The following is a 144,179-nucleotide window of genomic DNA, read 5'->3' as shown; positions in this document are numbered from 1 at the left end:
ATGATATTTGTAATATAAATCAGCAACAAACCTGTGTCTCTCAAGCTTTTACATCAAACTCCAAACCTGATCTGCAATTTTACTGTAGAATCAGTGAACCATTTACTAGTGTTCACTCTGTTTCAGAGTCTTAAGGCCAGTCTAGGCCCAGGTAATCTGCAGTTGAAGGGTGGAGAAGTAAAATCAATGAGTGCTGTTGTTTTCAAACAAGGCAGAAGAGTAACCAGATGGACTTTGGACTGTCTCAATCTCCCTGTGCTGCTCCTAGAGATCTGGGCAGAAAACAAAGTCATAGAACAACTGATGTTTGCCAAGTGTTGGGATTTCGGCCTCTTGATGCGAATCAACAAAATAATCAATCCAGTGTTGGTTATACTTAATTAACTCGTAGATCCTCTGCAAATTCACTTATTAATCCATTATTTTGGCAATAATTTTTTCAAATACCTGTCTATACCCAGCCCTGTGCTGTGGGTATACACACAATGATCAGAAAGGGTCTCTATCTCAAAGGGTTCCCACTACCATCGGGTGACCTTGATATTCATTTCAGTTACAGGAATAATCAACATGTTTATAGAAAGTGATTAACAGAAAATATTTACAAATGATCATAACAACTAGATGGAATTACAAGTAATTTGTTAAATTGTCCAAACTTCCTATAATGTTGTCTTATTCCTATAATGGTATTATACTCCTCTAGTGCTTTTAATAAAAAATATGCGGAAATTTCAAACCCTGGTGTTAAAAATTGAGTGATGAATTTTGATCAAACAAAGTTACTTTAAGTAATAGAGCTGCCACTGTAGATCAGTTGCTTTTTTAAAACAAAAATTAATTATGTAATCATAATAACATTCTAGCTATCATATGCATAACAATTATTACAGCAAATCCACTTAAGGGTTCGCTGGAGTGGGGAAAAGCGCATGGGTGAAAACTAGAGAACAAAGTAGCTTTTACTGGTTTAGTCCTTCTGATGAAAAGGACAGTGAGATGGATGACCTTTTTTAACCTCTTTGCCAAGCACGTGTCACTTAGTAAGCGCCCATGATGTCATTGGTTAAGCTTACCAGAAAACACTCTTGAGCAGCCTCAGAAATTTTGTCATTAGCACATGTAGTCCACCTTATATTACCAAGAAAAGTTCTTCTCGAAATGTCTCAGAGAGGGAAGTATTCATATAAACACGTAACAGCTCTTGTGGTCATCAGACCTAGACCGATGGTGTCATTGGTTTTACCCACAAACCAACTTGCTGTCAGAATCCTACCCACTTTCAGCTGAGGATGCAGGTCACATGAATTCAAGGCCCCTCACAGCACTATGAATACCAGGAGGATGATCCAGACAGGGCTATGAATATTATCCATTAAAGATGGTGTAGCATAGATACTGAGTTTTGACCAGGAAACCTGATGAATTCAACCCTTCAACTAAATGCCTTTCTGATGCCTTCAGAGCAAAAATACCCAGGTTATCTGAGTATTTAAAAGGAGGCTTTACCACAAAAGAAGGGATGGCAGGACAAGATGCTTATCAAGTTCTTCAAAAGCAACAGTTGAAGTGAACAAACTGTTGTGGGTGCTTTTACTACGTGAATTTACAAAGCTGTATGCTCATTGCTGGCATCAGGAAGTAAGAGATTAAAATCCCTTTTAAAATCACTGAATCAACACAGATATGATCTTTACAGACTTCTTTTTTTCATTTCTGTCATTCCTGTCTCTGAAGAGTTGAACTTGTATTCATTCAAAAATATTTACTGATTTCCTACGGCATGGGAGGCAATGATCTGGTGCTTAGAATGCACTGGTGAAGAAAACAAACAGGGTTCCCTGTCCTTATGGAGATTACATTCTAAGTAGGAGGCAGAAAATAAACCATAAACACAGTGAGTAACTTCAATAGACATTAGAAAGGATACATGTTATTGAAAAGGTAATATTAGACCAGAGTAAGAGGCTCAGGAGTGCTGGGTATGGAGAAGGAAGGCAAATCTTGTTTAACTAGGTGGCAAGGTAGGCCCACTGAGAAGGCAACAACCGAGCAAATGTGTGAGGGTGAGGGAGAGGGCCCTGTGTCTGTTCAGGGAAAGCATTCCAGGCTGAGGGAATAAACATGTCCGGGTGTTTGAGGAACAGCAAGGAGACCAGTATGACTGCAGTGGAATTAGTGAAGGTGAAATTAGCAGGAGTTGAGGCCAGAGAAGTGATGGGGGAGCAGGTCTCCGAGGTTGCATAGACCTTTGTAAAGATTTACATCTACTCTGAGTGAAATCGGACATCACTGTGAGGTTTTGAGCAGGGGAGTCACATGATCGGAAGTGCATTTTTGAGTGTCTCTCTGACTTAATTCTTGCAGCTAGACTGTCGTAGAAGTGAGGGGCAAGGGTCGAAGCGGGAGGCTGGTTAGGAAGTGATTGCAATAATCCAAGAGAGAGGTGACAGTGGCTCAGACGAGGGAATTAGCAGAAGAGGTGGTGAAAAATGGTTGGATTACAGATATATTGAAGTAGGAACCAACAAGATTTGGATGTGAGGAAAGAAAGAGAGTAGTCAAGGATGACTCTCAAGGGTTTGCTCTCAAGTAATTAGGGATAGAGTTGCCATCATCTGAGGGGGTGGAGCAGGCTTCAAAAGAAGAATGACAGTTCCAGTTTAGACTTGTTAAGTTTCATACATTGAGTAGGCAATTGGATAAAGGTCTGGAGTTTAGGAGAGAAGTCTGAGCTGGAGATACACATTTGGCAGCTTATAGATAGATAATATTTAAGGCCATGAAACTGGGTAAAATCACCAAGGGAGTGAGCAAGGAAGAGAAGAATCCCAAGGAAAAAGCCCGGGGCCCTTCAGGATTTTAAAGTCAGAGCGAAGAAGAGGCACCAGCCGAGGAGACTGAAAAGGAATACCTGGTGAGGAGGAGGAAAACCAAGAAAGGGTGTGTCCTGGAAGCCAAGTGAAGACACTGTTTCAAAGAAGAGGGAGGAGTCAGCTCTGTCAAATGCTCCTGTCACACACCTAAATTGTGGACCAAGAACTGACCTATGGGAAGTGTAGATCACTGGTATTTTTGGAGAGAGCAGTTTCAATGGAGTGTTCATGGGAGAAACACCTGTTTAGAGCAAGTTTAAGAGGTGATAAGAAGAGAGAAATTAGAGGCAGCAAATATAAATAACCCAGTAGAAAAATGTTGCCTAGAAGAGAACAAAGGAATGCGGCTATAGCCCCCATTTTTCTTAAATGTCTTCTTCACCTGTTAATATGAAAAACTACACAAGAAACAACATGTCTTTGTGAGGATGTGGAACCAAAGGAATGCTCTTGCGCTGTTGGTGGGAATGCAAACTGGTGCGGCCACCATGGAAAACAGTATGGAGGTTCCTTAAAAAATAAAAATAGAGTCATCATATGAGCCAGTGATTCCACTGCTGAGTATTTACTCAAAGAATATGAAAACGCTAATTTGAAATATGTACCCCTATATTTATTACAGCATTATTTACAATATTATTTACTATAGCCAAATTATGGAATTCCAAATTATGGAAGGAGCCCAAGTGTCTATTGATAGAAGAATGGCTAAAGAAGATATATATATATAATGGAATATTACCGAGCCATAAAAAGGAATGAAATCTTGCCATTTGCAACAACATGGATAGATTTAGGGTGTAATCCCAAGTGAAATAAGTCAGTCCGAAAAAGACAAAAACCATATGATTTCACTCCTATGTGGAATTTAGGAAACAAAAAAACCAAACAAAATAAAAAAGAGACAAACAAACAAAAAAAACCCCTCTTAACTACAGAAAGCAAACTGATGGTTACCAGAGGGGAGGTGGGGGGGCATGGGAGAAATAGATGATGGGGATTAAGAGTGCACTAATTGTGATGAGCGCTGAGTAATGCATAGAATTGTTGAATCATTATACTGTACACCTGAAACTAACATAACACCATATGTTAACCATACTGGAATTAAAAACTTTTTAATAAATAAATAAAAATACAAAAACATGAAAAATTAATAATTACCAAATCAATGCCCTGTTGTTTTGTTTTGTTTTTCAGGCAGACAAATGTGTCCTAAATACAGTTATTTACTATGGAGTTATTTAACAAACTATTAATACTGTGTTCTGTACAAGGTCATTTCAGAGATTACAATATTACCCCCACTATAAAAGATTCTTTATGCCAAAGAGACCTTCTCCAACTGATATATGTTTTGGTGTTTCTTACTCCCATCCCTTCTCAAAATGCTACCATTCATCTCAAATGGAATACTGCAGTGAAGCAGGAGGACAGCTCCCTTTGCTACTTACACCTAGGACCTTGGGAAAGTCTCCTTGCAGCCAATGCCTTACTTCTAATAGTGCCAGGGAAAAAGGAGTGAATTAATGTGCAGGCACTATGGGTGTTGGGAAGACAGGGGAGAAATAGTATCTCTGATGTCAGATTTAACTCTGATAACCAATTTTGCCTGCAATATTGGTGTTTTGTTTTAATAACTAAGACTAACTTTAAACCCAAAGGGTTCTGTATGCATGCACATGTGCGTGCATGAGTGTGTGTGTGTGTGTGTGTGTGCTTTAAAGGTTTCCTTTCTTTTGGAGGGATGGGAACAGCAAGAACCCTTTACCATTCTGCTCTTTTCCACATTCAAACTATTGTCACTGTCTAAGCCATATTATGATTACCTAAGTCACACCCAATATTCTGAAACTCACTTTTAAAAACTTGGTTTAATTTAGGGAGCTTTGAAAGCATCCTCAAAAAGAGAAGATAATATTGAATAGTGCATCCCCAATCATAGGTAAAAATCATCTCTAGTGAAGGGAATATTTTTATCTTATACCTTCTCACTAACATGAATCATTTCAACTCACCTAGCTATATAAGCAATTTCATTTTATAAAAATAAATATTGAAATAATACTTACTATCTTAAGAGAAGAATTTATAGCAAATGGCAATTTTTAAAACTACTAATAACTACTCAAGTCTCAGAATCACAGGTGTCCTAAAATACTATGAGGAGAGTATTGCTATCATTGCTGTCCTAATAGCTTTCCAGCTGGGTGACGGAAAGTAATAGCACTGGGGCCCACAGTGATCTGATGACCTGCCAACAGGCAATGAAGGAGTGGGCGCCCCCCACCTGAGTCCACCCGGCACAGCCCAGGGTTTTTATCTAGGCGGCAGCGGCTCCCACGTTGGAGGGTCTGGAAAGACAGAACATCAGGAGGATAAATGGCCTTGGACTCCCATGCAGCACAGACGCAGTGGGGGCCACTAGGACTCCAGGCAGTGGAAGCTCCAGTGCATGGCATGTTGCCGTGCTCAGGTCATGGTGACCTGTAAGGTGGAGAAGTTCCAGGACCAGCCAGCCTGGTGCACCTGCATCACAACAACAAATCCAGCGACTTGATGGATGTCGGGAGCAAGTATTTGGATGAGCACATAAACCATATTACTTCCAAGATCAAAAATATAAAGGTTTTCTCCCTCACTTGTTGCGGAATGAGAAATTTTGCCTACAGGGCCACCAGGGATGGGAGCAGGAATCCCTTGAAAAGAACGGAACGTTTTATCTTTTAAGCAAAACTAAGAAATGACAAAATCAAGAATTGCAGCAAGTTTAAATAATATGTTAGTTGCCACTGGATGCTTGGCTCCATTATGCATTTTAATCCCTAGAACTGGAAACAGAAGAAAGTGATGCTAAATCTTACATGAGGGCTAACACAAGATTTTTCTAGAGCCCAGATTTCATGTAATGAGAGTTTATTTTGACACTATGGATCTCCCTTATAACATCAAGCCAGAGCCCTCTGAGCTACCAGATTGCTGTTGGTAGATGGGTAGCAATGGGCTGGCAGCTTCCCTTAACGTTCCTGTGGTCTGGTGCAGTTTGAAGAAGGGTAAATGTGTTTGTTGCCAACCTCCCGTATTCCAGCAGTACCACCACACCATTTTTCATTGGCCAGGAAGCAACAACCATGAGGTTATATCTAATGTGAAGAGAAAGAATATTTGGGTGGTATTTTTGTTTTTCTTGGTTTTATATTAACATTTAAGGGACTGAAATTAAGATGTGGAGCTAATGGAGGAGTGGTCAAGATTAAAGCTTTGAGAGGCTCCTGATGGATGTGCCTTTCTTTCTTTCTTTCTTTTTTTTATTATTATGTTCAGTTAGCCACTGTATAGTACATCATTAGTTTTTGATATAGTGTTCAATGACTCATTAGTTACGTATAACACCAGTGCACATCACAACATGTGTCCTCCTTAACACCTATCACCCTGTTACCCCCTACCCTTATCCCCTCCCTCTGAGACCCTCAGTTCATTTCCCAGAGTCCATAGTCTCTCATGGTTCATCTCCCTCTCTGATTTCTCCACTTTCAGATTTTCTCCCTTCCCATGTAGACCTCTGTGCTATTGCTTATGTCCCACTTATGAGTGAAACCATATGATAATTATCTTTCTCTGCTTGACTTGCTTTACTTAGCATATCCCCCCCCCATTTCTGTCCATATTGATGCAAATGGTGGGTATTCATCCTTTCTGATGGTTGAAAAATACTCCATCGTATATACGGACCACATCTTCTTTATCCATTCTGGATGTGCTTTTCTTGCCACTAAGGCATGGATCTGCTTTTCTTGAGGTTCCTGCTCATCACATCTTTCAGCCTGGCCCCCACATGATACATGAGGGGCACAAGTCACATGATTTGGGAAGCAGAGCTTCCCTCTCACCAGCTGCCATGATGGCCCCTGAGCCTGTCTTCTTCTGGGGTTCTGCAGGAGAATGGTGGGAAGGGCAGTGACACTTTGCCCTTAAAAAGAAAGGGGATTTGAATTATAATACGTATCAGTGTCTGGGAACATACAGTATAAGTTGGATTCTTGGCTGCTTAATTAGGAAGAGTTGTAAAGTACTGAATTTGGGAAGACCTGGTTGTTTTGTTTTGTTTTGTTTTTCCCAAGCAAATGGAACGAGAATCTAAATGTGGCAAGCATTGCTTATTTAGCTCCCTGAAATTGCAGAGCCCCTGCAAAGATGTCCTGGCAACAATGACCATAAGGAAGCTATGGATCCCTCAGCTCAAAGGAGGGGCAGCATTCCCTTTACCAAACACCACTTCCTATCAGGCCAGAGGCCTCTGGGCTTTGCCATCATCCTTCCTCAGCACTTACATCATGCTGATTAGGATCTTGTTCCCTTTCTACTACCTATTACTTACAATAATAACATAGGCTGTATGTTTGATGTTTCAAGCCTATGCTATATTTTCCTAGTGATTAAAAAATAAATAAGGTTTACTACCTCCTCCTCCAATAAACCCAACTAGGAATCAGTCCAGTATTTGAATCCCAGCTCCTCAGTTTACTAGCTAGGTAGCTTTGGGCCAATTATTAAACAGCCAGGGTCATGGTTTCCTCACTGGTAAAAATGAATAGGAATCATTTTGTCAAACTTCATGGGTAAGGAGCGAGTCATTTAATGCAGATAAATCACTTGGTAACCAGTAAACTCCCAACCATTGGTGGCTCTCAGAGTTCACTATTTGGATGAAGAGGATATGGTTAGGAACCCTCTTGGATAGATCTAGGACAGGAGGATCTGCAGCAAAGTATGCAGTGGTAAAGAGAGTCGATGGGGCAGGTGCGTCTCCTGTTCCTTGGGAACTCCCAGGAACTGTCACATCAGTTCTGGTGTTACCCCCAGTACCCTCACCTGTGCTAATAACTTCTCTGGTAGAACTGAAAATACGTAGAGAACTTTGCAAGGAAGTCAACTGTGGCTAACTGTGACTAATTATCTATTCCCCTGAGAATCCCATACTGCAAAAACACACAGACACTGATCTGGCTTCAGCGCAATCAAGAGTCAAAAGGTAGGGCAACTCTAGAACACTATTTTCCTTGGGCTAATGCAGAGTCAGAGATATTCTGGAACCTATCTTCAGGGTAATTATTTCTAAGAACCTTGATAAAGTGTACAAAGCTAGATTAGGAAGTAGCAACATGAAAGCAGTGGTTGGAGAGAAGAGTTCTCTAAGAGAAAGAACTAATTAATCAGTTTGACTGGAGCTTCTTTTATATATTGATTCCTACTACTTTCTTGCTCAGGAGCTCCTTCCAGGTGAAGAGAAAATGGTGAACATACAGCAAAAAGGCATGGCAGGCCCACAGTGCTAAGCTAACAAACATCAGTATTGCCCCCTAAAATATTTTCGCCCCTTGTTCTTGGGGACTGCTACTTCTCAGGGTCCTTCCCACTACTTTCCTGGTAATAGCACCTAAGAGAATATGAAACAAATCCCAAATCTGGGTGAAATTTATAGCTGAAAGAATATAATCATAGGCTTTGGGGTGTCACAGAATTGGACCTCTCCTAATACCAGCCCAGAAAATTGGCTAAGTTGCCTAACCTCTCAGAACCTTGGTTTGCTCATCTGTTAAATGAGTCTTTTTTAAAAATATTTAATTAATTTATTTATTTGACAGAGAGAGAGATCACAAGTGGGCAGAGAGGCAGGCAGAGAGAGAGAGGAGGAAGCAGGCTCCCTGCTGAGCAGAGAGCTTGATGCGGGACTTGATCCTAGGACCCTGAGCTCATGATCTGAGCCAAAGGCAGAAGCTAACCCACTGAGCCACCCAGGCATCCCTGTTAAATGAGTCTTAATAAGGTCTACTTCTCTAGATTGTCACCAGAATCAAATGAGAAATGTATACAAAACCCCCAATACTGTACATGATACACAGAAAGCACTCAGGAAGTGGTAGGACATTATCATTAAGTAAAAAGAGTAATATTCTTTAATGGCTTCTTTTAACATGAGTGTTTCTATCCATCCCAAATACAGGCGAGCTATTCTAATAAACCAATCATTAATGGAATTTGTGATTACGCTGTCCAACCCCAGTTCCTGTGGAATGCTGAGTGTAATCAGTCTGAAGCCCTCAGCCAGGTCCCTGGGCCTGATCTTTAAATCTAGTATGACTTATGGCAAAGAGCTGGAGGAGGGGAGAACAGCACCACTGTGTCAGATAGACCCCCCTTCCCTTTTTTCCTAAAGCCTGTCTGCCCCCTTCTCTTGATAACTCTTCAGTTCCCAGGGAGCAAAGACTCTTGGGAAACAGGAAGTAGCAAAAGACCTGTGAGAAAATCCCCAGATGAAGATCAGCAATAATCTCTCCAGACAACAGTTTGGTCAGAGGAGGGAAATTCCCCACCAGCCCTCAAAAACAGTCCCTCAAGAAAGCTGAGGGAAGGTTAATTTGGGAAATCCCCTCAGAGGCAACAGAACAGAAACGGAAATCTGCCTCTTCAGAGAAATCTAAATGGAGTAAGACAATTAGTGGCTGCCTGGGGCACACTCTGTTTAAAGTCACACTGCTGCTCCTGCCCACCTTCCTCCTTCTCATCCTGATCCTAGGGTAACCCCGAAGGTTTCCAGTTGCCAGAGCCACTTGATACCCACTCTTCTCCAGGCTCCCAATGCAGGGGAATTAATGGCACAATTCTTAGTCTCTTGACACGAGATGCTGCTAAGCCAGATTCACTTCCAGTTAGGACCTTCTGTAAACCCTCCCTCCTTCTCTCCTCCCCCTGCTCCGTGGTAGACTATCGAGCCACAGTTGTCATACTGCAAGTTTCCCATCAGGTTTTACAGAGTTCTAATCTGAATGTGACCTCCGGGTCACATTTCTGAGCTGCTGCTAAGCTCCAGGAGGCAGGGAGAAATCCTTCCCACAGAGAAGGGGAAAAAAAAAATCACATAAACCTTGTTCAATGAAGGTCTGAGAATGGAATATCCACTGCTGAGCTGTAGCAGAGAAAGTCTATAAACACTGTAAGAAGGGGACCTGGGGAGGGGGTGGGGGACTGCTGGCTCCCTGACTCCCCCATCTCCATGTGCAGCTGAGGCCCAGGTCAACCAGGTCTTCACAAACCATTCCTTTCCCATAGGACTTCTATGTGGTGGTGTTGTGTTTTTGTTTTTTGTTTTTTTTTTTTTTTTTTGATCTGTGACTTAAAATGACAACTTTAGGAAGATGACAAAAATGAGATTTTAGTAAACAAGGGAGAAAAGTAGTCTTCATGACAGCTGAAATTTCCTTTACTGTACTTACCCAAAATAGGTATCAAATTTTGGTAAAAAGGAGTTTTTAAGGGAGGAAAGTACTCTGGGTTTCAAGTCCTTTAAAATATTGTGCTCAGCTAGAGTGGGTGCCCTTTTCCATAGTCAGAACCAATCACCATGTGATTCACAATTACAGATTGTACTTTCATATATTTTTTGACTCCTAGAGAACAACCTTGCCAAAAATCATTTTCCTGGTACCTTCAAACAAACATGGTTCTTACTCCAATTCATGTGGCTTTGTTAAGATTCCCTTTCTGAAAGTTGTAAACATTCTCAGCTACCTACTTTCCCCATGCTTAGAGTAAGCCAGAAAACTCCAGCCTCGGGTTTGCATGTTTCTAAGCAATTAGAATAGTCTTTAAATTCATTCTGTATACACAAATAATAATTACAATAGTTACATTCAAATGACTATCAAAGTCTCCTACGCTTGCAAATTCTAGACAGATCATCAACATACCCTCAATAGGTATTATTCCATTTTTCATTTGAGAGCCTAGGAGGTATTCAGTTCACAGTTCTAAAAAGACCAGGGAATATTTCTGATTTCAGGGGAAAATTTTCATGTGCTCTCAGCTCTACTGTAGTTATGAATGTGAAATCAATTAAATGATGATGCACACTGAAGGAAAAAAGAAAGAGAAAAAGATAGAAAGAAGGAGAAAGAAAGAAAAGAGCCCTTTAGTGCAGGCACAAATGTAACAGATTCCAACATGGGTCTGAGAGTAATAAATAAACTAATAAAAAAGGAAAGCATGGAGCAACTTTGATGGAAGTAAGCTGTTTGCCTTTGCCCTGGAAAGTTTATAGTGTTTTAAACAATTGTAAACATGTCAGTATACATGGATACCGTTTCCATAGCAGCATAGCAACAGTTAAGAGTTTCTCCAAACATACCCAAAAGAAAACTAAAAATAGCTTGTCTTCAATATCAAAATACATACATATACATATTCAGACAACAACACAGAATGATGTGTAATTAGAAGTTCTGCAGACACCAACCTTTCACAAAAGCCCAAGGCAGGTAGCTTTAAAAGCCAATGAGTTTGGTATCTTTGGAAATGGGGTAGAGACCGAGGAGTCCAAGGGAGGGAAAGGCAGATGCCAACTTGAATTCTAAGATCAGAGGCTCTTGACCCTAAATGCCTCCAACCATCGTTTTGTTGCTCCACCATACCCCTTGCAGCCAAGGGCCCTCGTACTCACATCCTGTTCACTTCAGGCTCGTACCAAAATTGGAGTTGAGGATAAGATACATGTCCTTACCTCCATGCATCGCACTGTTCTCTCATCTTCTTAAGTGTTCTAGCCAATGTTCTCCATCCTCCTGATAGAGGGAGAATAGTAGTTGCAATTTAAAAAAAAACATAAACCCATATGCCACACTTTCCCAATGAACTTACTTCACCTGACACACAGTGACAGAAATAGTGATTCTGAAATCAAGACAGCATGTCAGTAGATTTTTGGGGCCTTCACTATTTGTGCTTTTTACTTATAGCCAAGTATTACAAGTAGTTCAAAAACATCATCTAGAGGAAAATATTATTATATTTATATAATATATAAATATATAATAATATAATATATAAAATATATATAATATATATAACTTATCACCCAAACTTGGAAACTTTTTAGAGTGAAAGGGGGGGCTATTTATAATAACACTGGGGAAACAGATGTACCTAAGGTAGACCAGGCAGGTCCAGATGAACAATCACACAATGTCACATACAAGTATAAATGTCTTGAGGGCAGGGATGATGTTTTAGTTACTTTTGTATCTTCAGCACCTACTACCATCCTTTAGGCCTAGACAGAATTCATTAAATGATCGTTAGATTAAGAAATTCTATAATTAGGGTATGGTTTTATAAAACATACATACTTGTAGAAATACTTACATGTAATACTACTGTAAACCATGAGCATATTTTTTTTTCAGTCCACAGAACGTGTGTTGAGGTTAAATAAAATCCCGCGGAGCTCTACGGGGTGAATCTTACTTCATCATCTAATCTCCTTGAAAGTAAAGAGGCTAAAAATGGAGACGCAAAATACATCTCTGAGTCACAAAGAAAATAATTCTATCAGTCTGGGGTGGTGTATGAAAGCACTAGAAATGGGCTGGAGTATGAATGCAGATAAGAAGCAATTTCATAATCTCTACAATGGTTATTATCCTGGTTTCATTTTCTCTGCCAGGAATGTTGGTCCCTGGGGAGAAATGCAGATCAAGTATTGGATGAGTACACTCCAGCTGGGAAGAATGCTATTTGTCTTTCATGAGGAGGAGTTGAGAAGAGTATTAGCCAATGGTGAACTCCCAGGAGTGAAGGTAAGAGCCTCTTTACTTTCTGCCCAGATCTCCCAGCAGCACAAGGGAATGTCTTACGCAAGTCACTTTCCCATTTGATGGACTGCCAGTTCTTGGTTTATAAGCTGCATCAAAGGATTGCCATGGGAAGTAATCATTACATTCAAGAGAAGCACTTAGCAGTCCTCCTATGAGAAGCACTATAAATCTCCCTACCGCTCCGTGGAGAGGCCACAGAGTTTGGGAGGTGGTGTGGCCTGTCGTTATCTGACTCTGGAGTCCTGCTGTTTGTTTGGGTTTGCAAGACATATCACCCTACAGGATGCTGCATCAACTTTCTGGGCCCCCATTTCTTCATCTTTTAAAGACAGAAAATAATAATTGTACCTGCATGAAGGGTTGTTTGTGAAGCTTAATGATATTCATGTGAAACACCTAGAACATGAATGTGAGCTATTATTCTTAGCCAGCTCTGTATTTCTTTAGGTGTTAGGCAAGGGAAATATTGGAGACAAATTTTTAATTAAAGGCAGAAATTATGCTTTTATTTTTCCAATCCAAATCAACCCGAATGTGTATATCTAATGCCAAGAGGAAATATCTAGCTGAGGCATCTCTTATACCCCTCCCCAGAATTTAATTGCTTGTCACTCTAACATCAAGGGGGCTTTGCATTTATGATTATGATTATTATTAATTAAATTTCATTAGATTCGAGCCAGTTTGTGGGCTGTGCTGTAACTAGCCACTCCATTTCAGGGAAAGCTGAAAACCTGCACTAAAGAAATAATATCTCTTTTGAAATATCTAATTTAGAGGTTAGGAAAGCTCCAGAGAATTGAGGGTTTTTTTCACAGAATTATGTAAGGCTTTATATTTAATGCATTTCTGGTGTCTGAGCTGGGGGGAGGGGGTGGGAAATAGGCCCTTTATAAATATCAAATCATGTTGTTATCTGTGAAGAGTGTGCCAGTTGGTTACATAGAGCCAAATTCTGTTCAGTTTGATAATTACTGAATTTGACATTCGTAGAGGTTCTTTTTTAATTCTGGAAATAAGAAATTTAAAAACTCACTAAATTATGAAATGTTTCAACCCTAATCACCCCACGGGCAACACTGCCACAGGAAGCCTTTGGGATAGCTCCTGGTGTTTGGAAATTCTCAACAACAGGGATTCAATTCATATAAAAGCCACCACAGTGTGGTTTTAAAAAATGAAACACCTTATCCAAGGTTATAGTTAGTTACTCCAAGGAAAGGTATAGTTACTCATGCCCTACACAGAGTCTTCTGTCTCACAAATTCACACTGGCGTTCAAATAGAAGAAGGACAAGAAAGCTCCCCCCCCCCAAAAAACCCAAAAAACAAAAAACAAAAAAAACACAAAACCTGTTTAAGAATACCAAGGGAGAGGAGAATTGGCCACAACATCCGTCTGTTTCTTTTGAGTAGTAGTAGTAATAATTCATTTACGTAGCTATATTGCCATTTCTTCCTTAGCCACATCAAGGGAAATCTAATTATTTCTCACAAAATAGGAGTTTCTAATGAAACTTTTATTATCTAACACATTTAACAAACAATAAAGGTCTACATAACACCTAGATTTTGTCTTTAGAAACCCTGTCTTCATGTCCAGCTTGAAATATTCCTGCTCTAATAAATGGAACAAGCATGGTAGAAAGAAAGTACTTGGGACAGGGAGTCAGAATTCTGTGACTTATAGCACGGACATGGGTGAGTCATTCAATAGTGAAATGTTGGATATTCACATGGTCTCAAAATATCACCCCATGAAGTACTTCTTCATTACAAAGGGGAAAGATGCCTATATAATGGATATCACCTAGCCTAATGGTCAAACTTCATCATCAGTAATGGGCCAACTAACATTATATGAGCTCATCCCATGCCCATAGCAGGTATCATGAATGGTTCTCAGCATGGTTTCCCATGAAGTCAGGGCACAGCCTCACAATCTTTCTCGAGACTGATGGCATCCTCCTAGAGAAGGAATCTGAGACCTTAACATGGTGCTGATGTCATCCCACTTTGGCCTGAAATACTAAACACAGCATAAAGTAGTGCCACTTCTAACAGTCATGCGGGCCTCCGAGACACCTCCCAGGTGGCTCTGAGATCCTTGGTAGAGGAAGGATTGTAGATCCCAGAGCCTTACAGATAGTACAGGGAAGATGGCTTTACTTACTGAAGAGAAAAGAAACTGTGTGTGTGTTTATTTTTAAGCCGAAAGCAAAAAACAAACAAACAAAAAACCCCAAAACCCAAAAACAACAACAACAACAACAAAAAACACAAAAACAAGCCAAAAAAGTGAGCTGCCAAGTGAGACACAGTCTATTCAGTATCACAGATTATTTGTGATAACTTATTTTTTAGGTCACTTTGCTGATAAGGATCGCACTCCCATATCCTACAGAAAGATTTGCTGTGGGAAAAATGGGTTCTGCACAGTCCATTCAGGTTTTAAAATTGTCCTCCAAAATTAAAGCTTAAAGCTTACTCATTTGGATACTCCCAATGGTGGCAAGCGGACACCCTTTAAAGCTGAATTCCTGCGTAGATGTCCCTTTTCCCATCTAATAAGCTGATTTCTTCTTGTTACTTCTCAGTTCAGCTCCTTATCTGTTTCCGTTACACCATTTATCCCAACTGGCAAGTATTTTTTACATTTGTTTGTCAGCATGTTGTTATGGGGGTGGTTTTGGTCTGTCTTTCCAATTACATCAGCTCCAACTGAGCATGGACCGTTTCTGCCTTATGCATCACCGACTCCTCAGCTTCTAACACACAGCCTGGCACACGGGGCAGTCAGTGGATATTTACTGAATAAATAAATCAATAGATGGATGAATAACTGAATAGATCTGATTTTTTTAATATCTCGAGTTACTTGGCATTAAGTCTATGGAGGAGAAAAAGAAGTAATGAACCTTCTGTGACATGGCTAAAAATTGAGGTGAAACACTAAATAGTTCTAAGTGATTCACAAACCCTACCCCTGCTTATACAGGCAACTCTAAAATAAAAAGTTTCAAAATGCTTTGAGCAGTGGTGTCTTTGTGAGAATAAGTATATGTCTCCCAATGTGACTCCGGGAAGGATAATACTAATTTGAATGTATAAATTGTGTCATTTTTTTTTAGTTGTGTCTGTTTTTAAAGCAAGTTTTATTCATTGCCTCAGAGTCCTGCATGCCCCAAATATCTTACATAACACATGGAGAGGAATGTTCTCACTATAACCCTTACTTTAGAAAACTCTCTGGTTGTCAGCTGAAGCCCATGAACAAAGTGTTCTTTCAGTGCTGAGCAAGACCACAGCTGAATAGCAGATCAGATTAACCAACGCCACCATAGCTGTAATGACATCCTTAGAAACACGAGAGTCCACACTAAAAGAACAAAGATCAATATTTAGTTTCTTATATTCCTTCTGGGCGTTCCATCACATTTATGGCCTCCTGTTCTGCCACTTCCCTCATTTCAAACACTATATTGCTCTTCTGGGAAAATGAAAAGGCCAGACTAGAAAGAATAGTCAGACAAATATAAAAACACTTTCAACAAAATGTGAAGTTAGATCACAATATTTGTGTTTTGTTAACACCAAGGTTTGTCTTTTTTTTCTAAATACATTTTTTGCTGATATATTTTCAAACCTTTCTGCGTATTTTTAGTACAAGCCAGATGGACTTTACTCTTGACTAACTCTCAGGTGAAAGGAAGAAGTAAAAGTAATTACCTAATTATTTTATATCCATTTTATTCACTGAACCCCACAATCCTAAGCATTGCAATTAAACTCTTGGCCTCAGCCATTCCCAGATATAGACTTTACACACTGCTGCCAAAGTTCCAACTCACGCAATATACCAACCTCCTAACTTTCACACATTTAATTTAATTTTTTACATGGGCTGAAAACATTCTTTTATTGAAAAACTATATCCAGACATATAAAAACTATATATTTATTATAAACACCTTTCACTTATGTGACTTTACATAGTGTAATCCATGAACAGTGCTGCAAACACATTTTTAAAAGAAATAACACTGTACTTATTCATATCCAATACTACCTACCATCCTTATCAACATCTGGCATGGGCATTTAGATAATCTTAATTTAATTTTTTAATGGAACAAAAAAGTTAAGACTAGTTTTGGAATAATAGACTTAAACCATCCATCAAAGCATTTGGGTTTGGAGCTGATGGTGCAGTGGCAGGGGCAGGGGGTTTGCTGGTGGCCCATGTAATGTGACATAATATCATGTGCCATGAGGACCTAAGCCTGGTCCTGGTCACCATCCACCTTTCCTGTTTAGAACACATGAAATAGTTCTGAGACTCAATTTCCAATGGAGGAGGGGGTTTCCCCCTACATCAACAAACAATTCTCAGACAACCTGCTGGTGTCTGAGAATCCAGTTCAATCCTGACACTACCTACCCAGAGACAGCATCAGATTCCACAGGTGAAGGGTTTAGTCCCACAAGACCACCCTTTCCCCCACCTCACTCATGGTCGCAAGCCCAAGTTGTTACCTGTGTTTCTGACCGACTAACTATAAATCAGAGGTTCCGTGAACCCCTCCTTAAGTTCCATTAATTTGGAGAAATATTTATTTTTAATGTTTATTTTAAAAGGACATCATTCAGGAACAACCAAATGGAAGAGATGCATAGGGCAAAGTATGGGAGAAGGGGGCGGAGATTCCACACCCTCTCCAGGAGCACCACTGCTCCTGTACCTCTGTGTGTTCACCAACCCAGAAACACTGAACCCAGTTCCTCTGGATTTTTATGGAGGCTTCGTTATATAGACATTGATTAAATCACTGGCCATTGGCGGTTGATTCAACCTCTCACCCCTCTTCTCTCCCAGGAGGTGGGAGGGGACTGAAAGTTCTAACTCTCTAATAATGTGGTTGGCTACACTGGCAACCAGTCTCCATCTTTAGGTAGGGTCCAGAAGTCACATCATTAACATAACAAAAGACACTTTTGTTGTTCTCATTGCTTAGGAAATTCTAGGGGTTTTAGGAACTGTGAGTTAGAAACCATGGGCAAAGACCAAATACATATGACAAATATATTTTGGTCATCCAAATGACCAAATATGTATTTCTCATAAATCACAATATTACACAACATTTCCATTAACATCACCAAGAGTTTCCCAGGGTAAAAATAGAAGTTGTCTACCAAACAGAATATGTTGAATGAATGACCAATACCTCCTGAGCGAGTCTACAGCCAGAGGGTGATGAGACAGGGCCAACTAGATTTTCAAAAGACCTGAGTAGCACATAGCCCTGAGTGTGACAAGACTTCTCATCCCACATTCTTGTGGCAGATGTGGTGGAGAGCATGGAAAATGGCAGAGCTAATGGTTGCAACGTACTGCCTTCTGCAACTCAGTCAGACATTGCTGTGGACGTTTTTGTTCTCTAGGTTGTGAATAATCGTTTTTATGCCTTCATTATTTTTCACACATTCATCATTTGTGGAAATAAATTCGCTGGTCATGATAATGAGATAAATAAAAATGACAGAATTTTTTTCAACCTACTGGAGCACATTTCATTTTTTTTCTTAAGACACAATCCATTTTTATGTTTTTAAATTACTCACTTCTCAAGAGCCTAACCATCCTGTTGAGCAAGAGAGAGATAGGGTTCCTTGTCTGAGGTGCCCAGGCATTAACTGATTGGGCCTCTGGGCAATGGTACCACTTTAGATCTGTCACAAACTTTCCTCTCCACCTCTTCCCACAATGCCCTGTCCCCACATACCAACCCAGCATGCCTATCTTGGAGGGCCTTGGATCTCCAAAATGATCCTATCTTTTTTTTTTTTTTTAAGGCTCATACAAAGAGGCCAGCCATGTGAAGGGTCCAGCCTCATGCAAAAATGAGAAGTTGAAATGTTCCTTTGTTTCTATCCTATCTGCCCTTCTGCCTCATATCCCTCTCCTCTGACATTCCAACAAGGAGGAGGAACAGGCAGAGGGAGGTGGTCCTGGGGTTGCAAGGAACATAGAATTTTTGTAGGATCATCTCTTTTTTTGGGTCCCTATCTACCTCTTCAGAGTCTACCAAAACTTTCCTTTGGCTGGAGGAGTCAGATAGCTCAGTGGAGCCAGAAGGTGGTCCCACCGGCTTAATGATTTGTTATCCAGTTTGTGTTTGAAAATTAATTTATTGATTTGCAGTTTCACTAGTTGTGAGTTGCCAATTAATATTTAATAAGACTTTTAATTCTATTAGAGTATTTCATGTTTAACCATACTTTAAAAGAATATTTTATATTTTGTTCACTGTTCCCTATTCTCCAGTTTTCCACACACTCAATTCTCTCAATTTCAGAGTATATTAGTTAGGGTAACACTAATGCTATGCTAGATAACTATCAAAATGTCAGTGGGTTAGCACAATATATTGGACAGCCTTTGCTGGGTTATTCTTCTGTGACAATCCCCAAATCAACAGCCAAATCTTATTTTTTGCTCATGGTATATGTTGACTGTGTGTTAGTTGCAGCCCTGCCCCATACATCTTCTTCATCTGGAACCCAGACTGAAAGCCTCTAGCCTGAACGAGCAGCTTCTACATGACGCTTGCTGTTCTCAGGGCAGAACAAAGAATAATAGTGGAGCCATGCCACAACTCTTGACGTTCTGCTCATGTGTGGTCTATATCAATTCTGCTGCATTTCACTAACCAAAGCGAGTCATATGGCTGAGTCCAATATCAGTGAACAGGAAGTACAGCCTTTCTCAGGGAGACTCACCTACATAGACCCCTGCTGTACAGCAGCAGATAGTTGGGAACAATAGTACAATCAAACAATAGAATTTTGTTTCTCACTCACATAACAGTCCAGTACAAGTGTTCCTGGTTTGTAGGCAGCTTTCCTCCTCGTGATCATTCAGACTCAGGCTATTTTCCATCATGTGGTTCCACCATCTGTATCCAGCCAGCAGATGGGGAAAAAAGAATGTGAAGAAACTCCACTCACTTTTTAAAAGCCTGGCCCTAGAAGAGACACATATCCCTTCTGTCACATTTATTGATGACCACCTAGATGCAAGGAGTCAGAGAGATGGGGCAATCTGAAAAATGTAGCCTCTGCCTAAACGACCACCTCCCACAACTCCACAGGGGACGGAAGAGGATGAATTTTTTGTGATCTCTTCATCATTTCTGCCACACAAAATTTCAAGCTTCCTATCCTGGACATGCTTAGGCTTTATTTCTAGATCTATTTATGCTGAAACTTGAATGGCCAAAAAATATTCAGGATCTTGTGGTTTGGTTTTATTTTTCTTGTTGTTGTTGTTAATATAGATCTTCCTCAAATAACAAAGCTTTGGCTACTTAGAAAACTGCTGTGTTCCTTGTCTAAGAGAGACATTAGTCCTATCTATCATATTCCGAAGACCAGTATAGAAGGAAAACATTAGTAATAATTTTAACAGATTGCCTGCTAATTTTCCATCATCACTCTGGGATAACACAACTACTAAATAGTTGTGTTTGTCTCCAAACCCCTGAATTTGCACATGCAATTACTCAGTTGCTTACCTACCCAAGTGGAAAGAACACTGGTTGGTTATTTACAAGACTGGTGAGTAGGAAGAGGGGACTCACAGAATCAGGGATGCAAATATGTAGACTAAAATTGAAAATTGGCCTCAATGACCACAAATACCTTGTTAAAGTAGATACTTCTGCAGTCAACCGATAATCTCTTTATCACTAAATCCTCCAACTAACTGCAACTCACTCCCTAACGGGCCCTCTACTTTGGCCTTCTCCAAACCTTATGGTAACCCAGATGTATAAGATATTATTTCCAGAGTTCTTTGCAGACATAGCTCGGGACTCCCAAAGAACTTTGTTTTTATTTCTTTAACAGCATAGTCACATTCTGTCTTGTACCTTAGTAGTTTGTATACAGCCCTTCCATCTCCTTCTAGATAATAAGCTTCTTGAAAGCAGGATCCACACCATGTTTAATCTCCCTATTTCCCACAACACTTACTGGCACATAATCAGTCCTTAATGTTTATTTGTTGATGTGAATTAGGTCAAGTTACAGATTAATCCAGGCCCAAACCTGCAACAGAGGCCACGTCCAGATGGTGCTTCCACTAATTTAGCTGCTGGACACCCACATTGCATTTGCTAGGTTGGGTGCCTTCAGGCTGCTAATTCTCTTCTTACATACCCTCCACTTCTGTCTTCCTTTTCAACAAAGATGCTGATGTCACTGAATCTTGCCTCTACAGCTTCACGTGTAAAGAAGAGGAACTTGAGAAGGAAAGAGAAATCTTTGTCCAGACCTCACCCTTAGCTTCCTTTTTTCCTTTCTTGGTTTCCATTTTGATCATGTGACAAACATAGGAAAATGTTTTAGAGTTCTCACTATAAGGTTTCTGAAAATATAGAGAAGCCTCCTAAAACTCTGGGCCTCCTTTGTGGTCTCTCTATACCCTTACATTCAGAAGCCAGGTCATCCTGTCATCTTGTTTCCTTCAATTCTTTAGAAAATTGGAATCTAAACCCAGCCAGACTTTTCAAACTTCTCTACTGTGAGACTTTACACGTCTCACTAATATCTGTGAAGAGACCAGAATCCAATGTTACAACAAAGGAAAGGGAAGGAGCCATGGGAAGTAGCAATGACATGATGGAAAGAACCATCTAGGCAGGAAGGAGAGGACTTTAGGTCTGATCTCTGGCTCTTCTTTTTTATCTGGCTAATTCTGGACAAACCAGGTCACCCTTCTGGATCATACTCCTCCATATAAAATAAACAAGTTCATTAGGCTACCACTACAGTCCTTCCCAGGCTAGGTAGTAGGAGTCACTAATTAGGCAGATGATGGCCATTACACTGGACCCACCATCTCCAGCCTACCAGACCGAGTAGTTCTCAATCCAAGTATCCACCATCTGTCTTTTTGCATGTTGGCTGCCAACCCATCACCTGAGCTAGATGTGAAAACTTATCCAGTGAATTAAGTGACTTTTCTCCCATTTCCCATTTAGAAGAAGCACAAAAATATACATCTCATCCCAATAAAACAGATTTTCATTTTTTAAAAAGTGTGACTAGTGGAACAAGACCTTCCCACCTGATCATATCTCTTCAAGCTGTTTACTCTGGTGGGACCGATAACAAGGCCTAAACTCCCTCTCTTCTGTATTGAGCTCAAAAGTAAATAATGGTCCCAAGCAAGGAAAAAGTTTTAATTTCTGAACTCTAGTTGGAGCAGGGGGTTCTGTTGTTTGGCAAATTGTTCAAGTGAGGTTCTCACAGTGGGAGTTAGGGCATTATCTTGGCAACAGGAGAAAGGAAGTGAAAGTGTGCTACATAAAAAATGTAAAATTCTATCTCCCTTGTGGGCACAGGGATTTGGGCATATATGTTGTATTTAGAAGGGAAACAAGGTGGGGGTGGTTCTTGCTCTTAATTTGAATTTGGGTTACTCAGTCTCTGACAATTGTTGCACTTGCACTGATGTATGTGCTTGTGGTGTGTGTGTGTTGTGGGGAGGAGGAACAGAAAGGAGAGAGATTCTCCTGTTCAGCCATTCAGAGCCTGCGCAGAGAATAGGAAACATCTGCACATCCCAACACTGAAAGAAACCGTGGAGAGAACCTTTCCTGGAGGGCCCTGGCCTCCTACTGACCTTCCTACAGAAGTTCCCACAGGGCTGTTCTTAACTGAATAACTCACACCTTGGGAAATGCTGTTGTGGCATTGTTAGACTACCTGGTCAGACAAAAGGAAGCATCTGGTAGTTCGTTTAAATTGAGTTTCCGCCTTTGGTGCAGAGTTTCAGCCCTGAGGCCAACTCGTAGAGAACTAAGAAGGAGAACATAAGGTTATTGATTTCTTGGGTGGCATTACTGTCTCTCTTTCCATCTCATACCTTTTAGACCTTAAGGGGAGAAATGGGAATGGGTTTTCCTAAAAAGAGGAGGGTCAGGGAAAAGCTGGACATAAGCTCTGGTAAAACCAAAGAATGGATCCCTCTCAGAGAGAGGAGAGAAGAAGAGTCTTTGAAACACTAGAGAAAGGTGAAGAACTAAAGTGTGCCCACAAAGAAAACATGGACAGTTTTAATTGCTTTAGTAATTTTACCTTACTCTGCTAGAATATGCATCCTTTAGCAGGGGTGGTATCACCCCAAGAAGACAAAATTGGTCCTTAGTAGAGATAAAATCTTGGTGTAAAATCTTAGGTATTACAGTGGTTTGTGGCCCTCTAAAAAGGCTATGGTAAATAAACAGATGTACAGTGTATCATAGTGTTTAAATTTCATGGGCAGGGATGAGGAATGGGATGGGGTGTAAGTAGGAGGAAAAAAAGGACTAAAAAGTCTCCTTAGGGGGTGATAATGAAAAAATGTTAAGGAACGGAGTACTAGAACAATCATACTTACCATCAGTTTCACATTATCCACTTCTGTTTGTAATTCCCCTCCTATCCTTCCATTAAAAAACATACAAGTCTTGTATTAGGGGGGTGTGGGGATATGGGCTCCATTCACATGGGCTCCCAGCAGGGCCACATAGAGGGAGCAGCTTGAGGCCAGGGATCCCAATGCAGATATGCAGTGATAGAAGCAATGGCCCAAGGCAGAGATAAATGATGGCGGGGGGGGGGGGGGGGGGGGGTGGGGTATTGGTGGAGAGAATATTATGGGACAATTCAGGAGTTGACAGGAGGCCAATTTCCTCTATGGTTCTCAGAGTATGGTTCCAAGATGGTCAACATCAGCAATCACTGGCAAATTGTTAGAAATGCAAATTCAAATTCTCAGTCGCATTCTAGACCTGTGAAACAGAAACTCTGGAGGTGGGGCCCAGCCATCTGTTTTAACAAGTCCTCCAAGTGAGTCTACAGTGAGTCAAATTTGAGAGCCCCTGAGCTAGAGCCAAGTGACCCAAGAGAGTGGAGCCATCCTTTGGGTGATAGAAGGAAGTACGAAGTGGGGACTCGTAAATGAAAATGTTCTACTCTCTAGATTTTAGTCATCTTTTAAAATTTTCTTTCAGGTTTGATTAATATAAACATTGCTCATTTTCATAGGCAAGGAAGACAACTCTGCAGTCATATTTGCTGAGTACAAAATGGAGGGAAGTCTACACGAAGCTGGCTAATTAAGGCCACTTGATTAGTTACGTAATCAAGGCAAGCAAGTCAAAGACAATAAATCTCATCTGTGACTTGTTCTGCTGTCTTCACTGATCACCCAAACTGAATAATCAGCAATCGCTTCTTTATTTTTTGCTATGTAGACATTGACAAAAAACATTCATAAAGTATTTCTAATTTATAGCAGAAAGATCAAGGTATTTGCTCAAATCTCTCTGTAGGGAAACTAAGTTGCCTATTCAGGATCACACCATCCCTGATGGGCAAAATCCAAGATTCTGATTCCAAACTTACAAAGTTATCAAGTTGAATTTTTTTCTTTCCCCTTTAACTCTTTCCTTCTTTATGAACTATAAGAATTTAATGTATAGCTCTAATTTGCTCTGTTTATGAGACATTCATAATATTTGTCCTGAAAACATACTGCCTTTTTAATAAGAGGTAAACTAAGGTTGAATGCAAACAATCTGGTAACAACAGACTTGAATTTGGCTCATCCTGCTCCTTAGGCCCCTGAATATTGTATGAGCTTGCAAAACCCTATATTAAAACCCAGGTTCCTGATGATGTTTTTTCTTAGTATTAACATCCATCAGGGACCTACTAATCACAGACTGATAATAGAAGAAACCTTAAAGAATAAGGCCTTTCCACCATTCACTCCAGTATCAGTCCCTCCCCCAAGTTACATTATGAAGGTAGACTCCAGTGAACATACACCAAGGATATTTTTTTCTTGACCCAAACTAGCTGGGTCAATAAAAAGTTGTTTGCTGTGATTAATGTTTAGGATGTAATAATTATGCCTCCATGTTATTCCTGGTTTACATTTAAAATGACCTTGTATCAAGGTAAAGAGGTATTCCCATGGTAAATAGGTAGTGGGGATTAACCTAGAAGGTTATTGACTTCCCCTGCACCCCAGGATTTAAATTTACATTTACACCCCAGGATTTTTTTTTTTTTAAGATTTAATTAGTTTATTTATTTGACAGAGAGAGAGATCACAAGCAGGCAGAGAGGCAGGCAGAGAGAGAGGGGAAACAGGTTCCCCGCTGAGCAGAGAGCCCGATGCGAGGCTCAATCTCAGGCCACTGAGACTACAACCTGAGCAGAAGGCAGAGGTCCAACCCACTGAGCCACCCAGGCACCCCTCCAGGATTTCTTTTCTACATTATTATTCCCCTTTCTCCTACTGGGCCAGGTGACATACCACTTTTACAATAACTTCTCCCCTGTGTTTCTCCAAGGCTCATCCTGGCCCACATCACACAATGAGTTTCAGATCTGTGCAGTTATTTGAAAGCTCACAGCATCTTTCTTCTTCTCATGGGCTTTTAATCAGATCCTGTTGTACCTGGGTACAGAGGTCTGCCTCAAGCCAGCACTCACTCCCAAACCCCAGATGCAGACTGACCAACGACCTAATGAGAATATATTCCTACAGAAGAAAAGAACCCCTCTTGAGATGTGCACTCACTCTTTTGTGAAGTTCTTTAATTGCCTTTTTTTTTGAACAAGTGAGACAGTGAGTCACTAAGTGTTCTATTATATTATCAAATGAGTACAGATGTAAGGAAAGCCTTTTTTTTTGCATTCTTTTTATTTGTAACACTGAATTAACCAAATAATTCATAGTTAATAGCGGTTGTAATCCTCCTTAAGGACATTTCTTAAGGATCGCCAGCCTTTAGGTGTACCTGAGTTTATTCACTATGAAGTGATATCCAGTGGGACCTCTATACACCCAAATAAGCCGCCTTAGTACAAACCGTCAATAAACAAGTTAAAACACATCATAAAAGCAAGCCTGACCTATGGATAATAAAAGCTAATGTTTATTGACCTTTTTAGCTTTTGGGTTTTTTTGGCCAGATACAGACCTATATGTTTTCCATTTATGAATTTGCCCTTCTTAACAACCCGATGACATAGGTGCTCTCCTGATCCCCACTTTAAAAATGAGGACAGTGAAGTCCAGGAAGGTTAACTTAGACAAGGTCATACTGCTGGTGGGTGACCAAACCAGCTCACATGAGCTCTAATATGCTGCTTCCAAAGACCTTTCCCTCCCTCACTCTTCCTTCACTGCCTCCCACGAGCCCTCCTTCCCATACAACCCCCACCCCCCGCCATGCATTTTATACTGTGGGGTTAGCCTGGTGCCTTGGTTGCCTCCAAGCTCATTTATCTCCCCAAATCCTGTGTTCCTGGTAGTACATCCCTGTCCCTGGCTGGAATCACGCAGAAAGCCTGAACATCTGACACACATTGGTCATGCCTCCTCCCTTTGGGGACTAATTTCATGCTGTGCTTAGTGATGCATACAAGGGCATTATCTCCTGCTGCAAGCAGCAGCCTCTAGGTTATTGTATACTCTGCCCATGGCTAAACTTGGGGAAACTGAGGCACACTAACTGCAGGAGCAACTTAATTCCTCTAATGCTTGGCCGATGAGGTAAGGATGAGATGGATATATTTGAACCTACGTTTCAATCTGGTGGATCATCTACCTCACTGTCCCTCTCTCCCCTGAGGACTTTTTAGTGGCGAGTTGCCCAGTCCACACCCAAGCCAAAGCCGACTGGCAGAGCACTGCCAGGGCACCACACCATTTCTAATAAAGGCAAGTGGCTACTGCTCCTTGCTCTTTCCCCTTACCTGAGTGCCCAGTAGATACAGGGTATCTGACCTGTGTGTCTTACCTTAAGCTAGTTATCATTAGCTGACAAAGCCGACAGGATAAAAACGAAAAGAGTCTGTCCATGAATAGTGAACATGCCGTCCTCCTCGGCTCCCCCCTCCACCAAATAGTTGTGTCAAAAGCAGCTGGAGGTGGCAATTGTTCCATTCAACATTTGTCCTCTTGAGACCATCTTGGGGTCTGCCTTATCTCGGCCGGCAACTGAACCCATGGGGAGTTTTTGGATGGGTCCATACTAGACCAGGTTTATCTTTGCCACATAGGACTTGGACCATATTGAGGTCATCCTCCAAAACTTACTCGAGGAACATGTGCTGTAACATCCACATGTTTTAGAGCTTACTTAGGGAGAGCTTTAACAGGAGGACGAAGCACAAAGCCAGGCTCCTGGTATGGCTGAACTGTAGCATAAATAATTTCTCCTCATTCCACAGTCAACGCAGATTTATGGCATCTGCCAAGTGCCAGGCCCTGGGCATGCAGAGGTGAGTGCCACAGACAAAGTTCCCTGTCCTGATGAGACTTTACAATGGTTTATTCTGAGAGGATTCTTGGACATCAACTATTTGCTTTCAAAAGATTCAGTGGGAATTATTTTAATTTAAGAAATACTCATGACAGCCGGTTTGGGGGCAACTTTTCCAAACATGCTGTAACAAAATTGGCAATTTTAGCTAAATCACACCCTGTTCTTCAGACACTTGACTTGGATTTTTCTTTACTACAGTAAATCTATGTTCGGAACCTGGAAACTTGTAGGGACCAGCCACTCCAGCTCAACCTTAAAGACAGCTTTTCAGGCTAGGCTGCATTTTCTTGAAGAACAAATCCTTTAAATATTTTCATTGAAAAAGGACAGTAACTGACAGGACTGACCAGACAGGTAGGCCATTAGTGACCACTGGTGAAATGAAGGGAATTCTGTTCCCCTAACCACTACTCTTCCCTGTCTCCCCCTCCACACACAGAAGTCTGTGCAACAGGAACTCCTTCATATAAAAAAGGTAGGTCAGAAAGAGTCAGTGTAGGGTAATAACAACTTAGGGAATCCCCTAGAACCAATGCCTAACTCTGGGAAGAGAATGAGCACATATCCTGATGAAAGCAGTCAGTGTGGATTTTATAGAAAATTGAAAACAATCAACAAAGCACAGGGCCTTCAGGGTATCTGCAGACTTGAAATTTGAGGCAGAATCCCCTCCCTCTGACCACTCATGAAGATCTTACATGGAGGCACAGGGAAGGGTATGTGTCAATATTTGTAGGTGACGTAAAACCGTCAGTACTGCATCAACCTGAGAGTTCTCCATGACTCTATATAACACACATCTCCAGAATGTTTCGTAGGTGTGTTATGTAGTGATTTCTGTTAATTAAATGCAATATAATTCTGATGAAGGCCTGCCCTAGGCTAATTCAGATGCTTTCGGACACATTGGGTAAAGGGTGGGGGGAAGGATAGAGCTCAGCCATCTGGCAGCCTTCCATAAAACTGGACAGATTTATTACAAAATATGGCACTGGCAGAAGCGGTAGAAACAACTTTATACCCTTTTGAGGTTGATAGAGTATATTTCCCTTAGATCCTGCCTGGATATTTTACCAGGGTCAGGATGTTTTGAAGAGGCATTGCCACCCTGACTCCAAACCCCAAATTAAAATTACAGCAAGTAAAATTACAGAGTGTCACATGCTATGTTAATTCTGAGCCGCCGTACTTTAGTGGCTTCTTACTTAAGAGTACATAATTATTTTCAAATTATCATTTATCATTTTCACGGTTAAATTAGATTATCAGCTAGAACTTTCAGGGAGATTGAAATTCTACATGCAAACTAGATTCTTCTGTTCACTATTTACGATCCTTTTGGTTAGCTTTATTTCCTGAACCCTCAGATCATCTGTTTCACAGATAACCATCCTAGGGCACTGGGAAATATTCAAATGGGAAAGATCAGTCCTATTTCATATGGCATATTTGCAAGAGACATAGTTTGTCTATCATAGAAACTTAGCATTCAGTAGTGGTCTAGGTTTCCAAGAATATTAAAATATTTCTTCAAGGAAATGTAATTTATGTGACCTCTGACTTCTTAGTTATACCCTGGTACGTACATGAGTGTTTTTTTTTGTGTTTTTTTCTACACGTTATTTTAATAAAAGAGAAAAAAGCTCTTCAGAGGGTCTCTGCCTTTATACACTGAGACAAAATGACTTGGAAACTCCCTGGATATCCTCTAATCAACTGTTCTTCTTGCAATTTTGACAACTATAATGTTCCTTAAAACACTAGGCTCCTGATGTTCTTCTTCTTCTTTCTAAAGAGAAACAGTGATTTTATTTACACATACAATCAGTATGATAATTTTCTAAATGTGTTTCTACCAATCCTGCTTGATGTCTGTAGTGTCAACTGATAAAATCTATCCATTTCATAGGGTCAAACAGCTTTTAGATCCCAGGTCAGAGGTCACTTCCTTGGGGGAAATCAGAAGACTAAAAAAGTTGAAAAGCCTGGATTTCCTCAAAGAAATTGGCCACATGGGATAATCTTACAACCTTCACATTTTCCTAATTCCCACCAGCTATGTGATTATTTGATCGGTGTTCATCTATTCCATGAGGCATTATAAATTCCGTGAGGGTAGCGTCTGGGTTAGTTTTGCACCCCATTGTATTCCTAGTGCCTGAAACAAAGAAAGAGCCCAAAAAGTACTTGTAGAATTAATGAATGTAAAATATATATATGTGTATGCATTGATAAATGAATGAAGTAAAGAAATTGCTCAAAGAGGCTTTATCCATAACATTTGAGAACTGCACTCTCCATACAGTAACCACTAGCCACATGTGGCTATTTAAATTTAACCTTAAATGAATTAAAATTAATAAAATGGAGAATCCAGTTCCTCACTAGCACTAACCACATTTCCAATACTCAATAGTCACACAACTAGTGGCTATTGGAATAGCACAAATTAAACTTGACAGTGAAGATTATAGGGCATTTCCATCATTGTAGAAAGTTCTAGTGGACAGCACAGCTCAAGTAATGCTAACATTCTGGTGAAAGGGGAGTCTTATTCTTCCAGACTCAATCAACTCATTATTATTGCTGCTATTGTTAATATTAACTGGGTGACTTAGACCCCCTTTCCTATAAAACTGTTCCCCACTCGATGATTGAACGTAATCTTCACCTTCTTCTTCTAAATCATCAACAAATCATTTGACTACTTTGATTTCTAAGGTCCAAGCACCTATTCGGTTCTATATACTTTCCCGAGTACTCAAAAGAATCTTTGAAATTGAGAAAAATCCACTGTTCTAAAAGTGCATTTATTATACAGGCCAGGTCTCTATGTGCTATACTGAGAATAAAAATGGGAAAGATGTAATGTGCTCTGGAAGTCATCATTAGTGTACAAGGAATTTGGATTTGTATTAACTTAATTATGTTAAGTGCATGACTGCACACATTCCAAAATTGTAATTATGTGTTAAACTGGTATAGACTTCCAAATGAATAATATTCAATATGTTTTTTTTTAAAGAGTTTATTTATTTATTTGACAGACAGAGATCACAAGTAGGCAGAGAGGCAGGGAGAGAAAGGAGGAAGCAGGCTCCCTGCCGAGCAGAGAGCCCGATGCGGGGCTCGATCCCAGGACCCTGAAATCATGACCTGAGCTGAAGGTAGAGGCCTTAACCCACTGAGCCACCCAGGCGCCCCAATATTCAATATGTTTATTGAGTTTTTTTGTTTCCACAACTAAACATTTTTAAAAAACATAAGACTGTACTTACAGCCATCTTATTCCATACACTATAAGCAAATATTTTGTCTCTGTCAGCAGAGACTAAAAAGTTGCCAGGGGGTAGGATAACAAAACTATAACATTTATACTTAATTAAAAGTAATAATTTGATTTAGGGTTCCTGGGTGGCTCAGTTGGTTGAATGACTGCCTTCGGCTCGGGTCATGATCCTGGAATACTGGGATCGAGTTCTGCCATTGGGCTCCCAGCTCCATAGGGAGGCTGCTTCTGCGTTTGATCGTCTCCTCTCTCATGCTCTTTCTCACTGTCTCTCTCTCTCAAATAAAGAAATAAAATCTTTTAAAAAAAAATAATAATTTGATTTAAATACCCATACAAGCAAAAGCATCTTTAGTGATGATACAAGTGCTAGAACAAAGGTAAGGGACTGGTGAAGATATGATGCTCAGATTGAGGAACACAAACCAGGAAACTGAGCACACTGGGAGAAATATGAAAATTTCTAGGAAGCTTTGTCTTTTATAATAAAAAAACAGGTTCTATGCCTCCTTTTAGCAAGCTAGATTCTATATAGTCCCATTTTTCTCCGTATTGCTATTGAAAAGGTGTTCTCCAATAAATACTTTGGTTACCTTAACTACACCCACATGTTTTAAATTATATATCACAAACTTTTGTCAATCTGTATTGTAAAATACCAAAACAAGCTTTTGAACCAAACACATTTACCACACCATCATTATCATGTCCCAGGTTTCAGTGACAGTTAATAAAGTCAATGAATACTAGCACTATTTTTGACAGACAACAATCTCAATGCCAAACATGCTTGTCAACATAGCTAAAACACTATCATTTATCGTATTCTGATAACTTCAAATTTTCATACCACAGGTGTTCCAAATCATAGGAAATCAAATATTTCCCTAATACCACACTTCAAAACTTCAAGCCCTACAAACTGAAAAGTACACAATTAACTTTTTTCCAGGCGCATTTGCAGGGATTGAACCTGTGTCTAACTATGAACAGCCTCAGATTTTCTGCTTCACTCTCAGCCTTTATGTCTCAGGACTTTTTGTTTACAAAATGCCCGTCATGTTTGGCAAAGGTGAAATTGTGTGGTTCCACTACTGGGCTTTTAAGCAACTCAGATATTCTTTCTTAGAAGGCAAACCAAGCGGTTGTCAGAATGCCTCACAGCAAGTTTATCGATAAAGAACTTTAAAGAATGGGTTCAGAGGTGAGAGGCCAGAGGAGTAGGAAAAAAGAATTGAGAGGATTCATGCCCCTCCTCTCTGCTAATTTCCATGTGGAAATCCAAGACCAGCCAACCCCTTTGAAATCTGTCTTTTTAGAGATGGTTATTTTGCAGGAATTAGACACTCAATGTCTTCTAGGTTAAGGGATATAATATTCGATGAGTGAAGTAAGGCTACTTGACAGATAAGGACAGATGAATGGAAACTGTGATAAGCCCCACCCGAAAACATTAATTTTTTTTTTAAGTATGTAAAAGATAGCACAAGCCCACCGAGTACAATCTATGGAGGTGCAGATTTGAAGTTTCTGCCTGAGCTTAAGCCAGAAGCCAGAGTTCCTTGCTGGACTTTGCATTCCAATAAAAGTCACAAGGCCATGCTTTAAACAGGGCCATAGAGTCCATTTAGAACAAGTTTTTCAAGTTTTAGGTTGTAAAATTATATCTAATTACAAACTAACTTCAACCTTTCTTCAACTTTTCGCCATCTCTCAAGTCCCTCAACCTTCTATTGGCTTGATCAAAGCTGCTGCACCCAACACTGCCCCCTCCCAATCCTTTTTGACCACTGGTGGTGTAGTCTGTATCATGGAGAGCAGATTTAAAATTTGCCCCAATTTTGTGTGAAACAATAACAACAGAAAGGGAATTCTGGGATCTTTGTAAGTTCTGAAGGTGCTATATTCCTGACAATAATCCTCTGACAGATGGTATTCCCACTTCTAATGGGAACAGAGCATTTAAAAGGGCTGGGATTACATTATTCCACTGTAAACAAACAGGTACTGCATTCAAATCTTTTGAGATTTGGGGCAAGAAAATAATCTTTCTACTTTAATTTCCTCAACTTTTAACATGAATGGTGATGGTAGCTAGCTCATAGGGTAGTTGTCAGCATCTTATGTGTTGATGCATATAAAGGTGCAGTCATATCACCTAGTAAGTACTCAATAAAATAATATCTATTTTATGGTAACACTTCCCACATCATTTGTTAATAATCTGGAGCATTGATGATACCATGCCAATGACAGTGAGAAATCTGGTTATAGGGCCTAGGTAGAAGATACAACGTAAGAGTAAACATTGAAAACAAAGGAGAATTTATTTACCGGGTGCTCACAATGTGTCAGACACTGTGGTAAGTACTTTCTTTATATGTATTAAGTCTCATCTACTTTTCACAACATCTCCATGGGTTATGAATTCTTAAAAACTACATTTTGAAAATGACTCATGTGGTGGTTTGTACTGCAAAAACCTGGTTAGGTTAGACCTAGTTTCCCAGAACCACTTCCCTGTATGGTTCTGGGTTTGATTTGGCCAAAAGTGGAATTCACATGAGCTTTGGAATGCAGAAGTAAGCAGCAGCCATCACTCTCTGGAGGTCATCATGGTTAGAAGCATCAGTGGCAGACATAGAGATGCCAGTTCGTTCTCCTCCACTCCACATTCTGTTCTTTGGAGGACCTCTGGCCCTGCTGATGAAACGTAGCATCACTGGATACTTGCATGCAAACCTTCCAAGGCTGCAGCTCCCCCATGGACTTCTTTACAACTCCCTACTCACAGTCCCATTTCGGCAATTGGTCATGCCTGTCTGATCTTCACTTCCGTAAGGCCTCCCACACTAGCAGTTCTGTTTCCCTAATCAAACCTTGGCTGATCCAAGGTAGTGGCATCAGGACAAGATTAAGTAGCTCACTCACCCAAGATCACTCAGTGCATGACAGAGCCAGAATTGGAAGCCTTAATCTGCTTCCAGAGCCCACACTCTTAATCACCAGTATTCAGGATTGTCCAGGAGGAAGAAGGAGAAGGGAGGGAAGAAAGAAAAGAGGATTTTAAATTAGGAGGGAAGGAAGCAAAGGTAACATGGCTAGACAGAATGAGAAGGAAACAGGGAGGAAAGGATAAGAACTACATTGTAAGCAATGGGGAGAGGGAGAGGAAAATGCAGAGGAAACACATACTAAGCAGGGACAGGATAATCGCCTTCCCAGCTCTACTTGCTTTGCCTATGTATGTCCTCCTCAGCACAAAGAGGGAATTTTAAGCATGGCTAATTGATGCCAGAGAACTGCAGAGTTCTAGTGCTCAGTTGTTAAGGAATCAAATGCCCGTTAGGTTTTATTCTTCTATTAGAAACTGAATCTAAATTTTCATAAAGGTTTCTTTTTTTATTTTTTTAACAGAGGACCTCACAATATCTCAAATTATTCTTTTCTTTAGCCTCTGCTAATTAATTTTTTATAACCTTGCATAAGTCTCAGCAAATATCAACTCATAAGCCAGCAACCTTTGTTATAGACTTTGTCCATAAGTTGAGAAATCAAATATTTTTATGCAACAGAATAATGACTAATAATTTAATTACAGATCATCATTTTCAACTGGGGTGAAAATCAATTTAACTATGTGATATTCAACATGAGGTATGTGGCAAACTTCGCACATAATTCCAAAATAGAGGTGTGAAATATCATTTTTCCCCTGTGACTACTTGGTTTACCCTAGATATTTACTATGTTTAATATTATAGCTGCCAAGGAGACATAGAAATTAATTTAAAACCTTGCTGGACTTTATTTTCTACTTTGAAACAGCTAAGACTTTTAAAATATCCTGTTCAGGGTATAGAACACACCCTCCAAGTGTCCTGATGTGCATAGAGGTGAGAGGACATTATGCCTGACTTTGAGGACAAATCATCTCATCCCTACCATCCTCCTGCATGATTGCCCATGCATTGATCCTGACTTGCATTTTAAGCATTTGTCAGCATACTTTTGGCAAGATTGTGCTAGGAGAACAGGTTTTATGAGAGGACAGTGATGGAAGATGTGATAATCTGTCCCTAATACCATTCTTTCTCTCCTCTGGACCTTGTCCTCCTCTAAACTCCATGATGTCATAGTCTTTAGTCAAGGGGCCAGGCTATAAAGGGACAAGGGGATGCCAAACTTTTTTTTTTTTTTTAAGATTTTATTTATTTACTTGACAGACAGAGATCACAAGTAGGCAGAGAGGCAGGCACAGAGAGAGAGAGAGAGGAGGAAGCAGGCTCCCCGCAGAGCAGAGAGCTCGATGTGGGGCTCGATCCCAGGACCCTGAGATCATGACCTGAGCCGAAGGCAGAGGCTTTAACACACTGAGCCACACAGGTGCCCCCAAACTTTTTTTTTTTTTACAACTGGTTGCCCTCTTCCTGCCCCAAGATGAGGTTAAGAAGGACAGGCCTGAATCAACATATTTTTTGAAAATTTTTTAAAATACTGGATTCATTTCACTGGATTTTGGTGAATTTTATCTCTTAAAATGTTACCACAACCTCAAAATGACATCAGAAGGCAAATTTCCATTCATTATTTATATAGAATTTATTATTATAAATCATTAACACAGGAAGTAATTTTCTTATCATTATAATAGATAATTGTTCATTGTTTGCTATCACTATAAAAGAAGGGGCAGTGTTAATCCCCTGGAGCTTCTGGGGCCAGGCCTGGAAAACCACCTGAACCTATCCAGCTCACCAATTAAGCAGCCATCACCATGTGTAACTGGGCACATGGAGCCCTAACACCTTCAGCCTTTGTCCTACACCTTTTCAGGTGTCCTACACCTATATCTTTTTTCTTTACTAGTTCTCAGACTTTCTAGATTCTAGCCTCCAGGGTTATTTCCTTGTCTGTAGCCTCAGGCATGATTCTGCTGACAACTTCCCTGGTGCTAACCTCTGCCTCTCCCTCTGTTCACAATCTGGATACCCAGTGAGACCATGGGTTCCCACTCTTCACCATGGACCTTCCCACGTAGCAACTTCCCAGTTCACCCAGCACCAAGGGGGACTTGGACACAAAGGTAGAAAGCAGAGAGACATGGTGTTCTCTTAAGTGAGCCTCAATTCTGGGGGTAGCTATTAACAGCTTGCTCTCATACCTGCATTGTGGCTCTGGGGGCATGGGCCATGGTGGTGTCAACATTATACCTGCACTAAGCTTTCCTCTACCTGAACCCTGGAATACATGACAGGGTAGCAGGGAGCAGTGCACAAAAAATATAGGGGGAATTGCAAAGCAGGGAGATGGACATTCAGAAATCAAGCATGTTTGCTTTGCCTGAGCTTATGAGCAACCAAGTTTTCCTGCACCAAAGAGGCAGGACCCAATAAAGACCCAGCTCTGTTACCTCATTCAGACTTCAGTCAGGACCTTTCTTACCCAATTCAACTTATACTCAGCTTCCACAGTTGGTTTTGGTCAATTGATATTTCAGAGTTTCGGCCTCATCTCCTGGCAATAGTTTGAGCTCTTGGGTTAGGTTTAGATGTGATGGTGATCTTCTGTTACAGACATTGATTTGCCTTCTCAGGGATACTTCAAACATGCTTTGTAGAACACATGTGTTATGTAGCTAGGAGACAACAATAACTCCTATGCTCACCTCTGCATGGGGCTCTAGCCCTCCGCCCAGCCCAGTTAGCTCTAATCCCTAAGAAAGGGATTTGAACAACTTCGGAGCAGGTATAGTAAGAGGGAGAGGGAAGAAGTCGCTAACATTTATTAAGCCCTTGTTATAAGCCAAGTATTCTTCTAGACATTTTGTTCATAGTATCATGAACATAGTATCATTTTGTTCATAGTATTTCATGATTCATTAGAACATAATTTCCATGAGGTCAGAGAACTTTTCTGTTCCATCTCCAGTACCCAGAACAGTTCCAGGCTGATAGAAAATGCTCAGAAAATATTTGTTGAGCACACACAGGACCCAGATTTTGGGTTCTAAATGCCATTCCCTAATAAAAGGAACCAGGGCTCTTTGGAGAGATGGCTGACTTTAGAAGAGAAAATACAAGATGAGCCTAGAGCATCTTATAGTCCCAGAAAACAAAGAAATGCTCAAAACCACAAAAGGGTCAGAATATTTCGAAGGGGCACAGGAAAGAGCCTGAAAGGGCTCTCCATTGACAAAGCTGGAACAATTTGAATAGCAAAATAAACAACATAGCATTAGATTACTACCTAAAATATAAAATATTTGTAAGTCCATAGTAATATAAATGAATGAATAAAAGTTAATTAATTAATTAAGAAAAAAACCCTCTTCCTTGCGAAAGAACTCCAAATATTATTTAAGGACATTGCCCCTCCAGGAGGCAGAGCTTAATCCCCCATTCCACACTCCCATCTTGACTGTCTGCAACCTATGCCCAGCCTCGTTCCCAGAGCTCCCCATTCTAGCTAGGCATTTACAGCTTGTAATGACCTTGTCACTATAGGTGTCTCAAATTAAGACAATCTTAATAACTATTTGCTGCTTAATATAATCAAGTCAAATTCTGCCCCTAATATACATGATCTATATTTAAAGCATTTGAGTATTTTATACAGTTATCCAAGGGCTCAGAAAATATATATATATTTAAGGATATTATTTATTTATTTGAGAGAGAGAGAGAGAGCAGGAACAGAAGCAGGGGTGTCGTAGAGGGAGAAGCAGACTTCCTGCCAAGCAGGGAGCCTGATGCAGGACCTGATCCCAGGACCCTGGGATAATGACCTGAGCCAAAGGCAGATAGATGCTTAATGATTGAGCCACCCAGTCGCCCTCAGAAAATATTTTCTTTTGTGTCTTAAGGTTTGAGTAATATCTTATATTTGTTGAAGTCATATGTGGGGGCATAGTGTTCACTATAAACCTGTATTATTATCGCTCATTTTCACAAATAAGGAAACTGAGAGTCAGTGAAGTTAAAGAACTTCCCTACACAACTAGTAGTAAGTGGTAAAGCCAAAATTTAAACTTATTCTGATTCTTATACCTCTATTTTCCCACTTTGCCATCCTGCCTCACCAAAAAACAAACAAAACAAAACAAAACAAAACAAAAAACCCTAAAAGTTCTATAGATTCAGTATTCCATATGCAAAGCGCTGTGAAAACAGGTAGAGCTAAACTTATGTCTTCCAACTTTGTTTCAGATTCTACATGTGTGCTGAGCTTATTGTTTCTCGCCTGATGATTTACTTTCTATACTTGCCTGACAGAGAAGGTAACAGATGCAGTGTGAGAGCAAAAGAGTAGGAAAATGTGTCCTGATGCCAAAGTCAAAATTAACAAGAGGGAGAAGTTGAAAGAGGAAATTTTCTTTTTGATGAGTTTGGTTTGGATCACTCATGCTTCTATAACAATTTAGAAATCACAGAATATTTTGGTACTCTACCTTGTTTTTTAAAATTGTTTCTTTAATTGAAAGGTTTGCAAATTTTAAAAGAATAGATAGTTTAATTGTTCCCAGTTATTTGGTTAGATGCATTTCTTTTTCTACCAGGTTCTGTGATCTGCAGAGACCACCATGTCTTACTCATTTTTTAAATCCCTACTGCCTGACAAAAAGTAGGGACCTCCAAAATAATGACTGAGTGAAGGAATAAAGGAATAAAGGAACAACAAGCAAATTATTATCAAGTCAAAAGTAGTCCAAAGGAGTCAGGCATTCACAGATGAAGTCTTCTCTACCAACCAGAGAGTTCTTTCCAGTCTTTTATTAATCCTTTTGATAGGACAGATTTTCTTTCCTCAAGACTACAGGGTGCTTAAAAAGCAGATTCAAATTCAGTTAACACCCACTGAGTACCTGCCATGTGTCAAGATAGTTCATGTACAATAGCTTATGTAAAACATCTAATAACCTTGCAGCTATTATTATCCCCATCTTTCAGATGCGGATGCTCAGGCTCAAAGAAGTTAAATGCTTTGCCATTGGTCTCACAGCTAATAAGGGGCACGACTGGAAGATGAACCTGGTCTCAATTAAATTTCAGCACTCACTCCACTCCCCCTCCGTTTCCTTACAGTGTACCAACCCACTGCCACATTTTGGTAGAATTTATGGAACACCTTTTTTACCACTTAATATCCCTGAAATAAGAATGCATTTTATAAATGATAACCTTTAAAATTCCTTGAAATGTGGTAATGGTTTCTCAAAAAATATTGAATTCACCACCTTCATCCTGTATCATTACCTCTGGCCAAAAGCTAGTATTGGAGACCTCTATTCTGATGTAATGTCAAAAGAAAGCTGAAACAACCTAACTGCGATAATTTAAAGAACTGTAGGAAAACAGCTCTGATCAAAAACCTTTTCTGCATTATTTTTATTTTGTCACTTAACTATCAGAAATTCTTAGCTTAGTTAATAGCAATTTAATTCGCTCTTTTCCTCTTAACCTCAACTGGGATCACCCCAGAGGCAATGAGGGTTTTGATTGGGAATGGAGTGGAGGGCCAGTGAGGGAGATGATACCACTGCAGAGGAAAGATAATAAGGTTCCTCAGGAGAATGTTAAACAATAGGGACAGGTTAAGGAGTGGAGCTTAAAATGAAATAAACATTCTAAGACGGTAAATAAATACACTCTAAGTAGAGACTACCATACATTAATAAAAGTATTTGTAAGAAACTATGGCAGGTAAGCAAAGGGAAGCTGTTATCTCACATTTATGAATAAGTCAACCAAATGCTCAGGCTGAAGTGAAATAGTCCTTTATTTATTTATTTATTTATTTATTTAAAATTATTTTTATTAACACATAATGCATTATTTTGCCCAGAGGTGCAGGTCTGTGAATCATCAGGCTTACACATTTCACAGCACTCACCATAGCACATACCCTCCCCAATGTCCGTAACCCAAAGTCCCTAATTTATATTCAGACATCAAAACCACTTTTAAATCACTGATTATTACCCTGCTCTAAAACAACTGTTGCCTTTTGTACCAATTACCAACCAAAACACTCTCAAAATTGATTATCTAGGTCTTGATCAAAAGTATCTAAGAAGCCAGCGAGTTCCTGCATTTGACCCAGGGTCATTGGATCCACTTTTTCTGTCTCATCTAGTAAGATTCATGGTCAACTCAACAAAAATTTTGTCCTGACCCAGAAGTCCCAGGTCAATTTTCAGGTCAAGACCGAGGTATTTGTACATCAGTTCAATGCCCCGTAGGTACAGCAATGGAGTACTATCCTCTCACTGGCCCACGGGGTCTGTGTTCCAGTTTACTGGACAAACCAAAATGGACTCCAACCCATAGTTCCTCCTTTTAAGCATGAGGGGCCATGTTTTGTATCTCATAACCCAACCCCATGGTTGTTGCTAATTGGATCAGGGGATGGCATCTAATTCAAGGAAAGCCCCTTTGTAGACTGCCCAGAAACGTACATAGTCTGGTTGAAGAACACTTTCTGATAGTTGCCTAACTTGGACAAACTGAGTTCTCTCTCTTTGATAGATGAATGTTTCAGGGATGCAGAGATGCAATGATGCAGAGAAAGTAAACTGGCCATTGGAAGTGGGGGAAGAAGACAGACACAAAAGAGAGCATAATAAAAGGGAATAGCTAAGTTACTCTACTGTAGAACAGCAGAGTAGATGTGGGCAACAAGGATCATGAACAACCTTCCAGTTCTATTTTCTGAGACAGCTGGCCACGGTTCTTTTTCCTGAGATGTTTTGTTTATTCAAATTTATCCTGAGTCCTCATGAGCCCCAGAGCTTTGGTCAGAAATGGTTACGTTTTAACCAAATGGTTAGGGTAATGTGTAACATGAGTACCTCAGCGGTTTAACACAATGAAAGTTTATTTCACTTTTTGCAGAATTTGCTCCAGATTTAAAAGACTGTTCAGGGCATATAAAATTCCAGATTTCTAGCTGAGAATTGGTCACTGACTCAAAAGTCCTCCCTATATATGATGCAACACTTCTGCTCCCAGTAATTGTCCAGAGCTTATCACAGGGTCCTGTTAATGACAAGGAAACTGAGAAATGTGATTTTCCAAGTACTGGGAAGAAGAAAACTGGAAATAGGAGTGAATCAGTTACCTAAATATGGGATACCTTGCTACCATACTTTTAACCTTTTCTTGGTGCTTTATGTTAATCATTTTAGCCCTTCCTATGCTTCACTGAAACCCACCAGTTAGTGTTACATTCATGTCATTTAACTCACCTTTGATTCACTGTCAGACATACCTGGTCATGCCTCTCTAGTCACTAGCAAATTTGATGCTTCACAATAAATTTAACAAAACTTGTAGCAAGCAGGGACTTGCACTGTTGAGTAGATGCTTTCAGTAGATGCTTTTTTTCCCTACTAAAATAAGAACAGTAGCAGAGAATGATGGATTTTTGCCATGTGTCAGGGAAGGCAGGGGAGTGGGGTGAGAAGATAATGAGAGCTACTGGAATCATCTCAGTAAGATCAAACTACTGTAATTTATTTTTTTGTAATTCTGTAATTTACTTCTTCTCTAGGAAGAGTAAGTTCAATCTAAAAAGAAAAAGGGGGGGGGGTAGATGGAGCTAAAATTTACAGAGTATCTACTATGTGCCATCATTTCATACAGATATTACCTAATTTACTTACAACCAAGGAATATCTATGGGTTAGATATTACTATTGTCCAGCTGGTAAAATTGAGACATGAAGAAGTTATATGATTTGCCCAAAGTCACACAGTTATGATGACTGAGAATTCAGGCTCCTAAATCCAGATCTTCAAATCCATGCTTCAAATCCAAATCCACAATTTCATGAAACACAAGCAGGAGCAAACCTAAAATACATCTTGGAAGACACAATCCAGATTATCTGGGGCTATTCCTAAAGGAAATAAAGTTCAGGAAGGATTGAGTTGATTTTAGAAAAATCCCTGAGGATTTTGAAGATGATGATCTTATTCATAAATGTGAAATAACAGCTTCCCTTTGCTTACCTGCCATAGTTTCTTACAAATACTTTTATTAATGTATGGTAGTCTCTACTTAGAGTGTATTTATTTACTGTCTTATTTATTTATTACCGTATTTATTTATTTATTTATTACCGTATTTGTTTACCATCTTAGAATGTTTATTTCATTTTAAGCTCCACTCCTTAACCTTTAAACCCTATTGTTAAACCCTATTGTTTAACATTCTCCTGAGGAACCTTATTATAATATATAGATATATTATTAAATTATTATCTATCTATCTATCTAAAGTGATCACTTTCAAGCAAGTGATGAGAGTCCTAAGTCAGTGTTGCTACGTAGTTCCCTGTGAAATAGACTGTAAGGTGGAGATTTGTACATAGGAGTCTTGCTTTCAGGATTGATCACCTGTAGGGGAAGTGAAAGAAACTGAGCAGAAGAATAAGTTGGGCTATGATGCAGTCACAACAAAGTTCTCAGCCTTTTCACAGGAAGATTATAGGGATAGGATGCCCTGCAGAATTGTCCCAACTGGGACAATGTGACCAAGCCTCTGTACTTCTGTATCAACTAGTTATTGTGTATGGGCTGCCCATAGGAAGGAAGGCATAACCTTAACCAAGTGGCTCTCTTCAACCAAGGTCAATCTCCAAAATGAAACTTGGCTGAGATCTATCTGTTACCAACACTCTCAGAAGTTAGGGAATGAATGTTTCATCCTGAGGCAGTAGAGAAATCCAAGCAGTCCCATTGGAATCCACTGGACCCACCATACCCACCTTTGTGGAAGGTTTTCTGGAGAGAATGGCTCTGGAGTTAAGTCCTAAAGGACAAGCAAGGGTTATCTAGAATGGCACATATGAAGATATGGCAGCCTGGGGAAAGTTTAGGACAGTTTATCAAGCCCGTGGGAACAAATAATGCATAAGAGAAAGCAGCAAGTGCTGAGGTTTAGATGTAGAGGTCAGATCCTGCAGGACATGGCACACTATGATAAGGAGTTTGACATTCTTCCTGAAGGCAATGGGAGGGCATTCAATACTTTTATTCAGGGAGTGATATAATCAGAAAGATCATTCTGACAATAGGTGGAGAGTATATCAGATGGGATGAAACTGAAGGAAGAGAAGCAGACTCATTAGGAAGCTATGACAGTGATCCCAAAGGGAAGAATAATTCACAAGTAGCAGTAGCAGTGAGGACAGATAAAAGTGAATATTAAGGATATTGCAGAGATATTAAGTGGGCAAAACTGAGAAAACTCAAGAAATCAATTAAATGTTGTGGGTAGGGAAAATTTTAAAGTCAAGAGTAACTCAGAGGATGGTTCCATGTTTGTTGATATAAATTCAGAGGGAAACATTTGTGGAGCATTCATGTGGAGATCTCCTCCAATAGATATTTGCCCTCCTCTGGAGCTCAGGAGAGAAATCTAGGTTGACGACAGAGCCAGAATTCACATATGGATGACAATAGAAGTTACGGGAATGGAAAATTGTGTTCTGATGTACATAGACACAGAAGAAAAACTATTTAAGGTGAAGAGGAGCAAACAAAGAAGAGCTAGGAATGTAGGAGGAAAATCAGGAGAGAGGGATACCTTGGAATTGAAAAGAGAGGAGAGTGTTAATAAGTTCCAAGTGCAGTTGAATGCCACTGAAAGATTTTTTTTTAAAGACAATTTTCCATAGTATTGAGTAAGTTGGAGGTCACTGGTGACCTTGGCAAGGAACAGTTCATTGACATGAAAAAGACAAAACAAAGACAATAAAAGAAACATGACTGACCTTAAGGACGTTATGCTAAATGAAATGTCAGTCACCAAAGCACAAATACTGTATGATTCCCCTAATATGAAGTACACAGAGTTGTCAAACTCACAGAGATAGAAAGTAGAATGGTAGTTACCAGGGGCTGCAAGTGGGGAGGAGGAATAGAGAATTATTGTTTAACAGATATAGAGGTTCAGTTTGGGAAGTGAAAAAGTTCTGGAGATGGATGGTCGAGACAGTTGTAGAGCAATATCGGTGTACTTGATGCCACAGATCTATTCATTTAAGTTTTATATTATGTGTATTTCACTGAAAGAAAAAAGAATAAATATATTAAATGAGAAGTGAGAAAATGTAGGGACTGAATATAGCCTTTTCTCAAGAAGTTTGGATGGGAACAGAAGGAGCAAGAGAAGGTAATGGCTAAAAGAGGGTGTACGGTCGTGGACGGCATTTTGAGGAGAGCCAGTAGAGAGACTCCCTGGAGGGGGGCCTGGGTGGTTCAGTTTTTAAGTGTCTGCCTTTGGCTTGGGTCATGATCCCAGGTCCTGGGATTGAGCCCCACATCAGGCTCCCTTCTCAGTGGGAAGCCTGCTTCCCACTGCTTGTATTCCCTCTCTTGCTGTGTCTCTCTCTGTCAAATAAATAAAATCTTAAAAAGACAGAGAGAGAGAGACTCTCCGGAGATATCAGGGGTGCATCAAAGAGAAGCAGTTCTGTGATCTGAGCAAGACAAAAAGATGGTGAAATGGGGGCCTTGAGAGCAACAGTTCAATCTCATTCTGGTGAACACTTGAGAAGGGTGGAGTAACATAACAGAAGAATGACTTTTGACCCAGAAAGGATAAAAAAGGTCTTGCTCTCCCCAGATGATGAACTTCAATTGAGAAAATTTAGTAAACCATTAATGCTCTCTTGAGGTTTAAAAATCAACATCTAGGGGCACCTGGGTGGCTCAGTGGGTTAAGCCTCAGGTCATGATCTCAGGGTCCTGGGATTGAGCCCCGTGTCAGGCTCTCTACTCTGCAGGGGGCCTGCTTCCCCCTCTCTCTGCCTGCCGTTCTGCCTCCTTGTGATCTCTATCTCTCTGTGTCAAATAAATAAATAAAATTTTTTTAAAAAAATCAACATCTAGTTCATTTGACAGTTTTAAGCAGCTAATAGTGGCCACACAGTCTTTTACAGATTACATTGGTCAATCACATAATATAGTGTGTCGTGTGCCATGAATAGACACAATGATAATATTGTGATATGTAAGTTTTTATTTTCCCATTATGTGTTGGGTGACATTTTATCCAATAAAGGACAAAAACATACATGAACTTCAGAACTCACTAAAATGTCAAAAAAGATAATTGTCTAAATTTTAAGGGAGAGTATTGTCTGAAAGTTACACTCTTAAATAGTTCCCCTTTTCACTAAATTTGAAAATACTATATACTTTTATAGTATGTTATTTTAAATACCTAGAAGAAAAATATATTCAAATCATGGGTCCCCTTGAGTCACTAGGAAAAAAAATATAGTAAAGTAAAACAACAAACTATTTTCTCCAGAGTGAAAAACAGAAGGGTCTTTTTAGAAGCACCACATTTAATTCATATATTTTTAGTCTGTCTAAATGGTCTGTGCAAATTAGTATCATACACATCAGAAATAATGCTCAAATGTTGTACTGTATTTATTTGTCGAGACATAAAAGTTTATAAATTACAAAGATAGAAATCTTTAATATACCTTTTCATGAACATACACATACCCTCACAAAGTGCTTGGGGAAGTCGTGGCTGTTGGCCACAATTATGTGAATTTGCATCATTTCTTAGTTATATAAAGACACAGCACCAGGAAATCAAATACAAACAGAAATGCTCTCTCACTTCCAGTCCCCTGATGTGAATGGAGTTTTGGGCTTTTTGTGGCAGTTTTTAGATTTACTCTATATAAATATGTAGATGGTTATAAGAGCTCTCCTGTTGGGTACATGTGTATGAACTTGTCATTAAAAAAACTTCAGAGTTGGGGCACCTGGGTGGCTCAGTGGGTTAAGCCACTGCCTTCGGCTCAGGTCATGGTCTCAGGGTCCTGGGATCAAGCCCCACGTTGGGCTCTCTGCTCAGCGGGGAGCCTGCTTCCTCCTCTCTCTCTCTCTGCCTGCCTCTCTGCCTACTTGTGATCTCTCTCTGTCAAATAAATAAATAAAATCTTTTAAAAAAAATAAAAATAAAAATAAAAAAATAAAAAATAAAAAAACTTCAGGTTCATAATATGAGGTGGTAATAATGACACTAATATACAACTTTCTGTGCCACTATATGAATTAACCTCAAAAAAAGTAAATTTAAAGTCTATAATTGGCAAGAAGTATGTCATAACCATCATAAAAGATGTGTAACACAAGTATGACACAAAAACAAGTATGTCTTAGGAAGCGCCAATACTCATTGTGTGTGCATGGGCATTTGATATTGAGGATACGCCACATTCGAGATGAGAGTTCAAATTGTCCCCTGAGGTCTGGAACATGTGAACCAATTAAAAGTTGTAAAGAGAAAAAGGAAGGAAATTAAAAGATTGGTCTTCTCTGAGAAGCTGTCAAGCAGGTGGAGATAAGATTCCCTTTCAACATTTTCTTTTTTTTTTTCATTTTATTTTACTTTATTTCTTCTCAGTGTTCCAAAATTCATTGTTTATGCACCAAACCCAGTGCTTCATGCAACATTTTCTTCTGATAAGCAAGGAATAGTTACATCCCGTCTTTACACTGCTGCTGCTAGAATGCTTCCTTTCCTTTAAAGGGGAAGAAAACAGGACATTGTGTTCTTTTAATGAATTTACTATCTGAGCCTCATCTAGGTGTGTAAAGTACTGTTCTAGGCCAGTTACTCAATTGTTGCTTTGACAAGGTCTGTCATACTGATTGAATGTTTAAATGATTTCTTAGAAAATAAAATAAGAGTAAATGTTTTTAAAAGGAGAAATGCTGTCCTAATAATAGATGGACTCTTCCCAACTTACAGACTAATCAATATACATGTGCTATTTGAGGCCTTAAGCTGGAAGAAGGAATTTTCAGAGTATCTCTGGTATAATACAGCTTCATAATAGATCTCTCTATGTTGTTATAAACTCAGATCATATTTCATAAAATATCTGAAGCCCATCAGAAGACCTGTTCACAATCAGTTACTCTTTATTAATTAAATGCTCTAAGTCTTCATGTGTATGGGACCCACCTATAAAAACTCTCTGATGTTCTTAAGCACCATTTAGAAACAAAGTCAAAGTAAGATTTTCCTAAAAATATTGATCATTACTCTCTATGGTGTTCGAACACTTTGAAACAAAAATCAAAATGAATGGTTTAGCATGGTTTTTAAATGGAGCATTAAAATTGGAACTGTCTTAGAAACTCTACAAAAAAGTAGTTATAGCTACATATCCTCCATCTACTGTGAATTTGCCCGGGGAAGAAAATATTTTCCTTTTTCTTATACTTTAAACTACATCCATTTCTTTGACTTTTTTTTTTTAAAATAGCAAAAGGGCTTGAACAAAACTAACTTTATGCATAATTATGTTTTTGTCATTGACATAAAGCACCACATCTGCGTGAACAAATATATATGTCTAAATTAAGTAATTATCTCCCACACAAAGTTTTCTTGCAACCCAAATAAAATGTTAAAGCTATTCAGTAACAAATGGTATTTTTTTGTTTGCTTGGATGTTGTCTATGATCATTAACCAATTGAAAGTTTCTTAATAGCTATTTTTAAATTGTTAAAATTTTTCATTAAATATACATCAAACACCTAAGCAGGACATGGGACTTTAAAAGAACATGCAAGTCAGTAAAAGTAATGTGCAGTAAATGAAAACATTATTTTCTTATATTTCTAGGAATACTTTTCATAAATATTTTTTCAAATGTTTTCATGAATAGACTGGAGAGTGAAATTTTCTAATTAGTATTTGAGTTATCTGAAAGATACTAGCTAAGCAATAGTTGGCTCATTTTTTTAAAGTTGGTAATCAAATCTATTACTCTCAAATTACATTGAATGTAGTTTTTAGCTTTTTTTGTTTTTTCATATCTCAGGGTGGACACTGTGGATCATGATTATCATCATGATCCACAGTGTTTGATGAGACCATTCATGGTTGATGAGACCATTCATCAACACAACACTATAGGGAAAGTATAGGAAATACAGTTCAACATTGTATGTAAGACCTACCATATATATTACTCTTTAAAGTAAACTCTTGGTTTATTTGGTGCTGAATACCTGAATTTTTTAAATTATTAACATTTAATTTTTAAAATTTAATTTTTTATTAACATATAATTTATTATTTGCCCCAGGGGTACAGGCCTGTGAATCACCAGGCTTACACATTTCACAGCACTCACCATAGCACATACCCTCCCCAATGTCCATAACCCAAACACCCTCTCCCTACCCATCCCCGCACCCCCCAAGCAATACTCAGTTTGTTTTGTGAGATTAAGAGTGTCTTATGGTTTGTCTCCCTCCTGATCCCATCTTGTTTCATTTTTTCCTTCCCTACTCCCCAAACCTCCCGCCCTGCCTCTCAAATTCATATCAGAGAGATCATATGATCATATGATAATATGGTCATATGATAGTTGTCTTTCTCTGATTGACTTATTTTGACTTATTTTGCTCAGCATAATACCTGAATTTTAAGTTCAGAGATCTCTGAGGAACATCTGGTATCCGTTTTTTCTTACAGAAGTATAGAATGCGGAGAAATCCAATTATTTTACTTTCCTGATAGCTTGAATTCCTAACAAATTATAATTTCTTATAACTTGAACAAACACATTTTAGATACTGTATGATCCAGTATTAACACATAATCCAAGTTGGTATTAAAGTGCTGGGACTGTTTTGTTGGGCTCTATGACACAAAATAGTGTTAACCTTTATTTAATATGTCTATTTGTACTGTTTCCCAATATAGGAAACTTTAGTTATCTGGCATCATTAGAAAAGAGGTATTATTCCACATAGGAAATTTTCCAGATACTTGAAGCTCATCCCTTTGAATGCACGTTTAATTTTAACCATATCTATTTTTAAACTTTTTAAAATATGCAATACTTTCCCCTGTTTTCTTAAACAGAGAGTGATCAACGTAATGTCACTGATTCTTGATTACTGGGGTCTTAATTGTACACATTTTATTGTAACCACTGTTACATTCAACCACTTCATGTATTCAACAAAACTCTAAGGCTGGTGTTGTGTGTTCAGGGCTCTTGCCTTTTATACAGAATTGTAGACAAAATGCTTTATAAGTTCCTGTGTTTCTTGGGCTTATAAGAGGGGTGAGGTGTGGGAGAAAGAAATTTAAGTTTCATATCAGACAGACATGAATTCAAACCCCAGGTCCACTGTTTACTAACTATGCAATTTGGGGGGAATTTATTTAATGCTTCACAACCTCAATTTCTTCATCTAAAAAAGGGCTGCTTCTAAGTACAGAATGGTTGCAAAGAAAGAATTCAATAATAAATGTAAAGGGTCTGGTGCTCCCAATCCTCAGCCTCCTGCTGTTGTGCTATTGGCATCAGTTCTTGATCCTACCAACTCACTCCTCTCACAGTTCCCCAGCCCCCGTAGACCTTGACAGCAGGGGCCTCCCCAACCTGTTCATCACTGTATTCATAGTTCCTGATGTCTGCTATTAATGCCCGAAAGGGTGGTCTCTGGTAAAACACTTGTGTTGGAATCCTGACCTTCCTGGTTTCTGTGTGATTGTGGGCAAATGTAACCACTTGCCTCTACTTCTGTTTCCTTGTCTGAGAAATGAGGGGAATCATAATACATACCTCATAGGATTAACTTAGCTATTTATGTAACTATCCCTCACACATAGTAAACATAATAAGCACAATAAATGTTAGAGTCTATAATAACTGGGGGTTTAAAAATATTGCTTCTAGTTTTCTGTGACTAGGGGAATGAAATATCAAGTTTATTTAGATGAGTTTAATATTAGTACATTTTCTACTAATACAGTTGTGAGTTTTAGTATATAACTTTTTAAACTTTTTTTTTTTTTTCCTTTTTTTTTTCCCCTAGCAGCTCAGAAGTTTTACCTTTGGGTTACTGGGTCCTATTTTGATTGCTGGATAAATGATCTCAAGATAATTGGGATTTTTATGCTATAGGACTATGAGATAACCTATCTTTTTTTCTTTTTTATCTTTATCTTTTTTTTTATTTTTTCTTTATCTTTTTTTTCATTTTCTCTGTTCCATTTATGAAAATAGATTTGAAGTTTCTTCTAAGCTAACCAGCTTACCTGTGTGCAGGTATAGAAATGTTTGCCTTTTATTCATGTGTGGTTGACCATATCAATAGCCTAGGTCACAAATGGCCATGTCATCAGTAAAAATTCATAGCAGTTATATTTCTAAATCTTAGTGTCTAACTTATTTCAAAATGGAATGCTTACATTATGTATTACATTTCTTTATGTTAAGTATCACCTATTTGTCTTCAACTCCTAGCTCAGTCTAATCATCCTGTTGAGTAATCCATTGGAATTTGAAATTGGAGAGTGAAAGATGAGGGTAGAGAGCTATGGTTATGGAATGAATAGCAACGAATTGCTTTGAATAGCAAAATAATCTCATGAGTGTTATTATATGGTTCTAACTGAACAACGAAATTTAGAAATTAAATAAACAAACGTTTAAACTGAACCTGCAATTATGAAAGTTTTTTTTTAATTTCATGTCAATTCTACTACTTTATATGTATAGGACAAAGTTTTTATTGAATTCCTGTTTATTCTTCTCAGTCAGCAAGATCACTTCTGAGTGGCAGAGCTTTCCTGAATTCTAGTCTTCTGGGGGATAATAATTACTTTTCAGGATTTCCCTAAACGTTGTTAAGTCTGGTCAGTAAGAAACTAAAATGTAGATGTCTATCATAGTAATGATAATCTTCATATGAGTCAAGTTGCTTTCTTTAAAAGTATATAATACTAATGGGCTTTTCCAGTACCTTTTCCCCCTCTACATCAAGAAGGTTTTTTTTTCTTCCTGCTTCCTAGAGATGACCTTTGAAATTCTTAAAGCCAGAGAGAAACTAGGGAGTGCAGGCAAGATGTTCAATAAGCAAAGGGAGAGGCAGGCTAGTGACCCATGATTTAGAACATGTTGTTTATGAGAGCGTCTTAGGAGAGGGAATTATAGGAGGGTTTTATGGGAATCCTGGTTGGGGCTGGGAAGGAGGCTGGAATCTCTCACCGTAGGGATATAAGTGTTGTGGTCAAGCACTAGAATGTCTGACTTGACTTCAAGAAGTATCTTCAGCCTGATATGTAACCTCGAGAGAAATGTTAAGGGTAAGTCTGAAGCAAAAATCTAGTGGTATATTTTGTACTATTGCCTCTCAAGAGAATGGTATTAGGGATAAGAGATGGAAAAGTAATTGTTATGATATATTTGGAAAATGTGGCCATTATGCAATGTGTTGCCTCTAGTATCTCTGATAGTTCTTTATACCAGCATTTGCTTAATTTGTGGAGAACCAAATGTATGACTATAATTTACAGAGGCCTTGGGGAGCAGAAAATCTATCTCAATATGTAAATCACCAGGCATTCAGTTTTATTTATTATGCTGATCTGCTGCCACTTAGTTAATTAATCAGACTCTTTACAAATTGTTTTCAAGGTTCATACCTAGAATAAGACAATTTTTTAATCCGTATTCTGGACTCCCTTGGTCTATTTTTACTATTTTCCCAAACATTTTATGGGGATACTATTTTATGTATTTTCCTATACATATACCCTCAAGTCCAAGTCAGAGCTTTTTTTCTTTTCATTAGTGAGGCAAAGGCTTTTCTGTTTCTATTACTTCTCAGCTCCCAGGTAAATTGATTCTTCTCATCACCACACATCTTCATTAGGTAGTATGTCTCTCACTCCCCATTCACTAAAATATGTTAGAACTATATTCTTTGCATTCATCATGTACCAAGCTCTCAGTCTTTTCTTTCTATCAAGTCAGATTTTAAGCTAGTTTTCTTAGGCACTTTTACATTTATCTTTCTAGACCCCATGCCATTTCTACCTCTACATTATGATATTGTTTTTCTCACCTAAGCAGGTTTCTTTTTTAGTAAAAAAGTTAGCCTATCTAAAACCCAATCTACCTACATCTCCTATCACAATGAGTTACTGTTACACTTAAATATACACATATTTTGAGGCAGGATACCCCCATCAAGCCTAGTTCTCATGGGACTATAGTCCTATTGAGCTTGCTGAAAAAAATAAGTTTATTCTTCTTTTTAGTTGCCCGATTTCTGGGGGATTAGAAAGAGATGCTAACCCTGTTTTATGTATAGAGTTGATTCTCATTCTTCATGGAGTATGTATTCATGAATTAACCCACTAGCTAAAATTTATTTATACCCCCCAAATAAATGCTCATAGTGCCTTCGCAGGTCATTCATGGACATGCAAAGAGCAGTCAAAAATTTGAATTACCTGGCACCTGCATACCTAGCTGAGGCTGAACAAGGCAATGCTCTGCCTTCTTGTCTCAGCTCTCATAGTGGAAATAAATGTCCTTTTTGTGGTCTGGTTAGCACTAACTTGTTCAAATTTTTTGCTTTTTTTATTTTGGTGATTTCAATGTTTAAAATGGCCCACAAACATAGTGCTGAGGTGCTGTCTACTCTTTCTAAGTACAGGACAGCTATGATGTTGCCCTCAGAGAAAATATGCATCTTAGATAAGCTTCATTTAGGCATGAGTTATAGTGCTGTTGACTGTGAGCTCAATATTAATGAATCAACAATATATACTAAATAAGTTGTCTTTAAACAGAAGTATACATAAAATAAGTTTATCTATCCCTCAGTTGACTAAAATGTTGTGACCAGATGCTCACAGATCTTAATCTTGTATTTCCTTGAAGAGGCATGGTTCAGTATTCACTAATTCAGTGTTTGCAGCAACTTTATAGATCATAGCTACTATGAATAATGAGATTCAACTGTGCATGTGTGTACGTAATTTCTATGTAGCAAAATTACTGCCACTGGCTAATACCAGTTACTGAACCGCATATTATAGTTTATAATACACCTCTGAAAATCCTCTAAATTAAATCTTGTGAAATTATAAACACATTTACCCTTTGATCCAACAATCTTATTTCTAGAAATCTATCCCAAAATTATAATGGCAAATAAAAGAACACCCATAACTGTGAATCTTCTAATGGAAGCACACAACACCACCTTTGAAACAGTCTTGACAAAATTGAACTTGAATCTTTTATGCCTCTAGATCTAACTATCAATTTACAGAAAATTCAAGGGACAGAGGAATATGTAAAACATATGTAGATGCATGGGGTGCCTGGGTGGCTCAGTGGGTTAAAGACTCTGCCTTTGGCTCAGGTCATGATCTCAGGGTCCTGGGGTTGAGCCCCACATTGGGCTCTCTCTGCTCGGCAGGGAGCTTGCTCCCCCCACCCCGCCTGCTGCTCTGCCTTGTGATCTCTCCATCTCTCTGTCAAATAAATAAATACAATTTTTAAAAAACATATGTAGATGCAGTCAACAGAATCCAGACTAGACATTCTACTGGACAAATGACCTTATTTCCTCAACAACAGCCAACCCCCTACAACCACCTACATATATACACACACACACCACTTAAACCTTAAAAGAGACTTAAGCACTGGTAGTCTTATGGAAGAATGTTCATAGCAGCTTTATTCTCAATAACAAAAACTTTCGTTAACCAAATATCCATCAACAGGAGAAAGGAGACACATATTATAGCAGTGATAGCAATTATAGGAAGTAGACTAAATGAATCTCACAAACATTATATTGAGAAGAAGCTGGACTTAAAGAGGAGAAAGGCCTAGAACACACACTAATGTAAGGTTCAAAAAAGTCAACAGAGAAGTTTCCTGTGAAGGAGTAAGAGGCACAAGGGGACTATCTAAAGAGATGTAAATTCCTATGTGATGATAGGGATATGGGTTATATTGACATATCCATTTACCAAAACTGTATAGCTAAGTTTTATATGTTGAAATATATGTAACATTTTACCTCAAAACACTGTTAAAAAAATAAAGGAATGGAAGTTGGAGAGTGGATAGAAGTAGAGATGATACAAGGAGATAGATCGCTGGTCATGGTTGAACTGGGTGTTACATATATATATTACACTGATGAAAAGCTTTTTAAAAAAAGAGACTTAAGCGATAATAACAACCAATGGCATTTTGGCCATTAACAACTGTCTGGATAAGACTACAAACTCTATTACAAAGCTGTAATCATCAAGACAATTTGGTACTGGCACAAAAACAGACACATCGATCAATGGAACAGAATAGAGAGTCCAGAAATGGACCCTCAACTCTATGGTCAACTAATCTTCAACAAAGCAGGAAAAAATGTCCAATGGAAAAAAGACAGTCTCTTCAACAAATGGTGTTGGGAAAATCGGACAGGCAAATCCAGAAGAATGAAACTGGACCATTTCCTTATACTACACACAAAAATAGGCTCAAAATGGATGAAAGACCTCAATGTGAGACAGGAATCCATCAAAATCCTTGAGAAGAACACAGGCAGCAACCTTTTCGACCTCAGCCACAGCAACTTCTTCCTAGAAACATCGCCAAAAGCAAGGGAAGCAAGGGCAAAAATGAACTATTGGGACTTTATCAAGATCAAAAGCTTTTGCACAGCAAAGGAAACAGTCAACAAAACCAAAAGACAACTGACAGAATGGGAGAAGATATTCGCAAATGACCTATCAGATAAAGGGCTAGTATCCAAAATCTATAAAGAACTTATCAAACTCAACACCTAAAGAACAAAGAATCCAATCAAGAAATGGGCAGAAGACATGAACAGACATTTCTGCAAAGAAGACATCCACATGGCCAATAGACACATGAAAAAGTGCTCAACATCACTTGGCATCAGGGAAATACAAATCAAAACCGCAATCAGATACCACCTCACACCAGTCAGAATGGCTGAAATTAACAAGTCAGGACATGACAGATGTTGGCAAGGATGCAGAGAAAGGGGAACCCTCCTACACTGTTGGTGGGAATGCAAGCTGGTGCAGCCACTCTGGACAACAGCATGGAGATTCCTCAAAAAGTTGAAAATAGAGCTACTCTATGACCCAGCAATTGCACGACTGGGTATTTACCCTAAAGATACAGATGTAGTGATCCGAAGGGGCACGTGCACCCGGATGTTTATAGCAGCAATGTCCACAATAGCCAAACTATGGAAAGAACCTAGATGTCCATCAACATATGAATCGATAAAGAAGAGGTGGTATATATATACAATGGAATACTATGCAGCCATCAAAAGAAATGAAATCTTGCCATTTGCAACGACGTGGATGGAACTAGAGGGTATTATGCTCAGCGAAATAAGTCAATCAGAGAAAGACAACTATCATATGATCTCCCTGATATGAGGAAGTAGAGATGCAACGTGGGGGGCTTGGGGGGTAGGAAAAAAATAAATGAAACAAGTCGGGATTGGGAGGGAGACAAACTGTAAGAGACTCTTAATCTCACAAAACAAACTGAGGGTTGCTGAGGGGAGGAGGGTAGGGAGATGGTGGTGGGGTTATGGACATTGGGGAGGGTATGTGCTATGGTAAGTGCTGTGAAGTCTGTAAACCTGGCGATTCACAGATCTGTACCCCTGGGGCAAATAATACATTATATGTTAATAAAAATAGTTTTAAAAAATTATCTGGATATTTGAGTGTATTAAGGAAATATTCAGTAAGTTATTTTTAGGTGTGATAATCATGTTATAGTTTTGTTTTTAAAATAAAGATACTCAGTTTTTAAGAGACATGTATGAATATGCAGATAAAATTATATGGCATCTGGGATTTGTTTTGAAATAAGCCAGTGGGTGTAGTGGAGGTAGAGACAAAACAAGGTTGGCCAGGAGTTGAAATTTCTTCAAGCTGGATGATGGATGCATGGGATTTATTGGACTACTCTCTGTTCTTCTGTATATTTTGAAATTTCATATAATAAAAGGATCTATAAATAATGCATTAAAAACATTCTCTTATAAACTGAAAAACTCCAGGCTGCTAAGTCTGGTCGAATGGATGGAACTATATGACTTGGCTAATGTGCAACTCTGATTTTATCACAGAAGAGACAGGCTGGGGGCAGGAACCCCGGCTGGTAACACTAGCAGGGGGCGTGTGGTGACTCAGGTTGGGAGATTAGGAGTTTTATACAGTGACACAGCAGGGTGGGGTTGTGAAGAAACTGATCTCTGAGAGGTAACTGTGGAGGCAGGACAAGCAGGAGACAGATGCTTAAGACAGGTTGTGAAACTGAATGGGGGAATCATCTGAGAAAATATTAAAGCAGTACCAGTTCAGGAGACCTGGTTGGGAGGGATCAATCCTAAAAAAAGCAGAGCTTAACTAGGAAAAGTTTATTGACAAAGTCCAGGATTCCTGTACTCAGGCCTACAAAGAGATGTTAAAACAAAATGAAATGAAACAAAAACCAGTGAGTTTAGAGAGTAACTTACTACTTTACTTACTAATTCAAAGAACTAGAGAAGACTACCAAGGAGGGATTGGGTTGTGGGGTACCAGCCTAGTTGGGAGGATGAAACAAGAAGACTTAGAGTGAGCACCATGAACTTACAGTCCTATAACTTGACAACTTTAAATATAGCTGTTTACCCTAAATTCCCTCCACACCCCAGCCTGGCTCCCCAATATTCCCTAATCATGCCTCGAAAGTGTATATACTACCACTCCAGAGATGGTAATGCATCACAGTCGGTGTATTTTTTTTGTACTTGAACGTGAAGGAAGTAGTATTTTAGAAAGTCAGAAATGTTCTTAAAGGTATCAGTAAAAGATTTTTTTAAAGAAGAATATAGGTAGTTGTGGCAAAATATTTGAAACTGCTTTTAAAAATGAGTGAAAAGTTAAAAAAAAAAAAGTGAAAAGTAGACTTCCACAGCATGGCTGACTGAGCTAATTGTAGCCACCTTTTCTCATACAAATACATACATAGACATAGACATCCTGGGTAAATGTAACAACATAGCTGAACTGAGAGAAATCCTTATTGCCAGAGGGGGAAAAGCATTGTGTCAGGAGAAGGGGACTCAAAGCCAGAGACCTAAATCTCAGTTTTAAGGGCCTGGGGCCAGGGTTTTAATGCCCCTAAAGGGATTTGTAGTGGTCTGGCAGTGTTGAGGTTAGAACTGGGACCTCTGCTAACACCAGGACTTTCAGATAGCTGAAAGCCAATGTCCAAGCTCAAAACAGTCAGGCAGGAGAAAATTCCTCCTTATTTGTGAAAGATTCAGGCTTTTTGTTCTATTCAGTCTTTCAACCGATCAGATAAAGCCCACTCACATTAGGGAGTACGATTTGCTTTACTCAGTCTAGTGATTCAAATGTCAGTATCATCCAAAAACACCCACAGAGACACACCCAGAATAATGTATAAGCAAGTATCTGGCCCAGTCAGACACATAAAATTAACGATTGCTAGTACTTATCTCATAGAGTTGTGTCAAAGATAAAATGAGATAACAAAGCAGGATGCTTGGTCCAGGTAAGATCTTAGTAATGCAATAAATGTTAACTGTTGTTATTGTTATCACTCTACACTCCCTCCCTGGGGGATCTTTTTTTAAAGATTTATTTATTTATTTATTTGGGGGGGAGCAGGGGCAAAGAGAGAGGGGGAGAGAGAGAGAAGCAGACTCCCCACCAAGCACAGATTCCCGTAGTGGGACTTGATCTCAAGACCTTGAGATCGTGACCTGAGCTGAAACCAAGAGTTGGAGGCTCAACTGACTGAGCCACCCAGGCACCCCTGTCCCTGGGGGATCTTACCGATTCTTGGGTTCAGTGATGGCATGAGTCCTCAATATTTATCTCATGTCTACTGGATATCATCACATTCGCTTCAAACTCTGTTGTCCAAAATGAAACTCATTATTCTCTACAAAGTTGCTTCTCCTCCTGTGTTCACTATTTTAATGAGTAACTTCAATGTATAATGCCCAGTTACACAGCCAGGAACCTCAAAATTATCCTTCTCTCCTCTTCTCACTTCCCACATCCAATCAGCAATTAAGTCCCATTCATTCTATCTCTCGAATGTCTTTGGTATCTGTTCTCTTCTCTCCATTCTCCACAGCTACTTAGTTTGTCCATCATCTCTCACCTGAATTATTACATATTGTTTAACTGGTCACCCTGCTCAAACACAAATATGATTTATATCACTCCTTGGTTTAAATTCTTTCAACAGGGGCGCCTGGGTGGCTCAGGGGGTTAAAGCCTCTGCCTTCGGCTCAGGCCCTGATCCCAGGGTCCTGGGATCGAGCCCTATATCGGGCTCTCTGCTCGTTGGGGAGCCTGCTTCCCTTCCTCTCTCTCGGCCTGCCTCTCTGCCTACTTGTGATCTCTGTCTGTCAAATAAATAAATAAAATAAAATCTTTTAAAAAAAAATTCTTTCAACAGTTTCTCATTGCCAAACTCCATGGCATGGCATGGCATGGCATGGCATAGAAAGATTTCTGTGATCTGATCCCAGAAAAATTTACCTAACCTCATGATTCAGAGTGCCCACATCTCACCCTGAACTGCTTATAGGTCTCCAAATGGGCCATGCTATTTCATCTTCCATGTTTTTTCTTATAGTGCAAGCTATATTGAAATGTCCTTGGTCACCTGGTAAGTACCTAGTCATTTTTCAGGACTCAGCTCAAACACTACCTCCTCTTTGCAGTGTTTTCTGACTGTATTCTCATGTAAAACGATTATTCCCTTGTCTACATATCCACTGTTTCCAAAACATACTTCTAGAAAAGTGGTAAGATTTTGTTTTACTTATCTATTCCCTGGCTTAGAGGCTCTTGGAGTTTTGGAAACATGACTAATTAATTTTTTACATCCATATCTTGGCACTATGATCAATGAGTATTCAATGAAAGAATTAACGCATGAAATCTGAAGTATAAAAATACAAGTAATTATTCCATGAACATATAAATCAGTAGGTGTGGAAATGCAATCTAAATCTTCTCTCCATGAGTTTTCCACTTCTCTCATTATTTAATATTTTTTAAAGTTCCAAAATGACTGCTGCATATCTGTTGGTTGGCCTAATACTGAGAATATACAGGCTGCATTCTTTGATATAAAAGCATACTCCTTTAAAACATTAAAATCTTAACTAGCTTGTCGTTGACATTTTCCAAATATATCTAAAATGTCAGAGACAGCATTTGGGGCCTACAAATCTTTTGAGTGAAAGCCCAGGCCTTCAAATTGTGTGCCATTCACAGGTTTAAAATAGGAACATGTTCCATGTTGACTGTGAGCTATTTGGAGACTCTGAGAACATTAAAAGAGAATAATTTTATTTTAGGGAGGACTATTGGAAGGTAGAAATTTTAAGAGTAACCTACATAATATATGAATATTAAAATGCATGCCTCCCCCCTCAAAACACACATTATTACTCTCAAATCTGAGAGTCTTAGCAAGAGTTCAATATGTGGTCTAGGTCTTCCTGATCCCAAAGAGAAGACTGCCTGCATTTCTAGTAAAAAAAAAAAACTTTTAACATACATGAACTAATAGGATATAATCATTTGTCAGTATATAATATGAGAAATTTGGACAAAATATGAAAAGGTACATTCATATGCTGCAGATGAAACATTTGCAATAAAAGGAGAAAAATAAGTTTGTAACAGTTTTTTTCAGGGCATAAGGAAAGATTGGTGTATCTAATTCCCACTACATCATTTACTAGCAAATTAGATTAATTGCATGATGTTTTGGAGAAAGGTATCAATATTGTGATTTTTTCCTTTATATTCATATTCTAAATACTATTGTCATGTATGTTTGGAATGAGGGTAGAAACACAGTTTTAGTTGATTTTTATATGGTCCGATGGTGGAGGAAACATTAGAATTTACTGAGCAAATTCTCAAGATCAAGAATTTTTTAGAATTTAAGAGATCTAACAAAACCCAAGTTATTAATCCTCCAGGATCCACTTTCTTACTGAAATGACTAGGTATTTGAATATACCAAATTTGAAAGTGCAGATAAGCAAAAAGGATAGCTGTTTTGGTCAAAGAAATGTTCAGTATTAAACTAGATACATAGACTGAGTAGATGCTGGTAAGTGAAGGTGCACTCATTTCCTGTGACTAAACTTTCCTGAATTCAAAGCAGGGCAGATTTTGAAGAACTATACAGAAGTGTATGGAGAACACAATTTCAAAAAAGAGAATCACTGATTTTCATATATAAATGAATGCCACCTTGATTTTCTACCTGACTTTAGAGTACAAACCCCATAATGTCTAAATTGGGCTATTTCCACGTTATTATGGTGGTTGTTTCAAAGTAGTATATATTGACTGAATATTTGCTCTATTCCAAGGACTTTACATGTATTTCCTCTTTCAAGAAAAATTGATTGAACTAATAATAAGTGATGATCATACAAAAGATAAACTATTCCCACAATTTTAGTAACAAGTACACAAACTCCAGAATTATGTTGAAGTTGCTGCCAATGAAACCTAATTTTGAGCAATGTGTGGGTCTACCTGATTCTGGGAAATATACTTTATTTCATGAAGCTACTTTATTTCGTGAAACAGAAGAGCATGTAGCTCTTCTGATTATGTTCAGCTCTTCTGATTATGTACATACATAGAATACAAAATAACAATGCCTATAAATAAGAAAGAAGTTTACTTCTGTCTCACTTAAAAGAGGTGAAGAGATAGAAATTCCAGAACCCATGTCAGCTCTATGGTTATTAAGGATGCAGATTTCTTCATATTTCTGTTTCTACATTCACACATACTTTTTTTAAGATTTCATTTTATCTCCACTATTGACTTATTAGCTATACCTGTTTTATTTCTGATGGGTGTTCTAAGATTTAGAATGCACATTTTTAATTTATCACACCTGACCTTCAAATAAGAGTACAACATTTCACATATAATTTAATTCTAATAATATAATAATTCCATTTCCCCCTTCCATCCTTTGAATTATTATTGTGAAGCATTTTACTTCTACATATATTATGAACCCTATAAAACAGTTATATTTTTAAGTAGTAATTGTCATTTAAAATGTTTTAAATGGGGGGGGGGATCTTTTGTGTTTACTTACATAGTTACCATTTCCAGAAATCTTCATTCTTTACTATAAATACAAGCTTCTGTGTGTGTATGTGTGTATTTAATGTTGAAAAAGTTGCTTTAACATTTCTTGTGGTACAGTTCTGCTAGCAACATTCTCTCAGCTTTTGGTTTCTTTAGCTTTCATTTTTGAAAGATATTTTCTCTAGATAGAGGATTCTATGTGACAGAATTTTTTTCTTTCAGCACTTTTTAAAATCCCCTTTCATTGTCTTTTGACTTGCATAGTTTCTGATCAGTAGTTTATTGAATTTTTGTCTTTGTTTCTCTATACATAGGGTACCTTTCTTCCCCCCGGCTGCTTTTAACATTTTCTTATCACAAGTTTTCAACAATTTAATGATGATGTCTTTTGTGGTGGTTTTGTGAGTATGTGTGCTAACTCTGCTTAGGGCTCATTGAACTTTTTGAGTCTCTAGGTTTATAATTTTTATCAAATTTTTAGCTATATTACTTCAAAGAATTTTTCTGTCACTCTTCTCACCTTTCTCTCATCTGGAACTCCAGTTGCACAAAAATTAGAATACTTGGTATTATCCTACCAAGATCACTGAGGTTGTTTCCTTTTTTTTGTTTTTGTTGTCATTTGTTTTAGGTTTTTTCTTCACATGCCAGACTCTACTGCTTTGTCTTCAAGTTTACCAATCTTTTTTCCTGAGCATCCAATCTGCTTGAGTGTGAATCCCACCCAGTGAAATTTTTATGTTCATTGAAATTCCATATTTTTATATCTTTAATTTCTCTTTCAGTATATGGAGCATATTTATAATAATTTTTAATGTTGTTGACTGCTAATTCTGCCATCTTTGTCATTTCTGTGTTTATGTCGACTGACTTTTCTCCTGGTTATAGATTACATTTTCCTACTTCTTTGTATGTTCTAGTTCTCTTGCTAGTTCCCAGGCATTTTCATGATCTTCCTGCCTACGCCTTACGTGCTGGTGTTCCCCAGGATGCTATTATTGATTCTTCCTTTTCTGCTCTACATACTCCCCCTGGGATTATTTCATCCATTCCCATAGTTTTGACTGCCATCTTAATGATGGTATATTCCAATTATAACTTCAGCTGTCCAGATCTCTCTTCAGAGCACTAGAGTCATATATATATACATATACATATTATATATGTATGACTGCCTACTCCACTTCTCCACAGAGATGTCCAGAATTATCTCATACTCAACATATCCAAAGTGAATTCATCAAATTCCCCCTCAAAAGCTGTTCAATCTCCTGTATTCCTTAACTCAGTGAATGGCATCACTAGCTCATAAATCTGTGACTCATCCTTCTCCTTCCCTATAATAGATACTGTGGAAACACCCCCCCCCCCCGACCCCGTCAGCCTTTGTTCTTCATTTTCTGGGCAATCACCTCAGTTTTCATTGGGATAGCCATACCTTCTCATCACAACTTGGGGGAATCTGACTCCTTTGGGTCTAGGGAAAGGGTTTATGTCTTTATCCTTAAATAATTAACCTCATGTCATCCCCTGGCCATGTATAGACATGTTAATCAATTCTTGAATTGATTCAATTCAAGCTTCTGGGAAAGGTGTTTTCTCTCCTTCCTAAAAGAGTTTTCAAAAATTACTCTTTTTTTTCTTTTCATGTACCCAGATGGTAAAACTTAAAACCACAGGAATTTCATAAAACCACTCACTTGACCATAGGCTAATACTAAGGAAGGAAAAGCAATGAAAGTAGAGAGAAACATGACATCTCTGAACTGTTGAATCATTCAGCTCTGTAGCTCACCTCTTCATTGGACTTTCTAAGACAGGTAATACCAGTTTATTGGTTAAGCCAGTTAGAGCTGGGTTTTTCCTGCTTGCAACCAAAAGCATCATAATTAATAACTTTCCTTCACCTTTCACCCCCAAACATAGGCAATTGCTCACTAGATTCTATTAATTCTCTCTTTTAAATAGTGTCTGATTACCCTCGGTTCTGTCACTACTGTCATTGTCACTGCCAATGCCTTACTAAGTTCAGGCTCTCCTCTTTTTTAAAATGCATAAAATGCATTTCTAAAATACATATCTTTTCAAAATTTCATCTGCTTACAGTCCTGGCATGAGTTTCCATTGCATCTAGAAAAGAGTCCACATTCCTTAGCATATTGTATAAGATTCTTCATGATCTAGGCAGTTTCCCTTACTTTTTCTGTGTCTCCTCTCACCACTCCCTCAAACCCATTCTACCAACAATGCTGAACTCTTTGCATAATCAAAATACTGAACAGTCTCCTGCCTCTAGCACTTTGCTCTTGCTACCTTTCACCTCCACCCCCAAGGCTCCCACCCACTTCTCTCTTCCCCTCCTCCACCAAAATGCACAAACACATTGACATGTAGTCATCTTCAAGTTCGAATGTTTTGGAAGCATCTCCTGACCTAGACTGAGTCTGGGGCAGCTGTGCATTAAAGTACCTGGTGTACTTTCCTGTTATAGTATTTATCACATTGAGTCCCTTTATTTACCTGTGTCCTCTGTGCACCGCCAGCACTTTCAAAACAAGGAAACTTTCTTTTACATTCTTGTATCTCTACTTCTGAGAACAAATAAGGTGCCTAGAACATAGTATACTCAATAAATATTTTTTTGAATGAGTAATTATGTGGTCTACAAGCATACGATTTCTGATCTTGAGATTCTATTTGAAAACCTCAATTTTTCTCTCACGAAATGTGTTTCTGATTTATAAACATTAATCTTTTTCTTCCAGGATATGGGTTTCTAGCTAGGCAGAGCAGGAAAACAAAAGAGCTTCTTGGGACAGGTTGCCTTTAGTCCTGTAGAGATCCAGTAACTGTATCCTGCATTTCACCACCCTCCTCCACTACCAATTTGCATCTGGGTGCTCGATATGGGTGTAGACTTAGCTGACCAGCCCAACAGCATACTCAGACCTTAGTTCAGACTTCTGTTATTGCCAAATGAAAGTTTGCCAATATATGTACAGTAAACAATTTTCAACGTCCCACGTATTGTTTTAATTTATGTATATTTCTCAAAAATTGTAGACTGTAAAATAAACAAATCTGGATTATTTTACACTGAGCAAGTAAAAAATACCAATCCAATCCTGAACTTTTACCTTTGCTGGTCTTAAAGTTTGATGTGACTAATTAAGTGAAAAAATTAACTACGGGATTCCGACAGTGTTAATAATAGTTTCATCACTTGTTAGGTTACTGGAAGGCAACTACATTTCTACAAGTCTTAGATAAAACAAAACAAAACAAAACCTTGAATTTAAAGCAGAGAGGATTCGTTTGAGGGAAGGGAAGGAAAATGGTATTTGTGATTCAGAATTTTGAAAGAAAATTAAGCAGCAAGGAAGACCGAAATAGCGACAGGAAGTCAGACTTCACTGGGCACTTGTGAGTGGTGAAGCTAGGAGCTGGGGGTGGAGCAAAGTAGGAAGGACTAGCTGAGGGCGGGATCCCTAACAGCACCTTAAAACAAGAAGGGCCTTGTTCAGCCCGCTGCAGCAAAGAACGCGTTCTCTTCCTCGGTGTGTCGGTGACCATAGTAACAGTGGGGGCCGACCCTCTCTCCTTGAGCATGCGCAGTGCAGAAAGAGCGGGCAGCATCCTCTACGACAAGGTTTCCCTCTTTTCTTCAGTCGGAAAACTACAACTCCCAAGAGACCACTCCGCGAAGCGTCACCGCCTCCCGCCGTGGCCCTGCCTAGTCCCCTCCCTCCTGCCCCGCCCTCTTGTTAGTCCCCTCCCCTCCCTCTGAGTGTGTGTCAGTGACCCAGAGGCTGTGTGAGGCGGAGGGACCGTCGGGGGGCGCCGCCGCGGCCGCCGCCTCCACCAGCAACCCCAGCCGTGCCGCGCGTTCGGATTTGCCTCGAGCCCTCCGGGAGCGCACCACAAAGCGGGCCCTGCGCTTTTCCCTCCGCCCGCGGCTCCTCAGCACTCGGTTCCGCGGCCAACTTCCCTCGCGGGGCTTGGCCGGTTGGCGAGGAAGGCGGCGCAGAACGCTGGGCTGTCTGCTCGCGCTCCTCGCGTACGCACACTTCATCCCCTCGCTCCGGCTCTCGGGGCCGTGCTGGGATTGCGGCCACCAGCAATTGTCCGGTGAGTGTGGCCGCGGCGCGCCGCGGGAGGGATGGTGACGGGGCTGGCGAGGGGTGCGGGCAAGGCGGGCGCGTAACTTCCTCGGCGGCTGCTGGGGGCGACCGGCCGGCTCTCCCCGGCCGCCTGCGCGCCCCCGCGCTGGAGGCGGCCGAGAGCGGAGTTTGCGGCGCGGGCATCCCGCGCCCTCGCAGGAGGAAGCGCCTTTGTCAGGAGCCGGCCCGACGCGCCCTCCCCCTCCGCCCGGGAGTCCGACGCGCGGCGGCCAAAACCTAGCCCCGCGCTCTGCGCGCGGCCGCAAGCTGCGGGAGGGGAGCTCCGCGGGGGCAGGGAGGAAGAGAGAACTGAAAGAGAAACAGGGGGCGGTGGGCTTTTCTTTTGTTTGTGTGAATCTGCTAACTTCTTTCTCCTTCCTTACATAACGCAGACTTCCAAGTTAGTCATTCTTTTTATTGTTGTGATTATTGTCATCTTCTCTGCGTGTCTCTCGCATTTCCTTTCATCTCCGGATCTCATAGCGTTTAAAAACACTAATTAATTACACCTCTGGGGTCTCTACGAAACAAGTTAATATGCCCGTTTTCGTAAGTGGGTAAACTGAGGTCCGGAAGAGCTCTCTAATTGATGGATGCTCTTGATCTTCCGCCGCGCCTAATGTCTGAGGACCTGAAAGCATTTATGAGTAAGAACTCGTTCTCCAATGCCCCGTGGAAAAGTTAAAGATGCTCATTTTGGTTACAGGTTAACTGAAGTCTAAAAGAAGTCTGGGTAATTGTTAGGTAGTTCAAACAATAATTCTTCTTGAATAGTATTTGAATCTTAAAACCTCAAAGGACTCTTGGAAAATGCTGTAAATCATAAACTCACCTCAGCATCTACTTTTATTTTTGTACACTCAGGTCTCTTATGAGGCAAGAGAGCAATGATGGGGGGCAGGAGGGCAGAGTTTTGTTTTGTTTTGTTTTGATGTAGATTTGACAGATATTAATCACTACACACAAGGAAATGTGTCTTGGTTTTAACAGCATCAACAGCCTTCCCTTCGTGTAGTCGTCAAAGAGTATGTTAACAAAAAATTGAGGGAACATTTTATCCATAAGGTGCTGATTGTGCCATGGACTGAAGCTTTAAGTGTTTGAAAAGGTCATCTGTTTGTTTTGGTTCAAGGCTGTGTACTTTTCCTCCTCTGCAAAATGTTTTGTTTTGGTAGCAGCTGATCTTTTGTTTCAGAACTGGCTTTGTCTTTTTCTACATTGAATATGTATTATAATTGAGGAGAGATGTAAAGTGCTGGTTTTTTTGTTTGTTTGTTTGCATTGTAGTGTGAATTTAAATTTTTGAATTGTGGAGAAGGTTCAGTCTTTCAGTTCTTCTGTTACAGTTTATGTTTCCTTTAAAACAAGAAATGTTTTCTCAGAGTGATCAGATTTACATCTCTCAAAACATTGTCCTTATTGTACAAATATATCATATGAATTCCTTTTGTTTTTTATTCACACCAACAACCTCTTCTGGAGGAAAATGCTTAACTCTGAGAACACGCTTGTTTATTTTGGTAGTTGAACCAAACTGAAGGGTACCAAAAATTTAAATTAAGCATCATTTCTCTTAGTTATTTCCTGAGGTGAATAATGATTAGAACGGTAGTAACAGTGAGTACTTTCACTTATCCTAATTACTCCTAAATTTAACTTTGTGTAATATAGTTGTCTCCAAATTTTAGATTCTGGTGGTTCCATCAGAAAAGGAAAGTGAGACATTTGCTCTTTTCATCTTTCTCTGCAGTCCTCTAACCTGCCCCCTTCCTGTAGTATATTTAAAGAGGTCTTGAGTTTAAAACAAACAGTTGGAAATCAGTTAAGTGTATGGAAAGTTGCATGTAGTGAAGTGGTTTTAATGCCTCATCTAATAAATTTGCACCTTTTAAAGGGAAAACTGTCATCTAGGTTTTAATTAATGTATTAGAGGTGCTGTATTGCAATAATGGTAGTATTTATTGACTTAAAGAAAAAGCTAGAAATTGTGTCTTAGTGACAGATCTGGGGTGAAGGAGGAGAAGCAGTGCTCTCCTTAAAATTGTCATTTCAGTGACCTTGCAGTTAGTTGGTTATGTTGAACTTTTTCTGAAAGCTTTTACAAACCAGATTTGCCAGAGGCATCTGTGCTTTAAGGAAGCTACTGACACAACATCTTTACTCAGTCACTGGAGTCCAAAGGCAGAAGCTAGTCTTGACTGGCAAAGGCTGGCATTGCAGGTTTCCTGATGTCTTTGGGGGAACCCTGAAAGAAATGACTGAAAAGCACAGGTCAGGGAACTGAGTCTGGTACCACCGAATGCTAGTCAGGCATGTTTCAAGGGGAAGCCTCTGTAGACTGCTATTTGACTTTGTTTCAGCTTCTTTTCAGATTGTCATAATGTCACTTGTATATTCAGAATCTTGTGATTCAGAGTATGCCTTATGGTAGTTGTCCAGTGGGTCAGAAGTTAAGGACTATACTGTAGTAATCCTGCTTTGCGAACAACTGTTTACAGACAGAAACTTCTGGGGCTGATAAATATTTTAAGCCCGGACTTAGAATTGAAAATTATCTTTCTAACATTCTCACACACATACATCTTACCACTGCAATTCAATATAGATCTATCCTTGTATTTATTAAATCAAAAATATTTGTATGGATTATTTTATTGCATATATTTTAACTGTACAGTATATATTAAAATTTCAAAATGACAGGTATATGATGGCACTAAGATGGTCCCAGGAGTTTCTTTGGAAAAATCATGTTATTCCAAAAGTTACATTTATGTCATTTAATTAAAAAGAATGAAACAAATGTAAGAGCCAGTGGAAAGAAGGAAGAGGAAAATCAACAGAAAGAAGGAAACCTGATAATGTTTTTAAAGAGTACAATATAAAAGATTCCTGGCAACATTATATAAGGGACAAAATTCTAGCTAAAATCTATAAACAGTGAATTCCACTTAGCACTTTCTGTTTATAGATTTCTAGCCATCTTTTCCAGATTCCTTCTAAATATATTACACAGAAAAAGTAAACAAATCATTCTTTCAAGGGATTTGGGTTGTTGGAGATTTTTTTACACATGTGTTAAGGGGGTGGGTGGGTTATTGTTTTTCTTTAAGTTTGACTTCTGCCAGAGAAGATTTACCCCACAGTAATGTGTGGGAATCTCAAAACAAGAAATATTGGTCACTGAAACTAGACATAATTTCAAGTTATGCCACTAGCTTTTTCTTATATTGTCTTGAAAGACCACTTCTAATTTTCCTTTCAAAGATTGAAAATAATTGCCTAACATATTATACTTAGTAGACCCTACATAAGTTCTGTTGTTGTTGCTGAATTAATTTACAAGTAATAAAGAAGCAGCAATAATTTCTTGAGGGAATATCAGGGAATTTGTGGGGTTTTTTTCCCTTTTAAATAGAAATAAGTAATAAAAACATGAATATCTGATTGGAGCCTTTCAATTAGCATAGCTTCCTTCAGAAGTAAACTTAGGAAAAGAGCTTCATCAGGTAATTTAAGAGAAATGAATTGTAAATGAGTCTAAGAAGATGTGATTGTTTTTTCAGAATGTGTAGGCGATGTTTTAGATTTTTTTCTTTGCTTCAGTAAACTCTGTTTCAAAGAACAAGAATCTACATAGTATTCCTTGTATTACCCCTATAAGACTTTTATACACCTCAAAATACCATTTACAGAAAAATAGAATATGTTGCTATTGCCTGTAAATGGCAAAATCCAGACATTTGTCATTCCCCAGTTAATTTTGACCATTCATGTAGTTTAAAAAAAAAGTTCTAAATTCAATACACATGTAATTTACTTCCTTTTCAAAGAATTTATTACTGATTTTTCTTTTATAATGAACCCTTGGGATGTTGCTAGTTCTAAAAATAAGTAGTACCCCTAGTTTCCCACCATCTTCTGCAGTTTCTTTTCCTATCATTTTTTGGCTGCAATTTGCTTTCTCCCCTAAATTGTCTAAAATGAGCTAAGAAAAGTTTTCACATACTTGACAAGAAATATAGTCAGTTATTTATGATGCTAAACTTCAGCTAAATTTCATCGTATAGTGTGCATTAAATTGGTTTTGGAGATAGAAGTATGCTTACTTTGAAAGAGGGAAGGTAAAGTAGGGATAAGAAATTTTACCTTGGGTACCAAATCTGGCTCCCTGCACAATATTTAGAAAACTGGGAGTCCCAGTTCGGACTCAGCAGGAAAGAGTGCTATGATTAGCAATCTCTGCTATTGGGTGGGCAATGGACTTTTGACATGAATGCCAGATATTCATTCGGTATTTATTGGATGTCTTTTATGTATTGGGCCCTGGTCTAGATGCTAATATCACTCACACAGACTAAAAGTAAAAGCTCTACCTTAATGGTGTTTACATTCTAAACCAAGACACAGGCAATAAAATAAGTAAGTAAAATACTTCATGTTTTAAGGAGAAATGGCCTCATTTCTTCTTCTTCCTTTTTTATTTTTTAAAAGATTTTATTTATGTACCTATTTGAGAGCGCTAGAGCATGAGCGGCATGGGGGAGGGTGGAGGGAGGGGGAGAAGCAGACTCCCTGCTGAGCAGGGAACCCTGATACAAGGCTCAATTCCAGGACCCTGGGACCATGACCTGAGCCGGAGGGAGATGCTTAACCGACTGAGCCACCCATGCGACCCAAATGACCTCATTTCTTCAAAAAATAAATAACGAGAAATAAGAAATGGAGAGGAAGCTGTAAGATTAAAAGAGACTTCAGAGGCATCTCCACCAAATGTATAGTGTATGGACCTTAGATCCTGCTTTGAGCAAACTAACTATAAAAAGATGTTTGTGAAAATTGGGGAAATTTGGACATTAGATATTTGATTAAAAGGAATTGTTAGTTTTTATAGGTGTGATAATGTATTATGGGTTTTAAATAGTCCTTTTAGAGATCTAATGTATTTATGAATTAAAATACCATGTTTGGATTATTGCTCTAAAATAATTTGGAGGAGAGAGGAGCATAAATGAAACAAGATTGGCCATATATTGAAAGTTATTGAAGGTAGATGATGGATACCTGAGATTTTTCATAGTCTATTTTTGTGTATGTTTGAAATTTTATGTAATGAACAGTTTATACACAAACATATACACACACAGGTAAGGTGAGGGAGTAAACCTTGCAGATAATCCTGGGGCAGGACACAGGCAAAGAGAACAGCAAGTATAATGGCCCTGAGGTAGAGAATCTTGACTAGAATGCAAGAAACTACAAGAAGACGGGTGTGACTGTGTTAGAATGAGAGAGTAGCAGGAGGTTGGGTAAGAAAGGTAAAGGGAGGGGCCAGGAGACCAGATTGTATAGCACCTGGTTGGTTATCCATCCTTGCTTTAAAGTAAGGACATTTATTTTATATACTTTACTTTAGTCACCCTGAAAGCTGTACACTTATTTCAAGAATACTAGCATTACTCCAAATATTTTTGGAACTACCTTTTTTTGGTAATTGCCTTCTAAGCCATTTGAAGAGCCACACATGAAAATAACTCAGTACTTTATATTTGTTCCTTGTGTTTAAGGAAAAAGGGGGTATTAGCCACATGATATCTCATTTCACTTATCAGATATGATTCAGAAAGGATTTTGGACAGAAAGAAAATAGGAAATAACTTCAGGCTGTTTCTAAAATTCACATCCACTCTGAGAAGGCAATTACTATTTCTAAAAATCAGATCTACCCATAGACTGAAAAGGAATTTTAATAATGTTTTGGACAATTGTAGCATCATTTAGAATAAGGACCTACCTCTGAGAGTGACTAATATGGAAGAGGCTATTACACTCATTGAGATATTTAAGTTTTGTCTGATGCATTAAAACACATCTACACACTAGACCATGCACACTTCTTAATAATTATTAGGTTCTCAAAACAATCATTGCAGGTAAGTTTCTGTGTTGTGTATTCAAGACTGAAGAGATGGCATTTATAATGTAATGAAGTTGTATAACTTTCTTGTTGCTATGGCATATACTTGGGGAATTGAAAGACTAGCACACATTTAGTGTTAGAGACTAATCTGATTCTTAAGTCTTATATTCATGCTTTAGTTCTCAGATTAGTAGTTGCTTCCGGAACATGATGATTTGCCATAATAAAGAACTGTGTTTAAATCTTTTACTAATATGGAAAAATTGATCTCATCCTCCAAATGTTTGAAAGTCCCTCTCAAAGAAACCTTCCATAAATATGGATTTTTAAAATCTTCCATTCATGGGACAATATACATGTAGAGATTACTAACTTTGAATGGTTTTACACTAAATTACTTAAAATGATAAATGATTTTCATTCCCTGTAGGGATAAGTTTTCCAACCTGAGAAACTAAACTTATTTCAATGAGTTTTACTGTGTTGATAACATTGAATTTAAAACGATTTTTATAGTTAATTATGCATAATAGGAGGGCACAATGTTTTCTCTTGTATTTTTCATCAATAATATGTAGGATTTAATGAGATAAGTAGAATTTGTGAACTTTTATTATATAATAAATTGCAAGGGTGCCTGGCTTACTCAATCAGTAGAGTATGCACTCTTTATCTCAAGGTTGTGAGTTTGAGACCCATGATGGGTATAGAGATTACTTTAAAAAAATAAAATCTTAAAAAAAAAAAAAAACAAAAAAGTTGCATAAAGTAACCACTGAGAATATCAGTATGTAACAGTATAAGTATACTTTAAAAAGCTCCCTATTTTAAACATTTTTCAGAAAATTCTTTAATTTCTTTAATTCAACCAGAGTTTTTGGTCCTTTTGGTGTGTATATATGTGTAGGTGTACATATAGATAAATAGAACCTTCCTTCATATACTGTGTATATTATCCGGATTTAGATGTTAGCTTGGGTTATTTAATGTATTTTAAACACTAGTCCATTGACATGAAACAGAGAGCCCATGTTTAATTCCTGGGCTTTCCATTAACTCTGAAGGTCTTTACAAGCTATCTTTGATTCACCTGTAAAATACAATAAAAAGAAAAATAGTTTTTCATGAAGAACTTTGAAATTCTATGCTGGGAATTTCATGGTGTGTGGCTCATCTTAGAAATTGTTTTTAGTCTATTGATTTGGTAGCAGGATTATGAATCTTTTTCATTTCCCTTTTTTTGGAATAAATAACTTATGATGGAGGAGGAAGAGTAAGAGGGGGAGGGGAAGAGAAGGAAGGAAAGAAAAAAATTGGCTCTCACAAAATAGTAAACATGTCCATAGATAATTCTTGTAACTTGGATCTACTTAAATGTCCATGACTTAATGAGCTAAGCCTCAAATTTATAAATTAAGTGGAGAATAGTAATAATAATAATACACTTTCCATTTCAAGAAAAATTGCTTTGCAAAAGGGACATCTTAAATTTCATATTGGCTTAAACTTTGTACCATGATAAAGCCTGTATTTATTTTGGGAAGTAATAACAATAATGAATTGATAATAATGTTAATAATGATGGTGATGATAATTAACAGTAATAAAGAATTATTTGAAAATTCACACTTGGGGCACCAGGTGGCTCAGTTAGTTAAGCATCCAACTCTTGATTTTGTCTCAGGTCGTGAGTTGAGTTGAGCTCCATGCTCCGCGGGAAGTCTGCTTCTCTCTCTCTCCCTCCCTCCCTCTGTCCCTCTCCTTTCTTCTGTCCCTATTCAGCTGCTCACATGTGCACTTGCACACGCTCTCTCTCTCAAATAAATAAATAAACCTTTTTCAAAAAAAGAAAGTTCACTCTATTAAACTCTGTAGATTTTTATAGCATCAGGTTCCAAGATGTTCTTTTCAACTTGTGCTTTGTAAGATATTAGTATTCCACATCTCTGCAGCTCTCACTTCATCTCTTTCTTACTTTCATCTCTTTCTCACTTTGTCACTGGCTCTGTTTATCTTCCTTTGCTTGCTTTAGTGCCCATTGCTCCTCCACCATGTTTTCTACATGTCTGCCATTTTTTATACTTACAGAGTGGGTTTGGAATGAATGAAGAGTGTTAAAGAAGTAACAGGTAGGTGACAAATATAACACTTGTCCTATTTGTGTCTTACCTTCTTAGCTTCTTTTTATCTTTTCTTGCCCCCCTTTTTTGGTGTGTGTTCTAGTAGAGAGATAGCATATTCCATCAGCTAAGAGATAACTATGTGACTAACTAAGATAACTAAGATAACTAGATAACTAAGAGATAACTATGTGACCCAGAAAACACAGTACTTTTTGAACTGAATAATGTAGGAAATAGTAGTACACTCATTGAACTGAAAGCCTCGTGAGCTAATTCTGCATCCATCCAGAACCTATACCTAAACTAGCAAAAAAATTTGTTTAAAGATTTTATTTATTTGACAGACAGAGATCACAAGTAAGCAGAGAGGCAGGCAGAGATAGAGGAGGAAGCGGACTCCCCACTGAGCAGGAAGCCCAATGTGGGGCTAGATCTGAGGACCCTGGGATCATGACCTGAGCCAAAGGCAGAGGCTTTAACCCACTGAGCCACCCAGGTGTCCCTAAACTAGCAAAATTTAAGAGAATTAGCAGCCTAGTAGAATTTCAAAGGCCATTTTCAGCTCTTGGTGCATGTTGTCTTTTCTAAAAACATCAGTCGGGGACTTCATCACTGTAATAATAAATGGCCTTGGAAAAAAACTGCCTGGACTTCTGATAAGGTGCTTTTTGACAATGAAAAGGAAAGGATAAGAAAATCAGTAATGTGGTAAAGAAGTTTATAACTTCTCCATCCTTGCGTGGAATAAATTACAAGGTGATTGGCCCTGATTTTTTGGCTAGTTAGATGCTCATTGTAGTGTTCAACATGTCAGTTGGCTTAATCCTTAGAAGGCATCATAAAGTTTAATTTTATTTTTTAACAATAAGTAAAAACAATTGGAGGCGATTTGTTGGTTCCTCAAAACCTTAATGTTGGACAGACTTCACGTATCTGAAAGCTTTTTAAATTTACTTACTGCTTTACTGTAATTTTTGTTTAAAATGGGATGATTCAGCCTCTGAACTAAGTCCTATCAGTTCACCAAAGGAGCAATAAATTTTGAGTTAGGCCCTTATTAAACTGTTCAACCTAGAATCATGTCTGTGACTTCAGTGACACCAGACCTTTTTTTTTTATTTTCGTCACTGATACTTAGTTAACAAAAAGAAAGTCACAACTTGATGGTTGTGTCTCTTTTAGAAATGGTTTACCAGTTTCTTTGTATATAGTTCACCTCTTAAAGACCAGTCTTTAAAGGCTTTAGCCAGAATCTGCCTCCTTAAGCTCTCTGTAAAATGGCTTCCAAAAAGGATTTGCTAGATTTCAGAACTGAGTAGGTTGTTAATGATTCAGTATGCCCCCTCATTCTCCTCCTACTTCTTAAATTGAAAGCTCCTTCATAGCATCTAGGTGCCCTGAGTCATCATGGCCAAACTCTAAAGAATTTTAACATGGAAAAACTCACCATGATGTAAAATTGTCAGAAAATAATCTGAGTCAGAAATCATTCACTGATCACTATGATACAACCTATAGATTGTGGGCTTCATATAAATCTTTGAATGTACTTACATGTAAGTCATTGTTATAGGACTTATAAATCATGAGGACTTGTTTATTCTCAGTTAAATTTTAATTGGCTTGATTTTTGCTATTACACAAAAAGGATTTTCTCTTTTATTGAATAAATGTATCAGAGAGGAAAAGCAGGTGGATTCTGGATAAAAACCAGTATACCAGAAGTCAAGAGACCTAGATTTCTTGTCCATTTATTTGGTGTATGACTCATATTTCATTTAACCTCCCTAGGCCTTAGTTTCCTTATCTTTACAAGGTTAACAACTCTGTGGTTGCCCTCTTTGGGACCAACCTATGGCAGATATACCTTAATAGCTGACCCCAAATCAGCTCATACTCCCTTTTTGGTACTGCACTGTCAGCAGCTAGATAGTTGGCAGTCTAGATGAAATCTGTCACCTCAACCTTGTAAGGTGTCTACGAACTCCATGATTTTAAATGACTTGCCAATAGAAAGTCTTTTTCTTCGTCTTTACTATTTTTTCACGTTGAACGATCAGAGTTGAAACTTACTCTGTGAATTAAGAATTCTTTGTAGTTCTGACTACATGGCTATCTCTGGATAGCATGTGTGTGTTTCATTTAGGACTATAGACTGAATGTTTATTTCTCCCCAAAATTCACGTGTTGAAACCTAATCCCTTATATGATGATGTATTTGGAGGTAGGACTTTGCGACAGAGTTAGGTCATGAGGTGCGCCTGGGTGGCTCAGTGGGTTAAAGCCTCTGCCTTTGGCTCAGGTCATGATCCCAGGGTCCCGGGATCGAGCCCCGCATCGGGCTCTCTGTTCAGCGGGGAGCCTGCTTCCCCTCTCTCTCTGCCTGCCTCTCTGCCTACTTGTGATCTCCGTCTGTCACATAAATAAAATCTTTGAAGGATTAGGTCATGAGGGCAGAGCCTTCATCAATGAGATTAGTGATCTTATAAAAGAACTCAGATATCTCTCACTCCTTCTGTCAATGTGAGGACACAGTAAAAAAAGATGACCATCTTTGAACCAGGAAGCAGGCCCCTCCCCAGACACCTAATCTGCTAGTTTTGAGCTTGGACTTCCCAGTCTCTGGTACTGTGAGGAATAAATCTGTTCTTTATAAGCCATCCATTCTGTGGTATTCTGTTAGAGCAACTCAAATGGCTAAGGTATATTGTGATGTTAAAAATAGGGGTGCCTGGGTGGCTCATTGGGTTAAAGCCTCTGCTTTAACCTAAAGCCTTCGGCTCAAGTCATAAACCCAGGGTTCTGGGATCCAGCCCCAAGCCCAGCATCTCTGCTCAGCAGGGAGCCTGCTTCCCCACCTCCCTCTCTCTCTCTGTCTGCCTCTCCACCGACTTGTGATCTCTGTCAAATAAATAAATAAAATCTTAAAAATATATATATATATATATAGGCGGGGACACCCAGGTGGCTCAGTCGGTTAAGTGTCTGACTCTTAGTTTCAGCTCAGGTCATGATCTCAGGATTCTGAGATCTAGTCCAAAGTTGGCTCCATGATCAGCAGTGAATCTTCTTCTTTCCCTTTCCCTCTGGCTTCCCACCACTCTCGCTTTCTCCCACTACCCCCTTCTCTAAAATAAAAAATAAATCTTAAAAAAAAAATTGGAGAAAATTCATGGGAACACTTAAAATTCCAAGTGAAGTGGAAACATTCAAAAGGATTAGTGAAGACTTGTTTTAAACTTATTTCAACTCCTAAATGTTGTGATGGCAAAACTGCAGGTTAGTGAGGTTCAACTTGATGTGTCTGTTTGAAAGGTACATAGTGAATCAGAATTAATACTAGCCTGAGAGGCAAAAGGCCTGACTTCTAGCTCTGCAAACTGTTTTTTAGCCTGGTTAGTGTCTTCATCTATGTAATGGTATCAGACCATTGCTTCTCAGGCATTAATGTGTTATGCAAGTTATCTGGGGGTCATATTAAGATGCATTTTCCGATTCTGTAAGTCTGGATGAGCCTTGAGAGCCTACATTTTTAACAAGCTACCAAATGTGTTGATGCTGTATACCATGGAACATATTTTATAAAACTATTATGACAGTTTGATGTTCTTCTGGCTGGGTCTTTAAATCTTAACTCTACTTCTTTTTCTCCAACTCCTTCACATGAAATTTTATTAAACTTGTTTTTGAAGCCTCATTTCTCTAGGTTCATTCCCTTTTTTCTCAGTCTGATAGCTCCTTTAATTTTGTTGTTTTTCCCTTCCCAGAACCAACTTCATAGGTGGTCATTCAAGTTACAAGTAAGGTAGTATACAGAAAGAGGCTTTGATATAAAGAAAACTGGATTTAAATCCTTCTGCTACTGGTTAACAGCTCTGCTGCCTTGGGCAGTTGACTTAGTTTACTTAACCTCTCAAAGCTTTGAATACCTTCTTAGTAGGGTTGTTGAAAGGAATAGAAATACATAAAACCCTCAGCACAATGTCAAGCATAATGTAGGTCCTTAAAAATTGGAAGCTGTTTTTATTCCTCCGGACATCTTGATTTGTAGAGGTGGAAGAAGAGAGGAAAAGATCTATTCCCCAACCCAGGACCTCCCTCCTGTGTGCCACATTTAAATTTTCAGCTGCCTACTAGACCTATTAATCCAAATTCTTCAAACTTCAAACTTACCATTGTCAAGAAGATCTCTTCATTCTTTCAGTATCTGTTCTGTCTCCTTCAATCCTGATGGAAGTTAAGGTTTCACTCTATAAATGCCCAAGCCAGGAATTTGTCAGTTCCACCTTGGTTTCTCAAGTACTGCTTTTCTCTATCCTCATTTCCACATTCCCCTTTGCCTGGGCTCTTTATCCTTTCACCTGGGCTCTTTTTATCTGATCTGATCTTGTTGGTTCTAGTCTCCTCCTGTTTTTCACACCCTCTTCGTCCTCACACATCCTCCATAGTGCTTTCAAAGTTATTTTCCTAGAAATTAATTTTTTCTTACAACAAGTATTTCTTAAATGCTTTACTATGTAGAAGGCAATGTCCAGGCATTGAATATATGGTGTGAGAACAGAATGAGACAGTTCCTAATGAAAAATCACAGACTAGGAAGGGCAGTAGATATTAAAAACAAGTAAATATACAAGTAAATACAGAACAGGGTGCTGAGAGAGAATAACAGGAAGGCATCTGTGTTATATTGTATATTGGATGGTCAGAGAACACTTTCTAAGGAATTAACATTTAAGCTGCTATCTCAAGAATGATGAGCCAGCTGGGCAAAGAACAGGGAATATTGCTTCAGGCTGAGGGTATAACATGAGCAAAGATGCTGAGTATGTTTTAAAAGTGATACGGTAGGGCATGGTTGTAGACAGAATATAGAAAATGAGGAAGAAGGAGTTATTAATGACTTTCAGGTTTTTGCTGTGAGCAATTACTGGGTTAATAGTGGTGCCATTTACTGAAATAGATTAGGGATAGGATAGGTTAGAGCAGGGGGTAGAATCATGACTCTAGTTTGTCAGGTTTGAGAGTCTGAAAAATGTATATATAGTTATGTCAGTCCATTCTGGTTCTCCAGTTAAGCATCTGACTCTTGGTTTCAGCTTGGTTGCAGTCTCAGGGTAGTGAGATGAAGCCCCATGTAGGGGTGGAGTCTGCTTAAGACTCTTTCCCCTTCTCCCTCTGCCTTCCCCCTATGTCTGCCCCCAGCTTGTGTATGTGCGTGCACGTACTCCCCCTCTCTCTCAAATAAATAAATAAATCTTTAAAAAAAAAAAAAAAAACGCCAAATTCTGTCTTGGCTTATAAAGTCCTTAAATTGTTGACCCTCATCTACCTTTAGCTTCTCTCTCACTTTCCTTCATTACTGTGCATAAGTCACAATGAGATTCTCATTGTTCTCAAAACGGTTTTGAACCTTTGCATATGTTATTACGTAGAATAAACATCTTTGGCTGAGACCTTTTCATCCTTCAAAGCCAATCTTCAATATTACTCTTTTATATAATTTTCTCCAAGTTCTCCATGTTTAGGTTAAGGTCTCAGGCTTTTTTACTTTTTATTGTCATTTGGTTAATATTTGTTTAATACCTCTGTTACAGCACTGATCACATTGTATTAGAATTTCTCTTTTGACATATCTAGACACATTTTACTAAACCATGAGCTATGTGGATCCAGAGATCTAAGCTTATTGCTTTTGTGTTCCTGGGGTCTAGTGCATAGGAGCTGCTCAAAATGAATGAGTGGGTATGTTTCTTATACAAAGCAGTCTGACCGTACCCCCTGAACTGGGATGAGTATTCTTTGCTTCCATGGGGTGCAGACACTACTTTTACCATATTACATTGACTTTAAATTGTTTTACATACATTTCTTAAGGACAAGAACTGAGTCTTGGTTTTCCTTGTTTACCTAGTGCCCAATACTGTGCTTAATGTGCAATGAGGAAAATTGCAGTAGGCTTGTAGTTTCATGCAGAATATCTCACCAATATAGCCTTCCTTGATGGGCATTATGGGGGCTGGAGGTAGGAAGAAGGGAGACCCAATATAATTATCAGCATATCTCAAATGTTTGCTTGCTGTTTTTGATAAAGAGATGTGTAAGTGTGTTTAAAATAAATCCCATTATTCCTTTGAAATGGCTGTGAATATCATTTACTATCTCCCTACTGTATCAGTGATACTTTTTTTTTTTCCAGTATTTATCTTACTTGACCTCTCAGCAACATTTGATATTGCTGACTACTTCCTACTTTTTGAAGCATTCTTCACTTCCAGGATGCCATACACCATAGACCAGCACTTTGATGCTGTCGCTTTTTAAAACCTATTTTAGGAGGTGCTACTGTTCTTTCAGATTCCTAAATTTTTGAACTCCTCAAGGCTTAATCTTGGGCTTTCTTTGCATACTCTATACTCATTGCCTAGGTAATTTCATTTGTACGTTGAAGGTTTTCAGGTTTGTATTTCCAGCCCAAGCTCCAGACCTGTATGTATAATTGCCTCTAATGCTCCATGGATGTCTCAAAGGTACCTCAGATTCCCATGCTCAAAGTCAAACTTATGGGAGCTTCAGCAGTACCTGGCTATAAAAGTTGTTGAAGAGTGATTTATTACCCTTCATAAAAATTAATTTCCAGGGTTGTCCTTCTCCCCCACCAAATTCTCTTTAGCAAGAAATAGTTTCTGTACTAAATATTTGACTCACAATATAAAAATCCAAGTACATAGAAATTGACTATCAAAAGAACTACAATAAATCTTTATTGAACTACTACTATGAGCTAAGCACTTGGTCTAATTCTCAAAACAGCCCTTTGAAGTGGGTAATATTATATTGTTGTAAGGTAATAGACTGTAGTGTTTATAAGTATGGACTCTTAACCAAGACTTCTCAGGTTCCCATCCCAAATGCCAGCCCTACCACTTATTAGCCGTGTGACCTCTGTTGATTTACTCATCTGGTCCTCAGTTTCCTCATAAAACAGAGAAGATATTATTTGTCTCCCAAAAACATAATTAGGAGTTAAAGAACTAATATGTAAAGTTGTTTCAAAAATACCTGGTACCTATTATGATAAGCACTGCATACATGTTAATATTATTACTTATTATCTTGGGCTTACGGGTGAGGAGATTGAGCCTCAGTAGGGTTGGTCTAAGACTTATAGCTATTAAATGACAGTGCCAGGAGTCAACATAGACAGTCTGACTACAGAATTCCCACAACCACTCTATTTTATTTCATCTCAACTAATAATAATGTGTCTCATCCTCTTGTACACAAGACTCCATATATCTCACTGTGATCATACAAGTATTGTAATTCATTCTAGTACTCATACCTGGTGTTAAAAATGTAAAAGATCTAAAATATGCAGTTAAAAGCTCACTTGAATATGATATGGGAAACACAAGGATATACATCTAAATTCCATATTACTCCACATGCATTGTTTTTCTCTTTTTCTTGTTAGCCATTAAGTCTCCAAAATCCCTAGAAAGGAGGAGTACTAATTTTATATATTAAAGTATCTTTACTTGTTGTGAGTTACTCTTTTAAATCTTCTTTTGCTAAATATTTTCAGAATGACTTGGAAGCTCAAAAGCATGTCATATTCACATATTATGCTTAAAATCAGTAATTTTTATGGTTATGATGAACTATACCTTTTGTAATTTCTTTTTTTTTTTTAAGATTTTATTTATTTATTTGACAGACAGAGATCACAGGTAGGCAGAGAGGCAAGCAGAGAGAGAGGAGGAAGCAGGCTCCCTGCTGAGCAGAGAGCCCGATGCAGGGCTCGATCCCAGGACCCTGGGATCATGACCTGAGCCGAAGGCAGAGGCTTTAACCCACTGAGCCACCCAGGCGCCCCGATGAACTATACCTTTTGAAATCATGTAGTTATTTGCCTATTTTTAAAAGTCATAGACATTTCAATTTCTCAAGGAAAAGTTTTCCTTTTAATTTTTTCAGCTGCTTTTTGAATCAGAACTTTGACTTTAGTATTTTGAGGTCTTGTATTAGATTTTTTATATAGTTGAATCTGCTTAATTTTGTAAGTTTTAGTCCCTGACTCTCACTTAGGCCTTTAGTTAAAAAAAAAAAAAAAAAAAAAAAGTACATCTGGTTATAGTTTCTATAGATGATTTACTCCCCCACTTCCCCATTGCTTATTATTTCTTTTTTCTGTTGTTGGTTTTTTATTCTTATTTCTTTGTGGCCAAAAGAGAAATTCCTTTGTGTTAAGACAATATAAAGGCAAAAGATAAAAAGTCTTCTATAGCCTTTGAACTTAGCAAGGAGGAGATCTTGAGAAGGAGAGTGGACTTTGAAAAACAAAATCATTTATAAAGAAGAGTCTGTTTTACCATGTTTTTGGAACGGAATTCTGTGGCCTAGTGTATTTACTCTTGGGGAAACAAACTCTATTGTGACAGAAAACTCCACTCAAACTAGCTTAAGAGGGGAAAAGTTTTATTGGTCTGTGTAAACTGGACCAGGATAGGTGTGGCTTCAGGAATGGCTCCACCCAAGGCTTTAATAATGTTAAGACTCAATTTCTGTGCTTTTCCTGCCTGGCACTACTTCCTCTCTGCTGGCTTTATTCTCCAGCCCTACCTGAGTAGAAGATAACCTTAACCCCTTCAGCCCCTAAATCCCTGCAGGGTGATTTGTATCCAGAAAGATGTGACCATCTTTTTCCTAGAAGGCCCAGCAAAAGCCTCACTGCATCTTATTGGCTCAGACTGGCCTGCTCTGTGGCCACAGGAATGTGAAGCTTGGATTGTCTGGGAGTGAGCCATATGCCTACCCATCAAGTTTGAGGGCATACGTAGTCAACTCCACCAGATATATATAGACTGTAGTTTCCAAAAAGGAAATGAGGATACCATTATATTGCAGGAAGGGTGATATATGCTGGTCAACAGAAAATAGATGTCCTTAACTCTTGTTGTATATTTTCCATTTTAAGAGTTGGGGCTCAACTAAAGAAAGATCAGTTTGATTGTTTGTTTGTTTTTTTTTAATTTAGTATTCAGTGCTAATTTGGAATTTGTATGACTTCCCTTCCAAATTACTGTTTTAAAGCAATATATAAATGGGAATTGCTAGAACTTTTCAACTTTGAAGACCTTTAAGAATATCAAAATTTTAAAATTGGGGCTACCTTAACAAATTCCATACTATTAATTTTAGTATTAGTTATGGAATCATATTTGCTGATAACTAGTTCTTGTGATATGCAACAGTGTCTTTAGGGATTCCCATGTTTTTCTAGGTTAAGACTTCTTTAATGCCTTAAGCAGACTGGGCTTTAGACCAAAAAGTTCATAAAGAACCATGAAATCTAAGGTTCTCTTATAGACACTCAGGGCCTTGGGGAGAGGAGGAGCAGTAAGTGGTGATGAGGGACACTAACAAAGGCTTCGTGTATTCATTACTGTAACTGATTTTAGTCTGAAAATGGAAACATTTATTACTGAAAAGGCAAATAAAGTACCTATTGTACTTTTATTCTTTTTGACATCAAAAATATGAAATGAAGTGGAAAATTATATTTACATTTCAGTCTCTAATATAATTATTTAGATAGCTCGTCCTATTTATTTTTTTTAAGCTTTTATTTATTTATTTTGTCAGGGAGAGAGAGAGAGCACGCACACAAGCAGAGGGAGCAGCAGGCAAAGGGAGAAGCAGGCTTCCCTCTGAGCAGGGAGCCTAGTGTGGGACTGGATCCCAGGACCTTGGGATCTGGGACCTGAGCCGAAGGCAGAGGCTTAATTGACTAAGTCACCCAAGGGTCCCACTCCTTTCATTCTTTATGTTACATTCATATATATGTGAATGAGTACAAATATCCCCAAAAGGCTTTACCATCCTATAGTATTTAGAAAATTTTGGGTTTTTTCTTTTAAATTTCTTTTTTTTTTAAATTTTGTTTATTTTTGGGGGGGGGGCAGAGAGAATCCCAAGTAGACTCCACACTGAGCACAGAGCCTGACTCAGGGACTGAGCCCAGAACCCTGAGATCATGACCTGAGACAAAATCAAGAGGTGGACGTTCAACCAACTGAGCCACCCAGATGCCCCCAAATTTCTTGACACCACAGAAATATTTATGCTTTACTCACCAAATTAAAATGAAGACTTCAGGGGCGCCTGGGTGGCTCAGTTGGTTAAGCACCTGCCTTTGGCTTGGGTCATGGGGCTCCCTGCTCAGCTGGAAGCCTGCTTCTCCCCTTCCCCTGCCCCTCCCCACTGCTTGTGCACTCTCTGTCTCTCTCAAATAAATAAAATCTTAAAAAATGATAACAAAATGAAGACTTCATAAGATCTAACTTAAACATACATTTAACATTTTCTTTTCTTTTATTAACTAAGTTCTACAAAATGAACAAGGCAATTTTTCCCTTAGAAGAGTTTTCAGCTTTAATAGGAGGTGGCACAAGACCCATATCTACTGTAATGCGAAGTTGAATTTAAGGATAAGTATTTAGGAAATAAAGAAAGACTTCCTCACTGGAAAAGGCATAATAGCAAATGGGTCTTGAAACGTTATCAGAATTTTTTACAGGTAAATAGTGACAACATTAAAACAACCACTGTTTATTGAGCATTTAATTATAATCAGTTTCTTTTTTTTTTTTTTAAGATTTTATTTATTCATTTGACAGACAGATCACAAGTAGGCAGAGGGGCAGGCAGAGAGAGAGAGAGAGAGAGAGAGAGAGGAGGAAGCAGGCTCCCTGCCGAGCAGAGAGCCCGATGTGGGGCTCCATCCCAGAACCCTGAGATCATGACCTGAGCCGAAGGCAGAGGCTTAACCCACTGAGCCACCCAGGTGCCCCATAATCAGTTTCATTTTTTTTGTCAGAAACATGTGATATATCATTTTTAAATCTGGGGGAAAGTTGGAAGAATTTGAATTATGGTGGATCCTAAAGACACGTGGTTTAAAACTTAAAAACCAAAAGTAATGGATCTTATTGGGACACATCATATGGGAAGCTTTCTATTTCAGCCACCACAATAACTCTTTGTAGTATAAATAGAAGTTGAAAATCATTTCTAACAAAAATTACATTGTTTCTCAAGAGGCAATCGATGATTTGAATAAAAAAATACTACACACATTTCCTTAGAAGGTTCTAGATTAATCTTCTAACATTGTTAAAGAAATTCCCATGATTGTATATGGATCAGCAATATTAGCAATTGTAGTCTGTACTCTATACATCTTCTAGAATCAACAACATATTAATGTGCTTGGTTTTTATATATGCGTTAATGTGTTTTTCAAATGTAAGATCATTCATTTAAAGTGAGCTTTCCAGAATACAGTGTGACTTTAAATGAGTGGTCTTGGAAAATTTATAAATACTCTAAATGTTTACTGAAGAACATTTTCATAATCACAAAGAAGAGAATAATGTTTCGTAGTTATTAAGAAGTTAAGTCTTCTTTTGAAGTACTAAGAGGAGTAATTAGACAAAACCTATTCAAATATTATTTTAATTTAGTTTATTATTTTAATTTAGTTTATTGAGTCACATATAAAAAAGAGCCCAAATTAGTTTAATAAGATTTGAATTTATGGTATTCTGAGTCTCGTATTTTTTCATTGAATGTCAGAGGTATGTTAAAGTTCCCACATTTATGTTTCTCAACAAAAGATTGTTCTGACAGTAAGTTTAAGTCATTTTCACAAATTATTGCTGTCTAAAAATTTCCCTTGACTTCACATTTTGTTCTGAATGTCTTGGTTTCTTTCCTCCTCCTACACAATGTAGAAGGCAAGTGAAGCAGGAGTTGCAAAGTAACACAGTAAATTTAAGAATGCTGGCTTTTTTCCAAAACAAAAAAACCTTTATTATAAGAATGCTTTTTATTGATACCAAGGGAGGGGGGGCTTCTGGCAAGTGTTCAATAAATGTGTGAATAACCTAATTGATTTAGCTGGAATGAATAGTAGAAGCTTTGCCATTTGTCCTTGTAGATATTTGGCTCAGTAAACACAGTAATAGACCAAACACTTTATGGTGAAAGGTTAAGATGAAAAAATCCACCAAACTTACTGATCCAAATATCAGCAATTTTATGTCTGTGTCAGGGACTTCAAAGAGAAGGAATAATATGTTAATTAAAATATGTTTTGTTCTATTATGAAAAATTAATTGTTAACTTATATAAAACCCAATTTTTTGACAGCTGTTAATATGTGAAAATATTAATAGAGGAGATCATTGCTGAGAATTGTAAGCTATATGAATTTTAAAGATGTGTATAGAAATTTAAACATATTGTTAAAAACTCTACAATAAAACTCCAGTAAAAGCAGGAATCATTATTAGGACAAATAATTAAAAATGACAGTAGAAGCAAATTAAAATTTTTTAAAAATTCGTTATAGATGTCACGTTAGTTTTAGCTCAGTCTTTAACTGTTTAAAAATGTAAAATTTTAGGAAACTTTTGAGATCCTGTAAAAAAATATTTTCCCTTGTGAGAGGAAGAGAAGAAAGAAATGTTGATGGCAATTGAAATGCATACAGTACTTTTATTCATTCATTCTTTCTTTCATTTATGTGAGAGAGAGAGAGAGAGAGAGTGCACAGAGCCAGGGGTGGGGAGTGGGGGGTGGAGGGACAAAGGGAGAGAGAGAATCCCAAGCAGGTTCCATGCTCAGTGCAGAGCAGACTCCGGGCTCAATCTCACAACCCTGAAATCCCCCAAAATCAAGAGTCAGATGTCCAACAGACTGAGCCACCCCAGTGGCCCTACAGTGCTTTTATTATTTTTTTTATTTTTTTTTAAGATCTTATTTATTTGATAGAGATCACAAGGAGGCAGAGAGGCAGGCAGAGAGAGGGGGGGGAAGCAGGCTCACTGCTGAGCAGAGAGCATGATGCGGGGCTCGATCCCAGGAGCCTGAGATCATGACCTGAACCGAATGCAGAGGCTTAACCTACTGAGCCACCCAGGTGCTCCCCTACGGTGCTTTTAAAAAGTACATTACTGGGCGCCTGGGTGGCTCAGTCAGTTAAGTGTCTGCCTTCGACTCAGGTCATGATCCCAGTATCCTGGGATCGAGACCCGTGTTGGGCTCCCTGCTCTGTGGGGAGGTCTGCTTCTCCTTCTCCCTCTGCCTGATGCTCCCCCTGCTTGTGCCCTCTATCAAATAAATAAATAAAATCTTTAAAAAATTAAAAAATAAGTGAATCCAGTCTTTCAGTTTTAAAAGCATAGAAGTAGGGGCACCTGGGTGGCTCAGTGGGTTAAAGCCTCTGCCTTCAGCTCAGGTCATGATCCCCAGAGTCCTGGGATCGAGCCCCACTTCGGGCTCTCTGCTCAGCAGGGAACCTGCTTCCCCTTCTCTCTCTGCCTGCCTCTCTGTCTACTTGTGATCTCTCTCTGTCAAATAAATAAAGTCTTTAAAAAAATTTTTTTCAAATCCTCTTTAAAAAAAAAAAAAGCATAGAAGTATACCATGTATAACTTTATTTGCTTATAAAACTATCACATGATTTAAAAAGGATATCGCAGAAAAATTTTAGTGGCAAAAAAAGGTGTTTTTCCTAATTTTAATAGTTCCTTTAGGAGAGGAATATTTCTCATTTAATCTTTGTATCTGCAACTCCTTGCACAGTAGCTGACCCATTGTAGGCACCATGTAAATGTGTACTGAACTAACCTCAATTTTAGAAATTCCAGAATAGGACAGTGTTATCTTTCTGGGCTTTAAAACTACGCCCCTCCCCACACACCCACTTTTGTATCTCAATTTTGGTACAAATAGGTTCTCAGTTTTGAGTGTAAAGAAAACTGGCTGATATTTTCATCTCCCCAATCTTAGTTTGAGCTGAAAGTACTTAAAAGAGAACTAGATTTAACAGCATATCATCTTTTCAGGTATCTACAGTAGAGAATATAGTTTCTAAAGGATATGAATGGGAAGAATCTGTTTTTATCTGAGATGATTGATGGAAAAAAGTCAGTCAACCAAGAAGAGCAGCTTTCTGAAAAAAGGATCTACTCCTATCTAGCAGTCAGTCCTAATGAATGTAATTAGAGGGAAGCTAAATTCTGATTTTCAAATGTTAACTGAGACAAAAACCTAGATTTTCCAGGTAAGTTCCAATTTCAGGAACTTACCTTCTTGACAACAAGAAATAGAACTGTGATTAGCAAAGTTGCAGTTGTTTCAGTTCAAGCTCTCATTGGAAATAGACTTGGAGAAAAACAGTTAAAACAGCATTAAATGAATACATTTTTAGCACAACAGAGTTCCGGAAGACATCCACAGGGTCAAAAACTCAACTCACTTAACATTGTTTAGGAAACATTGCTATGGTATCGTAATCTACTAAAGCATAGTCTCCCAACAAGTGTATATGGAATTGTGCCTCTGAAAAGTTTTCAAATCAATTTTTTTTTAATTTTAAGGTTTTATTTATTTATTTGAGACAGAGAGGGAGAGCGACAGAGAACACCGGCAGGGAGGAGAACCATAAGAGAATCTTAATCTCACAAAACAAGGGTTGCCGGGGGAGGGGGGTAGGGAGAGGGTGGTTGGGTTATGGATATTGGGGAAGGTATGTGCTATGGTGAGTGCTGTGAAGTGTATAAACCTGGTGATTCACAGACCTGTACCCCTGGGGCAATAATACAATTTATGTTAATTAAAAAAAAAAAAAAAGCAGGCTCCTGGTTGAGCAGGGAGCCCAACTTGGGACCCCACCCAAGACCCTGAGATCATGACCTAAGCCAAAGGCAGAGGCTTAACCAACTGAGCCACCCAGGTGCCCCTCAATCAACTCTTAATGGCATGGAATTTGATGGGTTTTATGCTTTAATTCTACCTTGTTGTATTGTTTTTGTTTAATAAGCATCAGCAAAAGGGTTAATAACAACCTGGGCTTTTGCAAATTAATATGTTTTGAGGAAATGTTTTTTCTGGTCTTGGTAGTCTGTCCCATCATTGAAAAAATATGAGGTAAAGAATTTTCTCTATTGTGAGGCTATAAAGGGGAATCAAAATTTTTGTTTGCACTAAATTTTTAAAAATGAAGTGTTTTATTTTGGTGTACAATACTAAAAGTCATAATTGGTGATTTCTTTGGTTTTCTTCCAACTTACCCCACCCAGCTTCTCAGTAAACTCAGACTTGGTCAAATTTGTCCTGGTTCTTGGTACCTTAAAGTATAAAGACCATGTCCAACATCAGAGATTTCTTTTGATCAGTTTTGACCTGGCTGGTTTCAGATAGTTACATAAGCATCTTCTAGCTCCATATACAGTTTTTTATTCCTATTACATATTTGCATTGCAGAAGCATCTATGCAACTCACCTCACTTGAGGAACCACATTATTGGCCTGTTCTTAATCCATTCACCCTGAGAAAAAATAGAGATATAAACCCATCCCTCTCTAGTAACCTTACTTAGGAAAAGAGCCCTCCCTCTGGAAGATGTTGAACAATACACAACAGTACACAAATGCTGAGGGATCCCACACCAGCCCCCTATATTCATCAATATAGATTTTCCTAAATAGTAAAAAATTGATAAGACATGTGAGGAGAATCAGTAACTAGAAAAAAAAGGCCATGCTGCCTGTGCCTTTGGGGCTTCCCATAGCTTACTTCATCCATTTTGGCTTAATGCATATGGCATACATTTCCCTCTCCATATTCAGATTGACTTCTCATATTGGTTTACTCTATTCTGAAAGAGAACTCTTTTTTTGAGATGACTTCCCAAGAATCCCTAAAGTGAGTTTCATGTCTGCTACTATAGCCTACATTTTGGGTCATACTATTCCAAAATTCCACCCAAATTTGGCAAAAACCCATTTTTCCATAATTTGGTAATAATCCAGACTAAAAATATGAATTTGACATAATACGTTATTTTTATTGTAGACATTTTTGGCAGACAACTTCTGGCCCTGGTTTGATTGATTGATTGACCTTTGCTGTGTAGAATGGTGGAAAGGACAGGGGCTTAAATTCAGATCATAACTTTTGCCACTCAGTTTCAAAATGACCTTGAGCAAATTATTTAGCCTGTTTTCCGCATCTGTTATAAGACAGTTACAAAGTTTGAGTTTAATGTATATAAAGTTCTTAATACCTGTTACCTAGTAGATAATACGTTTGTTTTTTTTTCGCCTCTCTGAAACCTTGTTTAAAGAATTTTTATTAATTCCAGAATAAAGTTCAATCTCTTTACCTTACCCTGATCCTTAAGGCCCACTATATAGGGCACTTCTTTGCCTTTTAGCTGTATCTCATTCATTTAATAGACATTTATTCAGTGCTGGTTGATAGTGACTGAGCTTATAGAGACATACTGCTTTGATTTCTAGACTTACTGTTTATTGGTCTAACCAGTCCCTCACTCGAGGGAACCTGCTTACTTGTTCTTTCTTGAGACTCACTATAGTTTTACTCCTTGCCTTTTTTTGTCTTGATGTATGTGTTTCTTCCACCTGACCTGCCATTTCTCTGGTCTTGGTAGTCTATCCATCATCTGTTTCACAAGGCCCAACTCAGATACCCCTCCTATGAGGATTTCCCTGGATGTTCTTCCACTGAAGTGGTAATACTTTTCTTTGAGGTCTTACAGTACCTCTGGTCTTTTGCTTTAATATAATTATCTGTCCTGTACTGATTTGGGTTGGGCTGATTGATTTGTACCCTTTTTCCTAACAATAAGGAAATAAGTGGTGGTATAGGGAATCACACCATTTGCATTCATTTGAATACTCCCGTAGCTTCTGGTATTATAGTGAATGCTCACTAATAATTTGTTGGATTAGTAATTGCATTATTAGTTATCTAGATGCACAAAATTAAAAATAAGGAGAGGGGTGCCTGGGTGGCTCAGTAGTTAAGTGTTCAACTATTGATCTCTGCTTAGGTCTTAATCTTAGGGTTGTGAGTTCAAGCCCTGCATTGGGCTCCACACTGGGCATGGAGCCTACTTTAAAAAAAAAAAGTAAGGCGACCACAGCCCTCAGTATGAAAACTGTTCAAACATCTACGTTAATTAAACTGTAAGGGAAGCCTACAATTGCCATTGTAAGTACAAAAAATCACAAATAAGCATTTAATGGAAAATAACAATCTAGAATATTGGAAGAGGGATGGCTCTTTATAATCTTGTTGTGTAGCGATATCATCATCTGGTAACCTAGAAATAATAGCTTTTAAACTATTTTTAGTTATTTAACCAAATAGGACTGTAAGCTAATGTTTGTAGCTAATATTTCCTTTTATAATAAGGTGGTAAATGTAAGTGAAGTGTATTCCTGAGTTGTGTGATCATATTAGTAAATTATGGAACATGTGGAGTGGGGCATGGAAACCCCCCGAATTATAGTCTGTTAGTCAGAAGTAGAAATAGCCTGGGATTTGCAACTGTCATTGGAAGTGGGATGGTCTTTTGGGACTGAGCTCTTTAACTTGTGGGATCTGAGTTAACTCCAGGTAGGTAGCATCAATTGAATTGAATTGTTGGACACCCACTTGGTGTCAGAGAATTGATGAACTGATTGATGTCAAAGGAAACACTGTGCTCCATTGCATTCATTGAAGGTGATGTAAGATGTCAGCAAAATATAAACCAAGAAAACTCATGTCTGCAATTAAAGCCAGACTGAAACAATATGAGGTTAGAAATTCCAAGCCTAATTGTGTATTTTGTGATTTCTGGTACCAAAAGCATTTGGTTTGGGAAAGTCTTAAGCTGTTTGTAAAAACTTGTAGAATATTCAAATGATTACTTCCTTCCATTTCTCTGGTTCAACAAGTAATAGGAGTTAAAATAGGTAGAGTTTTTTAATTTGCAAATTCTAAAGTTGCATAAGTTCTTCTGATCTTTTATTCTTCAAAAGATCAGTATTTGAATTCCAGATGTACTCCAGTATTCAGTAATCTCAAGTTTATGGCAGGGTTTGTTTGTTTTTTTTAAAATGTGGTACTATTTTGCTTCTTTGTTATTTATTATAACAGCTTTATTGAGATATAATTTATATACCATACAGTTTACCCACGTTAAAGTGTATTCTTCACTGGATTTTAGCATACTCACAGAGTTGTGCAACCATCATCACAATCAATTTTAGGACATTTTCATCAACTGGAAAAGACACCTCATAGCCTTTAGCCATCACTTCTCAAACCCCACTTACCTGCCCTCATCCTGTCTCTGGATTTGCCTATTCTGGACATTTCATATAAATGGAATCATATAATAATGTAGACCTTTGTGAGTGGCTTCTTTCATTTAACATGATGTTTTCAAAGTTCATCCATGTTGTAGCATCCATCAGTACTGTCAAAAGTTCATAAAGAAAACAGAAGTAATATCAATCACTTATGTAGAAATTAGTAAAAGTTTATTGAACACACATCAAAAAGATAGTTTGCAAACCAGGAGCACTCAAACCAAAACATGGAATAAGGCTCAGAGGTATATTGTTATAAAGCACCTTATATAGTGTGAAGGATTGAATGTTTATTCTTTACGGTGACAACTTGCAATATTGGAATTTTCTTAAAGAGAACTGGTTACTGCTCACCCCTTACCAATTTGGGGGAACTATTTTGCTTATGATCTTTAGAAGTGACCCAGGTCAAGTTCACATCACTTATCTTGCTTAATAAGCTAAATTAAACTTTGTATGACTGCTCAGGGAGTTCTCAAGTCTGGTCACCATTTGTGTTTTATTCTAACAGGTCTTTATGCCTTTTTATTGCCAAATATTCTATTGTATGGACAGACGACATTTTGTTTATTCATTCATCAGTTGATGGACATTTGGGTTGTTCCACTCTGACCATATGAATAATGGTGCCTTGTACATTCATCCATAAGTCTGTATGTGAACATATGTTATCATTTCTCTTGGGTATATACCTAGGAGTAGAATTTCTGGTCGTACGATAACTTTATGTTTACTCTTTTAAGGAACTGCCAGGCTGTTTTCCAAAATGACTGCTCCGTTTTACTTTCCTACCAGCAATGATTGAGGATTCCGCCTTTTCCACCTCCTTGCCAATACTTATTTTTATCTGTCTTTTACTATGGTCATCCTAGTGGCAGTACCTTTGGTATCTAGGTTTCTTTGATTTGTTTAAGGAGACTTCCAGGTTAGCAAAAGCCCACAAAGTAGGAGAGTGAACAGACAGTTCAGGGAGGCATAGCCCCTCTGATGAGCAAAAAGAAACAAATCTCCACAGTATGCCTGTCATCAAACTTTTATTTATCTAGTTTTCAGCTTCCTCTTTATGATATAAATTATTATAACAACCAGCACAACAAATAATAGAGCTAAAGGTGAATACTTGGCTGTCTCATATGATAATACTTGCACAGTATAAGATATGAGTTACATGTTGGGTGACTGTTCTGTTCTGTAGTGCTTGTGGTCTTGCCTCCAAAACTAATGAAACAGATCAACAGAAGTCAAAAGATCTGGGGGTGGGGGAAGAGAAGAAGTCAGAAGATCTGTTAGCTAGCTCCATTACTTAGTCCTATAATTTCATCAAATAACTTACCCTCTCTGGGTATAGATTTTTCTCTTCTATAAAATGAGGGAATTGAAAGGAAAATTGTGCAAGTTGAATATGAAGGATATTTTTTAAGGTTCTTTCCAGCTTTAGAATGTGATTATATGGTGCAGTAGTACCGGTGACTTTCTTCTCCTCCTTCTTCCTTTTCTTCTTCCTCTCCTTCTTCTTCTTATTCCTTCTTCCTTTTTCCTTTTTCCTTCCCCCACTCCTTGTTGAAAAATCTTAGGCTCCATTATGTCTTTTTCTCAGAAGGATTGGAGGTAGATGGACTTGGCAAGTGAAAAACCAGGAACATGTAGATACTCATTAAAGACGTTATAGAATAGCCAATGCCATCTGTATGAATTTGCTTATGCATTAGAAGAACATGACCTACACATCATCAGTGAGGCAGAACTAAAGGATGAAATAATTTACACACCTACTGTAGGCGTGGCTAGAGGTAAAGGGAGTATGAGGAGTAAGTTCTTAATTGCTTCCGTGGAAGTTTCCAGAGACCATTAGAGAAGAAGCACGCTCTCAGAGGTTAGTTGTGTCCAAAGGTGAAATCAAAACCTAAACTACAACTTATAAGAAGAAAAACAGGACCGTAAGAAAAGAAACATCTGAAAAGGCCTAGAAATTATGAGGTAAGTATACTTTGTTTTGTTTAGCCTTTTTCCAGAATGATTTTTAAAAGTTTTCAGGGTACTATAAGTTTATCACTGGTCCTGAAGCTCAACTGAGATACTTGCCTGAAGTTCAGACACTGTAGATAGAGACCAGGAAGTTTAAGACACTTGTAAACCAAGCTAGATATGAAGTAGGGAGAAGGTCACTGAAATTCAGGCCCATTTGTCAACATTTGGGAACTTTGATTCCTACCAACCAAGAAAAGTGCTTAAAGTTTTTGTTTTTGTATTTGGTCTACGTGGTATTATTAATCAGACATTCTTATAAATAAAGCACATGTGAAAAGCAAAAAGTAGGGGCATCTGGCTGGTTTAGTAGGTAGATCATCTGACCCTTAATCCTCGCAGTCATGAGTTCAAGCCTCACATTAGGTGTAGAGATCACTTAAATAAATAAAACTTGAAAAAAAGGAAAAGAAAGAAAAAAGTAGAATTCAGACTGGGAAAGAAGAACTTGGGGATTTAATTCTAGCCCTTCCATCCCTTATGAATATGGGTCTTTGTCTCATTTATAAAAATAACTCACCATACTCACTTAGGAAATATGGAGGGTTTGTCTTTAATGTTTTCTTAGAGTTCTTTAAGAAAACTATATTCCTGGGGTGCTTGGGTGGCTCAGTGGGTTAAAGCCTCTGCCTTCAGCTCAGGTCATGATCCCAGGGTCCTGGGATCGAGCCCCGCATCGGGCTCTCTGCTCAGCGGGGAGCCTGCTTCCTCCTCTCTCTGCCTGCTTCTCTGCCTACTTGTGATCTCTGTCTGTCAAATAAATTAATTAATTAAAAAAAAAAACTATATTCCTTCAGGAGACTATTTGGTATTAACACAGAGCTTGAAATACATAAGGACCTTTTATAATCTTAATGCTTTAGTGTTAGTCATTAAGGTAGTTCAGGAGCTACTTATATTTCAGTTACCTTAGTTGTCGAGCAAGAAACACACTCCCAAAATTAAGAGAGTTGAAATGTTGGTCTAAAGACTGGCACGTCCTCAGGTTTTATTGTAGACTCAGGTTTAAGGCATAGTCACAACTACATTCTATTTCGTATGAGTATTGGACCTGTCATGTCTGGCTTCTTGAGCAGTTTCATCAGCCCAGAATCACATGACAAGACAGGATCACCAAATAGCAAAATCTTAGAATATGCCCAGATCATTTTTACAGATATATTTCCTGAACTGGACATGCATCTACACTAGTTAGACAAAAGCAGACCACTGGAGCAGATTTTCTTCATGGTAACTGAAGTGGGCCTGCTGCTAGCAGAAGGGGCTAAGGAAGCATTATGCAGATTTACTGAAGAACAGCTTCAGGGGATATGACGCAGATATGGAATGCTGGGAAGCAAGAGAAGTAAACTTGCAGCTTTAACATAGAGGGGGGGTTTATTTTACGCCAGAGTGTTAGGTAACAAGGTATTAATAAGACTTAGGCCAACTGAAAGCATTTTTGTATAAGGGAATACCAGCCCCTATTAGTGGGTGGAGAGTATAGATGGGTTTGCATATGCAGCTCATTGAACAGGTATGAACTAGCCTTTACTCTTGTGACTTAATTGGCATGCTTTAAAAAAAAAATCTTAAATGTAATTAAGCACAAATCAGGTTCACCTTTGACTGTGTAGAGGCATAACTGAGTTCCATGCACAACCCTTCACCTTAAGAAAACACATTTCTTAGGAGGAATGGGGGAATTTGGAGTAGCAGGGAATTAACTCTTCAAATGAAGTTTACAAGAGCAGCTGAAGTCAGTAAGTAGGGTGCCCTCAGTAGCTATTTGAGGAATGATAAACAATCCCAACTCACCGCTGGGTATTGCTGTTGATTCTCCATGTTCATGAGCACCAGATAAATCTAATTTATTTTAAAATACAAAGCTAGAAATAAAAAAAGCATGATCAATTGAAAGTGTGATTGAATGTTCAGCTGTTCTTATGCCTGGGTTAACGTAGTGTTTTGTAACAAGACCAAAAAAAGTCTGATTCATTAGATAATGCCAAATGGATACTATTTCTTTATATGTGAATTGCATTGATTCTTCTGGTTTTTTTTTTAATGGAATATTTCTTAACAGATTTTTATATTAAATCTGTTAAAAATAGATTATTACACTATCATGGAAAGGTAGTTCGGTATCGTAGTTATACCTCTGACATTTTTAGAGCATTTATATAGTTAATTCAGTCAGCCTTTTAAGAAATAAAATACTGCCTTTTCAGGTGCCTTATTCGATAACTTGAAATTAAGCCTGTGTTAAAAACTGTTCTGTGCTTCCCTCTTACTTCCGTTTCTTCCCTTTTGGGCTATAGGCTTGCTTAGGGAGGACACGAGGGAGAACTGAGTTCCTACTTCAGCCAATAGAATTTAGAATTATGTAGTGTTTACCTATTTTGCGTAACACAGGCCCACCCACACACATTATGAGGTGCTTAAGTGAAAGAACACTGAGCAGACAGCCATTCCATGTGTGATTCCAAGTGTAATTGGGAGATGCTTTAATACTGTCTGGATTTTATCTACTGGTGAGAAGATTGTTTATCTAGCTTATGCTGATAGCAATGGAATAAAGAGGTAGGTATTCTGTAGCTTTATTTTAAGTGTCACATTGTCACTACTTCAGGTTAAAGGTAAGCTTCTAAGAGGAACGATGTGAATCATAATCAGATCGCTAATGTTTAATTTTTTCACATTCAGCTTTAGAAGTATGTTATGTATGAATTATATTTCCTTCTGTCTTAGAGAAAGTTTTGAATAAATCTCTAGCTCTGAGGCTTTTGTGTTTTTAGGGAGGCTTTACACTGTTAGTCTCACCTCCATCAGTCCTGAGAAAAATATCTGTAGGTGTTTATTGCCTCTTGACTGTTGGTCAACAGAAACCTGCAAACTCCTCATGTGTAATATTTTTCCAATCCAAGCTAGTGTACGTAGTTTTTTTTTTTTACATGCTTTAGAACTTAATGTCCATTGTTTTCTTTTGAATTATTAAATTTGTGAATTATGTTACTCTCTGAAGAAAATTGTTTGGAAGCCAGAATGATGGTGCTGTCGTTGTACTTTGGTTAGCTATTGAGAGTTTATTCAGAATCTTGTTGTTTGACCATAAATCTGCTCTTGAGAGTCTCTCAAGAGATCTAGGCCTTTGAAATAAATACAATTTTACTATTTAGACATTTTCACAAGGTAGGAAAAAATTACTAAGATTTTTTAAAAATATTGAGTCTTGCTTTATAAGGATTTTAAGTCATGTTCCTATCCTGAATGTTTTGTTGTTCTTCCTTTGATATGATGGGAAGAGATTGAATAATTTTAGATCCGATCTTTGATGAGAGGGGACTCCTTTCTGCTTTAAAATGAACAATCATGAGTTCCCAGTATTCTTTTCTAAAGCATTGTGTTTTCATTAAAAGAAAGGGTTATAATTGAGGTTTATTTTTCTTTTTATAGGAAATTTATTAAAAATTGAATCTTTTTGCTAGAATACTGACATGCTGCCTAGTAATGTGTGTTCATTTTTTGTCAGATTTTCTAATTTGTTTGTGAGGGGAAGTATTCACTCTCTTGTACATGTATAAAATGGAAGTAATAGGAAAAGTTGCAAATTAGGAGGAAAAACTGATCATAGTAATTTTGCATAATTAGGGTATTTGTAATGTAATAATACAACAATAATCAGAGTAGAGAGAGGAAATTTGTAAAACTACCTCAGCTGTATATATGTATGTATCATTTTCCTAATGAAAAGAGTTAAGTAGGAATACCACACTGAGTGATTTAAAATATTCACTCTGCTAAAAAATAGATGTTCTTAGCCTCCCACACACAATGTCTCTAAATTACTGCTATAAAAATTTATGGGGAAAACATGATTTGGTCAAAGAAAGATCAGCCACTACTTTGAGAACTTTTCATGAACTAAAGAGAAAACTAAAATTCTCAAAAGATGAAATTTCTTTTTGCCACATGAATAATAGTTGTCATCTTGTAATAATGTTCTCTTTCTATAGGTTAGCTGACCTTACTTTTAGAAACAATATTGATGATTCATTTGTAATTTGAATTTTCAACTACATTTTTCCTTTCCTTTTTAATAGTTTATAATGGAATTATGAAACTATAAAAGAGTTAAAGTTAACTTCCCTTTAAGAGCAGGGAATACATACACTAACTCTGACTTGATTTAGGTTGCTGTTTTTCCCCATTTTTGAAAATCAGACATTTAGATCACATTCAACCTTGACACTAATTGCAATGATTTTTGAGGCCTTTGATTTTATTTCAGAGCCTGTTACATGTTACGAATAGTAGAAAACTAGAAATTGCATGGTGTCAGTTATCTACCAATAATAGATTATACACATTTGTTTAGATACCAAGAAATAGAGATGAGTCTCTGAGAAAATCCATCTAAAATGATGGAGCAGAATTACTAAGTATTAGTAAGACCTACTTGTATGCCTAACTAAATATAGTGGGTATTTAGCAAGTACATTTTTAAAGAAAAATTTACATTACATTAGATCCTTGAAAATCCCTGGTTTAACCCTCACAGTTTGAATAATTTACCAAGCAGATGGCCCAACATCCAAATCTCAAAGCAACTTTGTTGTTCTCATTCAGCCCTGGTGACAAACTCTATGAAGTGTGGAAAATACTGTTACCATATTATAGATAGAGCAAATCACTTGCCGCAGAATAGGTTTAATAGATTCAAGAATTCATGAAGGACCCTGGATATAGCCCTCATGACTATCAGGGGCCAGAATTCTCAGGGTTGGCCCTAGGCAGTCACAGCTTGAACTTTTACAGTGTCTTCTCTAATCTGAAGAAAACACCACTGTAATGAAGTAATTTAGTGAATAATTCAGGAAAGTCCTTGACTTTCTAGCTTTTCAAGATTTTGTTTTAATGAAGTATACCAGAATTACACTTAGATGCTGCTTTTTCCTGACTCTTCTTCCTCCCAGCTCCCTTTCTATTCCTTTTCATAAACTATTTAAGACGAGGATTCATTCATGTGTGTAGGTGGACAGAACTCAAATTCAAACACTGTTAAAGATTTCTACCTGTAAAAGTACATATATTAACTGAATTTACATGTATTAACTGACTTAATCCACAGAACAACCTAACGAGGTAGGCACTATTATAACCCTGACTTTATAGATAAGAAAAATAAATGTAAATACATTAATTTAGAAGCTATGATACTATTGCATATACAGAGTGTTTTCTAATAAAGCCACCTACAGTAGATTAATAGTAAAGTTGCCCTTCTTTGTCATAACTTCTTTTTCTTTCTTAAAGAAAAATCCATGAAACATAGTTCTGCAAAATTCTAGTCATTGCGGGAAATGGATCACTTTGGGTCTGGTATCACTCAGTCTGTTGAGTGGCCATACTTGTATAACAACCTTCTTGACCAAGGGGCTGTGTGGATTGGCAGTTTCACATCAGAAAAAGGATGGGAGGCTTGGGAGGTTCTATGACTTGATAGGACCAGCACAGCATGGAAATAATTGTACTTTTAGGTTGTGAGAAGGCTGAAAGGAGGTTGACTTAAGAGTTTTGAATTTGTTCTTTAATGCCTTTTATTAATTTAAAGGGGCTATTTTGTATATTTTCTGTTTTTATTGTCTCGTTTTTACTTTTGATTTTGGAGTAATTTTAGCTTATAGAAAAATCAGAAAAATAATTCGACTAGTTTACATATACCCTTTATTCAGCTTCCTCTAATGTGAACAGTCTATATAATCAGATTATATTAATCAAAACCAGGAGATTAACATCTGTACGATACGATTAACTAAACTATAGATCATATTCAAATTTAACCAGTTTTCCAGTAATGTCTTTTTCTGTTTCATGATCCCATACTCCAGGCAGTTACTGCATCTCCTAATCTCTTCCAATCTGGGAATTTCTCAGTCCTCCTTTGTCTTTTATGACTTTAGCGCTTTGAAGGAGTACTGATAGTTATTTTGTAGAATGTCTGTCAGTTTGCATTGGTCTGACATTTTCTGGTTACTAGATGGAGATTATGCATTTTTTGGTGACATACCATGGAAGCAATGTATCCTTTGGTGCAGCCTAATCAGAGGATACATGATATCAAATGTCTTATTATAGATAATGTTATCCTTGATCAGTTGATTAAAGTGGTGTCGGCCAGGTTAAAACACTGCAAAGTTTGTTTTCTCCTATATAAATAATAAATGTCTTGGGGAAGATATTTTGAGACTGTTGTTGCCTTTTTTAATTATTTATTTATTAGAGAGAGAGAGAGAGCGTGTGCGCACATGTGCACAAGTGGTGGGAGAGAAGCAGAAGAAAAGGGACAAGCTGACTCCCCACTGAGTGCAGAGCCTGACTTGGGGCTCAATCCCACAAGACCTTGAGATGATGACCTGAGCTGAAATCAGGAGTCTGTTGCTCAACTGACTCAGCTACACAGGCGCCCCTGTTGTTGTCTTTTTTAAAATGCATATAACTTGGTCAGTGTTTCAGTAAAAATAAGGACTAGAGAAAACCCAGGTTATTCTCTTTCTGGGAGAAATTTAACTGTCCAAAATAATTATTACATCATACTCTTTTTGGAAGGGCCCATAACCTACATTAGATTAATATGGTTTACCACTGGAATATAAAAAGATGACGATGGGCTCAGTGTTCCATTTTTAATTTCATAGGTTAGTGTACATTTAAAGTGGTTGGCAAAGAAACGATTTTATTCATTTTTCCCATGTTTAAATTTTATTCAAGGGACTTTTAAATTCAGCTTTAAACAATTAGTTGAATTACTGAGAAAATTTTAAATGGCTAGTCAGTGTTACTTTATTCCCGTGTTAGGACAATAGCATGTAACATGTAGCCTGTAAACTCTCTTTAAAATTTTATATTAGGAATAGTTAGAGGATATTCTTGCTTGTTGTTTACCATTGTAGTTCTCTCTGTACCCACCCCCTGCCATGTACTTTTAAATTCCATTATTTCAGCAGTTCCAGAGAGCTAGAGTTAAAACCTTAGTTTTCTTATCTATAAAGTAAGAATTGAAATAGTTCCTACCTCATTAAGGTTGTTCTGGGGATTAAATCAGTTAATACATGTAAAGTGCTTAGAACAGTGCTTGGCACAGGGACAGAACCCAGTAAGTGTTAGCCACCATGAAAAAAAAAAAGTAGCATAAGCGTGAGTTGACTGCCAGTGTTGAGTGCTGACTTTAGAAAATGATAGAATTTTCCATGGATATACTCTTATCCGATGTTTTTGTTCCAAATAGCTGTCAAAGCCCACTGAATTTGCTGCTTTCTACAGACTTTTGTTTGGGATTTTAGTGGTTAAACCTAAGGGAATTTCTGGTCTTGCTTTCTGAGAAGCATATTCTCATTTTAGGAACTTTGGAAATCTGAAAGGGTTGCACACAGGCCAAGTATGGGCAGAGACAGTAAAAATGTTTGAGGCCTTATTTGAGTCTTTTAAAATACATTTCTAGGTGTAGGGTATTAAGTGATCATTTGAGGTCAGCCAATCAGGAATACTGCCCTATAGTTTTTTCTTGGTTGTTACTTTTTAGGGAGTACGTGAAGGCTTCTGTCTATAAGCTGTCTTGACTCACTTCCAGTATATGTTTTTCTTTCCGATGGTACCAGGAATTTGCCTTAGTGTAATACCCTGCTTTTCATCTTGGTTTCCTTTCTCCCTTTCCATTTTTTTAAACAACCATGCAAAGTCCACTTCATTTACTGAAGTGTTTATTGTTGGTTGCTACCAGGAAACAGGATTGACAAATACAGTTGAGCAGTGAGGAAGTGACAGTTTCAAACAATCTCAAAAAACACTAGTTATAGTTGCATAGTTGTTACTATTTCATACCAGAGTGTAACTTGTTTAGTTCATTTCACCCAGGTGTACTTTCTAGTCTCTCTCCTAACCCATAGTAGAGTCTCCTGTTCTTATTTAGGAATTACCCCCACCCAATCTTGTATGGGATTTGATTTGTGGTATCAGAAAACCCAGACTACTTAACTTGTAGGAGCCACAGTTTCTCCATTTATAAAATGGGGATAAATGAGTTAATGTATGTTGAATTAATATATGGGTTTCAGTTCTAGCTTTGCCAGATACTACCTTTTTGGCCTTGAACCCAGTAGTGGCCTTTCTGTCTAACACACTCAGTTCCCTTATCTGGAAAATGGAGTTAATAAGACTTTCCTATCTAATTCACAGGGCTATTGTGAGGGTCAAATAAAATAACCTTATGTGAAAGCACTTTGCTAATTAACATTCTGTGCAAGTGCAAGATAGACTTTAATCCAAGGTTGATTCAAGTTGACACCCCTTTTGATTTAAAGAGATTCCCCTATGCTTTCCAAAGCTTGCTTTTAATTTCTCTAGATATGGGCCCCCTAGGTCAAGAAGATATTTGCTTATCTGGCCCTCACGGATTAGCCTTTCTCCAAATGTCAGACTACCCCGCACTGTCCTGTAAAGACTACTTCTGTGATCACCCCAGCTTCAGTCCCTTTCCTTCAACCACTTAAGAGAGGTTGCTACAATATTAAAATATTTTAAATGCTCAGAAATATTAATTATTAATCACCATCAAGGTAAGGTGATAGTTCAATTTTCACTTCCAGCCACTCTTATCAATTCTAAAAAAGTATTGAAACTGCAGCTACCTTCTAAGCCATTGCCTAACACAAAGCTTAGTAATAACCATTTAAGACATCAAATGGTGAGGTAAGAAAGCAAACATTTGTTAATTATCTTACTATGTACCAAGCATTATGCCAAAAATAGGGGAAATTCCCCTCCTAAAAACAAGCTGTCATCCTCAATTTGAGATTAGAACAGTGGTTCTCATAGCACCAGTGAAGGGTGAGAAGGTGGACATTTTTGATCATCACAAGTAGGGATGCTCCTGGCACCTAAGGGGTGGAAAGGCCAGGAGTGCTACCGAGCCTCCTGCAGTGAACAGGCCAGCCACCCCACAATATCAAAATATTGGTAGTGCTGAGGTTGATAAGCCCTAGTTTAGAGGAGCAAATATTGTCCATGTGAAAGATGTTAACTGCTTTCCCATCAGGATGAAAATATCTTGTCCCTGTAAGTGGTAGAATATAAGCGTGTCATTTGGCTCTCCTGACGGGGAAGACTAGGTGTTTGCACAGGGGGTGCCCTGTATTTTGGGAAGGGGAACGTGGACTTCACTTCCTCCATTGCTGTATTAAAAGGCTTAAAGTCATTGACAGGCAGTAGTAACCTCATATTCCTGTTGGCCCCATTGTTTCTTCTATCCTTTCTTTTATGGAAGAATGCTGCTTATTAATCCTGCTGATTGTGAAAGAAGGTGATTAGATTTTCCCTCTTATCAAAAAACTGCTGTAAATTCACCTCCTTTCAGTCGTAGCTTAATTGGTTTCATAAAATGGCTCCTCCACAAATATACCAAAACAGTTCTGTTTGAGTCATCCTTTTGAAATCAACCAAAGGGGAACTCTAGTGTAGATGGGAATCTGTTTCATTAGAGATAATATATGCAGTCCACACCATTTTTCACCATAAAAGAAGCATTTCATGTTTTAAAACATTTCATTTTTTTTTCTCAGCATCCCTTTGTGCCTATTCACTTCCCCACCAAAATAGAAGTGTTCAAAATATTATGTAAACATCTACGTAAGATCAGTTTTGCTTTGTTTAGTATTTGTTTTGCTTCTTTTTATTTTTCAGGGCAGGAGTTCTGTGTTTAGTAGGTAGTAAGCAAGAGGCTGTGTGCAATGTAAATAAAAGAAAAAAAACCGTGTTATGCTGAGGGAGCAGTTTGAACAAAGATTGATTTCCCAGTTTTCCTTCTTTAAGTGAAACTGACAATTATCTGTTAAAGAAAGTCATTCCTTTGGGAAGAGTTGTTATAAAACTTTAAAAAACAAATGATTAGAATGTTTTATCAGTCAAATTAATGAGACTGTTTATAAGAAAACTATATAGTTTATAGCTCTTGTTTTATGTTTTCCCAGCCTACACAGAAAATAACACTATTTTAGTATGCTTTTCTTTAAAACAATTTAACTAGGGAAGGTCCCTGCCAATGAAAACATGCTTACTTTCAAGGATCAAGCGGAGTTTTAAAATAATAGTTATTATAGGAAGCAGCCTTATTATTAGCAAGATTTTTTTCTTATCATTTTTTCCCAGTCTCAGGTAGAATTGTGCTATTTAATATTCTTTTTGTTAGATCATCACATTGGGATAGAACTGAATATATGAGATCAGACCAGCTAACTTAAGTTTGAGTATCAACAGGTGGGGCCAGTAATTGAGGCACTAGAATATACTTTATAGAGATACTCATTTCACATTCTCAAGTGAATTTAGGAATGACTTTGGGAATTAACTTTGAAGAATTCTGTATTTTATTCAGATTTTAAATATAGAGAATACAGAAGGAAGGTGGGTACAAGAGCACCATCTAGCAATTTGGCTTTGTTAAAGATTCTAAACCACTCAAAATCATGACTCTTCAGAACATGTAAAGATTCTAACACTTCTTTCCAACAAACACCTGTCAACATGTATTAGAATTACAATGAAAGGTTCCAGAAGTAGCTGTCATAGCATATGTTATTCATAGTTTAAGAATGCCAAGTTATATATCATTGGTTATATGCCATTTTGAATTTAAGAAAACTTTATCTTGGGTGATTTAAGTGTATAAACAGTACTACTAAAGTGTTTTATTATGGGTTTCAGATTATTAGATACAGAAGTAAAAGCCAAACTTGAGTGTGTTCCTGTGATTGAAACTTTGATATTACTGATAAAATATCCCAAAATCTAAGGGACCTAAGAAGAGTAAGAATAATTGAAAGTCTGTTGATTTTCCTTGGCTAATTTGGCCAGGGTCTCTAGGAAGTATGGAATCGTGGATGTATGCTAGCCCTATTCCAGTTACTTGTCAAAGCTAAAAATTGTTCCTTTTGCTATCAAGGCGATGGGACTAAATCTATAGTCCTACATATACATTCCTTATAAATTCTTATGTTAGAACCAGATGGTCTTGTATTTTCTACAGCTCCAAAATTCTCTTCATTCGACTTTAGTCCCATCATTTTTAGAAATGAGGGAACATTGCTTTGTTCAAAGAACTAGAACTAGAACATAAGCTAGTATTTGTTAGCCATGCTATATGCTAGTATCAGCCAAATATGGGCATTCGTATGTATCACTTTCAGATTTCGGCCATATATGTGTACTTATTGATGCTATTTAATACTATTAAACTGACTTACCTCTTTAAGTAAGTGTTTTTAAAAGGAACATTTTACTACTATAAATGGAAAATTATGACTTCCTAAAAATAGAAAGTAACTCTAAATAGGAGTCTAAATCAAGACAAAGCCACAATGTTAAAATTTAGTTTAAACTTTAAAGTTATTAAATTTCTTGTTATTAAATTTTTAATTTTTGCTGTTCTTGGTTAGAAATATATCAAAGCAATGTTTTTTGTGTTTGATGGCAGTACTTTAATTGTCTAACAAGAAAAGCACAGTTAAAGCTTCTAATTAAGCTTTGCTCAGCTTTTTGTAATGGGATGTTTCTGTGGGGGGGAATAAGAGGGTATGAATTCTTGTTTGTATATTAAAATCTGATTTAATATAGATCAGAAGGTCTTGGTAAATGGAACCAAGATTGTTCTTTGGTTAATTTGAATTAATTGTTTTAAAACTCTTCAATTTTTTCATTGAAGGTTTTAGTTAGCTTCATGTTATTTCTTTTTCAAAATGGAGGATATGATCAGTATTGTTTATTTTACTGAGATAAAACATTTCTTTGGGGAGTTGAGAGGATTTTTTTTTATATAGAATTGTAGCTCTTTATTTTTTTTAATTTTTTTTAAAAGATTTTTCTTTATTTTTTCAACAAACAGAGATCACAAGTAGGCAGAGAGGCAGGCAGAGAGAGGGGGAAGCAGGCTCCCTGCTCTTCAGAGAGCCCGATGCGGGGCTCAATCCCAGGACCCTGAGATCATTACCTGAGCCAAAGGCAGAGGCTTAACCCACTGAGCCACCCAGGAGCCCCGAGAGTTGAGAGAATTTTGTAGAGTATTTGAATGGAGGAAATTTTAAAAAAAAATTTCTTAAGCATATTTTATTTATTTAAAATAACTTCAGTGTTTCTTAAATTTACTACTAATAAAAATTAGTGCATTTGTCTGAATTGCTGCTCTAAATGTGTATGTCAGTTATGAGGGATAAAAGAGGGTCAAAATGGTTAAGCCTTCTCCTTTTACTTGTTCTTACTCATTGGGCTACAAATAGTCTGTGTTGCCTTCTCTCCAAAAGTGCTGCTGTAGAGGTTGTATTTCACGGTACTACAGAAAAAGACAAATAGGCATTTTTCATTCATTTGTTTCCTATGAAACTTGGTGGTGGAAGTATAAAGTCAGGAGACTGTCATGGGTTAGCTAGTAAGAGTTGTGAAAAACCTTTGTAACAGGTCTAACAGGAAGATCATGGAGAGAATAGATGTAGGAAATAACTAGTCCCATTAAGCTGCCGATGAAATAGACATAATATTATGGGGATTGTTTATTGTAGCATTTCTTCTGGCTTATCAGAAATATTAGTCTTGATTTTCCTGTCAAATTTATATTTCTTAATTAAGCTTTTTAATTTGAGATCATTGTAAATTCATATGTGGTCATAAGTAGTAAGACAAGAGATTCTGTGTACCCTTCACACAGTTCCCCCCAATTGTAATACCTTGCAAAACTATAGTAAAATATCACAACCAGAATATTGACACTGGTTAAAAAAACAGAACATTTCCATCACCACAGGGATCCTTTCTGTTGTCTTTCTGTTGCCACGCCCACTTCCCTTTACTCCCACCTACTCCTTAACATCCTAACAAGCATTTATGTTTTTCCCATTTCTATAATTCTGTCATGTTAAGAGTGTTACATAAATAAAATCATTTATGTAACCTGTTGAGTTTGGCTTTTTTTTTTTTTTTTAACTCAGCATCATTCTCTAGAGATTCATCCTTGTTATTTCTTGTGTGTTCCTTTTTATTGCTGAGTACTATTCCACAACATGAATGTACCACAGTTTAATCATTCATTCAGTAAAGAACATCTGGACTATTTCCAGTTTTTGGCTATTATGAATAAGGCTGCTATAAGACATTCATGTACAGGTTTTATAACATAAGTCTTCATTTCATTTCTCTAGGATAAATGCCAAGCTGTGCCATATTTAATTGTCTTAAATATTCCTTTACATACATTTGAAACCACCTCTGACAGTGTTAATAATTTTTGCTTTGACTTTCAGACATACTGTAGAAATCCAAGAAAAGGAAAGTTCATTGTATTTACCTATATTTTTACTTACCACGTTCGTTCTTCTTTTCTGATGTTCCAGGGTTCTTTTATCAGTTTTCTTCTTAGAGAATTTCTGCTAGCCATTCTAATAGAGTAGATCTGTGGTGACAACTTCTGTTTAATTTTCTCTCACCTGAGACTGTCTTGATTTCCCCTCCATTTTTGCTGGGTATAGGATTCTGGGTTGACAGTTCTTTTCTTTCACACCTGAAAAAGATGTTACTTTCTTCTGGCTTCTATGATGTATTTTGGCATGGATTTTTTTAGGTTTATGCTCTGTGAGTTTTGTTCAGCTTCTTGAATCTGTGGTTGTGGTTTCTCTTTCCAAATTTGCTAAGATTTCAGCCATTATGTGAATACTTTTTCAGTTCCATTCTCTTTCTTCTTTTTCTGGGTTCCAGTGATACAAATATTAGATCTTTTGCTGTGATCCCACAGGTTCATGAGGCTCTGCTCTTTCTTCATTTTTTTTTTCCTCATCTTTCTTCTTGTCCATTTTCCCTCCTCCTCTTCCTCCTCTTCTTCTTGTCTGTTTTCCTTCTGTTGTTCCTCTTCTTCCTCTTCTTGTCTGTTTTCCCTTTGTTGTTCAGATTAAGTAATTTCTCTCTTCTGGTTCACTGATTCTTTATTATGTCGCTTTTATTCTGCTGGTAAGTCCATCCTAAAAAGTGAGCATTTAAATTTTTGTCTGTTTGTCCCAAATATGTTTGCATCTTACATTTTTATCATGATTGGTTTAAAATCCTTGTCAGGTAATTCTGATATCTCTGTCATCTGAGCTTCGGTATTTCTTTCTTTTTGCATTGTCTTAAATCGTTATAGTTCTTAATACAATGAATGGTTTTCTATTGAAACCTGGACATTTTGGTATTATGTTCTGAGACTTTGGATGTTACCTAAACCTACTATTTCCACTGTCTTTTTCTGTCACTGCCTTGGCTGGGGAATTGTGGCTGCCTCCTTATTACTGCCAGATAGACATAGAAGTCCAGGTTCCATACTCAGCCTTCATTGACACCCAATGCAAGGGAATCCTTGTTACTGCCATGTGGCGATGGAAGTCCAGGCTCCCCTGACACTGCTAGAGTAGAGGTGGGGGCATGTTACCAACCAGCAGGGTGAAAGTCTTGGATCCCTACTTGGCTGCCTGACAGTACCTTGGTTGGGGGCAGGGGCCTAGGCTTCTTTATTACAGCCTTGTGAGGTGGAAGTCTAGGCTTCCCACTAGGCTCTTGCTTGTGTGGGCAATGGTAGGGCCAGTGTTTTCTGTGGTGGTTGGCTATAGTAGAGTAGTTACTGTCAAAAGTTCTCTCTCTTACTAAGGCTGCCCCTTCCTCATTCCTTTAACTAGAGAGATAAAGCTTTTGGGGTGGCTTTTTGTTTGTTCATTTGTTTTTTGTCTCTGCCAATTGGTATTTCCAGGTTGCTGGATTCTTCAGCTCTAAATCTGGGATATAGTAACCATAAAGAAAACCCAAAGAAACTCAGCACTGTGTCACTCCTTGTGCCCCAAGGTCCCTAGCTGGTCTGTCTGCTCTCTACTTTTCAGTCTTCTTATGTTTTATATATAATGTCCAGAGTTTGCAGTTGTACCTAGTGGAAATAATAGGGAAAAATTACTCCTATTCCATCTTCCTAAAGTTACCAAATTTACATTTTTAAACTATTTAAACAGTAGAACCAAATATATAACCATTATTGGGGGAAATGTCATGCACTTTCTATATTATATGATAACTTTGCATAATATTGTGCTCACAAGGACTGCTGGAAGATAACATCTTTATTTAAACTGAAATTCATTGTTCACATTATTAAGGAAAACTTTTTGCCTCTAGGAGATAATGCAAAAGGTGTCCCAAGGCTCCTGACCAGTGAACAAAGATTTGAGAAAGACAGCCAAGCTCATGTTTTCTCCTGATCAAGAAAATCATCCATCCAAAGCACCAGTAAAATATGGTGAACTCATTGTCTTAGGGTAAGTTTTCTCCTTCTGATGACACATAAAATTGAATAATATATAGTGACTTTAACATCCAGATTGAAATTACTTTTTAGATTGTATATCCTATCTATTTCCAAAAATGATTTAAAGCTACAGGATAATTATCTCAAAATAATACTGATAATGTTAAATCAAGAAACTCTTAATCCTCATTTTTATGCCATCTCTTAAAAGTGCTCACTTATGCATAAACTTTGCCTTACCATTACTCTCAGAAAGAACAAAGCTTCTTAAAGATGAAAAATGTAAAATCTAAATGTCTAAAGTCATAAAATTATTCCATTTGTCTTCCCTGTCCCATCTTTTAGAAAAGTTTGCCTCAGCCGCCTTTACCAAAATCCCTTCCCTGTTTAGGTCATTTCATGTAAGTTAGTATTTATTTGTTCCTTTGTCCTTCTGAGATAGTTGTTGCTTTATGCATATGGTCCTATTCTTCTTGTGATAGAGTTGTACAGGCTAAAGATATGATGACTCTGAAGCCCAGAGTCTCACTACTTGTTTGCTTCCTAAGTGTTCTCATCCATACAACTTATATAGACACAATCTAAAGAATAAGGAACAGATGATTCCATATTTCAGTTTGTTCAGTCTAAACTTGCATTAACTGTCAAAACTGAGAATGTTAGTCCATTAGCTAGAGACTTCAGAAACTAGAAATTGCAAATTTTACTTTCCCTCTGATGTTTCTTTTCTTCTGTCTAGAAATCAGCTCTAGGAACAATTATATGACTAGATATTTGAAACAACATGTTTTAGAGTCATTGTTGGTAGAGGTTCTTGGTTAAGTGAGAATGTGTCCCTTGTTTCAGAGGAGAGAGTGAGAGAACGTCGGAAGATAATATGGAGTTAATGAGCTTGACTAGAAGTCATGAATGCTAGATTCCAGTGCCTATTCTACCATTGCTAGTTATATGACCTTGGGCAAGTCACTTCACCATTCTGGGTCTTGGGTAAAATGACAGACAAGATCATCTAAGGCCCATTGAGACCTAAAAATCTCTTTTCTCAAAAACAACTTTATACAACGTCAGATCACATAGATCTTAATATAGTAATGACTAACAGCTTCTAATTACCAAAAATTATTCAAAGTTAAATTCTTCTACCAGGAATTCTGAGTCATTTGAAGACTGGAATTTAAAATTTAGTATATGGTTTAAACTGCCTTTCTTAGCCCAGCAGTTTCTCATAGTAGTTTTCTCTGTATTTGGCACTTGGTTTCTTAAAATACAAAGAATACTTCTTTCCAGCCCTCAGGAGAAATAAAGCTGGATAAGGTTGTCAGTTTGGTGTTGTTGCTACTTTAGAATAGAGTTTTGAGCTACAGAAACACAGTGTTTGGGAATAGAGAGTATATCCCCAGAAGAGAAACAAGTCAAGTAACTAAGCAGACAGAACAGTCAGGATCCACAGTGGGACCCGTGGCAAAACACAGCCTAGAGTTAGTGTTGTATTAACTAAGGGGTGTGACTCTGAGCTCTTAGCAAGGCTAGCAAGATTAGCAAGGGCTTTCTCCAACAGAAATCAGTGTGTTTTATTTTTTGTAAAGAATCAATATAATTTCTATATATGGCAGTGTGAGTAAAGCCCGTTCTTTTCCTTGTCAGCCACTACTGTAGGCCATTTTACAGTCACATTCTCCTCCAACCTCAAAACTGTCCCTGCAGGGTCCCTCCTTCATTTTCCCTCAAGATTGACCAACTATATATGAAAGACCAGGAAACAAACCAAAGATTTGTCAGGGGGCAGGGGACAGTGAATGAGGAGAGATTATTATTAAGCCACTGCTCAGGCCAAATGAAGCAAAAAAGAATTTTAAAAAGCATGACACAAACACCTGGATTCAGATTCTAGTATTTCCATTGTCACTTGTGTGACCTTCAGAAAATGACTTAATTTCCCTGAGCCTCTAAGGAATTTTATTCCCCTGAGGAATAACTTAAATTCCTAACCTGTAAAGCTGAGTGATGCAAATCTCTAGAGTTTTTATGAGGATGGATTAAATGAGGTGCTATATGGTAGAGAACACAATAGTGCCTAATACACGGTAAACACCCAAATGTTTTCTTGTGAACTTCTTTCCTATCCAATCCTCACTTACTTGCTTATTTTCAGGACATGTATATAGTATCATGGAGAAATGGTTATAAGATCTGAATGACAAAAATGTGTTTTGTCACTGTTTAGCAGGCATCTTAATTGGATAGGTTTTGCCAACATAATGTGAATGTGTATGTGTGCATTCATGACCTAAGACTTATCAGACTTATCAAATGAGTCTAAAAATTTCTTATTTCAGAAGTTAAGCTATTTAAAGTATTTAGTTGACAATTAAAGGAGATTCTGTTTTAGACAATTCATACTGTTCTTTTAAAGGTTGTATTAGCACATGCAAACATCCACCTTTAAAAAACATAGAATGAGTCATAAGGAATCAGATATGCCATTAATCAGCTCTTGATTATCTTGAATAAAAGAGGGAAGAAAAATACAGATAATTTAAAGCTATTTATAATCCAAAAAATACTTCTTTGTGACTTGGAATGTAACCAGAATATCATTTTGTTTCATACTCAAGACAGCTGGTCTAGGGATCAGCAATTACTGAAGGGAATTTGAGATACTTACAGTGTGCTAATAGATAATTAATTGGAGATCGATCCATATTTTAAGGCAAAGTAAAACATTTGTTTCAGAATTGTGTGGTTCTTATAAGAGATCACCTAAACTTTTTTCCCCCCACCAGGTATAATGGATCTCTGCCAAACGGTGACAGAGGAAGAAGGAAAAGTAGGTTTGCTTTGTTTAAAAGACCTAAGGCAAATGGGGTGAAGCCCAGCACTGTGCATATCGCTTGTACTCCTCAGGCTGCAAAGGTAAAAAGCAGACAAACCCAAATTAAACTAAATAAGTTAACTTGAGAAATTGAAAGACCCGTACATGTTGTTTATGTTCTCTAGCGTTCCCTTCACATTCTGTACCAGAAGTTTCCTTTTGTTTCGATGGAAGCAGACACTTTGGAGACATTACTTGAAAGGCTGCCATATGGAAGGGCATCAGACTTTTTTTTTTTTTTTTTTTTTTAATGACAAACCAGGATCAGTGGGTAGAAATTAGGAGGAAACATTCCCTTTCAATAAGAAATTTTTAAAAAGGTAGATTGGGGGGCGCCTGGGTGGCTCAGTGGTTTAAGCCTCTGCCTTCAGCTCAGGTCATGATCTCAGGGTCCTGGGATCGAGCCCCGCATTGGGCTCTCTGCTCAGCAGGGAGCCTGTTTTCCTCCCCAGCCTTCTCTGCCTACTTGTGATCTCTCTCTCTCTCTGTCAAATAAACAAATAAAATCTTAAAAAAAAAAAAAAGGTAGGTTGGGACCAGGGCTTTATCTAGTATTTAGAATTATACAGCTGTCTACCCTGAGAAGTAGGGAGTTTCCACTGTTACTAGAGGGACCTTGCCAATGAATGTAGTATATAATAAGCGTACTCAGGTAGTAGAAGCATTGTTTAGATGAGGTGATTTTTTTTAACTAAGGGTTAATTGTGTGATTCTTTTAGCAATAATCGCGCCTCGGATAAACCTCATTGGCTACGATACTGCCACTGCGCAAAGCTTAATTGTGTGATTCTTATAGGAGATCTTTATCAAAGATTCTGCTTATGCTCTTATTTTTTTGTTTGCTTGTTTTGTGGGCCTCAAAGCTTTTAACATAGTGCCTTGAACAAAATGGACCACAGTTAACTATTAAATTGAATCAAAACTATAAAAGCAAATGCCCAACCGTATTGGCCCCTTTTTCTTTCCCTGCCAAAATCTCCAGAACCTGAGCCATCATTTCAGGACACTTAGGCTTTTCTTGGAATGATAGACAATTTAGGGGGAATTTTAAATCTTTACATTTCTGTGCATTCTTCTACTTCCAGTTTCATAATACAGAATTTATATTGGATATTGTGTTGAGTGAATAAAAATTACAAAGTCTCTCACCTTTTGGAAGTAATTGTATCTTTAGCTAGGTAGCCCCAACATGTGCATTAATATTATACCACCTGAGATATATCTTTGTAAGTTAAATGAACAAGAGATGGAGAAATTGGCATATGGTGACTTGTTTTAGGTCATAGCTCCAGTCCCTGAAGTTAATTGAATTTTTGTATCCCACATGGTGTCTAGAACAGTCTTCATGTCTTGATGCGGCCACCTCTATTACTGTTTGAAACCCAGTAAATGTAGAAAAGGGACAGTTTCTTTCAAGTGTTTCTTTTTGCTCCTTTGCAGAAAGGTTGTGCTAAGCAGGTAGTGAGAGTGAGTGAAAGCTAATGACCCAGCCCGAGGAGCTCCATGCCACACCTGCCCCGGCAGCAGTGCTCTTGCATTGGGTGTACGCCACTTCTTTGTGCAGGGTTGTTACATCTGTTGTCCCCAACCACTAATGCCGTGTAAGCCTGCAAATCACAGCCAGAAAATGCTCCTACATATTTCCAAGTGCCCCTTTCATAGCTACTACTACCTCCGGTTGAGAACCACTAGCAGAGGGAAAATAGTTATAATCCCTATATCGAAAATACCCTATTCTGGCAGTCATCTGGGGTAAGGGTTAAACTCTGCCTTTCAGTCCAGTGAGAACTTAACTAGACATAGTTCTTACTCTTAATCTAAGACTAGGTTTAATTGCTAAAAAAGCCAGAGATTACAATGTAAAAGTACACAAAAACCTGTGTTTTTTAAATCTCTTTAGCCATTAAGAACACATTACTTCTAAGATTCTGGGCAGTTATTTGATTGAAAAATCATTGCTTTATGTTTATTTTTAAAATGTCAACAACATGCATGAGAATGATCTACATGGATTCATGAGGTTAGATACCTCTATGAAGAGAGCAGAGTGAGAGAAACATGTAAGCAGCCTTGATACTCTGTTGAATTTAAGAAACCGGAAGCAAAAATGGTATTGTTATGCTTTGATAAAGCTGGGTAGTTGGTACCCAGCTTTAAAGAAAATTTAATTTTCTTTAAATATTTGAAAATTTCACAGCCTTAATTAACTTCAAATCTATTATTTTAAGGCTTTATCTATTACAGATTACCTACGAATTGAAACCAGGTGAGGTTTTATAATGCCACAGTTCTAATTAAGAAACGTTTTTTGAATTTAGCTTCTTTGCTTTATGTCTTTGTATCTGTTTTCCTTTTACGCAACCTGTTTCCACTTCCTTTGTGCAGGTTTTCCCCCTTTCTGATATTATCTTCAAGTCAAATACATAGAAAACGCCCAAAAACAAAACCGAAAAGTTCTTTTTAGCAATGTTTTTAGTTTTAGTTTGGGATAAGTCAGAAGTACAGTCGTAAGCATTATGTCCATTTCCTTTGGTATAAGGTTTAATCATTCTATGAATTTTTCCGTATTTGCCCAGCATATGGCAAATATTTGTCACCTATAGAGTCACAGAATGATTAAGAAAAACATTTAACTCTGCGTGTTGGTAACTTGTTTGTAACTCTTTGAATTACTTTAAATATAAGAATCTTATCTTGCAGAATTTTGTATTTTCTCCTTAATAAAGTATAATCAAGTACTATTTCCAGTTTCTACATGGGGTTTCATTTTGATTACTTTATAATGTAAAATATTTATAAGGGAAAGCCAGATTTTACAGTGTTTTTATACAATGAAATTATATTTACACTAGAATCTTCGAAGTATTCTTATACACCCCACTCAATCTGAGTAACTACTCTCACACCTCATGTTACAGAAAAGTTACTAATTTCTACCTTAAATTTTGGGAGAAAATATGTCAAACATGAGATAGATTACTTTTTTGAATTTGATTTGATTGGCCTACCAGCTAATTTTTGCTATTAATATTTTCTTTCTTAGGCAATAAGCAACAAAGACCAGCACAGCATATCATATACCTTATCTCGGGCCCAGACAGTGGTGGTTGAATATACTCATGACAGCAACACTGATATGTTTCAGGTACTATATCATCTGAATTTTTTTTTTTTTCCCTTAAAAAAACAAAAAAGTTGACAACCTATTGTCAGTGACTTTTGCTGTGGTCAGTTTAATGATTATCATATTTTAGTCATATATTACATTAAAATATATATTGATTTCTAAATCTCATATATAGAAGTCAGCGTAGCATGGTTAAGAAATGGGCTCTGGTGAACATTACTTAATCACTCTATGCCTCAGTTTCCTCCTGTGAAGTGCAGACAATAGAGCTTCGTTCATATGACATTTAGGAGGCTTAAATGTGTTAGTACATATAAAGTGCTCAAAGCGGTGCCAGGGAGCTGGTAAACACTTAGCAATTAATAATAGTGGTTATAAAAATAGCTTAGTTAGCTGTTATCAGAAAAAAAAACAAATATTCTGCACATACTTATGACCTTTTTTTGCCACTGTTTCCCACCTTCCTCTCTAGGTAGCAAAATGTATAGGCAGTCTCTAATTGTCTGTATCATGTTTGTGATCAGACTTGTTTTTTAGCACATATTTGCTGCTACTAACGCAGTTAAAGTTTTTTTTTTTTCCTCTCTCTCATTTTTGTACCAATCCAGTGCTGATGTTTTCATAAATTTAATAGATGATAGAACAGTCAAACCCAAAGATATAAACAGAATCCATGATGTCTTCTGTTGTTTGGCTTTGTAGAGCCTGGATTTTTGGAAACAAATAAGACATAAAGTACCCAATAATGTTGCTCTTGCAATTACTGTCCCAGTGACTTCTCAAATTTTTTTTGTTTTGTTTTATAATATTGAATAGAAAAGGCCTGGAGATGTCTTTAATTATAACCAATAGCAAAATATTTCTCATTGAAGTCACTGGTTCCCCTCTAGCCCTTCTAGTAGAACACTGAATTTTTTAGAATAGTGTCTCTATAGTTAATATCAGAGTATGGATGTATGTTTATCTTTCTTGCTTTTGCCAAAAAAAATTTTAAAATAAATAACACCCTTAATGAAGATTAAGGTTGGGATCTTAATGAGAACCTAACACAAGCTTTAGGATGATTTTCCACATTTTATTTCACTGACAACCAGTTAAAATAAATATGCTTAATTAGCTTTTTTAAAAAGTCAAGATGTTAACTAGATGTTTGACCCCAGACTAGGATTTTTGTTTCAGAAAATACCTTGTATTCATTTGTTTATCCCTTGTTTTTTGTCAATAAAGTTACTGAAGTCTTGTGAGTTAAAGGTTACAGTTAGTTGGGGGCAGAATTGGGATTAAACCAGGCATTCTGAATCATAGAACAGTGTCTTTGCCATCTTATGAAGGTCCTTAAATAAGTTGCAACATTTTTTTTTCCTTTTCATAAAGGAATAGAGTTTTTCTTAAATAGTCGTCATAATGTTCTTTCTACAAAGCATGATACCAGTGAAAAATCCAAACATTTCTACATAAAAAAAAAAACAGAGATATATCCGAAACTACCCTGATAAATTAGCTAGTCTTTGAGGAACTGGTTTTATAACCATTCTGGGATTGCCCGCCTTCCACACTGAACAAAGAATATTTATTGTTCAATTCATCAACTGTTCAAACTCTGATTCTCTGCATTGGTTAACACTATGAAGTAAATAAAGGAGTCATTACAAGTTGCTTATATTCATAGGTGGTACACTGGCAGTCTAAATGTGAAGTACAAGTTTCTGATTGGGTTGAAGAAGGGTGAGGGAAAGACTTCATAGTAGTGCCTTTTTATCCAGATATGTTTGTTTTTTGTTTTTGTTTGTTTGTTTGTTTTAATGAAGTTTGAGTAGGATTTTATCAGTCCAGCCATTGGAAAGGCATTCTGACAAAAGAGATGGCAAAGTGTGGTAGAAGATTGACCGATGAGGGGCGCCTGGATGGCTCAGTGGGTTAAAGCCTCTGCCTTCGGCTCAGGTCATGATCCCAGGGTCCTGGGATCGAGCCCTGCGTTGGGCTCTCTGCTCAGCAGGGAGCCTGCTTCCTCCTCTCTCTCTGCCTGTCTCTCTGCCTACTTGTGATCTCTGTCTGTCAGAATAAATTAAAAAAAAAAAAAGAAGAAGATTGACCGATGAGCTGCTTGCAGCTAGAATATACTTTTTGTGTGAATAGCAATGATAGGAAATTAAGCTGGATCAGTGGGATGCAAATTGTGAAGTCAGTTTCTAATTATTACAGAAAAAAGAAACTAAGAAGTTTGAATAGTCTGTAAGGAACCATTAGGGTTTTTAATGAGAGTGGGAGGGAATGACATGATAAGATCTATACCTTTAAAGCTAATAGTGGCAGTTAGAAAGAGGAGGAATTACTAAAATTTATCTTAACACATAGTTATATTTTGGCAACTGATCATGATCACATAGGTTTTTTCCTCTTTATAGATACTTAACATATCTTCCTTCTTACCAATCTTGACCAATATTGCTTTGATATCTTAAATCTCCTCTAAGACACAGATCAAATATCAACTGTTTTGGAACAATCTCTCCTTCCAAATAAGTGCCCTTTCTGAATATCTTGATTCTAAATACCAATCCTCAATCCATTCCTGGGCCTACATCTTTTGGATCCAAAAGAGTCTTTTATTCCTAGAACTATTTTTAGTTTCAAAAGGCTGAGACCATTTTCTTTGGATATCATATCTTAAAAAGCAGGAAAAGGGACATCCAATCTTAAGTTTGTTAACCAGCCAGTTTTCTTCTAAAACTATCCAAACTAAAGAAAGACTTATACTTGATGATAGGACAAAAATGCTAAAAGGATCTTATCTAAAAGTGTGTGGTTATGAGGAATTCTTGAGACTCAAGAAAACTATGCTAAGAATGACTTTGAAGTGTCATCGTCATTGTAGAGGGTCACTGTTTTTTCTCAGTATCCACCTTCTTCAGTTTTATGATATTACTTTATAACCAGTACATGAATGAACTCATCATTTTTAAATGTTTACTTTAAAACCCTGTGACACTTGTCAGGTCTGTCATCTATTCCATAGATTTCCTTTTTTCTTTTCATTTTTAAATGTTTACTTTAAAACCCTGTGACACTTGATCAGTTCTGTCATCTGTTTCCTTTTTTTCTTCTCCACTTTCATCTTTCAAAATGAAAATTAATTTATTTACTAGCTAGTACCTCTGAAGATGTTTAATTTGCCCACCCATCCACCAGAACTCTGATCTGGGAACCTTGTCTCTCTAAAATATGGCTGAGAACCAGGAAGAAAATAAAAAGGACATCTAGGCATATAAAATAAAGGCCACGTAGGCCACACACTAAAATTCCTTTTCTTTGCTCCCTGGAGACTCGTTTAGGTATTTACCAAGAACCTTTTGAAATACTATTCTTTAAAGTTTAGTTTTTTTTATTTCTCAACCCATAGCAGAATAATAGTGACTAGTTATAGGAGGGGTATGTCAGGTATGCCCAACTGCAAGAAGTGATAGCTGACAACCTCACAGAACACACAAGAATATCTATAAAGTATACATAACACCTCAAAGGAAGCTATGTAAACCATAACGTAAGGATCAGCCTTCTTGTACATTGTTATAGCACCTGAAGACATCACTGCATTCGGTGTAATATAAATGGTATTCATAGTTCAATGTCCTGGAGTCATCATAACATAGTGTATGTTCACTATATTCTGTTAAAGAAGGTAAAGTAATACATGGTAGCCATATTTCCATCCAAAGGGATTAAAATTAAAATCTGCAGCCATCTAGAAATCTCAGCCATCCTAAATTCTGCATTCCCTGAGGGTTTCATATATTCTGGATGGTAAGTTCCTACTTCTATGCTCTAAATAATTACTAAGTCACAACAAGTTTGACAGATTAGTTTTCTAGGGTGTAGATGCTCTCAGAGTTAAGTATAAGTTTGCACTTTAGAAATTTCAGAGGCTTAATGATTTCATCTTCTTGTACCTTTCTTTTTTTTTTTCTTATACCTTTCTTGAACGGATTTTCCACAGTGTTCCTTTCAATAGGTTTATAGATATTTCTTTTTCCCTTAGATTGGTCGGTCGACTGAAAGTCCCATTGATTTTGTAGTAACTGACACAGTTCCTGGAAGCCAAAGTAATTCTGATACACAGTCAGTGCAAAGCACTATATCAAGATTTGCCTGTAGAATCATATGTGAACGGAATCCCCCCTTTACAGCACGGATTTATGCTGCAGGATTTGACTCATCAAAAAACATCTTTCTTGGGGTAATGAGCTTTTTTCCTGAATGGTGCATTATTTTTAACCATTTCTGTTTCCAAATTCCAAAGAACTGGAAGCTCACTACTTTTATTGCTACTAGGAGAAGGCTGCCAAATGGAAAACATCAGATGGGCAGATGGATGGTTTGACCACTAATGGCGTTCTTGTTATGCATCCACGCAATGGGTTCACAGAAGACTCCAAGCCTGGAATATGGAGAGAAATATCAGTGTGTGGAAATGTATTCAGCCTGCGGGAAACCAGATCAGCCCAGCAGAGAGGAAAAATGGCAAGTATTGAGATGTAGCTTCTTACTTACTTCCACTAAACACATTGGGTGTGTTGGATTGAATGCATTACGTAATTCCAAAAACTTAAATCTCTTGCTGACACAGAGTACTTAAGTCTGACTATCAAAAACGCTGACCACTAAATATTATACTAGAGCGTATTATCTTAAGGTTTCAATCAGGACCTTTAAAAATTTGTTCTTTCATATTATGTTAATATATTTTAAAACCTAAGCTTTCCTAAATTAGGTAACACTGTGTATTTTCTACCTCTTTGGCCATGATATATATGGGAAATACTAGACTTACTGAGTAGCCAGGTGTTTTAATCATAAATTGTCTTTACTATAAGGCTGAGAAGAAATATGTTCCTATTCTATATTTTATCCTTGATTTTCAGACTTAAATTTTTCATGACTGCCAGTAGAGTTTCTTATATTTAGTAATAATCATAGGAAATCTCAGTTCTTGAGTAAGGAGCATATAAGACCAAAACTTTCATGTAAAAATTGAAAATATAGTGGTGAATGTGTTTTTTGATTCTTGTTTCCTCTAGGTGGAAATTGAAACCAATCAGTTACAAGATGGCTCATTAATTGACCTCTGTGGTGCAACGTTGCTGTGGCGTACTGCAGAAGGCCTTTCCCACACTCCTACAGTGAAGCATTTAGAAGCTTTAAGACAGGAAATCAATGCAGCACGACCTCAATGCCCCGTAGGGTTCAACACACTAGCATTTCCTAGTATGAAGAGGAAAGATGTTGTCGATGAAAAACAACCATGGGTGTATCTAAACTGCGGCCATGTGCATGGCTATCATAACTGGGGAAACAAAGAAGAACGTGATGGAAAAGATCGTGAATGTCCCATGTGTAGGTCCGTTGGTCCCTATGTCCCTCTGTGGCTTGGATGTGAAGCTGGATTTTATGTGGACGCCGGCCCTCCAACCCATGCGTTCAGCCCATGTGGGCATGTGTGTTCAGAAAAGACAACTGCCTATTGGTCCCAGATCCCGCTTCCTCATGGTACTCATACTTTCCATGCAGCCTGCCCCTTTTGTGCACATCAGTTGGCTGGTGAACAAGGCTACATCAGACTTATTTTCCAAGGACCTCTAGACTAACAGACAGTTGTCCTCCAGGACTACATTATAAATTTATAAGCTAAGTGAGTTGGGTTTTCCAACCTGTTGTCCATGTCACAGTTTCTCTGCTCTGGTCATTTGCATTAAGATGAAGAATTTTTTTAAACATTTATAATAAAAAGTAACAATTTCTGATAAAAAAATCTGGGAAACTCAAGGAAAAGAATTTCTGAAAGTACCAGACTTCTGAATTCTGAGTTTTGGAAATATATTTTGAGGATGAAAAGACACAGTCTAATTTGTTGCCTTCCTTTTAGTGTTTTTGAATCACCCATCCTCAGTGTTGAAAAATTGTTTTATATAACTGAGGGTACTGTTGATTCAAACTATGTTAGTTTACAGTTTGTTGCAAACATTGTAAAATACAGCAACATGTATATTAACTTTTTTCTATTTATCTTTATTATAGAAAACATCTTAGAATGTTCTTGATAGAGTAGCATGGTAACGATGGTGTCACACTCTTGGTGTGAATGGTAGTTTAGTGAGCACAGCTCAAGGATTTGCAAGCTTAGAAAGAAGGACAAGAGAGCCTCTCTCCCTACCCCCTTCTAAATACGGAATTTGGTAAATTAAAATACTTTGTAAAACCAAATTCATACTAATTATTATTGTGTAAGAGCTGTTTGTTTTTAACCACATTGAATATAATCAGGAAAGTTTTTTTCTTAATGTTTCTCTCAAGTGTAGTATATAACAAAAAATGCTAAGAAACATTTTATATGATCCTTTGAATATGCAATTTAATCTAGATTATCTATTTTTCTCCCATGATAACTAATCTGTTTTTAGTACCAGCAACATTTGGCAAGTTTATTTTTTAGATATAAACTGTGGTTCATCTGTTCACTGTTTCTGGAAAAAAAAAAACATTCTCATGAGAAAACGCATAAATTAACAAGGAGGAGAGTGACTTGATTTGCTTTTAGAAAAATAAATAAGTTGATTATTCTGTGTGTGGTCTTATCCAGGCATTAAGAAATGTAGAGATATAAAGGGTTCAATGACAATAGTGCCCCCTCTTTTTTTTTTAACCTAGCAGACCAGCCTTAACTTTGTGGGCTTTGAATCCTAAGGAGAGTTGCCACCGTGTGACTCAAGGAAATGTTTGGTTGGCAGATGAGCACCAGTGACAGCCGAGTAGAGGAACATACTTGCATGGTATGTTTATTCTCTAATTCCAGTAAGTTCTTCGCTTAAAGAAGCAAGAAAACATTTCTTCACTCCCTCCCCTCCCCTTTCTTTAATACACCACAAGGGAAGTATAGACAGTTGCACTACATCAAACCCTTTGTGACACTTGTAGAAATCAGTACACTTTTAGAGTAGACAGAATCTTTATTTTTCAATCTTTTGATTTGTTTTTCCTTTAGTTCAAAAGTTGTGTAATAATTGACTCTAGTAAATTTTCTTATGTGGTAGTATAGCTTTAATTTATCATAACTATTACTATGCTGTTCTGAATTTTCTTTTGGTTTAAAAAAAAAACAAAAAACCCTGTTGCTTAGAAGCCATGAACTATCTTACTTTAATTCAACTTGTCAAAATTTCCTTGTTTTTAAAAAATGATCATTTGGGTTCACTCAGGAAATGCATGTCAGGAAACTTGTATTATAAGTTTACTAGTTGTGATGTATCCGTAACTGCTGTTACCCCCTTTTCAAAGAAATATAATTGATTTTGAAGTTTTCTAGTCACATGCTTTGTGACTAATGCAAGGAAATCAAGCCCTGTGTTGTATTTGTTCTAGTCATTTCTATTCAGGCTATATATTGTAGCTAATTTTTATTTGCAATTAATTTATTCAAACTAAGTAAATACTTTTCAAAATAGATACTTGAATTTGTCTCTGTGAGTTCGTTTTTGCTTAACTGAGAATGGGAAACCAGAAATGAAAACTTGTAGACAAATCTACCCCTGACTTCAAAAATATTCACTTGAAATAGATAAAGAATTTGCATTTAATGTAATACTTCAAATCTCTGGTTCTTTTGGGAAAGCATCTCTTACTTATTAATAAAAGAACTTTGTTTAGTGGTTGAATAATTGAAGCTTTAGTTAAGTCCTGCTAGGGAGTTGGCTCTCTGCAAGAGTGTGATACTAAACTGTTGAAACAGTGCTTCACTGACTATGAAAAGTCAGGTTCATTTTCTACCAAATTCAAGTTTTGAAAACTCCAATAATTTAAATCATTAGGTGTATTTCTGTTCAAGCATTTTGAATATTGGTTCTGTCATTTTGCTGATGCCTAATGGAACACTTTTAGTTACTTAATTGTATTAAGGAATATCAGTGTCCTGGCCAAGGAGAAAAAGTCGTATTTAGATCTCCCAAATGTACTTGAAAGAAAGATCATCTTTATGGCTTAACTCTTTTATCAAAGTGATCTTACCATCTAAATGTTCCTTAATTTATATAGGGAAGTTCCCATCATCTAAAATGTTAGGGTCTTGATGTAAGATAGGCTAAATAACCAGAAGGAGGAGTCTTTTACCAGGCTATCTTCTGGAAGCTATAATTGCTTACTTCTACCATTTTAAAAATATTCTGGAACATTTAAAATAGGATAGGAATATATAATAATGTAAATAAATATATAATTACATCTAACATGAGTACTCCTACTCTACTTTTCTCTCAGGATACCTCAAGAACCATGGGTGATGCATGATCTTCTGACACATAGACCGAGTGAGTGAGGGCACCAGTGAAAGTCCATCCATTATTCTGTAGGACTATATTTTTCATATAAATTTAAACACTTGGGCCCTCATCCTGATGGGTTATCTTGTTCTATCCCACTTTAGAGACCACTAGCTAAGAGATCTATGATCCATTCTTTTGTAACTTGTGTTCCAAGCATTAACCCTGTAGCAAATCAGATTACCTAAATATTGCTTAGGGAACTATATTATTCTGTCACCCACTCCCACTTTCAGAAATAAGTATACTTTAAGACCATGCCCTCAAATTTTATCTACACATTCTTGCAACAGATATTTGAATATCTGCTACACACCAAGCCACACTGCGTGATTTAACAGGAAAAAAATACCTGCTTTCATGGGGCTTATATTTTAGTGGGGAAGATAAAAGTGAGTAAGAAAAATAAAAGACACAACATGATAGTGAATAGTGCTGAAGGTTCAAATAAAGCAGGAAAGGGAGATACAAAATATCATGGGTGATGTGTGTGGGCTGTTTGCAATATTAAAGAGGAGAGCAAGGGAAAGCCACACTTACGGGAAGAGCATTTAGACAGAGGGAATAGCAATTGCAAGAGTCTTGAAGTAAAAGTGTGCTTGGAATATTTCCGTAATGGCAAAACGGCAGTGTAGCTATATAGTATGAGAGGGAGGAGTAATTGGGAAGGCCAAAGAGGAAAAGGGATGAAACTAGATCATGGAGTGCCTTCTGAGGCTGGTTTTTATTCTGAGAGATATGGGAGCTATAGGAGGAATTTGAGCAGGAAAGTAACATGATCCGATTTACGTTTTTTATAGACGCAAATAGACTGAAGTGATCAGGGGAGACCAGTTAGACCATTGCAGTAACCCTGGAAGGAAATGATGGCGGCATGGGTCAAAGTGGTGGCGGTGGAGCCGGTTTGAAAAGTGACCAGAATCTGGATATATTTGAAGGCAGAGCTGATAATATTTGCTGGCAGATCAGACATAGGGTGTGAAAGGAGAGGAGTCAAGAATGACTTGGCCTCACCAACTGGAAGAATAGAATTACCATTTAAATAAAGTAGAGATTATGAGAAGAGAAGTTGAGGAGGAGGGCTTGCTACTTGAGAACCAGGAACAGAGCCCTGGACATTAGACTGAGACTCCCCTATTAGACAAGGTACTTGCCAAAAGTAAGCTGGCTCCGCTTTTTTTAAGCTGCTGTCAAAGTTCTTTTTTTTTTAAGATTTTATTTATGGAGAGAGATCACAAGTAGGCAGAGAGGCAGGGAGTGGGCGGGGTTGGGGGGCAGGAAGCAACCTCCCCGTTGAGCAGAGTCCCATGAGGGACTCAATACCAAGACCCTGAGATCAGGATGTGAACCAAAGGCAGAGGCTTAACCCACTGAGCCACCCAGGCGCCCGCCCCTGCTGTCGAAGTTCTTAACCATCTTGAACAAAGTTCTCCATACATGCTGTGTTAGCTTAGAAACAAAAAGTGTTTCTCCTGATTAATGGCAAACTTCCTGTCATTAGATAGAGTTGGGACACCTCTCATGTTTCTCTCTTTGCTTTGGCTGCCCTCTGAGGAAATGCAGTTCTGTTTTCAACTATAGTAACTTCCTTTAACCAATGTGTTCTAATACAGTTTTTCTCCCTTCTCTTCATGTACATCTTTTTTCTGTTGCTCTTGCCTTTAAAAAAACAAAAACAAAACCAAAAAAAGTCCTTTGGCTAAGAACAAAAAAAGTCCTTTGAATCTTAATATTTTGCTGCTTCAAATTCTTTCTGGCAGTGGCAAAGTGCAAGTTGTGTTTTGTTTTTAAAAATGTCAAATATTCAGATGTTTACAGAAAACAAATCTTGAACCTATAAATCCAGATTTCAATATTCAGCTTCCCTTAAAGAAGTATGCCTGTATTTGATAATACGGTCAGCAGAACACAGAGTAAATGAGATCAGAGTATCAGAGTTTCCCTAGTGACTGTTGTAAAGCATCATGTCCAAACATTCTGTTAGATGATATGGTGAGAATACTGGTCTGTTTAGGTTGACATTAGATTGTAAACTCAGCTACGTGTGTTAAAGTTCAACCACAGCATAAAATAAATTCCTCACAACTAACATATGACTATTTGTTATGTGTCAAGCACTGTTCTAAATGCACAATTGTACATATATTATTTAAAGCTGAAAAGAGCTCTGTGACACAGGAATTCTTGTCTCCATTTCATGACAAAAACCAAGTACATTGTATTCTAGTATCTTGCCCAAGGTTCACATGGCCCAGGACTACAGAAGTTGGAATTTGAACCTTGAAATTCTTGCTCCAGGGAGCCTGGGTGGCTCAGCGGGTTAAAGCCTTTGCCCTCGGCTCAGGTAATGATCTCAGGGTCCTGAGATTGAGCCCTGCATTGGGCTCTCTGCTCAGCAGGCAGCCTGCTTCCCTTTCTCTCTCTCTGCCTGCCTCTCTACCTACTTGTGATCTCTGTCTGTCAAATGAATAATAAAATCTTAAAAAAAAGAAATTCTTGCTCCATTCCTGTGTCCACAGCCACCATGTTTGCTCCTTACCCCTTTTTAATTGAGTAGGATTTGAAGTCTATTTCTTTCACTTTTTAAAATGATTTATGGTAGCTTACCAAAATTATAATTAAGAAGATTAAAACATCAATAACAAAAATTTTTAAATGAACAACAATAAAAAGGAAAAAAAAAGAAAAATAATAAAAAGAATAAAGAAAAAAGAATAAAAAGAAAAACCAGAAATGGCATGAGTACATGAATGGATTTAACGAAGACCTATAAACTTGTTAGATGAGAGTCACAAATCAGTCTAGCACAAAGGTGTTTAGTGGGTTATTCGGTAAGGGTAACATGATCAGTTATAAGATCCCAGCAGCTGCTTAGAAAGTAACAGCAAACTCACTGATGGAGAAACTCATGATCATTTCTAATCCTACAACCATAGAAATTCATATCCGGGAAATAGTGCCATTCCTTCATATAGATAGATTCATGCAGGATTATCTTTCTGTGACTGGCTTATTTCACTTAACACAATGTCCTTAAGGTATTATCCATATTGCATATTGTAAAATTTCTTTTTTAAGGCTGAATTGCATTCCAGAGTATGTATATTCCATATTTTCTTTATCTGTTCACCTGTTGGACTTCTATGTTGTTTCCATACCTTGGCTCTTGTGAATAGTGTCATGGTGAACATGGGAGTGCTAGTATCTCCTCTGGAACCTGATTTCAATTCTCTTGGGTAATACCCAGAAATGGGATTGCTGGATCAAATGGTAGTTATATTTTTAACTTCTTGAGGATTGTGTGTGTGTGTTCCATAGTGGCTGCACCATTTTGCATCTCCACCAACAGTGTGTAAGACTTCCAATTTCTCTACAACCTTGCTAATGCTTTGTTGTCTTTTTTTTTTTTTTTTAATAGCCAACCTGACTGGGGCACCTGGGTGGCTCAGTCAGTTAAATGTCTGCCTTCAGCTCAGGTCATGATCCCAGGGTCCTGAGATCTAGCCCTGTGTTGGGCTTCCTGCCCAGCAGGGAGTCTGCTTCTTCCTCTCCCTCCCTCCAGCTGTGATCTTGCTTGCTCTGTCTCTCTCAAGTGAATAAATAAAATGTCTTTAAAAAAGACCCAACCTGATAGATATGAAATGACATCTCCCTGTGGTTTTGATTTGCATTTCCCTGATGATTAGTGACATTGAACATTTTCATACACTTACTGGCCATTTGTATATCTTCTTAAGAGAAATAGCTATTCAAGTCCTTAGTCCATTTTTTAATCAACTTCAGTTGTTTTTTTTAAAAACTATTGAATCATATGAGTTTCTTATCAGATATAGTTTGCAAATAAATTCTCCCATTCCACAGGTTGCCTTTTCGAAATTCTATTGTTTGCTGTGCTGTGCAAAAGGGTTTTAGTTCGATATTGTACCACTTGTTTATTTTTGCTTTTGTTGCCTGTGCTTCTGGTTTCCTATCTCCTCCTTCCCCACTTTAATGAGAGAACACACTGAAGGAATTCTTAACCTAGTTGATGAGCCCAGGGATGGTCTGCTTCAGAATTCTTTCAACTAAAAGGCTGCCTAGTTTGGAAATGAAAGATAAGAGGAGGAAGTAAGAATCAAAGCTTTGCACATGGTAGATGCTCAAAAACTATTTCTTAGTTAATTGTAGGAAACTGTTAGAACTCTGAACTACTAGCTACCAAAACAGTCTCTAAGCAGGAGCATTAACAAAAGCAGTCAAAAGAATGAAGGTTACAGGAGCTATTTGTTTGGTCAGAAAATGGTTTTTATTGGCTGAAAAGGTAAAAATGGAAAATGTGGAGACATAACAAAAGGTGACAATAAGTAGGTAACTGGGCAACAAAAAGAAACCCAGGGATAATGCCAGAAGAGAACAAAAAGGATTATCCTGGAGAAAAGACAAGGAATATCAATTACAGCCCAAAAGTATGTCATCCAGACTTGAGAGCCTGTCTTTGGTAGGAAAGTCACAAAAATCAATCTAAGACTGAAAGGGAAAATTAAGATCTGTCCACCTTGGAATTTCTTAAAGTTCTACTATATCGTATTACTGTGTAACTATTAATAAAAATACAGAATATGAAACTAGAACTATCCCTCCATCAAGCAAGTTACAGTTGAGAAACCAAAGCCTAGTCAGGGAAAGTGGCTCTTGACTGATAAATTTGGTACTAGAACCTCTGTTTCCTATGTCCACCTAATTCAGGGACTTATGTCACCAAGATTCAGTTAAATTCCCAAGTTTTGTTTGTTGAAGCAGAGATAACTATGTTGCACTTTAATAGTTTCTATTTTTAAATTATAAGTGCCAGTAGAGTCAAAACATCAACTGTCGTTGTGTTATAAACAATGATTCCCAATTGTAGGGGATGATCTGCTTCAGAATTCTTTCAACTAAAAGGCTGCCTAGTTTGGAAATGAAAGATAAGAGGAGGAAGTGAGAATCAAAGCGTGCAGTAGTTTCACTAATAGCCCTTTGGTACTCTGCATGAATCATTCAGCTAACAGGAGCCTCACTCAGTGACAAGGCTCTTCTGTCCCTTTTTCTGTTTATTGTGTGGTTAGCACAATTGTTTTGCATGCCACACCTCTATGGGAATGCAGCAAGTTCAGATACTCCTCACTTTGAATTGGCTTCTTTGTCAAACAACCTTTGGAAAATGAGTTATTTGAAATGGTGATGTAATGTCTCATTAAAATGTTAAAATTAGGGGTGCCAGGGTGGCTCAGTGGGTTAAGCCTCTGCCTTCAGCTCAGGTCATGATCTCAGGGTCCTGGAATCAAGCCCCACAGTGGGCTCTCTGCTCAGCAGGGAGCCTGCTTCCCCCTCTCTCTCTGCCTGCCTCTCTGCCTATTTGTGATCTCTCTGTTAAATAAATAAAATCTTAAAAAAAAAAAGTTAAAATTACTGTATTGCCAAGCAACCCCAAATCTTTCTTAATCCATAATGTAATTAACAATAGTCACCTGAATCCTAAGTGCCCATAAAGTTGTCCAAAGCTTGAATCATGAGGGAGAGATCCCTAGGTAGAGAGACAGTAGTTGACAGTTGTACCTAGCTGTACAAGGACAAAAGAAGGAATTTCCTCAAAATGGCTTCAAATACCTACAGCAGGTAAGAGCTCCCAAAGCAGAGATGGGCTCAGGTGCAGGTGAGAAGGGGTAAGGAAAGGAATTCTTAGTAACATATTAGGATCTTAGTAACATGGTAAGAGGTGTCTTAGCAACATGTTAGGATCCCTAAAGTAATTACTTTCAGAGTTGAGTGTAAATAGGGGTTGGGTTTGGGTTGGTGGATTTGATAATTAGTTGTGCCTCTCTCCTGAGAAGCCATAGTAATTATCCACATGTCCAGGTGTGGACATTATAAGAAGGAATCCTAACAAGAAGAGATTGGCAGTTTCTTGGAGCTCTCTGTCCCTCTGTCTCTGTCTCACACACACACCCACCAAACAGCTGCTTGCAATTCTGGAATAAGTATAGCCTCTCAAGATGACTTTTTGAAAGAAACAGTGTTCACTTGAGTGTGTAAATTCTAACAAGTTTGTTAGTGTAATTTCTATATTAGTCACACTGCATGAATGCAAAAGTTAATTATATTTTTGATTTTATTCAAAGAACTCAACTATGGCAGGAATTCCTGAATGAGGTGTCCTATGCAAAGTTGGTATCTTGTGGCAGAGGTAACGAATATAAATAACTATGAAGTGATACCTGTGATATGATGAAGCGAAAGTCAGAGATACTACTCTTGAGACGTGGCCTTTTGCAGACAAGCACTAAGAGAATGTTTACTGCTTTGGCATGTGCTTTAGGAATTTAAAAGGTTGAGAGTTTATAATCAAGGGTTTGTTTAAAGGTGCTTTTATGGTTTCATTATTACTCCTGACTTCAAATATGACCATATTTATTTACCAAAGTGTTTTAATTCCTCTTTATATACAAAAGGACCATTGAAAATGTCTGGGTGGAATTTCACAAACACAAGGAATTCTTCAGACAAGGCATGAGTCCAACCCTTAATCCAGTCTGGTCCCAGATACCAGTGTAGATGTTCTTTTATCAAAGTAGGTAACAATGAGCAGTTATTCGCTGTAAATAAACTAGAGACTGAGTGAGGGGAGTTCGAAAATATGGAGATAAGTAGTCCCCTTTTGGAGATGATCCAGTTATGCTGAAGCCAGCATTTCCTGTAATTTTGCAACATACTTTTTTATGTTTAGTTCCCCGGCTCTACTGTGGTTAAGAATCTCATTACCTGCTAACCTATGGGAACAAGATAATCTTACTCTTTGACATCAGTGCATTAGTACTCATTCTACCTCATCTTAGTCCTTTAGGACTTGGGTGCTGGTCTTTTGTGTGGAATGAGACTTGTCAGAGCAGATGGTCCCAGACTAAGAAAACTTCAGTTGAAGAGCTCAGTAGCCGCTCTGAAATATGACAGAACCAGAGAGTCTTAAAGAAATTCTGAGTTTACCTTCAGTTTTAGTATTTTTAAGTCATTTAATGGCTAACAAAAAGGATATTCCAAATTATTCATGGCTGAAACACTTCTGAAAGGGTCTATCTAGTTTGAGGGGACAGAGGTCAGTGCAGTGATGCAACATTTGAAATCCCCTAACAGATTCCAAGGATCTGTCCATATTAGCCTGTATTGCAATTTAGTTATATGTTGATCTATGACAGCAGTTTGAGTATCTTTTTGATCTGCAAAAATATTTGGTTATGATGGGAATTTGAATAGATAGTTGATCTTAACCTTTTTATGTATTTCTTTATTGTGATGAATTAAGCCTGCTCACCCATATAATATACCATCAAATGAGAGAGACATGAATGAAAGGATGGGCAACACATGTAGTAGTTTAAATTTTTACTGAGAATATTACATTAATTTGATGTAGGTCATTATCGTTGCTCATAATGGCTGACACTTTGAGCTACCAGTCAACTTTCTGGATTCTGAAATACCCTTGGTCTGAATCATAAGTTCACCTGTAACCACATTCACTAGAGAAGATTTACACGCAAACAGGTGAGAATATTTCCAGAAAACCTATTTTGTGACTTTGTTTTTTTACAGTTTCTTTTTATGTGGAAAGGTGATAGAAGTCTTTATTTATTTGGAGAACTAGGTGTAATGAAACAAAATGGAATCTTAGGCAGTGACATTATCTTCCTGGCTGGCAAACACTCTGTGACTTTTAAGGCCCTCTTTCATTTGCTTCTGTTTGCATGCTTTATTTCCAGCTAACACAGCATTTCTGAAATGCCAGCATTGGCTTTCTGTTTTCTGGTGTTGTGTTTAAGCAAGCTCAATTTACATGGGGGCCAACAAAAGTAATGCCATGTTTTTGGAGAATTCCAGGAGTTCAGTTCTCTAAGTGAAGTTGGAGATAGTGAAATGGGTTTTTTAATAACACTAAAATTTCTGATCCTTTCTGAACCAATTATCTTCTCATGGAGAAAACTATTTTATGACCAACAAACATGTATCAGGAGCTAATATATACAGATCTTCCTTGATTTATGATGGAGTTGCGTTCCAATAAACCCATCATAAGTTGAAAATATCTTAAGTTGAAAATGCTTTGAATACTACTGCACATCATAGCTTAGCCTCACCTACCTTAACTGTGCTCAGAACACTTACATGTGCCCACAGTTGGTGAAACAAAGCCTATTTTATAATGAAGTCCTGAATATCTCATGTAATTTAGAGAACTATATTGAGAGAGAAAAATAGAATGGTTGTGTGGGGACAGAATATGTGTAAGTATATTGGTTGTTACCCTCTTGATTGCAAGGCTGACTGGGATGCTGTTGCCCAGTGTCACAAGAGCTCAAACTGTCCATCGATAGTCCAGAATAAGATCCAAACTTAAAATTCGTTCTACTGAATGCATATCACTTTCGAACTATCATAAAGTCAGAAAATTGTTAAGTCAAATCATTATAAGTTAGGGACCATCTGGAATGACTGGATCAGAGCATGTAAGTAGTGCAATGCATCATGAGCAATATGATTAGAAAAACAGCTCAGAGCAAAATTTTTTTTCGTGTCTTAAATCTGTAATGTGATTTAGACTTGAATGACTGTGACTGAAACTATATCTCTGATTTCATTCTGCTTCTTAAAGGCCAGGGGGCCTCTTGAAGGAAGGTCTGCAAGAGAATAAAATACTTGCAAAAGACAAAAGTTTGATCCTTCTTTTTTTTTTTTTTTTTTAGGTTTTTAATTTTTTTTTTAACATACAATGTATTATTAGCCCCAGGGGTACAGATCTGTGAATCGCCAGGTTTACAAAATTCACAGTACTCACCATAGCACATACCCTCCCCAATGATCCTTCTTAAAACCTGAGATTGTGACAAATAAGAGGTGTCTTGCATATAGTCAGCATTCAGTTAAATATTCATTGAATATTTGAGCAGAAGTGGACCCTTCATCCTTCATGACTGATGAAGAACTATTTTTAATTTTTTAGCAACTTGAGATCACAAGATGGAAGAGAGAGGAACTCCACTCCTGCATGGAGTAGGAAATTAATAAGGGTCTTTGCTAACAGTTAAGATATACCTTTTCTCTCTCCTTAGTCTGTGGGACTCCTGGGGAAACCTCAAAGAAGGAAGCCTGTTGACAGCTTAATTGGAAAGCAAGAGCTGATTTTAGTTTGATCTTTTCCTCTGAATGAGCGTCACAATTTCCAGAGCTTTGTTAAACTTAGCAATATTTAAAAAAAAAAAAACATTAAATAATAATGTCTAAAGAGAGGGATTCTTTCTTTTCACTCACCAGGAGTATTGATTGTTTCACTGAGTATCTCTCAATTGCCTAACTAGTCAGATGAGTTTAGCCACTGAGAAAAGGACACATGTATTGAATGCCAGATACTTACTTTGGGTTCATGTAGTCACTAAAAATATATTGAGCATCTACTAAGCGGGAAACACTGGGGATATAAAGATGAGTAAAATAGAAAAGATCCCTACCCTCATAATGCCAAAAATCTAGTAAAAGGAAGTGGATAAGTAAACAATGTGTATGTGTAAGTGCTATGACAGAAATAAGATCTCAGTCTTTGTGGTTGGCAGAGAGCACATAGGAGGGGTAACCAAACTTGGGAGGTCAGAGAAGGTTCTTTAGATGAAAGTGATAACAATCAGGGACCTGAAAGAAGGGGGAGGTAACCAAGGATGAAGGAGGGTGGCAGATGAGGGCAGTGGGGAGAGGATTCCCAGCAGAGGAAACAGCTTAGCCTGTTCAGAGTCTCAGCACAAATAGAGAGCCGCACATATTTGAGGAACTGAAGTTGAATGTGGTCGAGTGGAGAATAAAAGGAGGGAAATGGCAAGAGAAGAAGCTTAAGACACAGGCTGGAGACATATCAGACAGCTTTTGTAAGAAAGCCAAGATATTAAGCTTTATCCTAATGGCCACAAGGAATCAGGGAATGCCAAGGGCAGACCTGCACTTTTGAAAGATTACTCAGCTGTACTGCAGAGAATGGGTGTGCAAGACTGGAAAGCAGAGCTAAAATTGTAAAATAGCCCAAGGGAGAGATGGTGGGGAACTGCATGAGGGAAGTAACAGTGAGAATGGAGAGAAGTGGATGGATCTGAAACATATTTAACACATTTAAGAGTGAACTTGGCAAGACTTTATGATTAATTAAAGAAGACCCATGACTGTTTTGGACAACTAGATGGATGGTTGTTTATTTACTGAGTTGGACTAAAAGAAGAGCAGGTGTGGGGGTGGGGGATGAAGGTAGTTTGAGATCACTATAATACATCCATGATGCTGCTCTGTTGCTTGTTGAATGTATGACTCTGAAGCCCCAAAATGAGATCCACCTTGGAGATGGTAATGAAGATTTGGGGATCACCAGCCTGAGGTCCTAAAAGTGAATGAAACTTCCTAGGAAGTCGAGACCTAGACAGACAGGAAGATTAACATATATGGAATAAAGAAAAAAAAAAAAAACACCATAACAAGGACTGAGAAAGATGTCATTGGAAAAAAAGACAAAGCCAGGAGAGATAAATGATGTGGAAGCTAAAAGAAGAGAATGCATTAAGGAGTGGTGGTCTACAGAGTCACATTACTGAAGAGCAAAGCAAGTTGGGGACTGAGAAATATCCATTGATTTGGCTACAAGGAAGGTGTTGGTGACCTTGACAACAGTATTTTTGTGGAGTGGTGGGAGCAGAAACCATGCTCTGGAAGTTTGAGACGATCCTGGTAAAGTCAAGTAGTTTGACTGTGGAGAGGAGGAGATGGGGAGGGTGTTAGAGAGAGAAGAGGGAGGAGAGGGAAGCAGGGAAGAAGAGAAAACTGGACAGGAATGCAAGGCTGAAGGAAGGTTTTTATGTGTTTGTTTTGCAAATGAGAACTACCTGAGGATGCTTGAAACTGAAAAGGAGCCAGTGGAATAAGGGAGGAAGATAATGGACAGTAGTAGGGTAGTCTCTTAGTAGGATGGAAGAGACTGGGTCCTTAGCAAGGGAAAGAATTAGCCTTCAGAAGCTAATCTCACTGTAAGGGGAGGAAAGGAAAAAAAAAAATGGGTGTGGATATGGATAATCTAGGAAGTGGGTCATGGCGGGGGGGGGGCGGGTAGTCCCTATCTAATGGGTTTTTGTATTTTCCTTCTGAAATAAAGAGAGACCAACTGCTGAGAGGGAAATGGGAGAAGGAAGAGAGAAAAGTTTGAAGAGCACAAATGAGACCTGAAGTGGTTACTGGAGAAAACTGGACACACTGCTAAGCAGCACAGGTGAGGTGGGAGAAGGTACTAGGTATTGGCTGTGATCTCTTAGTCATTTGACCATTAGCAATTAGAAACCCCAGGATTGGTATGGTGGAAGAAGTTAGAATGATCATGATCCAACTTTGTTATATTCATTAGATTAGGTTACAAGTGACAGAAAAGCCCAAGTAACATAAACATAAGAGGTTCACTGCTCTCTTACACAAAAATCCGGCTAGACTAATAAGGCCAAAGTAGAGCACCAAGGTGTCAAGAACCAAGATTCTTTCTAGCTCCTAGTTTTACTGTCCTCAGGATTTGACTTCCACATCCTGGTCCAGCAGTTTCTTCAATTCCTTCCTTTTTGTTTGTGTTCCAGTCAGCAGGAAGAAAGGAAGGATCAGGAGACGCCCATATGCTACGCATACTTAAATCCATTGGCCGTAGAACATGAGACATCTAGTTGCAAGGTACATTGACAAATAGACTTTATTATAGGTGGCCCTGTGCCCGGTTACATTTTAAATTAAAGGCTTGAACCCAGACCATAGCAGATACTAATAGGGTTTATCAAGATAGGTACAACAGAATGGGGGTGGGAAGAAGAGATATACAGAGTCTGGGAAGATGCAAAATCTTTCAAAAATTAATCTCTGTTCTCTTTGACTGGGGGTTGGGAGTAATCAGAATGATTCTAGCATTGTGTTAGGGTAGCCCAATGAGGTCTGTATGAAGAATGTAGGAAGAAGACTGTATGTAGGAAGAAGACTCAAGTCTCACCCAACAAATTGAAGCTCACAGGGCTCAGTCCTGGTGAGTTTGACTCCCGTGCCCAAATTCTTTCCATTACTTCCACGCTGCTCTTTGATGCCAAAGGGATAGACATGTACAGCATGGGGACAAATACCCCTCATCAATCCTTTCCACGCCTCAATCCAGGATGGCAGGCAAGATTGGGTCAGTAGGATTATTTTCCCTTTAGAAGTGATGGCCTACCTACTGAATGTATGGTATGTGTTTGGGGTACAAAGCACAGATGGCATAGGCAAGCTGGAGAGGCAAGAAGGACAGCTTACAAAACATCAGTGCCAATGAAAGGAACAACCACAAGGTGCACAGAGAAGATTCCTGGCAAGACAAAAAGTATTTCATGTCAATTGTCAAGCATTCACTATCAGATTCTGTGTATCTGCCTTTTTTGGTTTATTTATTTTTTTGTAATCTCTACACCCAATGCTGGGCTCAAACTCACAACTCTGAGACCAGGAGTTGTATGGTCTACCTACTGAATCAGCCAGGTGTCCCTGCATTTTTTTTTTAAATTTCAGAAACTGTTCTTTTTCCCATTTTAATTTATTTTTGAAAGTTAATGCTTATGCCTGATACAAATGCAAAAGGTACAAAAAGTATACAGTAAAAAAATATGTCTTTCTCCCCTTCTGTGTCCCAGTTAACTTCCCTGCAGGCATCCAATGTTGACAGTCAACCCTTGCCCTCTTCTTTCCTTTCTCCCCCTCTCCCCATTTTGGGTGAGGTACATCAAGCTGAGCTTTCCTCATTCAGTAAAAAGAAACAGACCTTCCTAATGTAGCAATCTTGAAATGTATGCACTAAAAATCAGATATGCCAATAAAACAAAATATTTATTGTCTATAATGACTTCTTGCTAAAAAGCTCCCATTCCTCGTGTGAGTGGAAAGAACCTGATGTTGCTGATTAAGCATAGCTCAGTCCCTTTAGATTTAAAAGTCCGTCTTGGCAAACCCTCAGTCCTTCCTAAGCGTTTGTCCTTCATCCCCAGACTTCTCTTCTGCAGGAGAGCTGCAGGGAAAGTCTGCCTGCCAACATCCAGGCCTTCCCAGCTTCCTCTGGTGAGGAGATTGTTCTCTCCAGGCTTTGGGCCTACACTGATTCCACATTCTACCAACAGCTACAGTCCCTGCCACAGCCTGCAGGGGTAATGACTCTCACACCTTCTTGGCCCAAAGCCAGGCCTCCTCCAGCCCATTCATCCTGTTAGCCTTTGCCATTCTCTCCTACAGAAAACACAACAGGCGCCTAGAACTGGAAGCACGGTCATAAGGCCTCTTGTTGCCTAACCATGGCATTTCCACTTCTGTGTAGTTGGCCTGGTTCCAAATGGAAAGCAGGGTACACACATCTCTTCAGCTTTAGGACTCTGCCACCACTCGCCTGGGACAAGCCTGTGCTTATACCCTCTGAATCTTCCAACTTCCTGCCTGCTGCTTAAACTTGTTCTTTTTTTCCTCTCATGGGAAAATGACTCTGACGTCATATCCTGTGTTCTTCCTGGCACTATCTGCGATCTGCTCAGGGGCAGTTCTCCAAGCTCTGCCTCATTGGTAGATAAAGTTGCATTTTTTTTCCCTCTCAACACACTCTGGCCTTTGCTAGTCAAAAGCAGTTGATTTCAAACTATTGTCTTGCCATGGATTTTTTAAAAAATCCTATTTTGAAACTCAAAGCTAAATGATGACTTACCCATTCTTGGCTGGTTTTGTTTTGTTTTGTTTTTCCTGTCTCTCTCCCTCACTCGCTCTCTGTAACTCAATGCATGCCATTGACTCAATGGGTAGGGGAGCCGTGTGGACAAGGATTTACTGGGAAGGCAACATAAGTTGGTTAGATATCTCACAAATGCTATTTCCATAACGTCAGCATAAGGTTTCCGGTGCTGGTCGAAGTGGTAACTTCCTTCCATAGCCAAACTACTTGACTTTGTCCGTGTGATAAATGCTACTAAGTTTGCATCTTGGGAAATGGGTACACCCACTTTATGGTGTTGTAAGTGAACGTGAACAAAACTGAACTAGTGATTCCACCACAGTCCACCCCATTATGCCAGTACAAACCTGAGTCATCTGGCTTCCTTTCTTCTCCACACCACATTTAATCCACCTGGTATTTGGGGCCACTAAGGGGAGGGGGAGACGTTCCCATCTTCACAGAAGCACTGTATGGGCCAGCATGTCCTCTTTACTGAAATCCTAGGCCAAGCCACCAGCTCCTCCCAGCCATTGTCTCCCCATTTCTGTGTTTAATTCCTACAATCCATTCTACACAAAGCCCCAGACTTATCTTTTTCACATATCAGTTAGATTGTATCAACTTCCCAGCTTTCCTGCTTTAAATCCTCCATAAATTTCCTGTGGGTCTTTGATCTGGCTGGGCTTCCCTCTTAAGTCTCATCTCCTCACCCCTTTCTAAGCTGTCCCTCTTGCTCTGCTCCAGCCCCACTGCCCATCTTTCTGCCCTCACATACACCAGGTTCATTTCTTTCATTTGTTTTGTTTTGTTGTTGTTGTTGTTTGTTTTTTAGGATCTTATTTATTTGAGAGAGAGAGACAAAGAGAGCACAATGGAAGGGTGGGGGGTGCAAAAGGAAAAGAAGCAGATTCCCACTGAGCAGGGAGCCCCATGTGGAGCTCAATTCCAGGACCCTGGGATCAGGACCTGAGCCAAAGGCAGATGCTTAACTGACTGAGCCACCCAGGGACCCCACACCAGGTTCATTTCTACCCCAGATCCTTTGCACTTACTTTTTCTTTGCTAGCAGAGCTCCTCCCTAGAAGGCCACACTACTGCCCTCTTCTCAGCCTTCAGGTCTCAACTCAGATGTCACCAAATAACCACATCCCACCTCAGGTTCTATCTGCCATATTACCCTACTTAATCTTATTCATGGCACTTAGTTCCTGAAATTGTGTTTATTTATTTACATGTTTATTACCTACCTCCCTCTCCCTCGGAATGCAACCACTATGGACAGGGACTTGGTTTGCCTTCTTCAGTAATGTTATTTTTTGCAGCAACAGTGCCTGGCACATGGTAAACACTAAATATTAAGGGACTGAAACCAGCTAATTTCAATCAGAGGGGCTAAGAACGAAGACAATATTTTTTGAACTTCACAAGCACTAGTGGATACCTTTTTATTAGTTTACCATTTAGAATAAATCATTCTACTAGTTTTCTTGTAAGGGAATCCTACGATTAATGTGGCTTTCTAGGGAGAAATGTGGCTGCAAGACAGAACAGCATCTATATTTATGTCACAGAAAAGCAGTTTTTTCAAATAATCAAGTCAGATCGAAGCATAAATTGTTAGCCTTATTTGCCAGGTACGAAATTTGAATGATTGCATGTATGCTGGTGTGTGCTTAACCTGCTGCCGGCTGCTTGCTATTTTAGGGTCTGTGACTGCTGAATGTTGTTGACTTGATTTCTTTCCTTTTAAGTATGACTAAAGAGGCAGGGCTGATCAGAGGCAAGATGTGAAAAAAGAGGCAACATGAATGATTTTTTTCAGCCACACTATGAAACAATTACCAACAATCTTTAGGTATTTCTTGTACTTTCAAACTGAACACAAGGCTCTCCTTGATATAGGCTATGAATTTGAAAAAGTAATATACCAGAAAATCTTGGAACAGCTGCATAGAACAGAAGCAGGGACTTTAAAATGTGTCTCCAGGTAACACATGTTAGAACAAAGATAAGAGAAAAATTAGGCTCCTCTTGGTCAAAATAGATGAGGTCAAAATCCTCCTACACTGGTGTCAAAGTCTGAAATCCCTACTTTTAGAGCTTCTGTTTTTATCCAGGGTTTTGCTTTTAAAATGCATGTATTCCTGGAAATAGAGGAGACTGATTCATGAAGATATTGAATTAATCAGATCCATGTTTCTTCCACTGGGAGAGATTATCTGTAAGAGAGCCTGAAAGAGAAAGGCAGAGATGCACTGGAGGAGACTAGAAGCACCAAGTCTAGCTTTTCTGAACATAGAATGGACCCAGTACAGTACAGTAGTCATTGAACTACTTTGGAGGATAATATTGTGGGGAGAGTTTTTGAGAGTGAGTTTTGTCATGTGAGTTCATCTGAAAAAAAAAAAAAAAAAAAAAAGATTTTTTTAGACTTTCAGTGTTGCTATGCAATATGAATTTTGATGGATTTTTTCCTAGTTAAGGTCCCAACAGGAAACAGATGGCACACTTAAATTAGGATAATTTGAAGAGAGTTTCTTTTCAAAGAGACTATTTACAAAGGGCTGCAGGGGTGTAGTGGAAACCCATGGGATAGTCTAGGAAGTAGGAGTTAGAAGCCGCAGAGTGGCTGACACCCTTTAGCCCTAAAGGAGTGATTTTCAGAGCTTGGAAAGGGAGAGATATTCAGAGTAGACCACAGTAAGAGGAGCGATGACCTTGACACAGCCAGCCAGAGGCAAACCGATCGGGAAAAAGCCAACAGATGAACACTTTGACCTCCTTCTTCTCCCTTCCTCTGGTCTTCCACCGGGGCTCCCCATTGGCCAAACCCAACTGGAGGCTAAAGGGAAAGGGGACACATTCCTACAGGGCCAGCCTCCCTGGGCAGAGAGGAAGGTAGGCCATGAAATAGTAGGTCTCAGGAGCACGTGGAAGATACCCAGCATAATGATGCTTCTGTTCACTTGATAAGAAGTTCTGAGAAAGAGCCAGCCAACATGCCTCCCCTTTCCCACTCCAAGCTTTCAGAGTGAAACTGCCGTGGCCTGTGGAGAAGAAAGAATGTGTCCTTAAAATCAGATTCAGAGCTCTGATTAATGTCTCAGAACTATACCTAATTTCTGCATGAAGACTGTGTTTCTAACGGAAATTGTTAGTCCATGACATCAGAATGGCTGGAAAATTTAAGGGCCTACCAGAATTTTCATCCCAGAGCAGAGAAAGGTGACCTTGCTCTCCTCTTGGACTACCTGCTGACTTCATATACATGTAAAGTCACAGTGGGGACAAAAATAAATAAGGGTGTATTTCGGTTAGGTCAGAAATTTGTACTTATTCAACATACCACTCACATCACCTTTACCAACTTTTTTACTTTATAGGTCATGAAACCGCATTCCAGAGAGCTTGATTCCCATGCCCCATTTCGGCGAGCCATTTCACAGTCAAATCCCAACTAGAGGTAGGACTTAAGACATCTATAGGATATGCAGCTACAGGCTTCCATGGGCAGTTAGCACAGGGGAAAATTTCAAACAAGATCAAATACTTGGTTCGCTATCTTGGCTGTCTTTTGGGCTGCAGACATTACCCTTAGGTGGTGCAGTATATGGTGAGTAGGGAAGTCCCACTGGCTAGGCCAGGCTTCCTTGTTACAATGATTTGGGCCTCTGCTCTGAGGTTTAGACCTTAGTTTTATAATTTAGAAATTCAATTCATCTGTTCACCTGAGAATAATCAGGTTCTGATGAATTGATGCATTTGCCAATCTGGCTACAGGTTTCAGTCAAATGTCCATTGAATTACCCTGATAAATGTTACTGTCGAAAAGGCAAGAGTGGTGTCAGCTGGTCAACACTGTGTGGCTGGATTGTTTGGAGAAGGAATGTAGACAGATCAGACATTCACTTCCATTCTCAAGAAAGTAACTCAAATTATAAGTACCACTGATTGTGGGTCAAAGATAAAAATTCACACGTAAATGACAACATATACTATTAATGAATTACTTTATTGATATGCCCTGCATTTTACAAATTCCTGGGTGTTTTTTTTATTTGTATATATGACAAAGTAGAAAAACCCTGGCATCATAAAACTTTGACCAGCCAGAACTTAATTAGAACCCTAAATTTAAAATGATTTCTTTTGGGGACACCTGGCTGGCTCAGTCAGGGGAACATGCAATGCTTGATCTTGGGGTTGTGAGCTCGAGCCCCACTTTGGAGGTGGAGATTACTTAATAAATTAAAGGTTTGTTTGGTTTTTTTTTTAAAAGAAAGACTTTATTTTGGTACATATTCTAGTTAACTAATTCTTCTCAGCTCCAAATCCACTCTTCAGTGTCCTGTTCTGTGACGCGGCAGCTGAAACTAAACATTTTTCCTTTGTAGCTGGCTGTGATGGTTTGTGAATAAAGAGCACTGGAGGGCCACTGCAGGGGGAAAGTTCTTTTCTTCCCTCTGTTGAGGGGACTTTCCTTCTCCTGCAGTGCATGGCAGCCACAGGGGGGCCAAAATTTCAGCTGTGCTCAGTCCTGCAGCAAGTCTCACTGGCACCCCAGTCGATGACCTCTTGCTTCCCCACCTGCCTTCCAGCACCTCACTACACCCTCTCCAGTGAGGTCAGCCTCTCAGGCTTGGGGGAAGAAAGGCTCTGTTAACTGTGTTCCTTCCTTGGGCCTGCAACCCTAGCCCTAAAGCAGGCGTCCTCCGGGGAGCGGGATGGGGGAGGGGTGGTGGTGAAAAGGGCTTCTGGGGGCAGGAGGTTGGTGTGAAATGTCAGGGATTTCCAATGGTGTGTGCAGCCCTCCAAAGGAGCGCAGAACTTAAACAGATATACAGTGTATCTGCAGCACTAAAATTTAACGCAAGGGAGGCACAAAGGGGAAAAAAAAGTCTAGGAAATCTCTTTAGAGAGCAATAATGGAAAAAAGTTAAGGAACAGTGTTCAAAAAGCAGCAGTGGCTCCCCATACCCACTATCCCTCATTCTTTAGGATCCCCTTTACTCCATAGTAATTAATCCCATTTTTAGTTAATCTAATTCATATTACACTTTCCCTGTTTCAATTATTATATGGTTTCTGTCATCTAACTGGACTTTGATACAGTGCACTTGACTTTTATGATAAGACAAATCAGAGGCTGAATTTTTAAAAATTTCAAGACATTTTCTAGAACCTGCAGAGATTAATCTCCAGCTACTCATATCTTGTACAGTAAGAATATATGTTCAGGATGATGATCTGGAGACCGTAATGTATACTGAATGACCAAAGATAGGCTGTTAATCTGAACTTGGTGAGCAGAAAGATTGGTAAAAACTACAGTTGAAGCCACACAGGTTTTCTGGATAGCATTTAACTGGTCCAACCGTACTATCACAATTGAACACCTTTCTTGCTTGTTTAACTCTTATATGCCAAACTCTGTATTAATGATGATGACAGTGATAGTAATGATAGCCAACACTCACTGGCTACTTACTAAGCTCTGTCACTTGGACAAGAGGGCTAAGAATGAATAGGAAAAAGGCCAAAGTACAAGGAAGGAGGCCAACTAGGAAGCTGCTACAGGAGTCCCAGCATGAGGTGACGGTGGCCAGAACAAGGGAGACAGAGGGCATGCAGCTGCCTCACCAGTGCCCAGAGCAGAAAGGGCTCTCTAGCCAGTTCAGCAATCATTCGGTCTACCACCAGAGAAGCAGGACTTGAGTTAGAGGTAGAATCTTTAGCTCCTACCAGGTGGCCAGTACTCTGTTACCCAAAGTTAGGGGGACTCTATAATAACCACACATTCCTTGGTGCCTTGTGGTCCCTTAGAAAGCTATAAAATGATAATGCCAATAGAAGAACACGTAGAATATATTTCAGACTTTGGGGTGGGGAAGAACTCTATAAGTCAGACCCAAAAAGCACAGCCGTAACCCCAAATTGTGGCAGATTTAGCCTCACCAAAATTAAGGATTTCTGTTCAATGAGGGCTGTTGTCGACAAACTCATGCAGACAGAGGACAGACAGAAAGAAAATATTTAGAAGATATTTCAAACCAACAGAGAATTAAAACCAAACATATATATGATTTCACTCATATGTGGAATTTAAGAAACAAAACAAGGGCACCTGGGTGGCTCAGTGGGTTGGGCCTCTGCCTTTGGCTCAGGTAATGATCTCAGCGTCCTGGGATGGAGCCCCGCATGGGGCTCTCTGCTCAGCAGGGAGCCTGCTTCCTCCTCTCTCTCTCTGCCTGCCTCTCTGACTACTTGTGATTTCTGTCAAATAAATAAATAAAAATCTTTTAAAAAATATAAAAATTAAAAAAAAAAAGAAACAAACGAGCAAAGAAGAAGAAAGAGAGAGAGTCAGGCAAACCAAGAAACAGACTCTTACCTCAAGAGAGCAAACTCATGGTTACCAGAGGGGAAGTGGGTGGAAGATAGGTTAAATAGGTGATGGGGATTATGAATGGCACTTGTGATGAGCACAGGTGTTGTGTGGAAGTGTTGAATCCCTATATTGTACACCAGAAACTAAAATCACACTGTTAACCAACCTGGAATTTAAATAAAAACTTTTTTAAAACTTAGCCTATATAAGGAGCTCCAGCAAATCAAATAAAGTACCCAAAAGAAACTGTTAGAGAAGAAAAGTACTCAATGACACTTGTTAAAAACAGTAAAGCAGATTTTATTCAGGATGATCACCATGGGGTTTTATGGTAGGGGGAATTGGGCTCAACTCGGAATACAGCGTGGCCAAGTAGGAATTTGTAGCTAAGGAGGAGGGTGGGGTTAGTGGGTGGGAAATTACTAAGAGGAAACATCGGGAGTAAGGGGGCATTTGGCTAACCCCAGGTCCCAAGATTCTTGCTGAAGTCAGGCTAGGGAGACAGACAACCCCTGGGGGCAGTGGAGCACGAGGAACCTGATCAGATATCAGGGGTGGGGGGTTCTTGCTGAAACTGGATTTTATGAAGAAGTGTGCATAATGGGCCTAGGAGAAGGTTCAGGAGACTGAGTAGTTCTGTCGAGCACAGAATTTTGTCAGAACATCAACAGAGCCTATGAATAGCCAGTTCTCAGTGGAAAGCTGACCTGGAAGAATTGAAGAGAAGTTCAATATTACAGGTAAACAGGGAAACTGCCAATTAAGACTAATTACTCTCACACCCAATAGATTTGTAAAAATTAGAAAGCTGGGCAATGACTTGGCAGTCTTGCCAAAGATGTGGGGAAACAAGAACCCTCACATGCCGCTGGCATGACTGTAATTAGATATGGGCATTCTGTGTGCACCCATGCTCACATACATGTACACTAGAATTCTATGGATGACTCAGGAATCCCTCTTCACACAGGTTCTCAAGGAGACGTGTATGAATGTACGAATGTGTTTATCACAGGCTCCTTCATGGTACAAAGGAATTGGAGGCAGTCTGGGTATCTATCACTAGAGGAGTGGATATGTTAAATGTATTGGACACATAATATGAAACTTTATTGCAGCAGTTCAAAGAAATTAGCTACATGTGCATAAAGGAACAAGGAAAGAACTTAGAAACAGCATTGCGTAAAAAAGCAATAAACAGGGACGCCTGGGTGGCTCAGTTGGTCCAACTCTTGATTTCGGGTCAGGTCACGATCTTAGGGCAGTGAGATTGAGCCCTGTGTTGCCCCGTGTCACACTCCCCACTGGGTGTGGAGCCTGCTTAAGATTCTCTCTCTCCCTCTCTTTCTGCTCCCCCCACCCCCAAAAAGCAATAAACAGAATAAGAGCCATTGAACAATACAGATTGAAAACACATACATTCATAAAACAACAGTATATAGGTCTGGTTTTTTTTTTTTAATTTTATTTATTTGACAGAGAGAAATCAGAGCTAGGCAGAGAGGCAGACAGAGAGAGGGGGAAGCAGGCTCCTGCTGAGCAGAGAGCCTGATGCGGGGCTCGATCCCAGGACCCTGAGATCATGAC

At 38.2% G+C, this 144,179-nt stretch overlaps 1 protein-coding gene across 2 annotated transcripts; it reads left to right on the top strand.

Moving 5' to 3' along the window:
• The first annotated feature begins 50,307 nt into the window (after positions 1 to 50,307).
• PELI1 (pellino E3 ubiquitin protein ligase 1) lies at positions 50,308 to 121,558 on the top strand. Of its 2 annotated transcripts, none has more exons than XM_080813298.1 (7): positions 50,308 to 50,369; positions 107,927 to 108,066; positions 110,840 to 110,969; positions 113,972 to 114,073; positions 118,092 to 118,289; positions 118,385 to 118,573; positions 119,131 to 121,558. In XM_080813298.1, the coding sequence occupies exons 2-7, from the start codon at positions 107,996 to 107,998 to the stop codon at positions 119,695 to 119,697; spliced, it is 1,257 nt and encodes a 418-aa protein (XP_080669424.1). In that variant the 5' UTR covers positions 50,308 to 50,369; positions 107,927 to 107,995; the 3' UTR covers positions 119,698 to 121,558. The 2 variants fall into 2 exon arrangements, with proteins under 2 accessions (XP_080669424.1, XP_080669423.1); XM_080813297.1 differs by lacking the exon at positions 50,308 to 50,369 and adding an exon at positions 63,785 to 64,382 and having other exon boundaries at positions 119,131 to 121,557.
• Positions 121,559 to 144,179: the final 22,621 nt, after the last annotated feature.

Source organism: Martes martes (genome assembly GCF_963455335.1).
Source record: "Martes martes genome assembly, chromosome: 9".
NCBI classification, from domain to species: Eukaryota; Metazoa; Chordata; class Mammalia; order Carnivora; family Mustelidae; genus Martes; species Martes martes.
This window is presented reverse-complemented; position numbering and strand designations above follow the sequence as displayed.

Excerpts from the sequence above, each read along its gene's own strand:
- PELI1 (XM_080813298.1), top strand. The coding sequence starts at position 107,996 with ATGTTTTCTCCTGATCAAGAAAATCATCCATCCAAAGCACCAGTAAAA. Across the intron at positions 110,970-113,971 it reads GTACTCCTCAGGCTGCAAAG|GCAATAAGCAACAAAGACCA; the intron begins GTAAAAAGCAGA and ends TTTCTTTCTTAG. Across the intron at positions 114,074-118,091 it reads GCAACACTGATATGTTTCAG|ATTGGTCGGTCGACTGAAAG; the intron begins GTACTATATCAT and ends TTTTTCCCTTAG.